Here is a 144,179-nt window from a genome sequence, read left to right as displayed (position 1 = left end):
AACCCAGGAGATTATTTTAGGCCATATGCCCTCCGATTGTCACACTAGTCAGACCTTTGTAGTATGCTACTTCAAGTCTGTGTATCTCAATATCTTGATGATGAACCTTATACAATTTGGGAGTTAACGTACGAGAGAAATTTGGGAAAAACTTGGAGCCGGGCAAAGAGAAATTATTTGTGGCCTATCTCCAAAATCAATATTAATTCCTTTTCATATCTGAGCCTATAACTGTAGTCATATGATAAATAGTCATGGACACTTGATATGCTTTGAGAGTATGTTCACAGATGATGAACTTATCGCCCCAACAGAACCACTGAGCTGCACATGCGCCATACACGTGGGAGGGGTTCGTTGTCAAATTTGACAGTTCAAGGAAGGTTGATGAAAACTTCCGCATGCTGGTTTATCCTATCCATGTTTGCTTTCCTATCGGTTCTTGCATAAGATTTACTGTTTAGCGTATCTTTGCTTTAGTGTGTTACGTTTAATTTGATCGGTAGACGTGTTTGTCGACGTCAACGTCAACCAACAACACTGCAAGACTTGGCCGTGGAACTGCAAGAGGAGTGGGTCAGATTGGCCCAAATCGTGATTGGGCGGTTGATTAGGAGTATGCCACGACGAATTGCTGAATGTGTGAGGATCGGGGAGGCAATTACTCATTATTAAGACAAAAAACAAAAACGTCCATTTTCACTTTTGACAGTGTATCACGTTGCGACTGAAATGGGGCCGTCAGATAAGGCGCCCATATGAACTGTTTATGTTCATGTGTAGGCAATTGGCCTGTTATTAACATACACCGGTTACCTCTAATAAAAACAGCAGTGCATTTCCGCAGTTTTTTTATTGTTTCTGAATATCCCCTACGTTTTTTGAAGAGTATATAAACAAACAGTCCAACATGTTAGAATGTAATATAACGGTATTTGGAAAACTCTTCTCTCTCTTTCGTATACTGTCCGTTGTGCAAGCTGTTTTTGGTTGATTTCGTTTTTAATTTCTAGTAAACATATGATGTTTTGCTCATCCCGATAAGGAGAACAGCTGGGGACAGGGCCATTTATTCAGTGGACAAAAGACGTATGAGGGCCCATAATTGTCGCGGGTAGGTTGGAAGCTTGTGTTCCAATTGTGGGAGTTTGCCCATAATTATTATCTTTAAATTGATTCATTTATTCAAAGTCATTATATACAAATATTGAATGATATATTTAACAATATTAATGAAGATAAAACAAAGTTTCTATAAACAATTCCTCCCATTTCTATAAATACAAACTTATACACATTAGCACCTTTTACCTATCAAATGCACCGATTAATGTCCGACCTATATATGACAATAATTACTGAATCAAATCCTGATGAACTTTTCAAATACACTATAATCATTATGTCTCTCGTCTTCTGTAATACTGTTACTATAATAATACTGAAGTGAATCCATATCACCCTGTTCTTCTAATAGAACCAAATTATTTTCGTCACTAGAAGTTGGTTTAATTGAATCGAATAATGAAACCTCGATTAACACACTGCTCAATTCGATGTCTGGAACGTCAGACGCACATGGTGAATTTATTGAGTCGTTAGTCGAACAGAACTGTTGCGGAACTGACTTAAAGACTTCAAATGGTTCAAATGTATGTATGGCCGGGAATTTGCCATCATACAATTCACTTGAGCTTGAACTTTGAGATGGATTTCTGTTATATTCTGACGATGTAAAGATGTTATTTTTGGCATGATCAAATGTCATTTCATTCTTGTATTCCGTACACTCTGAGATAGTGATCGGTGTTTGAAAGTTTAAGGCTCTTTGTTTATAAGCATCAACATTTCCTACACGCATGTCAACCTGCCTCCAGTTTTCCAGTGACGGTGAGGTAACTTCCGATTGAGCACATGACAGATTAACAAATCTAGGATTAAAAATTTCTTGTCTGATCTTCTCTCTGTGGTTTTCTTTATTTTGACGTTTTTCTTTACATCTTCGGTTTTGAAACCATGTCTGAAAAGTATACAAATCAACACTATAGCCTACGACATAGTTCTTAGATAGATTAAATGTTGATATAGGAACATTATAATATTCCTTACTATCGGGACTTATTTGGAAGATATCAACTTTGGGCTTCTTAGTCTATCATGTTATACTTAATTACAGTGATATACTTTTACTTACAGCTAATTTCTCTACATCTAGTTTTAATATAGAACACAACTGTTCAAACACACAACTATCAGGATAATTATTTTCTCTAAAAACTGACTCTAGAATATTTAACTGCAATCATAAGAAGGATATATTAATTATACATATTATATGTGTAAAATAATGTATGTGGTAAGTATAAAATACGGAAAGCGTAAAATAATTATGTATTAAGTGTAAGAAGGCGTAAAATAATTGTGTATTATTTGTAGAAAGCTTAATATAAAATAATACATTTTATTAAAAGTTCGAGTCTTGATACAACGTTAATCTTTTTGTTTTACTTTACTTACTTGAATTTTGGAATATTTGGTTCTTTCTCGTCTTCTGACACCTTTAAATGGCTGTTTATCAGTTAGAATAAAACTTGTTTTAGTTTTCATTTTGATTAAGAATAGAATATAGTAGAAACAGTGTAGATATGACCAATACAAATATTAGAATGGTGATGAAATCTACATGTTTAACTTATATAGTAAATATATCGGTATTTTATAAAGATATTGAAACTTGATTTAAGAATAATATAAGCAGATGGGCCTAACATTATTACAATCAATGATTAAAGTACAGTTTGGTATATTGCTGATTAGCCCTTTAACCGTGGGTGTTTAGCTGGTTAATATCTACTCACGTCCTTGTACATTAATGTAATCGATAATTAAAGCACAAGTTGATTGCTGATTGATTAACTCTACAAATGTAGCTGTTAAACTGTATAACACTCACATCCTTGTATAAACACAATTTAACCGCATGTATACGAGATATATTTTTATATAAGTACAATGATTTGTTTTGGTTTTTAAATATAAGTTTAATATTATTATCTTGTATTCATCGTATTTCCCAATGTGCTTTCATACAAAATTAATAATAATAACTTTTTGAGATTCTGTATCTCGTTCACTGTTTCATTAGACTAAATGTTGGTAGAAAATACATCTTCTTGATTATTTAACGTGATTGGATTGTCGGAATCATCAAAACAATTACAACATACTCTAAACACTACATTAACTCAGCTCACTTAAACGTAATTTAAAGTACAAATACAATGGTTTTTGATATTTTTTCTATAGCACAATAGTATATATAGAAAGATCTTGTGTAAAGTATCTTGTTATAGCACTATCTCTTCTTCAAGACACACCTAATACACTGTCTTATCTAATATATACAACGCAATGAAGCCACAAGACCTATCTCGATTTACCAGTAGATGTAATGACAAATCTGGTTCACTGAATTGTCACTTTAAAACCGGAGGAATTAGAAAACGTTATAGAACTCATTTTACTAGTAAACAAGTAGAAAAACTAGAAGAAATTTATAGACAAATATCAAATCCTTATAGAGAATTAATTACTCAGTTGTCATCTGTTCTAAATTTAACAGATAAAAATATATCGGTAAGTTAAATAATAACTATTCGTATTAATAATTTTGTTAATTTTGATTCCAATAGCATGAAGATAAAAGTCATAAAAATATCTAAAAACAGGGTGTGATATCAAGTGGTCCTGGAAAATTAAATAAATCATGTCTGGTCTAGTAAATCGTTTTTGTGTTCTAAGACTTTGTTATCTTTGATATTTCAGATTTGGTTTAAGAACAGACGCGCCAAAACAAAACGACAGGAAAAAGCTGCAGTAAAGAACAAGGAGGACGTAACTCTTCCAACAAGGGAGGACACTCATTTCAACATTTTATCAAGTCATAAAGATTACATTTGCCCATCAAATAAACCCAGTAACAGATTGATGGAAAGAGTAGCATTAACGCAAATATCCAGTGATAATATTTCAGATTATTCTTCTGATCAGTATTGTGGTTTATCACCATATCAAACATCGGCATCAGACAGGAAATGGGCCTATAACTACGAGTTATCCCCCTTTAGTAATAATCCTTGTTACGTTAAAAATACAGATCCGTGTTATTCATGTCCACAAAACAATCAGTGTACCAATGGCGACATTCATTATCAAACATTTTATAATACAGATTACAATAATAGTGAATATTTTAATACTGAAGTAGAAAATAATATTTTTCAAAATACTATGTCGAAATCAGACGAAGCAAATACAGTAAACAGATGTTTGTCAACCCATTTCTATAATGGACATCTTGCTTCATTTCCTTCACAATAATTCAAGTTCTGCCTCTTATATAATATCTACTTATTGTTCTTATTGTTGCTTATATTATTGCTAATATATATATATATGTTTGATGTAAATAGAGCTGTTTGATATTCATAAATGATGGGGTATTTATTGGCCTGTTTATAATAATATATTGTTTTAAATAGTCTGTGTATATATAACAAGAGAATTTATTGCCCGGTTGTTGTTTACTTTGTTATAGATAGAGCTGTTTGATATTAAACTATATTGTATATAACAAGGGTATTTATTGGTTTTTACCGTAAAGATTTATATATACCGGAAGACAAATTTTTGTTCCGATGTAGTCTTGGAATCGAGCCCCCATGTGGCTCTTGAGAACATCATTAGGTTCACTGCTGCATATAGATTGAAAACAGCGTTATGCGCAACCAATGGCCGAGTAAAGATTTCTACTTGATTTCATATGGCTATTTTCTTGATTCCCGTCTTCTGAATTGTAACCATTGTAATCAGTTTATCGTTGAGGGTGGTTATTCATTAGTTAATTGTTTTGTGGATACGTTGATGTTAAAGTCTGTTCTCTATGCAAGTCTTGGTTTCGATTCCAGGTTTGTGTGTTATAAGAATAGGATCATCCACCTAACCTCGTAAGGCTTTTCTGGGTACTACACAGTTCAAAATTAGCAATGGAGACGTGGTGGGATTGGGAGACTGACTTTAATGAATTATACATTTGGATGACCATTACACACTTTTCTCATTGTGTCCGTTTTGGGGAATTCAGGTTCAATCTTTGGAGGATTGAATTATTTTATTATACTTTAAACGAAAGTATAAAGTTGTTAGGTTGCATGGTATATTTTTATATCATAGGTTATGAAAATATACATGTATCTAGGCCTACTCAATTGAATCTACCTTTTCACATCCATAAATTTGTTATTTAAAATTGTGTCCCACAGTCTCAGAATCTTAAGCAGACAACCAGGAATCACAGGAGGCTAAGCACGCAATTATGTTTAACCATGTGTAGGTCAGCTATATTATATCAAGTCTCTCCCAGCCCCATTTGCGTGGAATTTATTGACGTTTTGGGCAAGAATGGACATTTTCTGTAATGTTTTGGTAAATATTCATGGCTTAGACCCAGGAGATTGTTTAAGGCCATATATATGGTGGCCGTTAGCGGCCATTCAAATGTCATCTAAATCGTCGCCTTATGAAGAAGGCGACAAGTCGACAAGTCGACGAAATGAAGGCAACGATCGTCGGGTTATTTTGTCGTGTCGGCGGGTTGATTTTGTCGACTTGTCGCCTTCGACTTATTCACAACCCGACAAAATACAATTATTTCGAGACAGACTTGAACTATTGTGAAGGAAATGAAGCAAGATGTCCATTATAGAAATAGGTTGACAAACATCTGTTTACTGTATTTGCTTCGTCTGATTTCGACATAGTATTTTGAAAAATATTATTTTCTACTTCAGTATTAAAATATTCACTATTATTGTAATCTGTGTTATAAAATGTTTGATAATGAATGTCGCCATTGATGCACTGATTGTTTTGTGGATATGAATAACACGGGTCTGTATTTTTTAACGTAACAAGGATTATTACTAAAGGAGGATAACTCGTCGTTACAGTTATAGGCCCATTTACTGTCTGATACCGACGTTTGATATGGTGATGAACCACAATACTGATCAGAAGAATAATCTGAAATATTTTCACTGGATATTTGCGTTAATGCTACTCTTTCCAGCAGTCTCTTTCTAGGTTTATTTGATGGGCCCTCCTTGTTCTTCACTGCAGCTTTTTCCTGACGTTTTGTTTTGGCACGTCTGTTCTTAAACCAAATCTGAAATATCAAAGATAACAAAGTCTTAGAACACAAAAACGATTTACTAGTCATAAAAAATATCTAAAAACAGGGTGTGATATGAAGTGGTCCTGGAAAATTAAACAAATCATGTCTGGTCTACAGCGTATTTAATCTTCATGCTATTGGAATCAAAATTACCAAAATTATTAATACGAATAGTTATTATTTAACTTACCGATATATTTTTATCTGTTAAATTTAGAACAGATGACAACTGAACAATTAATTCTCTGTAAGGATTTGATATGTGTCTATAAATTTCTTCTAGTTTTTCTACTTGTTTACTAGTAAAATGAGTTCTATAACGTTTTCTAATTCCTCCCGTTTTAAAGTGACAAGTGAGTGAACCAGATTTGTCATTACATCTACTGGTAAATCGAGATAGGTCTTGTGGCTTCATTATGTTCTATATATTAGATATATATATCAGTGAACCAGACTTGTCTACGATATCACCTTAGGTGGAAGTGGACGTAAAACCCCAGAAACGAACGTGAACCAGATTTGTCATTACACCTACTAGTAATTCGAGATAGGTGTTGTGGCTTCATTATGTTGTATAGATGTGTATTAGATGTGTCTTGAAGAAGGGATAGCGCTTTACCAAGATACTTTACACAAGTTCTTTCTATATATACTATTGTGCTATAGAAAAAGTATCAAAACGCGACACATCTAATCAATAATCATTGTATTTGTACTTTAAATTACGTTTAAGTGAGTTGAGTTAATGTCGTGTTTAGAGTATGCTGTAATTGTTTTGACGATGCCGACAATCCAATCACGTTAAATAATCAAGATGGTGTTATTTTCTAGCAAGATTTATTCTAATGAAACAGTGAACAAGATACAGTATCTCAAAAAGATATTATTATTATTTTTTTCTAAAAACACATCGTGAAATACGATGCATACATGATATTAATATTAAATTTATATTTAAAAACCAAAACAAATCATTGTCCTTATATAAAAATGTATTTCGTATAAAGTCGGTTAAATTTTGTTTATACAAGGATGTGAGTTTTATACAGTTTAACAGCTACAATTGAAGAGTTAATCAATCAGCAATCAACTGGTGCTTTAATTATCGATTACCTTAATGTACAAGGACGTGAGTAGATATTAACAAGCTAAACACCCACGGTTAAAGGGCTAATCAGCAATATACCAAACTGTACTTTAATCATTGATTGCAATAACGTTAGGCCTATCTGCTTATATTATTCTTAAATCAAGTTTCAATATCTTTATAAAATACCGATATATTTACTATATAAGTTAAACATGTAGATTTCATCACCATTCTAATATTTGTATTGATCATATCTACACTGTTTCTACTATATTCTATTCTTAATCAAAATGAAGACTCAAACCAGTTTTATTCTAAATGATAAACAACCATTGAAAGGTGTCAGAAGACGAGAAAGAACCAAATATTCCAAAATTCAAGTAAGTTGATAAAACAAAAAGATTAACGTTATAACAAGACTCGAACATTAATAAAATGTATTATTTTATATTACGCTCTCTACAAATAATACACAATTATTTTACGCCTTCTTACACATAATACATAATTATTTTACGCTTCCTTACACATGCTACATTATTTTACGGTTTCTACACATAATACATAATTATTTTACGCTTTCCGTATTTTATACTTGCCACATACATTATTTTACACATATAATATATATAATTAATATATCCTTCTTATCATTTCAGTTAAATATTCTAGAGTGGGTTTTTAGAGAAAATAATTATCCTGATAGTTGTGTGTTTGAACAATTGTGTTACATGTTAAAACTAGACGTTGAGAAATTAGCTGTAAGTAGAAGTATATCACTGTAATTGAATATTATAACATGATAGACTAAGAAGCCCAAAGTTGATATCTTCCAAATAAGTCCCGATAATAAGGAATATTATAATGTTCCTATATCAACATTAATCTATCTAAGAACTATGTCGTAGGCTATAGTGTTGATTTGTATACTTTTCAGACATGGTTTCAGAACCGAAGATGTAAAGAAAAACGTCAAAATAAAGAAAATCACAGTGAGAAGATCAGACAAGAAATTATTAATCCTAGATTTGTTAATCTGTCATGTGCTCAATCGGAAGTTACCTCACCGTCACTGGAAAACCGGAGGCAGGTCGACATGCGTGTAGGAAATATTGATGCTTATAAACAAAGAGCCTTAAACTTTCAAACACCGATCACTATCTCAGGGTGTACGGAATACAAGAACAAAATGACATTTGATCATACCCAAAATAACATCTTTATATCGTCAGAATATAACAGAAATCCATCTCAAAGTTCAAGGTCAAATGAATTGTATGATGGCAAATTTCCGGCCATACATACATTTGAACCATGTGAAGTCTTTAATTCAGTTCCCCAAGAGTTCTGTTCGACTAACGATTCAATAAATTCATCATGTGCGGGTTACGTTTCAGACATTGAACCAACCATTTCACAATTTGTGCTGACTTCATCAGAATTGAGCAGTGTATTAATGGAGGTTTCATTATTCGATTCAATTAAACCAACTTCTAGTGAGGAAAATAATTTGGTTGTATTAGAAGAACAGGGTGATATGGATTCACTTCAGTAATATTATAGTAACAGTATTACAGAAGACGAGAGACATAATTATTACAGTGCATTTGAAAAGTTCATCAGGATTTGATTCACTAATTATTGTAATATATAGGTCGGACATTAATCGGTGCATTTGATAGGTAAAAAGTGCTAATGTGTATAAGTTTGTATTTATAGAAATGGGAGGAATTGTTTATAGAAACTATTGTTTTATCTTTATTATTATTGTTAAATATATCATTCAATATTTGTATATAATGACTTTGAATAAATGAATCAATTTAAACATAATAATTATGGGCAAACTCCCACAACTGGAACAGAAGCTTCCACCCTACCTGTAGAGGCAGCTGGAGACCTAGACGAACGCACCCAGCCTGTGATCATGATAACAGGAGTATAACACCATAGATTGAAAAGGAGACTCGACTAACTGTAATACACCATATACATATCTTTATTCATTGTCTCTTTAATGCTTCATGACATCGGACGAGGATATCATCGTATAAACATTGGAAATAGCCTAACGTAGAATATCATACAACATGATGAACGCAAACAACTTAGACTCGAACTTCCAGACTTGAATTAAAAGACATGCCGGTAACACAGACGTGAAAACTGAAAAATACAAATTAATACAGTTTAACACACCGCAAAACCTAGCAGGACAAATAAATGAATACTACATTAAACGAAATATGACATACAAATGCAATATTACAGAATTATTTACCTCCAAGAGCCTGTTAACTTGACCACACGCAAAAACGAAAAAACATGGTTTCTAGGAAAGCCATTTGCAAGACTGACACAGGGAGCATTAATTACGCAGGGATATTAAACAATTTAACATTCAATGCTTTAGGTTACTATTTTACGAAGCGTAGCGCAGCCTGGAAGTTTATAACGTTATAAATTAATATACATAAAAAACATACATCAAAAAACATTACAACAGTCCAGAGAGTTCATATTATTAGACAATAACAATAACCTATCCCTTAAACTAAAAGCTCTTCTATCATATTAACTTAAGGCTGTTCCAACGTACAAACTGACCCGATTTATGAATCGGTTACATGGCTCCTCAAAATTAAAGACATTTAATTTTCATAAAATGAAGCATGACAAGACACTCTGCAATCTGCGCAGAAAGATATTACATGTTACATGTACATAAATATACGCACATTACCAAGACTAAAATTGACAATTATTACAGAATGTTCGAATTCCCATATTCGTATCGCACTAACCAAATCGCAACGAAAATGTACATAGGCCTACATCTATATGTATGGCAAGATAGAACAACAAAATGTCCCGCAACGCACTGACGTAATCGTAATCGCAAAAACGAAGGCTCCTCGATGGGGAACACCCCGGTCTAGTTTTCCAATAAAACAACTAGTTTATGAATTGGACGATCCAGGTATGATATAGGATTAACTCGCTTTCCGTTATCATCCAACGCACGATCACCAATCATAATCTTCACCTTTCGCACATGTCCATCTGAGTCTGGATCCGCAACAACAACTCTTCCTAAGTTCCAACTATTTCGGGGAGATTCAGCATCCTTAATCAAAACAACGTCACCAACTTGAACATTTCGAATGGGTTGAGTCCACTTCTGTCGAGTTTGTAGATTCTGTAAATATTCTACTCGCCAACGGGACCAAAAAACATTAGCCAAATACTGTACTCGTCTCCAACGTTTTCTAGAGTAAACGTCAGGTTGTTGAAAATTACCAGGTGGTGGTAACAGAATTTTTGATTTCATAGTTAATAGATTGTTAGGCGTGAGAGGTTCTAAAGAATTGATATCATTTAAAGTATCAGTCGTTAAGGGTCGGCTGTTTACGATTGCAGCTGCCTCGCACATAAATGTCCGAAGTGACTCGTCATCTAGTTGAGTACCGGATTGGTCCATTAATGAAGAAAGAATACTGCGTACGGTACGGATTTGCCGTTCCCAAATGCCTCCCATGTGACTGGCAGAAGGGACGTTCATCTTGAACTCGAAATAATCGCAACTACGTTTAAGCAGGAACTGTCGGATGTGTTGATGATTCATCTCTTTGAAAGCATCCTTAAGCTCTCGCTTAGCTCCAACAAAGTTAGTTCCGTTGTCACACCGAAGCACTCGTATTGGACCACGAAATGTTAAGAACCTACGCAACGCATTGATAAAAGAATCAGTAGTCATGGTATTGACAGTCTCTACATGAATCGCGCGACAATTTAAACAGGTAAACAGAACACCATATCTCTTGAGTTCTTTACGCCCCTCTTTGATCAACCAAGGGCCAAAACAATCAACTCCGCAATACGTAAAGGGCGCCGTGGATTCCAATCTGTCCTCGGGAAGATTTGACATCTTCTGGTCTTGACATCGACCACGCAATTTCCTACATTTAACACATTTATGAATGTATTCCGAAACCGCACTGGTACATCCCAGAATCCAATAACCGTTTAAACGAAGTTCATTCACAGTAAGTCCACGACCTTGGTGTTCACACAATTCATGATGATGAGCAATTAAAAGTTCTGTCACGAAAGACTTACGCGGCATAATAATTGGGTATTTCTCAGCACAACTTAGTCTTGAGTTACCAAGTCGTCCACCAACTCGTAAAAGGTTATGATCATCCAAAAATGGATCTAACTTACTCAAAGTTGAATTCTTTTGTATATACTTCCGACGCAAACGAATGTCATTTCTATTAGACTCATTTTGAAGCTGTTTCACGGATCGCAAAGTTTCCAACTCCTTACTAAAAACTTCTGATTGAACTAGCTTCAATAACACAATTTCTGCTTTATTAAGTTCGTTAACCCTTAAAGGTCCAACAGGATTTTCAATATTAGTGTCCTTAGCAATTCGATTTCTAAGAATAGACATGTAACGTAAACAGTAGGCAATAACCTTTTTAAGTTGAAACCAACTAGAACAAAAACTCAGTCTCATCACATCAAAACTGTTCTCGGTTTTCAGAGCGAAAGAGTTAATTTTACGAATGTTAGGATCATCTGCCTCAAAGGCGATACTCGAATAATCTTCCTTGTCATCCGGTATTACAGATTTCCACAGAAACTCTGGTCCTTTAAACCACATTGAATTTTCAACTAAGTCATTAGCAGATGCGCCCCTAGACGCTATGTCCGCAGGATTTGCTTTCGTTGTAACATGATGCCATTCTCTCGGTTGTGAATGATCTCGGATTTTCTGGACGCGATTTGCAACAAATGTTTGAAAGCGACGAACATCATTGTTTATATACCCTAATACGACACGACTATCAGTCCAAAAATATTGAGCAACTGTAGGGTATCCTAATTCTTTTTTAATAAGTAAGTTCACATTGACAGCAACGACAGCTGCAGTCAGTTCAAGACGTGGAATAGTTATAGCTCGCAACGGAGTCACTCTGGACTTCGACATGACTAATGAAACATGAACACGTTGATTAGCATCCACTAGTCGCAAATAAGAGCATACTCCATAGCCGAATGTACTCGCATCCGAAAAATTATGAATCCCTACGGAAACCACAGTTCCAAAACCATCAGGCTTGAAACATCTATCAATCTTAAGAGTCTCAATTTTAAACAGTTCATCTCTCCACCGTTGCCAACGTGGTAGCAAATCTTCAGGAATCACATCATCCCAACCAGTGTTAAGCCTACACATTTCTTGTAAAACTTGTTTCCCAACTAATAACAAAGGAGATATGAAGCCAAGCGGATCGTATATCGAACTTATAATAGAAAGTATACCTCTTCTCGTTAAAGGTTTATCCGAAAGTTTGATTCGAAATCGGAACGCATCCGACTCAATGCACCACTCAATCCCTAGTGCACGTTCTGTTGGGAGATCATCGATAGTCAAATCGAGATTCTTTACTCCTTCCGCACGATCATGACACGGTATAGATTCAATAACTTCTGCTGAATTAGATAGAAATTTATGCAAACGTATTCCACAACACAATAAAAGTTCCTTACTCTTACTGATTAGGTCGATAGCTTCACTCACAGACGACACTGACGTTAAACCATCGTCAACATAGAAATCCTTCTGAATGAAATTTGAGACAACTGTGCCGAAATCTTTCTCGTGATCTTTCGCGGCTTGTTTTAAAGCAAAGTTTGAGCATCCCGGAGATGACCCAGCCCCAAACAAATGAACGGTCATACGGAATTCTTGAGGTGTAGAGTCACAATTACCATTTCTCCACCAGAGAAATCGAAGGTAGTCTCGGTGTTCAACATTAACGTGAAACTGGTAAAACATCTTTTCGATATCGCAAATAAAGGCAACTCGTTCTTTCCGAAATCGACAAAGTACACCAACTAAGGCGTTTGTTAAGTCCGGTCCTTTCAACAGGTAGTCATTCAAAGATTTATCTCGGAACTTAGCTTGACAATCGAATACCACACGGATTTTTCCAGGTTTCTTTGGGTTGTAAACGGCGTGATGCGGAATATAATTAACATGTTCAGATATGTACGAATCATCACTAACCCTTTCGGCATATCCTTTATCAATAATGTCTTCCATAAAACTTACGTAATCTGAGCGCAAATGTTTATCCCTACGAAGACGTGACTCTAAATGATACAAACGACGAAGTGCTAAAATTTTATTATTCTGCATAACTGGTTCAGAACTCCGAAACGGTAATGGCATTTCGTAATGTCCATTTGGCGCAATATGAATCTTTCGCGACATTATGTCTAAAAATCTCCGGTCGTCACTAGACATAATTGAAGAGTCATCCAAGTGTTCATTGAAATCCATTTCCATGAGCTTAAGAATACAATCTGGACTGATGACTTCCTTTATCTTGTTGCGAAACGAAATATGAACTTGACCTTGATCGCAGCGATCGACAACATCCTGTCGACCATCAATGTCCGCAGTGTTCAAATTAGGCACTTCACAAGTTATAATGCGATGACTCAAGCCAATATGATCTACTTCATTAGTCGAATTAAAATCTACAATACCAATGATGCCCCAACCCAAGTCTGTCCGTTCAGCGTATGGACCATTACTCTCGGGGGGTATGACATCGCGTGGAACTAGAGCTCTTGCGCAATCGTAACCAATGAGCAATCCAACGTCGCAACTCATCAAAGGTTGAAGTTTATTTGCAATGGGTTCTAAATATGACCAACGCTTCGCCACATCAGGTGTCGGTATATGAGTACGATTAGCCGGCATAATATCTCTTGTATAGGTATCAGGCAGCGGAATTCTAACGTCAAAATTATAGCCACGCACAACAAGACCATTAAGTTTACGACTGTCGATAAGAGTGTCTTTAGAAAACATAGTAGACAAAGACAATTTAACAGGAAGTCCTTCTATGTCAAGAGCATCACATGTTTTGTCTAAAACAAATGTTGTGTCGGACTGAGAATCCAAAAGAGCATACGTCAAAATTTCTTTACTTGGATTATCTTTGTGAGACAACCACACGGGTACGATCATAGCGCACTTATCAGTCCCAGTTCTTAAAGTATGCGAAACAGCAGACTTGACTTCAGTATTTTCATTACGCATTGGCCTACTTGGTTGACCAGTATCTCCATGAAGTAATGAAGGATGCAAATGATTACAAATTCTACACCTGAGTCTTGATTTACAAGCACGTGACACATGCCCAAGACATAAGCAAGCAAAACATAATCTGTTTGACCTCAGAAAGTCTTTACGGTCAGACATTGATTTTTTAGTGAATAAAGTACAATCATTAATGGAATGACTTGATCTATGACAAAAGGCACAATTTTCTGGAACATAACTCGAATATTCCTTTATTTCAGTTGAAAATGCAGTTCTACGTTGATTTGTTGAAGGAACATGTTCTTTCTTATTAGGCGCATATGTAATGGAAGTTAAAGGGTCACATGCAATGTCTGCTTCATCAGTCACAAAGCCAACAAATTCACTAAAGGGAGGGAACTCTTGTCTCTTTTTTCTATAATCACTAACAGTTCTTCCCCAACGCATCACCAACCAATCAGGGAGTTTATTTAACAGTTTTCTATTTTCACGCATATCATTCAGTATATTAAGGCAATTAATTGTTCGCATCGCAGTGTAACACTGTTTAAGAAAATCCGCAAAATGACGCAGTGCAGGACCATCTCGGTTAGGTACTTTTGGCCAAGCCTCTAATTTGTCCCTAAATGCATTAGCCACAATAAATGGATCGCCATATCGCTTTTCAAGCAATGACTTTGCATCTTCAAATGCTGTCGGAGTGTCAAGAAGACAGTAACTTTCAATGGCTTCCTTAGCTGGACCACTGATATATCGATGCAGATAATGCATACATTGTTCTTTCGGAATGTTCTTATGTTCGATCAGTGTTTTAAAGGCACACTTCCAGTTTGGATATTTCAAAGGGTCACCGGAAAACACACCTGGTTCTGGAGGGGGTAATCTATTAAAGTTAGCCTGATCTGTCAAAATACGAACCAAGTCACTGGCAGGTACATGTACAGCGGAAGACACTTGGGCAGGAGCGGACTGTGACGCATGAGAGTGATCAGCATTGTTCATAGGTGGGGTATTATTATATACATCACTAACTGGAATTTGGGGCGGCGGTAAAGACACCAAAGGTGAACTGGCAGGAATGACAGGTTTACTTATCGAACTCACAGGGTTAATAGGGTTAACTGCAGGTGACAAGTGAGGCGGATCACCATAATCTGTAGAAAAATTATGACTATTCACAAAGGTTGCGACAAATTCTGACTTATTTTGTTCACATACTGGTACCATGGATTCAACTTTAAAATCTTCATTTTCAAATCTTCGAAGAGCATTCACCTTTGCATTCGCAATATCCAAATCTTTACGTAGCTGAATATTTTCAAGTTCTAATTTCTTTTCGGCTTCTATGGAATGATACTTTAATTTCTGTTCAATAACAGCTGCTTCCTCGGCTGCTTGAATTAACTTCAATGAAATAACAGACGATCTTTTTGATGAACGTTCAGAGTTTTTCGCTGATCTTGATTTAACAGAACCGTATGCACTCTGATCAGTAGGATCAACTGGATCACTCGCAGACGTAGCCATTGTAAACAATGCGCAAATGAAAAAATATAATGTCCTCTTCATCAATACTGCCGCAATTTTTATAACAGTTCAAATAATACTAAGGACGCACTAATGTCAGAAAACTTCAAAGTTCACTTACATATTTACCGCATAAAGTTCCTTTCATTCCACTCGAAGGGTGTTCGAACTCCGTGCAGAGGAGTTTTCACTGTAGAGGCAGCTGGAGACCTAGACGAACGCACCCAGCCTGTGATCATGATAACAGGAGTATAACACCATAGATTGAAAAGGAGACTCGACTAACTGTAATACACCATATACATATCTTTATTCATTGTCTCTTTAATGCTTCATGACATCGGACGAGGATATCATCGTATAAACATTGGAAATAGCCTAACGTAGAATATCATACAACATGATGAACGCAAACAACTTAGACTCGAACTTCCAGACTTGAATTAAAAGACATGCCGGTAACACAGACGTGAAAACTGAAAAATACAAATTAATACAGTTTAACACACCGCAAAACCTAGCAGGACAAATAAATGAATACTACATTAAACGAAATATGACATACAAATGCAATATTACAGAATTATTTACCTCCAAGAGCCTGTTAACTTGACCACACGCAAAAACGAAAAAACATGGTTTCTAGGAAAGCCATTTGCAAGACTGACACAGGGAGCATTAATTACGCAGGGATATTAAACAATTTAACATTCAATGCTTTAGGTTACTATTTTACGAAGCGTAGCGCAGCCTGGAAGTTTATAACGTTATAAATTAATATACATAAAAAACATACATCAAAAAACATTACAACAGTCCAGAGAGTTCATATTATTAGACAATAACAATAACCTATCCCTTAAACTAAAAGCTCTTCTATCATATTAACTTAAGGCTGTTCCAACGTACAAACTGACCCGATTTATGAATCGGTTACACTACCCGCGAAAATCATGGGCCCCCATACGTCCTTTATACACTGAATAAATGACCCTGTCCCCAGATGTTCTGCTTACCGGGATGAGCAAAACATCATATGTCTATCAAACATTAAAAACGAAATCATCCAAAAATAGCTCGCACAACGGACAGTACAGGAAAAAGCGAGAAGAGTTTTCAAAATACCGATATATGGAGTCACTAATCCATTCCCATGAGATATATGCTTTCCACTACGGGTTCATTTTTCGAGCTGGTTAATATCATGTTTGTAAGATTATTCTAACACGTTGGGCTGTTTGTTTATATAAAGAATAGACAACAGATGGGGTTTGAAAACAGTTAAAGGCTCAGACATGATAAGGAAATAACTGGTTAATTACTTTTTGCCCGGTTCCAAGTTTTTCCGAATCTAAACACTTTTCACTGCAGATAGGGAATTAATAGGCCATGTTTTTGCTCCCAAATTGTGTGTGGTTGACCACTAAAATATTGAGATACATAAACTTGAAGTAGCATACTACAAAAATGTGACTACCGGAGGGCATACGGCCTTAAACAACCCATTCCGACTTTAAACCATGAATAATTACCAAATCCTGGCAGACAATGTCGCTTTTAGATCAAAAATGCAATAATTCCACGCAAACGGGGCTGGGAGAGAATTGATATAATATAGCCGCCCTACAAATGGTTTAACTTAATTGTGTGTTTAGCCTCCTGTGATTCCTGGTTGCCCGCTTAAGATTCTAAGACTGTGGGAAACAATTTTAAATTACAAATTTATGGATGTAAAAAGGTAGATTCAATTGAGTAGGCCTAGATACGTGTATATTTTCATAACCTCTGATATACAAATATAACATGCAACCTAAAAACTTTATACTTTCGTTTAAAGCTAATAAAATAATTCAATCCTCCAAAGATTGAACCTGAAATCCCCAAAACGGACACAATGAGAAAAGTGTGTAATGGTAATTCAAATGTATAATTCATTAAAGTCAGACTCCCCATCCCACCACGTCTCCATTGTTAGGCTGTTTCATTCCGAATGATCTGGTTCTGGGTATATGAATATGGAACACGATTTTGAAATGCCTACAACTAATTTTGGATTGTGGAGTACCCAGAAAAGCCCCACGAGGTCAGATGGATGATCCTACTAATTATAACCCACACACCCTGAAATCGAAACCAAGACTTGCATAGAGAACAGACTTTACCATCAACGTATCTACAAAACAATTAGCTTGTTATAACGGTTACAATTCAGGAGACGGAAATCAAGAAAATAACACTTTGAAATCGAGTAGAAACCTTTACTCGGCCATTGGTTATACATAACGCTGTTTTCACTCTATATGCAGCAGTGATCCTAATGTTGTTCAAGTGCCACATGGGGGCTCGATTCCAAGACTACATCGAAACAAAAATTTGTTTGCCGGTATATATAAATCTTTACGGTAAAAACCACTAAATACCCTTGTTATATACACTATAGTTTAATATCAAACAGCTCTATCTATAACAAAGTAAACAACAACAGGGCAATAAATTCACTTTTTATATATACAATATAGTTGCTTAATATTAATCAGCTCTATTTACAACAATATATTATTATAAACAGGCCAATAAATACCGCATCATTTATGTATAACAAACTGCTATATTTACACCAAACATATATATATTTACAATAATATAAGCAACAAAAAGAACAATAAGTAGATAATATATAAAATGCAGAACTTGAACTATTGTGAAGGAAATGAAGCAAGATGTCCATTATAGAAATGGGTTGACAAACATCGGTTTACTGTATTTGCTTCGTCTGATTTCGACATAGTATTTTGAAAAATATTATTTTCTACTTCAGTATTAAAATATTCACTATTATTGTAATCTGTGTTATAAAATGTTTGATAATGAATGTCGCCATTGATGCACGGATTGTTTTGTGGACATGAATAACACGGGTCTGTATTTTTAACGTAACAAGGATTATTACTAAAGGGGAATAACTCGTCGTTATAGTTATAGGCCCATTTACTGTCTGATACCGACGTTTGATATGGTGATAAACCACAATACTGATCAGAAGAATAATCTGAAATATTTTCACTGGATATTTGCGTTAATGCTACTTTTTCCACCAATCTGTTATTGGGTTTATTGGATGGGCAAACGTAATCTTTATGACTTGATAAAATGCTGAAATGAGTGTCCTCCCTTGTTGCAAGAGTTACGCCCTCCTTGTTCTTCACTGCAAATTTTTCCTGTCGTTTTGTTTTGGCACGTCTGTTCTTAAACCAAATCTGAAATATCAAAGATAACAAAGTCTTAGAACAAAAAAAACGATTTACTAGTCATAAAAAATATCTAAAAACAGGGTGTGATATCAAGAGGTCCTGGATAATTACATAAATCATGTCTGGTCTATAGCGTATTTAATCTTCATGCTATTGGAATCAAAATTACCAAAATTATTAATACGAATAGTTATTATTTAACTTACCGATATATTTTTATCTGTTAAATTTAGAACAGATGATAACTGAACAATTAATTCTCTGTAAGGATTTGGTATTTGTCTGTAAATTTCTTCTAGTTTTTCTACTTGTTTACTAGTAAAATGAGTTCTATAACGTTTTCTAATTCCTCCCGTTTTAAAGTGACAAGTCAGTGAACCAGATTTGTCATTACACGTACTGGTAAATCGAGATAGGTCTTGTGGCTTCATTATGTTGTATATATTAGATAAGACAGTATATTAGATGTGTCTTGAAGAAGAGATAGTGCTATACCAAGATAATTTACACAGGTTCTTTCTATATATACTATTGTGCTATAGAAAAAATATCAAAACGCGACACATCTAATCAATAATCATTGTATTTGTACTTTAAATTACGTTTAAGTGAGTTGAGTTAATGTCGTGTTTGGAGTATGTTGTAATTGGTTTGACGATTCCGACAATCCAATCACGTTAAATAATCAAGGTGTATTTTCTAGCAAGATTTATTCTAACGAAACAGTGAACAAGATACAGAATCACAAAGAGATAGTATTATTAATTTTTTATAAAAACACATTGTGAAATAAGATGCGTACATGATATTAATATTAAATTTATATTTAAAAACCAAAACAAATCATTGTACTTATATAAAAATGTATTTCGTATAAAGTCTGTTAAATTGTGTTTATACAAGGAAATGAATGTTATACAGTTTAACAGCTACATTTGAAGAGTTAATCAATCAGCAATCAACTTGTGCTTTAATTATCGATTACATTAATGTACAAAGACGTGAGTAGATATTAACCAGCTAAACACCCACGGTTAAAGGGCTAATCAGCAATATACCAAACTGTACTTTAATCATTGATTGTAATAATGTTAGGCCTATCTGCTTATATTATTCTTAAATCAAGTTTCAATATCTTTATAAAATACCGATATATTTACTATATAAGTTAAACATGTAGATTTCATCACCATTCTAATATTTGTATTGATCATATCTACACTGTTTCTACTATATTCTATTCTTAATCAAAATGAAAACTAAAATAAGTTTTATTCTAACTGATAAACAGCCATTTAAAGGTGTCAGAAGACGAGAAAGAACCAAATATTCCAAAATTCAAGTAAGTAGAATAAAACAAAATGATTAACGTTATATCAAGACTCGAACATTTAATAAAATGTATTATTTTATATTACACTTTCTACAAATAATACATAATTATTTTACGCCTTCTGTAATATGTATAATTAATTTATCTTTCTTATCATTTCAGTTAAATATTCTGGAGTCAGTTTTTAGAGAAAATAATTATCCCGATAGTTGTGTGTTTGAACAGTTGTGTTATATATTAAAACTAGACGTAGAGAAATTAGCTGTAAGTAAAAGAATAATTAAAATAAAACTAATTACGAACAATCCAAACCATTAGACAAAAAAAAACGGTACATGATAGACTAAGAAGCCCAAAGTTGATATCTTCCAAATAAGTCCCGATAGTAAGGAATATTATAATGTTCCTATATCGACATTAATCTATCTAAGAACTATGTCGTAGGCTATAGTGTTGATTTGTATACTTTTCAGACATGGTTTCAGAACCGAAGATGTAAAGAAAAACGTCAAAATAAAGAAAACCACAGAGAGAAGATCAGACAAGAAATTTTTAATCCTAGATTTGTTAATCTGTCATGTGCTCAATCGGAAGTTACCTCACCGTCACTGGAAAACCGGAGGCAGGTCGACATGCGTGTAGGAAATATTGATGCTTATAAACAAAGAGCCTTAAACTTTCAAACACCGATCACTATCTCAGGGTGTACGGAATACAAGAATGAAATGAAAATTGATCATGCCCAAAATAACATCTTTATATCGTCAGAATATAACAGAAATCCATCTCAAAGTTCAAGCTCAGGTGAATTGTATGATGGCAAATTCCCGACCATACATACATTTGAACCATGTGAAGTCTTTAATTCAGTTCCCCAAGAGTTCTGTTCGACTAAAGACTCAATAAATTCATCATGTACGTGTGACGTTCCAGACATTGAACCAACCATTTCACAATTTGTGCTGACTTCATCAGAATTGAGCAGTGTATTAATGGAGGTATCATTATTCGATTCAATTAAACCAACTTCAAGTGACGAAAATAATTTACTTCAGTATTATTATAGTAATAACATTACAGAAGACGAGAGACATAATGATTATAATGTATTTGAAAAGTTCATCAGAATTTGATTTACTAATTATTGTAATATGTATAAGTTTGTATTTATAGAAATGGGAGGAATTGTTTATAGAAACTATTGTTTTATCTTTATTATTATTGTTAAATATATCATTCAATATTTGTATATAATGACTTTGAATAAATGAATCAATTTAAACATAATAATTATGGGCAAACTCCCACAACTGGAACAGAAGCTTCCACTCTACCCGCGACAATCATGGGCCCCCATACGTCCTTTGTCCACTGAATACATGACCCTGTCCCCAGATGCTCTCCTTACCGGGATGAGCACAACATCATATGTCTACCAAAATTTAAAAAACGAAATCATCCAAAAATAGCTCCCACAACGGACAGTATAAGAAAAAGAGAGAAGAGTTTTCAAAATACCGATATATGGAGTCACTAATCCATTCCCATGAGATATATGCTTTCCACTACGGGTTCATTTTTCGAGCTGGTTAATATCTTGTTTATAAGATTATTCTAACACGTTGGGCTGTTTGTTTATATAAAGAATAGACAACAGATAGGGTTTTTCAGTACAGATAGGGAATTAATAGGCCATGTTTTTGATACTAAATTGTATGTGGTTGACCACTAAAATATTGAGATACATAAACTTGAAGTAGCATACTACAAAAATATGACTATCGGAGGGTATACGGCCTTGAACAACCCATTCCGACTTTAAACCATGCATAATTACCAAATCCTGGCAGACAATGTCGATTTTAGACCAAAAAGTCAAAAATTTCACGCAAACGGGACTGGGAGAGAATTGATATAATATAGTCGCCCTACAAATGGTTTAACTTAATTGTGTGTTTAGCCTCCTGTGATTCCTGGTTGCCCGCTTAAGATTCTAAGACTGTGGGACACAATTTTAAATTACAAATTTATGGATGTGAAAAGGTAGCTTCAATTGAGTAGGCCTAGATACATGTATATTTTCATAACCTCTGATATAAAAATATAACATGCAACCTAACAACTTTATACTTTCGTTTAAAACTAATAAAATAATTCAATCCTCCAAAGATTGAACCCGAATTCCCCAAAACGGACACAATGAAAAAAGTGTGTAATGGTCATCCAAATGCATAATTCATTAAAATCAGTTTCCCCATCCCACTATACGTCTCCATTGCTAGGCTGTTTGGTTCCGAATGATCTGGCTATGGGTAAATGAATATGGAACACGATTTTGAAATGCCTACAACTAATTTGGGATTGTGGAGTACCCAGAAAAGCCCCACGAGGTTAGCTGGATGATTCCACTCCTTATAAACCACAAACCCTGGAATCGAAACCAAGACTTGCATAGAGAACAGACTTTACCATCGACGTATCCACAAACAATTAGCTTGTTATAACGGTTACAATTCAGAAGACGGAAATCAAGAAAATAACATTTGGAAATCGAGTAGGAAGCTTTACTAGGCCATTGGTTGCAAATAACGCTGTTTTCACTCTATATGCAACAGTGAACCTAATGATGTTCTCAAGAGCCACATGGGGGCTCGATTCCAAGACTACATCGGAACAAAAATTTGTCTGCCGGTATATATAAATCTTTACGGTAAAAACCAATAAATACCCTTGTTATATACAATATAGTTTAATATCAAACAGCTCTATCTATAACAAAGTAAACAACAAGAGGGCAATAAATTCTCTTGATATACAATATAGTTGCTTAATATTAAACAGCCCTATTTACAACAATATATTATTATAAACAGGCCAATAAATACCCCATCATTTATGAATAGCAAACAGTTCTATTTACATCAAACATATATATATTTACAATAATATAAACAACAATAAGAACAATAAGTAGATAAGATATAAGAGGCAGAACTTGAACTATTGTGAAGGAAATGAAGCAAGATGTCCATTATAGAAATAGGTTGACAAACATCTGTTTACTGTATTTGCTTCGTCTGATTTCGACATAGTATTTTGAAAAATATTATTTTCTACTTCAGTATTAAAATATTCACTATTATTGTAATCTGTGTTATAAAATGTTTGATAATGAATGTCGCCATTGATGCACTGATTGTTTTGTGGACATGAATAACACGGGTCTATATTTTTAACGTAACACGGATTAATACTAAAGGGGGATAACTCGTCGTTATAATTATAGGCCCATTTACTGTCTGATACCGACGTTTCATATGGTGATAAACCACAATACTGATCAGAAGAATAATCTGAAATATTTTCACTGGATATTTGCGTTAATGCTACTTTTTCCACCAATCTGTTACTGGGTTTATTGTATGGGCAAACGTAATCTTTATGACTTGATAAAATGCTGAAACGAGTGTCCCCCCTTGTTGCAAGAGTTACGCCCTCCTTGTTCTTCGCTGCAGCCTTTTCCTGTCGTTTTGTTTTGGCACGTCTGTTCTTAAACCAAATCTGAAATATCAAAGATAAAAAATTCTTAGAACACAAAAACGATTTACTAGTCATAAAAAATATCTAAAAGCAGGGTGTGATATCATCAAGAGGTTCTGCGAAATAAAATAAATCATGTCTGGTCTATAGCGTATTTAATCTTCATGCTATTGGAATCAAAATTACCAAAATTATTAATATGAATAGTTATTATTTAACTTACCGATATATTTTTATCTGTTAAATTTAGAACAGATGATAACTGAGCAATTATTTCTCTGTAGGGATTTGATATTTGTCTATAAATTTCTTCTAGTTTTTCTACTTGTTTACTAGTAAAATGAGTTCTATAACGTTTTCTAATTCCTCCCGTTTTAAAGTGACAAGTCAGTGAACCAGATTTGTCATTACATCTACTGGTAAATCGAGATAGGTCTTGTGGCTTCATTATGTTGTATATATTAGATAAGACAGTGTATTAGATGTGTCTTGAAGAAGAGATAGTGCTATACCAAGATACTTTACACAAGTTCTTTCTATATATACTATTGTGCTAAAAAAAATATCAAAACACGACACATCTAATCAATAATCATTGTATTTGTACTTTAAATTACGTTTAAGTGAGTTGAGTTAATGTCGTGTTTAGAGTATGTTGTAATTGTTTTGACGATTCCGACAATCCAATCACGTTAAATAATCAAGAAGGTGTATTTTCTAGCAAGATTTATTCTAATGAAGGAGTGAACAAGATACAGATTCCCAAAGAGATTGTATTATTATTTTTTTATAAAAACACATTGTGAAATACGATGCATACATGATATTAATATTAAATTTATATTTGAAAACCAAAACAAATCATTGTACTTATATAAAAATGTATTTCGTATAAAGTCTGTTAAATTGTGTTTATACAAGGAAATTAATGTTATACAGTTTAACAGCTACATTTGAAGAGTCAATCAATCACCAACCAACTTGTGCTTTAATTATCGATTACATTAATGTACAAGGACGTGAGTAGATATTAACCAGCTAAACACCCACGGTCAAAGGGCTAATCAGCAATATACCTAACTGTACTTTAATCATTGATTGCAATAATGTTAGGCCTATCTGCTTATATTATTCTTAAATCAAGTTTCAATATCTTTATAAAATACCGATATATTTACTATATAAGTTAAACATATAGATTTCATCACCATTCTAATATTTTTATTGATCATATCTACACTGTTTCTACTATATTCTATTCTTAATCAAAATGAAAACTCAAACAAGTTTTATTCTAAATGATAAACAACCATTGAAAGGTGTCAGAAGACGAGAAAGAACCAAATTTTCAAAAATTCAAGTAAGTAGAATAAATCAAAAAGATTAACGTTATATCAAGTCTCGAACATTTAATAAAATGTATTATTTTATATTACACTTTCTACAAATAAAACATAATTATTTTACGCCTTCTGTAATATGTATAATTAATTTATCTTTCTTATCATTTCAGTTAAATATTCTGGAGTCAGTTTTTAGAGAAAATAATTATCCTGATAGTTGTGTGTTTGAACAATTGTGTTACATGTTAAAACTAGACGTAGAGAAATTAGCTGTAAGTAAAAGTATATCACTGTAATTAAGTATAACATGATAGACTAAGAAGTCCAAAGTTGATATCTTCCAAATAAGTCCCGACAGTAAGGAATATTATATATGTTCCTAAATCAACATTAATCTAACTAAGAACTATGTCGTAGGCTATAGTGTTGTTTTGTATACTTTTCAGACATGGTTTCAGAACCGAAGATGTAAAGAAAAACGTCAAAATAAAGAAAACCACAGAGAGAAGATCAGACAAGAAATTTTTAATCCTAGATTTGTTAATCTGTCATGTGCTCAATCGGAAGTTACCTCACCGTCACTGGAAAACCGGAGGCAGGTCGACATGCGTGTAGGAAATATTGATGCTTATAAACAAAGAGCCTTAAACTTTCAAACACCGATCACTATCTCAGGGTGTACGGAATACAAGAATGAAATGACATTTGATCATGCCAAAAATAACATCTTTACATCGTCAGAATATAACGGAGATTCATCTCAAAGTTCAAGCTCAAGTGAATTGTATGATGGCAAATTCCCGGCCATACATACATTTGAACCATGTGAAGTCTTTAATTCAGTTTCCCAAGAGTTCTGTTCGACTAACGACTCAATAAATTCATCAGAAGCATGTGACGTTCCAGACATTGAACCAACTATTTCACAATTTGTGCTGACTTCATCAGAATTGAGCAGTGTATTAATGGAGGTTTCATTATTCGATTCAAATTAAACCAACTTCTAGTGACGAAAATAATTTGGTTCAATTAGAAGAACAGGGTGATATAGATTCACTTCAGTATTATTATAGTAACAGTATTACAGAAGACGAGAGACATAATAATTATAGTGTATTTGAAAAGTTCATCAGGATTTGATTCACTAATTATTGTAATATATAGGCCGGACATTAATCGGTGCATTTGATAGGTAAAAAGTGCTAATGTGTATAAGTTTGTATTTATAGAAATGGGAGGAATTGTTTATAGAAACTATTGTTTTATCTTTATTATTATTGTTAAATATATCATTCAATATTTGTATATAATGACTTTGAATAAATGAATCAATTTAAACATAATAATTATGGGCAAACTCCCACAACTGGAACAGAAGCTTCCACCCTACCCACGAAAATCATGGGCCCCAATACGTCTTTTGTACACTGAATAAATGACCCTGTCCCCAGATGTTCTCCTTACCGGGATGAGCAAAACATCATATGTCTACCAAAAATTAAAAACGAAATCATCAAAAAATAGCTCGCACAACGGACAGTATACGAAAAAGCGAGAAGAATTTTCCAAATACCGATATATGGAGTCACTAATCCATTCCCATGATATATATGCTTTTCACTACGGGTTCATTTTTCGAGCTGGTTAATATCTTGTTTATAAGATTATTCTAACACGTTAGGCTGTTTGTTTATATAAAGAATAGAAAACAGAAAGGATTTGAAAACAGTTAAAGGCTCAGACATGATAAGGAAATAACTGGTTAATTTATTTTTGTCCGGTTCCAAGTTTTCCGAAACTAAACACTTTTCACTGCAGGTAGGGAATTAATAGGCCATGTTTTTGCTCCCAAATTGTATGTGGTTGACCACTAAAATATTGAGATACATAAATTTGAAGTAGCATACTACAAAAATGTGACTACCGGAGGGCATACGGCCTTAAACAACCCATTCCGACTTTAAACCATGAATAATTACCAAATCCTGGCAGACAATGTCGCTTTTAAACCAAAAAGTCAATAATTCCACGCAAACGGGGCTAGGAGAGAATTGATATAATATAGTCGCCCTACAAATGGTTTAACTACTTTGTGTGTTTAGCCTCCTGTGATTTCTGGATGCCCGCTTAAGATTCTAAGACTGTGGGGCACAATTTTAAATTACAAATTTATGGATGTGAAAAGGTAGATTCAATTGAGCAGGCCTAGATAAGTGTATATTTTCATAACCTCTGATATAAAAATATAAAATGTAATGGTCATCCAAATGTATAATTCATTAAAGTCAGTCTCCCCATCCCACCACGTCTCCATTGCTAGGCTGTTTGATTCCGAACGATCTGGCTCTGGGTAAATGAATATGGAACACGATTTTGAAATGCATACAACTAATTTTGGATTGTGGAGCACCCAGAAAAGCCCAACGAGGTTAGGTGGATGATCCTACTCCTTATAACACAAACCCTGGATTCGAAACTAAGACTTGCATTGAGAACAGACTTTACCATCGACGTATCTACAAAACAATTAGCTTGTTATAACGGTTACAATTCAGAAGACGGAAATCAAGAAAATAACACTTTGAAATCAAGTAGAAACCTTTACTCGGCCATTGGTTATACATAACGCTGTTTTCAATCTATATGCAGCAGTGATCCTAATGTTGTTCAAGTGCCACATGGGGGCTCGATTCCAAGACTACATCGAAACAAAAATTTGTCTGCCGGTATATATAAATCTTTACGGTAAAAACCACTAAATACCCTTGTTATATACACTATAGTTTAATATCAAACAGCTCTATCTATAACAAAGTAAACAACAACAGGGCAATAAATTCACTTTTTATATATACAATATAGTTGCTTAATAATAAATAGGTCTATTTACAACAATATATTATTATAAACAGGCCAATAAGTACCCCATCATTTATGTATAACAAACTGCTATATTTACATCAAACATATATATATTTACAATAATATAAGTAACAAAAAGAACAATAAGTAGATAATATATAAAATGCAGAACTTGAACTATTGTGAAGGAAATGAAGCAAGATGTCCATTATAGAAATGGGTTGACAAACATCGGTTTACTGTATTTGCTTCGTCTGATTTCGACATAGTATTTTGAAAAATATTATTTTCTACTTCAGTATTAAAATATTCACTATTATTGTAATCTGTGTTATAAAATGTTTGATAATGAATGTCGCCATTGATGCACGGATTGTTTTGTGGACATGAATAACAAGGGTCTGTATTTTTAACGTAACAAGGATTATTACTAAAGGGGAATAACTCGTCGTTATAGTTATAGGCCCATTTACTGTCTGATACCGACGTTTGATATGGTGATAAACCACAATACTGATCAGAAGAATAATCTGAAATATTTTCACTGGATATTTGCGTTAATGCTACTTTTTCCACCAATCTGTTATTGGGTTTATTGGATGGGCAAACGTAATCTTTATGACTTGATAAAATGCTGAAATGAGTGTCCTCCCTTGTTGCAAGAGTTACGCCCTCCTTGTTCTTCACTGCAACTTTTTCCTGTCGTTTTGTTTTGGCACGTCTGTTCTTAAACCAAATCTGAAATATCAAAGATAACAAAGTCTTAGAACAAAAAAACGATTTACTAGTCATAAAAAATATCTAAAAACAGGGTGTGATATCAAGAGGTCCTGGATAATTACATAAATCATGTCTGGTCTATAGCGTATTTAATCTTCATGCTATTGGAATCAAAATTACCAAAATTATTAATATGAATAGTTATTATTTAACTTACCGATATATTTTTATCTGTTAAATTTAGAACAGATGATAACTGAACAATTAATTCTCTGTAAGGATTTGGTATTTGTCTGTAAATTTCTTCTAGTTTTTCTACTTGTTTACTAGTAAAATGAGTTCTATAACGTTTTCTAATTCCTCCCGTTTTAAAGTGACAAGTCAGTGAACCAGATTTGTCATTACATCTACTGGTAAATCGAGTTGAGTTAATGTCGTGTTTAGAGTATGTTGTAATTGTTTTGACGATTCCGACAATCCAATCACGTTAAATAATCAAGGTGTATTTTCTAGCAAGATTTATTCTAATGAAACAGTGAAAAAGATACAGAATCCCAAAGAGATAGTATTATTAATTTTTTATAAAAACACATTGTAAAATAAGATGCGTACATGATATTAATATTAAATTTATATTTAAAAACCAAAACAAATCATTGTACTTATATAAAAATGTATTTCGTATAAAGTCTGTTAAATTGTGTTTATACAAGGATATGAATGTTATACAGTTTAACCGCTACATTTGAAGAGTTAATCAATCAGCAATCAACTTGTGCTTTAATTATCGATTACATTAATGTACAAGGACGTGAGTAGATATTAACCAGCTAAACACCTACGGTCAAAGGGCTAATCAGCAATATACCAAACTGTACTTTAATCATTGATTGCAATAATGTTAGGCCTATCTGCTTATATTATTCTTAAATCAAGTTTCAATATCTTTATAAAATACCGATATATTTACTATATAAGTTAAACATGTAGATTTCATCACCATTCTAATATTTGTATTGATCATATCTACACTGTTTCTACTATATTCTATTCTTAACCAAAATGAAAACTAAAATAAGTTTTATTCTAACTGATAAACAGCCATTTAAAGGTGTCAGAAGACGAGAAAGAACCAAATATTCCAAAATTCAAGTAAGTAGAATAAAACAAAATGATTAACGTTATATCAAGACTCGAACATTTAATAAAATGTATTATTTTATATTACATTTTCTACAAATAATACTTAATTATTTTACGCCTTCTGTAATATGTATAATTAATTTATCTTTCTTATCATTTCAGTTAAATATTCTGGAGTCAGTTTTTAGAGAAAATAATTATCCCGATAGTTGTGTGTTTGAACAGTTGTGTTATATATTAAAACTAGACGTAGAGAAATTAGCTGTAAGTAAAAGAATAATTAAAATAAAACTAATTACGAACAATCCAAACCATTAGACAAAAAAAAACGGTACATGATAGACTAAGAAGCCCAAAGTTGATATCTTCCAAATAAGTCCCGATAGTAAGGAATATTATAATGTTCCTATATCGACATTAATCCATCTAAGAACTATGTCGTAGGCTATAGTGTTGATTTGTATACTTTTCAGACATGGTTTCAGAACCGAAGATGTAAAGAAAAACGTCAAAATAAAGAAAACCACAGAGAGAAGATCAGACAAGAAATTTTTAATCCTAGATTTGTTAATCTGTCATGTGCTCAATCGGAAGTTACCTCACCGTCACTGGAAAACCGGAGGCAGGTCGACATGCGTGTAGGAAATATTGATGCTTATAAACAAAGAGCCTTAAACTTTCAAACACCGATGACTATCTCAGGGTGTACGGAATACAAGAATGAAATGACAATTGATCATGCCCAAAATAACATCTTTATATCGTCAGAATATAACAGAAATCCATCTCAAAGTTCAAGCTCAAGTGAATTGTATGATGGCAAATTCCCGACCATACATACATTTGAACCATGTGAAGTCTTTAATTCAGTTCCCCAAGAGTTCTGTTCGACTAAAGACTCAATAAATTCATCATGTGCGTGTGACGTTCCAGACATTGAACCAACCATTTCACAATTTGTGCTGACTTCATCAGAATTGAGCAGTGTATTAATGGAGGTATCATTATTCGATTCAATTAAACCAACTTCAAGTGACGAAAATAATTTACTTCAGTATTATTATAGTAATAACATTACAGAAGACGAGAGACATAATGATTATAATGTATTTGAAAAGTTCATCAGAATTTGATTTACTAATTATTGTAATATGTAGGTCGGACATTAATCGGTGCATTTGATAGGTAAAAAGTGCTAATGTGTATAAGTTTGTATTTATAGAAATGGGAGGAATTGTTTATAGAAACTATTGTTTTATCTTTATTATTATTGTTAAATATATCATTCAATATTTGTATATAATGACTTTGAATAAATGAATCAATTTAAACATAATAATTATGGGCAAACTCCCACAACTGGAACAGAAGCTTCCACTCTACCCGCGACAATCATGGGCCCCCATACGTCCTTTGTCCACTGAAAACATGACCCTGTCCCCAGATGTTCTCCTTACCGGGATGAGCACAACATCATATGTCTACCAAAATTTAAAAAACGAAATCATCCAAAAATAGCTCCCACAACGGACAGTATAAGAAAAAGAGAGAAGAGTTTTCCAAATACCGATATATGGTGTCACTAATCCATTCCCATGAGATATATGCTTTCCACTACGGGTCAATTTTTCGAGCTGGTTAATATCTTGTTTATAAGATTATTCTAACACGTTGGGCTGTTTGTTTATATAAAGAATAGACAACAGATAGGGTTTTTCATTGCAGATAGGGAATTAATAGGCCATGTTTTTGATACTAAATTGTATGTGGTTGACCACTAAAATATTGAGATACATAAACTTGAAGTAGCATACTACAAAAATATGACTATCGGAGGGTATACGGCCTTGAACAACCCATTCCGACTTTAAACCATGCATAATTACCAAATCCTGGCAGACAATGTCGATTTTAGACCAAAAAGTCAAAAATTGCACGCAAACGGGACTGGGAGAGAATTGATATAATATAGTCGCCCTACAAATGGTTTAACTTAATTGTGTGTTTAGCCTCCTGTGATTCCTGGTTGCCCGCTTAAGATTCTAAGACTGTGGGACACAATTTTAAATTACAAATTTATGGATGTGAAAAGGTAGCTTCAATTGAGTAGGCCTAGATACATGTATATTTTCATAACCTCTGATATAAAAATATAACATGCAACCTAACAACTTTATACTTTCGTTTAAAACTAATAAAATAATTCAATCCTCCAAAGATTGAACCTGAATTCCCCAAAACGGACACAATGAAAAAAGTGTGTAATGGTCATCCAAATGCATAATTCATTAAAATCAGTTTCCCCATCCCACTACGTCTCCATTGCTAGGCTGTTTGATTCCGAATGATCTGGCTATGGGTAAATGAATATGGAACACGATTTTGAAATGCCTACAACTAATTTTGGATTGTGGAGTACCCAGAAAAGCCCCACGAGGTTAGCTGGATGATTCTACTCCTTATAAACCACAAACCCTGGAATCGAAACCAAGACTTGCATAGAGAACAGACTTTACCATCGACGTATCCACAAACAATTAGCTTGTTATAACGGTTACAACTCAGAAGACGGAAATCAAGAAAATAACATTTGGAAATCGAGTAGGAAGCTTTACTCGGCCATTGGTTGCAAATAACGCTGTTTTCACTCTATATGCAGCAATGATCCTAATGTTGTTCAAGTGCCACATGGGGGGTCGATTCCAAGACTACATCGGAACAAAAATTTGTCTGCCGTGATATATAAATCTTTACGGTAAAAACCAATAAATACCCTTGTTATATACAATATAGTTTAATATCAAACAGCTCTATCTATAACAAAGTAAACAACAAGAGGGCAATAAATTCTCTTGATATACAATATAGTTGCTTAATATTAAACAGCTCTATTTACAACAATATATTATTATAAACAGGCCAATAAATACCCCATCATTTATGAATAGCAAACAGTTCTATTTACATCAAACATATATATATTTACAATAATATAAGCAACAATAAGAACAATAAGTAGATAATATATAAGAGGCAGAACTTGAACTATTGTGAAGGAAATGAAGCAAGATGTCCATTATAGAAATGGGTTGACAAACATCTGTTTACTGTATTTGTTTCGTCTGATTTCGACATAGTATTTTGAAAAATATTATTTTCTACTTCAGTATTAAAATATTCACTATTATTGTAATCTGTGTTATAAAATGTTTGATAATGAATGTCGCCATTGATGCACTGATTGTTTTGTGGACATGAATAACACGGGTCTATATTTTTAACGTAACACGGATTATTACTAAAGGGGGATAACTCGTCGTTATAGTTATAGGCCCATTTACTGTCTGATGCCGACGTTTCATATGGTGATAAACCACAATACTGATCAGAAGAATAATCTGAAATATTTTCACTGGATATTTGCGTTAATGCTACTTTTTCCACCAATCTGTTATTGGGTTTATTGTATGGGCAAACGTAATCTTTATGACTTGATAAAATGCTGAAACGAGTGTCCCCCCTTGTTGCAAGAGTTACGCCCTCCTTGTTCTTCGCTGCAGCCTTTTCCTGACGCTTTGTTTTGGCACGCCTGTTCTTAAACCAAATCTGAAATATCAAAGATAAAAAAGTCTTAGAACACAAAAACGATTTACTAGTCATAAAAAATATCTAAAAGCAGGGTGTGATATCAAGAGGTTCTGCGAAATAAAATAAATCATGTCTGGTCTACAGCGTATTTAATCTTCATGCTATTGGAATCAAAATTACCAAAATTATTAATATGAATAGTTATTATTTAACTTACCGATATATTTTTATCTGTTAAATTTAGAACAGATGACAACTGAGCAATTAATTCTCTGTAGGGATTTGATATTTGTCTATAAATTTCTTCTAGTTTTTCTACTTGTTTACTAATAAAATGAGTTCTATAACGTTTTCTAATTCCTCCCGTTTTAAAGTGACAAGTCAGTGAACCAGATTTGTCATTACATCTACTGGTAAATCGAGACAGGTCTTGTGGCTTCATTATGTTGTATATATTAGATAAGACAGTGTATTAGATGTGTCTTGAAGAAGAGATAGTGCTATACCAAGATACTTTACACAAGTTCTTTCTATATATACTATTGTGCTATAAAAAAAATATCAAAACACGACACATCTAATCAATAATCATTGTATTTGTACTTAAAATTACGTTTAAGTGAGTTGAGTTAATGTCGTGTTTAGAGTATGTTGTAATTGTTTTGACGATTCCGACAATCCAATCACGTTAAATAATCAAGAAGGTGTATTTTCTAGCAAGATTTATTCTAATGAAGGAGTGAACAAGATACAGATTCCCAAAGAGATTGTATTATTATTTTTTTATAAAAACACATTGTGAAATACGATGCATACATGATATTAATATTAAATTTATATTTGAAAACCAAAACAAATCATTGTACTTATATAAAAATGTATTTCGTATAAAGTCTGTTAAATTGTGTTTATACAAGGAAATGAATGTTATACAGTTTAACAGCTACATTTGAAGAGTCAATCAATCACCAACCAACTTGTGCTTTAATTATCGATTACATTAATGTACAAGGACGTGAGTAGATATTAACCAGCTAAACACCCACGGTCAAAGGGCTAATCAGCAATATACCAAACTGTACTTTAATCATTGATTGCAATAATGTTAGGCCTATCTGCTTAAATTATTCTTAAATCAAGTTTCAATATCTTTATAAAATACCGATATATTTACTATATAAGTTAAACATGTAGATTTCATCACCATTCTAATATTTGTATTGATCATATCTACACTGTTTCTACTATATTCTATTCTTAATCAAAATGAAAACTCAAACAAGTTTTATTCTAAATGATAAACAACCATTGAAAGGTGTCAGAAGACGAGAAAGAACCAAATTTTCAAAAATTCAAGTAAGTAGAATAAATCAAAAAGATTAACGTTATATCAAGTCTCGAACATTTAATAAAATGTATTATTTTATATTACACTTTCTACAAATAAAACATAATTATTTTACGCCTTCTGTAATATGTATAATTAATTTATCTTTCTTATCATTTCAGTTAAATATTCTGGAGTCAGTTTTTAGAGAAAATAATTATCCTGATAATTGTGTGTTTGAACAATTGTGTTACATGTTAAAACTAGACGTAGAGAAATTAGCTGTAAGTAAAAGTATATCACTGTAATTAAGTATAACATGATAGACTAAGAAGTCCAAAGTTGATATCTTCCAAATAAGTCCCGACAGTAAGGAATATTATATATGTTCCTAAATCAACATTAATCTATCTAAGAACTATGTCGTAGGCTATAGTGTTGTTTTGTATACTTTTTCAGACATGGTTTCAGAACCGAAGATGTAAAGAAAAACGTCAAAATAAAGAAAACCACAGAGAGAAGATCAGACAAGAAATTTTTAATCCTAGATTTGTTAATCTGTCATGTGCTCAATCGGAAGTTACCTCACCGTCACTGGAAAACCGGAGGCAGATCGACATGCGTGTAGGAAATATTGATGCATATCAACAAAGAGCCTTAAACTTTCAAACACCGATCACTATCTCAGGGTGTACGGAATACAAGAATGAAATGACATTTGATCATGCCAAAAATAACATCTTTACATCGTCAGAATATAACGGAGATTCATCTCAAAGTTCAAGCTCAAGTGAATTGTATGATGGCAAATTCCCGGCCATACATACATTTGAACCATGTGAAGTCTTTAATTCAGTTTCCCAAGAGTTCTGTTCGACTAACGACTCAATAAATTCATCATATGCATGTGACGTTCCAGACATTGAACCAACTATTTCACAATTTGTGCTGACTTCATCAGAATTGAGCAGTGTATTAATGGAGGTTTCATTATTCGATTCAATTAAACCAACTTCTAGTGACGAAAATAATTTGGTTCTATTAGAAGAACAGGGTGATATGGATTCACTTCAGTATTATTATAGTAATAATATTACAGAAGACGAGAGACAGAATGATTATAGTGTATTTGAAAAGTTCATCAGGATTTGATTCACTAATTATTGTAATATATAGGCCGGACATTAATCGGTGCATTTGATAGGTAAAAAGTGCTAAGTTTGTATTTATAGAAATGGGAGGAATTGTTTATAGAAACTATTGTTTTATCTTTATTATTATTGTTAAATATATCATTCAATATCTGTATATAATGACTTTGAATAAATGAATCAATTTAAACATAATAATTATGGGCAAACTCCCACAATTGGAACAGAAGCTTCCACCCTACCCACGAAAATCATGGTCCCCAATACGTCTTTTGTACACTGAATAAATGACCCTGTCCCCAGATGTTCTCCTTACCGGGATCAGCAAAACATCATATGTCTACCAAAAATTAAAAACGAAATCATCCAAAAATAGCTCGCACAACGGACAGTATACGAAAAAGCGAGAAGAATTTTCCAAATACCGATATATGGAGTCACTAATCCATTCCCATGATATATATGCTTTCCACTCCGGGTTCATTTTTCGAGCTGGTTAATATCTTGTTTATAAGATTATTCTAACACGTTGAGCTGTTTGTTTATATAAAGAATAGACAACAGATAATGTTTGAAAACAGTTATAGGCTCAGATATGAAAAGGAAATAACATTGATTTTGGAGAAATGCCACAAATAATTTCTCTATGCCCGGCTACAAGTTTTTTCCAAATTTCTCTCGGACGTTAACTGGCCATATTTTTGATCCCAAATTGTATGAGGTTGATCACCAAGATATTGAGATACACAAACTTGAAGTAGCATACTACAAAGGTCTGACTAGTGTGACTATCGGGGGACATATATGGCCTTAAACAATCTCCTGGGTCTAAGCTATAAATATTTATCAAACCCTGGCAGAAAATGTCCATTCTTGCCCAAAACGTCAATAAATTCAACGCAAATGGGTCTGGGAGAGAATTGATATAATATAGCCGTCCTACACATGGTTAAACGTAATTGTGTGTTTAGCCTCCTGTGATTCCTGGTTGTCCGCTTAAGATTCTGAGACTGTGGGACACAATTTTAAATTACAAATTTATGGATGTGAAAAGGTAGATTCAATTGAGTAGGCCTAGATACATGTATATTTTCATAACCTCTAATATAAAAATATAACATGCAACCTAACAACTTTATACTTTCGTTTAAAGTATAATAAAATAATTCAATCCTCCAAAGATTGAACCTGAATTCCCCAAAACGGACACAATGAGAAAAGTGTGTAATGGTCATCCAAATGTATAATTCATTAAAGTCAGTCTCCCAATCCCACCACGTCTCCATTGCTAATTTTTAACTGTGTAGTACCCAGAAAAGCCTCACGAGGTTAGGTGGATGATCCTATTCTTATAACACACAAACCTGGAATCGAAACCAAGACTTGCAAAGAGAACAGACTTTACCATCGACGTATCCACAAAACAATTAACTAATGAATAACCACCCTCAAAGATAAACTGGTTACAATGGTTACAATTCAGAAGACGGGAATCAAGAAAATAGCCCTATGAAATCGAGTAGAAATCTTTCCTCACCATTGGTTGCACATAACACTGTTTTCACTCCATATATGCAGCAGTGATCCTAATGATTTTCAAATGTCACATGAAGCTCGATTCCAAGACTAGTTATTTCAGATGTGTCAATAAAAAGAACTTGCCTAATCCAAAGTTATCTTCGCTACTTAGTTATTTGCTAAGATTTTAATCCATACATCGGAACAAAAATTTGTCTGATCCTTACGGTAAAAACCAATAAACACCCTTGATATATACAATATAGTTTAATATCAAACAGCTCTATCTATAACAAAGTAAACAACAGGGCAATAAATTCTCTTGTTATATATACAATATAGTTGCTTAATATTAAACAGCTTTATTTACAACAATATATTATTATAAACAGGCCAATAAATACCACTGCATTTATGAATATCAAACTGCTCTATTTACATCAAAAATATATATATTAACAATAATATAAACAACAATAAGAACAATAAGTAGATAAGATATAAGAGGCAGAACTTGAACTATTGTGAAGGAAATGAAGCAAGATGTCCATTATAGAAATAGGTTGACAAACATCTGTTTACTGTATTTGCTTCGTCTGATTTCGACATAGTATTTTGAAAAATATTATTTTCTACTTCAGTATTAAAATATTCACTAGTATTGTAATCTGTGTTATAAAATGTTTGATAATGAATGTCGCCATTGATGCACTGATTGTTTTGTGGATATGACGGGTCTGTATTTTTAACATAACAAGGTTTCTTTGACAGACGACCTTTTTAGCAGTTCAGAGTTTACATTTACACGATTACTTAATCCGTTTGGTGTTTGGTTTGACATTAAATTATTTCTAGAGATCTTTAATGTTTTCACTTATGTCCAAACGTTCGAGAGTTGTTGTGTACGCAACGCCTCCAGATTCGGTAGCATATTGTTCCACCCTAATTATATCAGATGTGGAAATAACCAGGACTTACTCATTTTAATGCCACCCTGATTATATCAAATGTACAAATAACCAGGACTTACTCATTTTAATTCCACCTTGATTATATCAGATGTTACAATAACCAGGACTTAAGGTGTTAATTCCATCCTAAATCTCCGAAAAAGCCAGAGGGTATCAAAATATGTGGAGCCACTGATCATTTCATCTCTGGTTCATTAGACCTCCCGTAGTAATATATGTATCGATCCAGTAATATTCCTTGTTTATAAGTTTATTCTGACATGTTGGTTTCTTTGTTGATATAAAGCATATACCCCAGAGAACGTTTAGAAATAGTTATAAACTCTGAAATGACACGGAATCAACATTGTAGTCAATAGTTAAATAATTAGTAGTCTAATACCAGATAGTTTTACCGCAGCCAGAGTAGCCTCCCTTTATTCAATATGCCGACTGGGTGATTGATTTCAGTTTATCTGATTATGAGTCTAAGACTGTGGGACACAATTTTAAAATATAATATTCAAATGCTTGTGGATATGAAAAGATACAGTCAGTTGAGTAGGCTTCCGAAGGTTAAAAAAAAACACGAAGCCCCCAAAACGCAAAATGAGCAGAATATGGAAAGAGTGGAATGGTCAGTCTCCCAATCCCTACTTAAAATCACCAAGGTTGTTTGAATCCGAAGGATCTGGCCAGGGATAAATGAATAAGTGTACATCATGTGTACAACTAATTAGAGACTGTAAGTTACCCGGGAATCACTACGAGGTTAAACGGATGATTCTACTCCCTGTAACAAACAAACATGGAATAGAAACGACGACTTGCATGGAGAGCATACTGATATTATATGAAGTAAAGTTATATAGAGTTTCATCCTTCACAATATTGTTGTTTGCAAGTGATCCATACAGCGTTAAAATAACGCATTGCGACGTTAATGGTTTTATTTGGGGATTAAGGAATCAGTGAGGCTTTAATGAGTACACATCCCGACCATTTAAATGTAATATTAAAGCTGGGTTCACACTGCATGCGCATTCAATGCGAATTCCGGAGACCGGTCTTCGGAATTCGGATTGGTTTTTCCGGTTTAAAAGCTGTGCGTCACATTAAAGTTTATTCGGATTGAATTCAGAATGAAAAGAGCCACACTGAATGCGCAGTGAAGGTCATTCATATCCAAGATGGAAGCGCCAGACATTCGTATTGGTGATCTTGTGTTGCTTATGTTTAATTTCCTGAGGCAAGCAAGGCTACATCCGCGACGCCGGGTCTTACATCTTCGACACCTTGCCATGGGCTTAGACCATTTTCCCAGGACTGCGGCGCTACGGCCTACGCTTTTATCGAATTCCAACTATCAAGGGATTTTCGTCCCATCCGTACGACTAAACAGCTGTCCTTATCAGGCCTTCCGCCCTGCAACACCGACATGGGGAAACCACGCCGGAAAATCACGATGAACGTTTTCGGTCAACACCGGGAGCGAACCCTCGACCACCAGACTATGGAGCCAGCTTCTTACTCACTGAACCATCGTGGCTCCCATTTCATAATTCAAATCCTTTCAGCACTAAACATACATAATGTAAAGCAATACATTTTGTTGTCATATGCAATTCATGATAGAGACTAGGCTCCACTAGACTCGAGACGACTAAAGCTTACCTGCCCTTCACCCAAGGTCTAGACCGTGAATGGTCAGCTGTGATCTGAATTCGAACACTCCTATCTTTGTATTTGAAATGTGGTCGTATATTGTCGTCGCCCCCGCCCGACGCTCTAGAGGCTAATGTCAATATCTGATTGACTTTAAATTTATGCACAGTGTTTAAGGTCATGGACGAAGAATCAAATTGAATTTGAACGATTTACGATAATTACTGCCAGAGTTATGCCCATGATATAAAATGTTAGTATAGGGCAGAACTCGTAATCAGAATTTAGTGTGTTGTAAATGTTTGCATTACTAACAAAGGGAAAAGTATGCCACAACCCTTGTTGAAGGCGTATGTTTCGTTGCATGACAACCTATTATTAGCTGGCATGTAAACGCAGCATTTGTTTCAGTGACGAAGGGCTGCAGCTATGTAGGCTACACCTCATCATGCGCGCAAAGTTATCGTTTCCGGTAAAAATGATCTGATTCAAGCGTGTCACACTCAAATCTTGACTGCGAATAACCCGATTCGGAATAATTGTTCCGAGTTGAATTCGGAAAAAATATACGGATTCGTTAATTCAGATTCAATTCGGTTTTTATCGAATTTAGTGTGACGCCAAAGTCCGGAATAAGGCTTTATTCTGAATTCAATTCAGATTAAACCCCTAGTGTGAACGCAGCTATAGTTATGCATTCGGCGTTTGGTTTGTTTTTTTTTTGGGGGGGGGGGGGGTGGGGGGGGGAGAGCGTTTTCGATAATTTGCAAAAACGTTTTGGGTAGATCTATATTTGCGACGTTGAGCGAAGATGCCCCAATTAATTATGAACTGATTTGAATTAAATTACTGAATGTAATAAACACAGGCTCTAAGTACATAATATATATATTATTTTGTTCTGGTCATTTTATGTGCTCTTTAAATCAAGAGTGTCTGATTTGTGGCATTTGAGTGCGAGCAAACTTATGATTTGTAACATGTCCCCAAGACAGCTAGTAGGCTCATATGATATTTTTTCAGTATTAATGCGTCTTTAAGATATTTGTTTTGGCCCGTTACCTTTACAAAACAACACTTTGAATGAAATGGTATGAGGATTAATGCCTCGTCAAAACAGTAAGATGGATGCAAACATCTCTGATTACACTTCAATACTCTATGTAGCTTACTGTTTTCCCTTCTCTTCATTAAATTTCGATCCATGCATAGTTTCCTGTTTTTCAAAATTGGATATAATGAAGGGATTTAAATCACTTGAGTAAATGTTGATTTATATTTTCAGCTTTTCAAAATTCGATTTAATGAAGGGATTTAAATCACTTGAGTAAATGTTGATTTATATTTTCAGTCATGTTTAAATTTTCAATTTATATAATATAAAACAGTTTAGTTTAATTACGCCCAAAATTGCGCAAAATTAGAAAAACCAATACAAATTTTCTCATTTGGTTTGATCTGCAGTAGAATGTTGAGCGAAAATCCTCATATAATTTCAATTCTATCACTTTTTGTTAAATTGGATCTTCATTTTGTTTAGATTACCAACCTGTTTGACTTAATTATACAAAATGAACACGTGTGGTTCTTTTTATTTTCAATCTCATCCCAACATAGACGCCGACGGTGATGATATTGAGTTGAAAATGGCTAACTGGAATATGAGGGGTTAATACAGACTTTGCCCCCTGTCTGCTAACGAAATTATGGAAACTAAGTTGTCACAAGTAAATTAAAGCGCTTCACCAAAATCAATCAAAATCTAATAGAAAAGATGGAATCGAGATAGTTGTCTCTCATTATTTGCATCACATCTCTAAGCCGTCCCTGTATATGGTTTCAATATTCCGGCTTTTAAGAGGGAAGGCACCAAGACTCCTGAATTTTAGGCGAACACGGTAATTCAAGAAGCTCGTTAACCTTAAGGGGAGGTTATTATGTTTTTGTTCAACATGATGATTGTATTAAAATACTCCTTTCAGATAGAAATATTTGGGAAATTTTTCAAATTGAATTATGTTAGCACAAAGACATGGGTTAACACTCTGTGACAGCCAACTGTCATGGGTAATTATCAATATGCAGTGTCTGTATAAAGACACCAACTCAACTATTGTTCTTTGGATGGCAGTTAGCAATTGAATAGTAACATACTAAAAAGCTGTATATTATGGAATAACCCATTAACTGTTATTCTATATGGTCATATATTGTAACGTGTTCTCTTTATGTAAAGGCCTTAGATTCTTGGCAACCCCCAAATCTCTTGGCGGTATTGGATTTCTATTTTCTTGGATACTTTGCAAGACTAATTTGCAAGACTTTCATTTTACAAATAACGATGCATATTTATGTATTATACGCAGTGAAATGCCCACACGATGTGCCCCACGCGCATACTTAGAAATACATTAAGCCTTGAATGAGATTTATGTTGGCGTATCTATATTTATTTTCCATTCATCAAATCGAGTTTCACTATTATTCTAGATGAAGTAATGTCGTTGGTGAATTTTTAAACTTATATTTGTCTAAAACATAAAACAGGCTTGAATCTATTCTGAAACAAGATAACGGTATAACTGTAAACCTTGTAATTAAGCTTAGATTGAATTTTGTCTACCGTCTTTATTAAGATTTAATAAGATTGTAGTAATTGCATAGAGTCAACAGGCTAGCAATTTGACGTGACATTAATTGTGTTGATCGTCTTTAAATTTCACATCTGAAAAATGAAAAATATAGACCCGTTGTAAATTTTATTAAAACGGACATTTGTTACTATGAATCGTGCGTAATGTGGACTTTCGGAACAACGGGATTGTGTTTAAAAGAACAGCGTCATTGTTTGTATTTTACTAGATGTCAAATTTCCAAAGGCTACTGGTCCTAATTTGAGGTGACTGGTTTTTTCTTTCAGACGGAGAGAGAGAGAGAGAGAGAGAGAGAGATCCGTTTCATGGAAATACTGGTTTCCGCAACATCCCCAATATAACCTGGATTAAAGTCCTACATGTGTACGTTTTAGGTATACGTATAATATGTACTGTCTCAGGGACAAACATTATGCCTATTATTTTGAAGGTGCATATCGCATATCAACAATCTGTTGCCTTTTATATTCTTGGGGTCACTACAATTAATACATTATTAAAACATATAATTTATAGTATCCTTACTATTGTTAATTTAACCTGTTTTCTTATGATCACATTTAATCACGATTATCATGAAGATATAGCAAATTCACTTGCCGTGATCGATTGAAAATGTTGGATCTGGTCTGTTCTCAAATTGATGATAAAAATCCAACAGGGTAGTATTATATATCGTTGTGAAGCGTTGTGTCATTAGTACCTTGTCTCGGAGGTGTGTGTGTGTGTGTGTGAGGGGGGGGGGGGGGTATTTGCTGTTTTATTTTCATGTTATATGTAATGAATGCAGCTATAGGGCGAGCAATTATGACAGTAAGTGGATATATTATTATAAATATAAGAAATTTGGCGACAAACTATTTTAATATTAATATAGTATAAGGTTGAAAATCCATTGTATCTGAATGGATAATGGTCCCTTCGAATCATATATTATTACATTAGAGCGTGGTCTTATAAATAAAACAGTCGTTTTCTCTGGCTATGTAAATTTCTCCCTTTCTCACAAGTACAAACACTTTATTTCGTGGGAGATGAACACCAAATTGTGAGTAATTCTATACTTATGCTAAGACCAAGACTACGTTTAATGCACTCGGTAAATGCTTGCAATATTTCATCAAATTTAATCTGTAAGAGAAAATGCAAATTACTTTATTTCCGTTTCTATAATCATCCAATATCTATATCACACTATGATTTCAATCATTAAATTCCTGACATCAAAACAATTTCTATTGACTAACGGTTCAATATATTATGTTTATACTTCCAAATGTATATAAGAAATTTTATTTGTCGATGCTTTGAAACACAATAACTCTGTTTCCATTTGCATGAGAGGGGTAAAACTTGGTGTATTGTTTTATTAGAGTTTCATAATGAACAGTTTATGGCCATTATGATAAGCAATTTGATTTTCCGATGCTTTATAAGAAGATAAATGTGAAAGTCATTCATCTATTTATTTTGGAATTAAGCCGGGGAACACCAGCCTCGATGTTGGCTTGTTCCTAATTCATATATAGCTGGCACTAGAAAAAAGGCTTTCTCCCATTCTCAATTTTTTATCAACCCAATTCGGTAACTGTATGTTTTCTCCTTGCTTTGTCTTTGTCTTGACTAATTGCTGTTTTTGTGGTCAATATTTATAGGGATTAGGGTTGCATTATCCAAAACTAGAATATGAACCAGATCTGCATATAAAAGGCATTGTGATGAATTAATTTTAATTTTTAAAAGCATGGGCCACTGAAAATTGGGAAATTGCTACGACAGAGTGTTGGAAGAAGAGATTCAATTATATAGTGAAAGGAAGAGATGTAGGTTTGCTATTAAAAACCATAGTTAATGCCAGCCTCTCCGATCAGGGTAGTATTTATACTTCGCCGACCGATATTGAGCGACATAACCAACCACTGCCTTGGATGACTTAGACGGTAGTACGTGGATCTCATCACGGGGAGGGGCTAAACTATAGTTGTCACAGATTAGGCGCTGGTTATTTAGTCAGAGTAACACACGTCCCGAAATGCAATGTAGATCATCATTTCCATGACCCAGGGAAGATGAGGAGTTCGGATAGACTATTTTAAATAATACAAACTATATACATATTTGGAAAATAGTTGTTTATTCCAAGTAGCCATGATAAAATGAAATATACATGCATAACAATTCTTTTACTGTCCATAATTAAAACATTATATAGATAAATTCATTTACACAATTCAATTATTGAAGAGAATGGAATTTTATAGAAGCAAACTGATGATGATATTCGATTATTAAAAAAGTATTGAAACTGATATGTCTAACTACTTAAATAATTACGTTTTAAAAATTAATTTATATATTAGTTAATGTGATTAAGATAACTAAAACCATTAAAACTAAAATATGTACGAAAAAATGTCTTAAAAGCTAATGTAATCAGATCACATGTCAAAATTTGATCTAAATGTGGAACGAGATTAATAAAAGAATATGAAATACGACACTTTTAGCTACGGAAGCTGGTGTTTAAAGTATAGTCGTGTTAATTTGAGATTCGATAAAATTACATCTATACACATGCTAAAAAGTGAGGGTCTCACAACAGACCCTTGGATCACAAATAAAAAATAATAAATTCTATATGCACTGTGTTAGGTATAGCGTCATGTTAGATTTGCATACAGATATGCAATAATGCGTATTTTATTATTTACTTGACACCGCCGTTTAATGAATATAAATTATGTAAATAAAGAGTTTGTACAGCCATGCCTATATTATTATATATATAATAAAGAACACATTTTTACCACACATGAACAAAGTTGTATGAAACATACATTGTATGTATGAAATAAGAAGGGTGATTTATATTCATTTATTCACAAATTTAACAACAAAATAATGAAAAAATAATAACAAGCATAAAATTTCTGAATTAGCGATTTAGTGATAATTCGTTTAAGTTTTTAAAAATTAAATTCGTTATTGAATCAAATCAACATTAATTAAACCACCAAGTGAACCATTAAAATGTAAATCTTCAGGTTATGTGTCTTTTGCTACCTGAAGTTACTTCTAGTTGTAATAAATCTATCAGACCTATCATCTGCATTACAAACCGGAATCATTTCTAGTTCTAACTAATGAAATAATTCTTATCAAATTACAACTTGCACTACAAGCCGGAATCAGTGTCATCATTTTCTTTAAAACAAAATCACTAAAGTATTGGGTCCACTTATATGCTCATATACGTGTATTTGTATTAATGCAATTTTATTGCATCAACTGCTCATGCACATTCAATATATTCTTTTATAATGTCAACCAACATTTATGACTATTTACATGATTAAACATAAAATAAAGTGACAGCAAGTCTATTTATATGTTCTATATTGAATTTAAAGCGATACACGATTAATACACCAAGTTGATTAACCCTCTAACCTATGAATTAGCTCGGGATTGTGATGGGGATTGAAGAGGGAATTGTTTTTCAAGAAGGCAAATGATATGAATTTTGATAGTGAGACGTTAGTATATATGTAACTACAAATGATTACTGCATACGAAACTAAAATACGAATAATTTTAACACCGTACCGATAATCCAAATGCCCACTAGTCCATATATCTTTTCGGTAGATTAGGACATTTATAAAGCTAAAGGTGATATATATATATATTTATGTATATATATGGAGTTATTTAAAAAGTAACAACTACTCTATATTTATAAGGATATATAGTATAAAATGCCACTATATAAGTGACGTGTTCAAATGCTGACCAGGTGTCGCGAGCACATTATAATGAAAGAGTCATATTTACAGTTTTAAAAATAGTCCATTGAAACAATTTCTGATGGCGACTTGTTTCAAGTACACAAATGATGATGATGGAAATGAATGCACAATCATCATTGCACAGTCATCCACTATAATCCATGACGAATTGTTCACAATCAGATCTTTATTGTATTGCTATTTTAGAACATATAAAGATGTCGTAAATAGTTGCACATTTGAAGCATATCAAAACGTTGTTTAAACACAACTTATTAGCATCTTTCCACAAAGACACTATCGGGACAAATGAAATAGTTTCGACAAATAGTTCGATTCGTCTCGATTCATAATATACAATTGTCGCAGCGCAATCTTTGATTTGTGTAATTGTTTGTCTCCATGGTAAATTACACAATAAGCAACATTAAATCTTAAGACAATGTTTGAATGGATTCCCAAAGTTGTCTTATTAAAGTGAAATTAATTATCCAATTATGAACTTATCTAACTCCTTTTTAATCCATAATGTTTTCCTTTGCAGTTAATGATACTCCTAGTTGTTTTCCATCTTAAATGAACTTTATAAGTCCAATCGAAGAATATACTCTATCATCAGGTATGTATTGTAACTGGCAAGTTAGGAGACATGCATTTCACTAGTATAATGTATATTTGTACACGATTCCCTTTATTAATAACTCTTTGTATATCGAAAGACATAAGCAGTTGGTAAACTCGAGATACCCATCACGTCGTACATTGCACGGGGCAGCTGAACTGTCTTTTATAATCTACTATATTGGGCTCTATAATGGTGTTATTATCATCGACATATTCTGGGGCACTTGGGAGGGGGTGTTCTCGATAGATGGCACCTGCAGCTTTTGGATCCATGTCAGGTGCACTTTGGGATATCTCTAAAAGTTTATGGGTTGTTTCAGCTTGCTCGCTCTTTCCTAAACTACCCTTTTTCTCGGATGGCTTTGCACACGGGAAGAGAATATCTCTGATGTCATACATTAAACTATCCTTGGCACGATTATTTCCACCCATGTCGTCTATATTTGCTTCCACATCAAATGTTATATCTGTAAAGAAAAATTAACAAAGATTAAAATGCATAAATGACGTTTCTAAAAGTGCATAAATAAAATAGACAGTGGTTTATTTGTTCACAGTGAGTAGAAAATCCAAATAAAAGGGGCATTATGTAAGATTTAGATGATGAGCAGGCCGTCCTCGCTATAACATTTCAAAAATAGATAATACAAAATACAAATATTGAAAATTTCATTCAAATTACTTTATTTTGAGCGAAGTTATCAATGGTTTTAGTATTGACAAGGTTTTGTACTTATCATTCGAGTCTTAGCCACGCTTCTCCATTTTTTAAATTAAATCATTAAATGGCCCAAAGAAAGACCTTCAATAGGCAGAATTAGCTCTTACGTAATACGCGTTTAAAGTGTCAATATATTTATGCCAGTGGAATCATTTTTTCTAAAAAACATCAGTCCCTTTCTGCGATGTTACATGTAACTCTCAGGTAATCTACTTGTTTATAACTGGATAACTTTTCTTACTGTAAACGTCATAATGGATACCAATAAATGTTATGACTATGTATTCAAAGAATATGGGATTTTGTAGAATCCAGTCAGTAAGCTGTTGTTGACTATAATATGTTTGTACTTCAGGCAAAGATTGGACGTGATTCGTTTCATGAATTAATAGCAATGTTGCTACTTTAATTTAATAACGAAAGCCAAACATTCCACTGCATTTGTTGGACCATAAAGATCGTTATCCGCGCAATTCACAGCGCCCTACTTACCAACTTCATCACGTAGTTGATTACAAACTTCATAAGTTATATCGTCACGTTTGCACTGGCGTAAGCAGTAAAATAATTCTTTAACAGATTCATGTGTAGACCCTCTCCATTCTTTCCAGTCTCTCAAATAACCATTTACAGCGTATTTCTCGTGACTCTCTATAAGACAAAACAATGTGTGTGAACTTGTATTTCGAAACAACCATGATGTATTGTTTATGATTTTAAAATCATCAATGACAAGTCTATGGATAAGACATAGCAATTTAGCAAATATCATTATTAAAGGGGACAGGGGGAACAAGATTGGTTACTTTGATAATACTATTCCAAAACATGTCACGATTTCGGCTTTACTATTTTAGGTCTAAATAACGTTTTTTACATGCCATGACAGTATTGATATTTTTTTCAGTTGTAAAATATAGTACCTGTGTATTTTTTCACTAGAATTTCATATCTACCAGGTTGAGAACGGAAGAGTTCTTGGGGAAGATTCCATATTTGTCTATCAATTCGATCTTCGGTAACTCGGAATGCTGTAGATAGGGCTGTTTACAAAAAAAAAATGAAAAACAATGAAAATTCTAGAAATCATACCAACAATCCTGAAAAGATATTCCTTCTCTTTTAAACATGATGTTTGCTCCAAAATGTTTTGAATTTATTACTTATAGATAACCGAAATCTGCTGCACTTTATACGCAAAAAAGATAATTAACAGGAATGCAATATATTACGCATTCCTTAGAGAATCTTTTCCATTTCATTATCATCTGTTTCAGAAAACAAAACAACAAAAAAATTACTCACTCTTTTTACACAAGGATTCGTCTTTTTCACATTTATCCAATAACTTATGTTTCAATTCCTCTAACTGCTCTGAAGTCAATGGTTTCTGGGCATTTTTTCGCCTTTGAGCCCTACGTCTTCTAGCCAGTAATATAATAATGAAAATGAACACAATGACGAATACACCAACAACACTGCCGATAATTGCAGAAAGATATTTGTTAGATACGTCATCGTCTACTTTCTCGACAACACTGCTACAATCATTTATATCTAAAAAAAAGAATCCAAGTTTTAGAATAAGGATGTCATACACCTGTAGTTATTCAGTGAAATAAAAGATAGCAGCCGCATATTTTAAGACCCAAATAGTTAATCCTGGGGTTTATCTTCTCCTAATCTTATTAATCTGTCATACACTTTTAACTCATTGGGCCTGTATGCATATACATGTGATATTATAATATTCTTTATTTACTGTGCCAATGGACACTATTTCAAAGTACTGGCATGTACATGTATACTTAAAGTGGAGTGAAGCAGGGATAGCTATTGACATATATCTTATTACTCACCTCTGACTAGAGGGCCGCAAACATTATCAAAAGTACCATTACTTTTCTTAGCAACACAACGATTCTCTTTTTCACAACTGAAAATATAACACAAAATTATACATAGAGGTAATAATGCAATATGATATATTAATATGTTGTACAAGAAACAATAATGAACAAATAGCTTATTTTGAAAAATTTCTATAAAAGAAAGCATATGAATCCTGTCAAATGGGCTTACTTTCTAAGTGGCTTGCATTGCTGAAATCTATCTTTGACATCTGAATACATTTGTTTTTCCAAACAAGATTCGCACACACCTGAGAAAGAAAATCAAATAGTTATTAATTCAAAAGATCTAAATGTCATCGAACTTCATATGAACAAAAACAGGACCAATTTCGAATTTAAAGAGTGTTGTTTAAATACAAAGGGTTGATCAGAATTAGCTTTGAGGGAACACGTGAGCTCTAACAGAAGACAAAGGAGAAGTACTAAAAGGTTTTGTTGCCCCCTTTAAAGCTATTTGGGGAACACGTGTATCCCAAGGGTCCTTTACATCTACTCTTTTTCTACACAGCTCAATATTAGTAAAATATCAGTAGTATCAAGGGTATGTTCCATGCTGTACAAACAAATATACACATACAAATACTTTAATCCACCACCATATCCCACAGTCTATTAATCGTTCCTCAAAATCAACAGCACATTTAAAATTAGCCCCTAATTCCAGAAATCAACATGCTGTTTTGAGATATTTGTTCTCAGTAAGAAAGAAATTGGAATTATGAGCTTTGCTCATCGGTATGCTATTCGTTGTTATCATTAATTCGTAATTAATATAACTTCTGTGTGACATTAATTTGTTCAGGTCTTGACAAATCTGACTTCGTCTATAGTTCATTGAGGTGTCCTAATGCCTTGTGATAGAAAGTATGAAACACATTCTACAACGCATACCAACAAAACAGCACTACCATCAAAAATCTTTGGTTCGGGTCAAAACAAGTATGGATTTGATGTTTTATTTCCATTAGTGATGGGACTAGTTTTATACCATTTAAGTTTATTTGTTGGCTTACTGTTTCGGAGAATGGTACACAAATTGGGTAGCGAAGACAGATTACGATTCCATAAAACAAATCAAATATAAAATCCAAAGAGGTCGATAATTTTATGTTTGACGCGAATCAAAGATGTCTGGTCATTTTTTAAAAAAAAGCAGACAAAAGACAACAATGTACATTTAATAAATTCACGTCCCAATTATTCGCTACGCTAATAGAATAGCGAAGGGTCACCAGAAAAGTCTAGTTTCAATATTAATGCACGCAAACCACCATTTATAAGCATTATTAATAAAGATATCCCCATTGATAACGACTTGTAAAATCTTGTTGAAACGTCGTAGTGAAATAGATCATAGTAATCGTTATCCATATAATAGTGTTTTATATATTGCCGTTGTCATTAAAATAAATCACATTGGGGTAAGGTACCCCCACCCAAGACTCCCCATACAACCGCAGCAAGTTCTTAATACTATATTATGTGGAATGCTGACAATCACTGAATATGGACAGACGTGCAGAGGGGGAGACAATAATCTTCCCATGAAATGTGGGCGTATAAAAATTATATATTAGAAACATACAAAACGGATTACACACAATGTGGTCTATGTTATGTGATACGTAAATAATGTTAATGACACATCTAAAACAATAATCTAAATGAGTATATTACATTCTAGTTATTCTATAAACAAAACAGTTGCCCATTTTGACAATGCAAATTAAAATTGGTCACGAGATATAAATTGTCCAATTAGTTTTTTTTTTAGTATCTATTGTATAATAAGTCCATGCTAATGTTATAAGCAACAAACACATACTAAAACTAATACTTTAACAAAGGAGGGTGGTGGGGATCTTAGTGAGTAAGGTATGACACTACTGTCCTGTGATATTTTTATGTAATAATATGGGGTGGAGTCATTAATTTGTCACAAAAATTTTTCAGTGTCAATTAAATCTCTGTAATTGTAAAATGGTTTTCTTCTGAATGTCGGTTTCGTTAAGATTTTGAATAGCCATAAACCACACCCGAAAAAAAGCAACACATGTTAAAAGGACACTTTTGTTTTGATTTTGTCGTTAGATGTTATATGTTTTGAGAAGAATGACCTAAATTTGATAATTACCACTGTCTCCTAGTTCGTAGCCTGTAAGAGAATTTATATGGCTTTCACGATGCATGGTCAGAATAAAAACAACAAATTTTAAAAGGTACCTATTCCTCCATTTTGTTTGGCAAAACCCGTCGACATGACATACATGTAAGGAAACGGAGTCTTGGCATTTTTATATGAAACAAAATTAGTTAATTAATATTTAACCTTTCATCAGGTGTGTTAAAGATACGACACCGTGAGTATTAACATAAAAGTCTAATATAACGATGAATCGTTAGTATATTACATAATATGATGATTAAGCTTAGGACTAAGAAGAGTGCTTCTCATGCAATGAATATCTAACTATTTTTTTAATTATTCTAATTAAATTGTTGACTATGTTCTTGTCATTAACTATCCTATATCTGCAACCATATGCCACAATAAAAACAAACAAAATGGTGGGTTATGTTTCAAAGAAATATTGAATGAACCGTAAAGGCATAGAAGTGTTTAGAAAGGTATGTTATGAATTTAGCATGAAAAACGTACGCGATCAAATTAACGTGTACATTGGTATTTAATTTCAACCCAACATTGCCTGGCGTTTTTTGTCGTATTTTGAGGTTCTTTGGTGTAACAAATTAAGAATTAAAGATGGCGCCAAAATAACTTCATAGCATAACATAAAACCTTTTAGTTCTACTTTTTCTATATGATGTAATAGTGACACTCCTTACCATATGTAGCTTGACCATACCCCTTCCCACACTCCCTGTTCGGCACGCATGCTCTCTGGTCCTCATTTTCAAAATGAAAGCCTTTCATACATTTACAATGAGCATCGGTAACAGTGTCTCCATAACTGGCATATTCCTTATATGGATCTCCACATGATCGCCTGAAAAAAAAAATAAATGAAATATCATTAAAATTTAAATTGAATTTAACTGCATATGATATCGCAATTTTAAAAATATGAGAAAGTCAGGACACCACTGACACGTCGAATCTTTGAGTTTATCAATAAGGGACGATCTTATCAGCAACTATGTATGATTCGAGACTAAACAATAAATGTCCACCTTCGTCGTTATTCAACGAAATTCAACAGTGATGGTAACACAACAATGCTACACGTTTGGTGCAAATGAGAATATTCCACAAAAAAACAATATCAAAACTCGTTAAACTGGTAAGTCATAATACAGTAGAATAACTATGTCTTTTTTGCCTTTCTAAAAAAAAAAAAATACTCAGATGTTTTTATTCAGTAGACTTTTTTCTGTCCGATTCGTCACAAAACCGATACGACTTAACAATTTCAATTACAAGACAAAATTCATCACATTCGCGGAGGCTAATCTATTTTGTTAAATTTGCTGCTTTTCAATTTGTTTTTACCCCGGGACATCGACGGATAAAGAGAGCCAAATTACCTTGTTAAAGCTATCACAAATTTGAATTTGGAAGGAAATTTGCTTCGTGTATCTATTTTGATAAGATCAGACATTGGTAGAAATGACATTAAAAAAGGGGTATTATTACAGTCATTTATGGCATCCGATATCGCTATGTTGCTGTTTTCATTTCTTTCTGGCGTAAACCAATTTTTATAGATTTATTCCCCGTTTTGCCTTAGCTAGAGTTATTGGCGTTGGGAATAATAACATTGGTAGGATAGTTTAAGCGACATGTTACAATAATAGGGATATTTATATAGGAAATGTTAATCTTGGTACCCCAGCACCTGATCAAATTGATTTTTTGTTAGAAATGTGCACAATACAAATAGATGGAGGCGACAAAATGCTCTTCGCGAACCTCTGAAAAAATTAACGTTGACGTAGTGTATTTTTTCTCTTAATTCGTGTCAATTTTTTTGTGTGAGTGTGTGTATGTGTGTGTCAGAGAGAGAGAGAGAGAGAGAGAGAGAGAGAGAGGGGAGGGAGAGGGGGGGGTAACGTCCACTCGACAAAAACTATGTTATTTTCAATAATTCGCTTGTGCGTAGGGGTCTTTAGCAGTGGGGGAAACCCTGGGGGTCCGGATAAAAAAACACGAGGTTGGGCAGGCAATCCAACTTATTGTCACGTACAAGCTTTGGGGTCGTAATCACGCCACTTGACTGCATGACAGACCTTAAAATCTAAAGCGAGCGCGTAAACCACTTGGTCGCCCAACATCCCTTTTTGTGAAACAATTCTTGATTATATAACGTGTATACGTTTTACTAATTCTGAATAATGTGTAGAAATACAGATATAAAGATTATTAGAAAGTTTCGAACAGCAACGAACCCGTACTCAGATTAATCAGCATACATGCAAATGAATAATTATTCATTGTCACTCTTAAATAATCAAATCGCGCGTACTATTAAAGCTTTTTCTTTAAAATAAAATGATGTATGACAATTCCCCAAACGCAAACTAAGGCAAGAAACCCGGCTAGATATTGATTTTAGATTAATTCTGGCTGGTTGCTCAAATAAAAAAGACGTTACAGAGACTATCATTTGGGATAACGGTGACTTCATATTCCTCTCTCGGTGGCCTTTCCTCCAAGTGTCTGGAATGGCATATTAATAACACGTGTCTATTTGACCGAGACTATTAATAAAGCAGTAATCAAATCAGCAATAATCAAGAAGATATTAATCAAAGAAATCAAGTAGACCCGTGTTTAATTTGACCAGTCTCTCATACAAGCAGAATTATTGAATAAACCGAAAGGAAATTGAATGATTGGCTATGATCTTTCGTTGACATTATCCGTTGTCGACGTGTCGTGTTGGGAGGGACGAAATCATATTTATGTCTACACGTAAAGGTTATTACCAGTACAAAATACATATATTTTGACATTTAGTTTATTTGTGGATAATAATGATGCGGACCGGGTTGGGTTTTTTTGAGTGGAGTGGGGGATTTGTTTGGATGAAATATTAAGCATACGTTGCGCAATATACTTTGTGATATATATATATATATAATTGCGTAATAATTTGAAGTGATCTTATTGAGACATCTGAGACAAAATAATATCATGAAAGCTTTCAGCATAGTCGTGATAATCGAGAGTGTCCGTGTTCAAACAACCTCAGCTCTGTTTCGGGCGAGGAGGAATTTAATATTTGGTTTAAGAAATTTGTCATCAGATCGGAATTAGTTTTTAATTAATACTCTACATTTTTCAACGTTGTCGTTGCTTTAAACATGCATTATGCAAGAGCTAGATCTGTCTATTGCAGGCCCTTGTTTAGGCCTGAAATGATATCTAAATTAATAATTAGACATTAATTAACCTATCCAGACCATAATCAACTCTAGATGGCATCGCTAGCCTGCGATCTTTAGTGGATTATGAACCGATTTACTGCATAACTTTCCTTCACGATTTAAGGATTAAATGGGTAATCGAAATTATGCTGTTTAACGTACTGACTTAAGTAATGATGATCGAGGCTAGGCGGAAATTTCAATCGCTTAGTTCTCGGTTCATAGTGGATCATTTTGAATGAAATTTTCAGCAAACTGCCTTTACATTATCTAGTTTTTAACTATTATAGTGAGAACTGTCAACTCTTTATCGAATCTCCCATAATGTATCTTTAAATATTAATTTTTCATATAGATAATATCAAGTGCCAAGAATCATAAAAAGTTATATATGATTTATCGAACCGAGTGTTGTTATATCTCAATAGATCATAACAATTCCATAGTTTTATCAGGTAAAGCTACTCTAGTTAAGAAGATGTACAGTTGTCCGTGATTTCGTACCTCTCTAAATCTTGTTGTTAAAAAGATAAGAGAAAAACTCATTTAGATAAACGACAGGTGGGGATGCCATTATTGCAATCTATGAAAATTTCTTGCCATTGATTTGGCACGCGTGTTTTATTGTTTTCTACTCTTCTGGTGTGTTATGTTCTTACAATAACTTTTTTTAATGGCGAATTTTTAATCTAGAATTAAAAACATTGCCCGCGTTTACGTATTGGAGTTAATATTGTGGCTTCCCTGTAGCAGCAACCATTAGTCAATCATCGCAGTGGAATGCCAGTTTTTTATTAAACTTCTCGTGATACCGTAAGTCGCTTGTCTGAAAGTTTAAAACAGAAGTCATTGTGAAGAAAACTGTTTATGTGCGGAAGCGGAAGCGGAAATAAAGTCCCATTGATACTAAGGAAAATATAGTTTCAAAGCTGCATATATTCGTAATTAATACTATCTTTTCATGCATGCACCTTAATCAAAGATAGGTTGCCAGGCAACGAAACATACGCCCACAGCAGCTAAATCGTCCGGGAAGTCAACAAGAGTTGTCGCATACTTTTACTTTTTTCGGTAATGAAACATTTATAATACACTAAAATCTGATTAAGAGTAACAACTCATTAAGTAATTATCAGTAAATCATTAACATTTGTTTGGTTTTTATAAAGTTCTGTCCCATTTAATATCATTTAATACGAAACATTTAATATCATGGATATAGCTGTTCAAGTTATCAAAATTCATTGAAAATCAATATACTCGTAAGTTTCTAGACCTTAAACACTGTGTATCGGAAATTATCGGAAATCGTTGAAAATCAATAGGATTCTTTGTCTCATGACATCAAACACTGTGTATAAATTTAAAGTCAACCGGATATTAACTTTAGCCTCTAGAGCATCCACAAGATTTTTCAAAGTTATCAAGGGTCATAACTCTGGCAGTAATTATCTTAAATCGCTGAAAATCAATAGGCTTCTTCGTCTCATGACCTTATATAATGTGTATAAATTTAAAGTCAATCGGATATTACAGACGGACGGACAGACAGACAGACAGACAGGCCGACAGATGAACCAATTTTAATAGTCCCCTGCTTTCTTTGAAAGGCGGGGGTCATTAAAATAAAAAGAATATATGATGAAACTGACTTCAAACCTACGCCCTTCAGGCATGATATTAATGCCTTTTCAGAAAAGTTTAAAGATGATTTGCTTGTTTTACAAAGGCATCAAAGCAGAGATGCTTAGATTATTTTGGTTACTTAAGAAGATACAGGTATGACAAAAATGGAGTATCACGTTATTGCGTGTATATGTTTATCACATGTTAAGTTACTTAACACCTTATTTGATACCTATGATGCTTTTGATTCTTTCGATAAGATCAAAATGGCGTCAACACCATCAAAGTTAAGATTGGAACAAATAATAATAATAATACGGCTACGGTCATGGGTGTGTTTGATAAAATCCAATGATCGAATTCTGGACAAAACCTCACTTAAACGCGTGCCAACGACTTTTCAGGGTACACCCCTCAAGTATTAAACAAATTTTTTTTCGAAACTTCTATATCAAAAGCAGAGCTCAGTTAGCTGGATATCAAATGTTCTGTATGATCTTAATATGCTCATACAGTCACTGGCTCGGAATTAATTCCACGCAATGTGTAGTTTTGCAGACAGTCGCCATATTGGAATTTTAAACGTAAGATACAGTCTGATAAAATTAATATATCAGATTTATTTACAATGTACTTTACTGCCACTCCGTGTGTTTTAGTTATAAGTAAAATATGATATACTGTCCGGGGGTGACCTTCTATTAGGTTCCCCAACACGACAACGTCTGTACGTTGGAGATGAATGAGGTGTATATGGTCCATTCCTTGGCGGGTTTATTTACTCTTAAATAAAATTCTCGCTACACCATTCTATTATATAAGTTTACGAACTCTATACCATAGTTTTACTTAGTTATGGAAACAAAAACCAAACATAAACAAACCCTTTGGCTTATCTTGATAATAATTACCCAGTGCAACAATAAGGACATTGGTAATTTCCAGGTGTTAAAGATGAACATCGTATAAAAAACAGTAATCGTAATTTGATTTCAAGAATGGGGATCCTAAAGATGTATATCTATTTCACATTGAGGCGTGTTTCTTAAAGGTACCTGTTTCAGAAGAACGAGAAAGATCAAGAACAGAAATTATCAACTGAATGTCTGGCAGATTATACGAAGGTGTACTTGATTCGCGGCTGTTTTCATGAGTTGGAGCAGGTCATATCTCTATCAATCTTTCTTCAAGACGTTTCATCGTTTTTAATCTGATGGACCACGAAGAATTATTCGACAAGCCTGTTGAATTCGCGCCAGATATAAAACAAACCAACGGACTTGATACATCTGGATATTCCTTTATCTTAAACAGTTCGCTTTAATCAGACATTCTATCAACGTTGATGTTTTTCGCCAACTGTTTTTAATGCTTTAAACCATTGACCAAATAGATAACTTATGTGAGAATAATATTATAGAAAGATAACCTATGATTGCAATATCGTTTTCAATACAGCATAATGTTCGATTTCCTTTTTGAGCGACAATGCTTTGACAGTTATTCGCAGATGACAACTATATTGATTTGCAAATACTCTGACACGCTGGCTAAAATAACATTATAGATTCCTATTTAAATTCAATGTACTAATATAAAAATACAAAAATAATATATCATGTCGGTTTGCAGAGACTCGTTGGTGAATATACTTGGTTTTCATCTTTAACATCATCTATCGATTTCAACAAGTAATTTAAATTTACTGTATAAACGCGCTTTATTCGTATGTGTGTGTTTTTTTTTTATTCAGTTCTATCAATGTTGATAAATCTTCGAACTCAAACAAATATCTTATAACGCTTTCCGTTTTCGATTATCCCAGTCTTTTAATTGATACGTTAGAGCATGCGCATTTTATGAGGACTATGGATATGTAGGGATATATAACCGATATATTTGAATTTTGTGCTTAATTACCCTTTCGTGTAGAAATAATTTTATTTCATTTTCTATTCCTCAACATCTTCAGTATCTTATAAAGTATATCAATTAATGCTACTGTTCAAAATTGAACATTCGTCTAGTATTACAAGAACGGTTAGAGCCGATAGCTTGATGAACCCCGTCTCAATAGTTGAGCAAAGGAGACATCTATACGTCTACGTTGATTTCTATAATATTCAAAGTGATATGGACATGATGCCAATTATCCTTCCACGGTTCCTGCTAATTGGCATCGTTGTCTTTCAGAGGGAAAACCTGTTCGATTCTCGAGGAACACTTTCAATAAATTAGTATTCACTAGTTAGTTTTATTTGAGATCTGGTCTTCGTTAAGCACGTGTGTTGGAAGGTCATATTATTTTTGTCTATAAAATGTACTGGAAATGAATTAAAGTTTCGTGTATTTTGTACACGGTGAACAGTCCATAGGCTGATTACACTATTTTGCCTGATTACACTATTTTGCCTATACCGTTTTTTTAGTAGGACTTCGAATTTTGTCTAATGGTTTGGATTGTTCGTACTTGGTTTTATTTTTTTTTTCATAGAAGAAACATCGATAATTTTACAAAAGTGTACCCTTTAGTAATCTTTTTAAAAATGTTTACGGAAACAGGATACTGTATTTTCGAGAAGCTCTGTATTATGATGTTGATATATATTCATGACCTCCATTCTATCGAAAATGGAAGACAAATCGTACTAAATGAATTGATATCTTTGTACAAATTGACTAAACCATCAGAAATGGTTGAGTATTTGTTGCTATGGTTAATTTCAAGATATTGATAAACTATAATAAATTTGTTAGCGTGGTTAGTTTGTTCCTTAACTCCAATGAACGATAAACGCTCAATTACCGCAGTCTTCAATCACCGTTGATAGGCCAACGCTGCATAACCGTTTGCCTCTTGATTTTCAAAGGAACTTATTTCGATACATCTCAATTTGATCAGCCGCTGTGCGTCGCAGATTTCAGGCAAATTAAATTTGCATTGATTATATGTTGAATCTGTCAAAGTTCTCAACTGTGGGATTATTTTTGAAATGTGTTTTATCTCGGAATATGCAGAAAGAGAAACCAAATGTACGGAATGACTCAAATGAATGTCAGTCAGGGATTTTTAGTCAAGCTACCATGACTCTATTTAGGCAAAACTCAGGATTTCTGAAATCTCCTAGGCATATGTTCCGTGTGTGCCAAAGAGAGAGTGTTCATTTTATATGATGGAAGACAGGCAACTGTATTCTACATTCTCCAAACGCGTAGGTATCCTTTAAGAGACAAACATTTTGAGTTGACTTGCACCACTCAATTAGCCCAACAAAAAACTCTAAATTAGGTTTATAGACTAAGAATTAACAGATGCACATTGGGTTGGGAGTCTTGAAGCTGATCTAGGTAATAAACTAGATCAATGGACGTTTTCAGCTCTCATAATTTGAATATTGGTTAAAACTTGTCAAATATAAAATAAACTTACATTACTCGACACTTGTCACCCAACCGGTTGGGATTTGGTTGAAACGTGTCCACACTACATTGTAAACATTCATATCCCTCATTGTCGGCACATTCATTCATATAATGCCCTGAAAATACAAACAATTATAAACAGTTGAAAAGTTGTTTTTTTATACACACTATATCAAATTATTTGGATATTCTCGACACACAAAAAAATAAACAAATTGTTATATCTAGGTAATCCTGTAACATAACATAAACGAAACGTGATAATATAAAATGACTTATATAAATATTCATATTACAAAATATAAACACATTGTTATGACATAAAATAATAGATACCCATAAACTAAATTACAAACTAATTGTTATATAAACCATTTACACATAAAAAAAATTAAATAAATTACGGATTTTCGATGAAAGTACACCATCCCCCTTATCTCAAGCCAATGGGTAGCAGACGTATGTATGGGTGTGGAGAAGCGAATTGTCCGTTCTTTGAGATATGTACATGGACGAGAATCGACCTTATTGAGACCAATGAATGTGTTTGAAGTAGACAGATTAAATGACTAGTTAAATAAAATCCGTTTATGTGTACCATTCTCCCGGGTACATATTCGTTTGGCGTAATGTTGAAATACGGTAAAAGCACACTGGCAGGATGGCTTTCATTCTGGCAGTGGGAGAGTGGAATTCTTGTAAGTAAGTCACTATAATAAGTTGGTATGTTCTGGTGTTATTCTATCGTGTTGATGGCTGATAACAGCTGGAATTAAGTAGGATATTTGATAAGGATCGGGTATATCATCATAGTTTTAGTACTGAGAATTAAACGTAGTGGTTCTGAGAGAGCATCGTCGACTAGAATCTGGATTTGTGAAACGACAACTCTGATTAAAGACGTAACAAGTTTACCCTCTTTCGAACATCTGACTACACTTCCTTCTCACTACCTATACTAAAAGTTAACCATCGTGGAGGATATCGTCGAATGTACGCTGAGTTTGTCGACAGTGCACCATGCATTCTCTCTCCAGTGGGCGTCACCACTTCTCACTACTGACACGGACAAATTTAAGGGCCGCTTCCAGATAACCTCACTAAAATTTAAAGACACTGAAGACAATATTACTTTTCGAAAATGTTCGATCTTTATAAGTAGGAAAGAATAACAAAACATCATCGATCTTAACAGAGACACTGCTAATTTGTTATCGTAAATCGTTGGAGATCAAAAGACTTCTTCACATAAACAATGTGTATTGATTTCAAACCAATGCGAATAAAAATTTAGTCACGAGAGCGTCCGTAATATTTTAAAAAGAGATCATAGGCAATATTTCAGTAGTAATTATGGGCTTCTTTATCTGGTATATGTATAAATTTAAAGTCAATCGGATGATTACTTTAGCCCCAAGACGTCTAGAGCGTTCACAACCATGCCGAGGGACAATGGACGGGCGGGTCGGCGGGCGGACAGGGGTGACATTATACGATTATATTTCAGTGTGGGAGTATTACAAGGGTGCCCATATATCACATTAAATAAATCAAAATACCGCACAAGGTTAAAAACTAGGCAACCTACATTCTGCCTACGGGGTAAAAAAAGGGTTGCGTATAACGTTTCTATGAAACTGTATTTTCATATTTAATGTCGTTTTAAATTTCTAGTTCAAGACCGAACTAAAGCAGATAAAAAGGAAATATAAACCCCTTGAGAGTGTGGATTTCTCATAATAAAGGAGGCATAAAGTAATATGCTACTGCAATTGCATTATGAAATGTTTTAGAAAAGCCCCGTAGGACTCTATGCTTTGATAATATCTGTCAGTAAATTGGTGTAAGTTCACTTCAGTACTAGGCTTGGCATCAACATGACATGACACCATTGATCGATTTCTTGGTCGAAGTTTACGTTACATTACATTAGTACAATGACACAATGAATGTTTAAAAGAGCGAATAGTTTTAAAATGATAAACCTCGGATTTAGAGTGTTATCTTCTACGGTATTTTACATTTCGTGAACTTATGACCAATTTTGTGAGTTCATTTATTTGTAAAAATCACTCAAACTTTCAAAAATTGCAAGCCAGGCGTCGCCTGTAGAGTATCTGAAGGCATCCTTTTTATTGTTCGCTGGGATTTTAGATCTCTCAACGCATGGTAGTTTCCATATCAATATTATTAAGAACAGTAAAAATAGCCTCATGCAGAGCAACTAGAGAGATGAGTCCGTCAAATCAAAGTCATGCCTTAATAGCCTTCTCAAATCGCGAAAGTTAGTCATCCATAACACAATTACAAAATACCAAGAAACATTAAACCATAAGCTCAGGAAGACCGCTTTGCTTATTCTTCATACACAGCCTGACAGTCAATCAATTCGTTTCTTTACGGAGATTGCCTCTAAATAATTTCTATGGCGTCTTGCAAGACTGAACAGATCTTTAAAAGCTAACACTGATGTCTGTCCCTTGTCAGTTACGGAACCATCTTTAAATCGACTAAATGCTGGATCACATTCCTCGTTTCCAAAGAAAATATTCAATAAATACCATATTATTTAACATTGGCGATCACTATTTTTACATGTAGCTTGCACTTGTCAAATAATGAAGCCATGTAACTAAGCTGGAAACAACGAAAACGCAAACTAGACGAGAACTGTATGGCCACAAAATCTTTAAAAGAAACGTATAAATACGTCTAACCTTTATTCTGCCTGTTCCTGGAGACTAATATTTATTGAATTAAATCGAAACAGATTTTGAAAATAAGACATATATATTTGCCGATGATACAATTAGTAATATTATGAAATGCTAGTTCCATGGACTTGAGTTCGTTTTATAATTTCCTGATACACATCGTCATTTAAAAATAACAGGGATCTCTCTGGCTTATACTACCCTTTTTTAGATTGAATTAAATTAAGAGATTCTTATACTTTTTAGCACTTGTGTACCTTTTTTGTATATCTTAATATATGCAAAAACGGCGACAGCGAAATTCTTATGGTAATGCCTGTGACCTCGGTGATCTTTAGGTTACATTACTGTAGCGGTTTCAAGAGATTCTTTACTCATTTCAGCACTCATGAAACTTTTTGTGTATCTTATTTTATGCAAAGAAGCACAAGGGCGAATTTCTTACGATAATGCGCGAGCTCGTTGCTTTGTAGAGAGGTACATTAATGTAGCGATTTCATAGATAAAACGCAACAATAATGAGTAAAATGTTATGTTAAATCCAAATTCATGTATATTCGTAACAGCAGTGTATATATATTTTTTTGACCGTAGTGTGAAAATCTTAATTATTCAAAATTAGATATTTTGACGTACGAGAATAAATTGTTCGTGGGGAAATTGCTTTTGTGAAGTTGAGATTTATTATCTTTCTATGACCTATGCATATTATGTATGGATGGATGGTTTTGCTTGAAAGAGATAACGATCTCTTCTGAATCCAAGGCTATTAATTTTAATGTTATGTGCAGTGTGTCTGAGACTTTAATGCTGAAGGTATTAATATGGACTTCTTTAAGGAAACGATAGGTTTTCTGCCAATCGCTAGTGGGTGTCTATCAGTAAGGGATCGGTGTTGGAATCAATCTATGTAACATATGGGTGCGGTGACTTTGACATAATGCAGTGGCTGACATATACATGCATGTACACAGTAAAAATTTTCGTTATGCATATGCTTCTAGAAGGGATATCTGATGTTCTCGGCGACGAAGAGGCTTCGATTCTGCAATGATATGGTGATTGTTGATAGGCTTTGCCCGCAACGTTAAAGGCGTTTTTAGGAAGATATAGCATTTTATAATGCGAATACCAAACATAATAGTTCAAATCACAAATTAACATACATTATGCAAGAACTAAATCTGCCTATTGCAGGTCTTTCTTTACGCCCGAAATGTTATCTAAATTATTAATTAGACATTAATCAACTTATCCAGACCATAATCAACTCTCGATGGCATCGTTTGCCTGCGATGTTTATTGGATTAGGTTCCGATTTGCTGTTCTACTTCCATCCATAATTTAATCATGGAATGGATAATCGAGACTATGTTTTTTATCCTACCGACTTTAGTAATGATGATCGATGCTAGGCCAAAAATTCAATCGCTAAAATCTCTGTTCATAGTGGATCAATTTGAATGAAATTTTCAGCAAATTCCCTTTATAGTATCTAGTTTTTAACTATTATAGTGAGAACTGCCAGCTCTTTATTTAATCTCCCATAATGTATCTTTAAATCTGAATTTGCAATAAATGCGTATTTAAAACACCCCAAAGTCACGGAATCGATTCCTTCAGATACCCCATTAAACTATAATTGAAAAGACAAATTATCTACGACTTCAAATCTGTCCAAAAATGACATTAATCATAAACATTCTACATGATGCAGTGACTATTAAGATAGCATATACTTAGATTAATTTCTTTCCACCATTAATAGGCTACATTTCATATTATGGCGTTACATGGACATTTACATGGTAACGTATTAATAAAATTCTTAACAGGATGCAGGAAAAGGGTTCGAGCATTGAACATTTCCATAAAATCAATCCTCGGGCAGCACTTAGTGAAAATAACAAAAATAAATCTTTCTTCGATATTTCCTGTCGATCGTATATTTGTGTCTATGAAACGATTTTAATCCTTCTTTCAGGAGGCTTCGACCCTCGATGCATTAGTTTGTCCGGTATTGAAGCTATCGATCGCCAGGTTACGTCGTAACGCGGGTTGTAGGCTGAAGTATGGATGTTCTGATCAATGCGATATCTTCATTAAGGTTCAAGTAGCTTAATCAACATGGCTAGGCTAGACAAGTCGATACAGCCATCTTTATGTTCCTTTCCTCTCCATTACTCTCTATAATTGAGGCTCTCAAAAGAAGGGAGAAATCGAGTGGTCGAATGGGAAGCAACTCTCGTGATTAACTCGAGCTTAAAAGCAGCTTATCCATTACAAGGAGTTTTACCGACAGACCTTCTTGATCACCGAGATCTTTACTACCCCAAACCGGGCTCCAGACCAACAAAGAAGACAACTTTAGAAAAGAAGGCTTATGTGTAATTAAGAAGATCAAAGATTAGTTGATAGATTCCTCGTTTAATTCAGTTGTTCGTTACCTCTCTTGTTTATTGGAAACATCTTATCATTAATTTTTAACCCATCTTGATATCTGTCTTTCAAGAATTTTTATTTTATTTTGAACTGAGGGGAGATTGGATAACGTCGCGTCCACCTTTTGAACAATAGACCTTTGAGAACACGTCGTGTCGTGTCTGTTTGATGAAGGATGAGAAGCAGAATCTGAGAATCAGATATTTATGTTACGTTCTCACGCGCTGGGTGTATGGTATACGGCTACACACAACTAATTAATACATCACATACTCTCATTCAAACACTAGGAGACAGACATATTTAATCCGTGCATGTTGATATGTTGTATATCATAAATCTTCACGTAGGCCGCACAAGACAACTTCAGAATGCATCACCGTGCACATCCGATTGAAATATGAACAACAAATCATCTGCGTGCGTCACACACTTGTGTATTAGCTTGGCAGTGCCGTTTAGAACTTAACCCCAATTGCAATTACTTTTATCCCATCACTTTTCAGGACTAATTCGATTTCATTCTATGTATAAGTTTGTAATCAAGATTTAGCACTCATCTAGACATTATTTTTAAATCACGTGACGGCTTCGATCATGTCACCACACGTCCGTTGCTGCTGGATAAGAGATATCTAATATACCCCACGCGTCAACCTTCTGTACACGACTAAATGTATATTTGGTTTACGTATGCGTTTTAGATCAAAGCTGAAAAATTTCAAGTAGCTTTAACGTCCATCATTGTTGTGAAATGTTTGTATTTCAATCACAGCGCATTGTTGCATTGCCAGTTTGTGCAATTTCATAGTTAACAGTATGGGTTCTGGTAAACCCGTTTAAGATAACAATACTTCGTGTCAAACGCTTGAGATACCTCCCAACAATATCCCGCTAAATTTTACCTCATTAACACGACCTAATATCCTAGTGTACTAAACATAATGATAGGTGTGTGAAATGTCAGCATAGAAGACGTGGTATGAACTGATCATTAAAGGGTAAGCACGGTCCGAGATGACCCATGATTTTGTACGATGGACAAGATCCCACAGGGGCTCCAAAACCCAATATTTATATCGGTGGGGTGGGAGCGGTTTCTCTCATCGGCACCGATAAATTTTGAGATGTGTGCAAAATGCTAGAGTGGATTTTTAGTATATCTAAACCACGGTATATGTTTTATACCTAGTTAGCATTATGTTTATAGCCTTGAAAACCGCATTAAAACGTGTTTTGTCCATTTGGAAGGGGTGCAAAACCTCAAGGGGACGCAGTAACTTAAAGCCATGACGCACAGCTCGCCACAGCGTCCCCTCCACTTAGCCACTTGTAAACACGATCTATCTAATGAACAAAACCGGTTACAAAATATACCTTGTACTACAGTACAACAGAAAGTGTTAAGCCATATATAATTGACGAGTGTTATCATGTGTTCTAGAAAAAGAAAGTAGAACTTACCAGGTGGGCAGGTTTTTCTGTTCTTGTCGCATTTTGACGGAGATCTGGAACTGATCGACATTATCTGGAATTAAAAAGAAAACAAAAATTATGGTTAACTAACCGAATTGTATATTCTCTCTCCGTATCTTTAGATGTATTTATACTTTTGGAATTGATAAAAGGACACACGTGGTTCCCATGTCGACATTCAGAGACAAAGAAACGGTTTGTGTATTTGAACCTATAGGGGCATCTGGTTCCATTTACGTCATATCGTATAGCGATACTGTCACACCCAATATGGCGGGATCTGTGATATCATTGTCGTTTTATATAATATTTTGAATTGGAAATTGATATAAAGCTAACACAATTTTTCCACGTGTCCCCAACGGTGCATTTAATACTCATGTGAGGTATATGTTCAATATACTGTCAAAACCAATGAACTCAAACGGTACAAAATACACCGACAAAGACACATTTAATCATACTTGGTCAATTTCCTCAACATCGCATTCTTACGGCAGGGGTTGTTTATACTATACCGAATCATATATTATTATATTAAGTAATAAACTGGTTGTAAACGAAAATCGTAGACGAAGCCACATTAGCATATCCGCATAACGATTTAATTTATTGGAGTACTATTGTAAAATCATCTTGTATATGAGACAACCATGTGCACCTGTACTTCCAATTTTAGTCCTAATTACAAACACACCATTCCCCAATACTAATTTAATGATTTCAGTTAATTGTAGCAATATTAATGCCAATAATTTGAGTAAGATGTAAAGTAATTTTAATACTGATTTCTGGGAACCATATGCAGATCTTAAGGCAATAAAAGAGGCAACAATTAACTTTACTAAATATTAAATTGATCTATTTGAGCATAGGTGGTGGTTAAATCCAATCAAATCGTCTTGAGTAATGACTAGTTTTTACTTTTGTTAAATGTATGATAATTAAAAAGTACTTTATAACCCCTACCAGAAAAACCATATGTTTCCATTTGAAATATGGAATATTGAAAAAAAAACCCAATGGAAACCACACTCTACGCACATTTTCTTCTTTTATAAATAATCTATATAATCTACATACATAAATTAGTGAGGCATTTCAACTCCCAGCACAAATTACCTTTGAGTTAGTAATCTACTTTAAATACATGCAAATGAATTATTGATTTAGATACATAAGTATATAATTAATATAGTCAGGTTTATAAAAAAAGACCAGGTGAGAGTTTATATTATCACAAAATGATAAAGAATGTGAAATCGACATCCAAAAGTTTTGTGTACTTGTTGTGTATTTCAAAACTAAGTTTAAAAACGTACCCCAGAAAGTGAATAAATCGGAATTTATCATTAGGTATTAAATTAAAATGCAGCAAAATTGTGTATTCGAAAACAAAATTAAATTTCACTAAAATCTCAGTAATAACAACCTAGAAACTTCGAGGGTGTTATTGGTCCTCAGACTCAAATGCATTCTTGTACTACTTAAGTGACTATTAATTAAAACCTAAGTTTTTTTTCTTTTGGATCTTTGTAACAGGAAAAATGAAGTGTTTATACAACCTTTGGTATGTGTCTCTTAATTCTTAAGGAACACATAGATAGCGTTTGGAGGCGCATACTTCTTTGTTATTTTATGGCGATATTATAGCTGAAAATAAACATTCGCTTTACCAAAACATTGAAATTTTCGATTTTTAATGCAATACATCAACAACTGTTCATGCTATTAAAAAGGGGTAAACGTTTTCGCCAAATGTAAACTGTTATTAAAACCAAACAGATTCAACAGCCTCCTAAAATTATACTTGTTTTATAGTGGAGTTAATGGTTCGAGGACTTTTATTATGGTCTCGTTTTAAAAAGAAACTGGCAAAATATATAACAAAACCGTCTTAAAGATACATCAAATAGTTTTTGGGGATATCTGTCAATCCTGTTACACGTCTAAACAATATTATTCAAAGCAGAAACACGGGTGATATAATGGCAGAATGGCGGTATATTATGTTCTAACAACTGGGAAGGTGATCAAGTTTCCGCCATTTCGTTAAAATCGTACGGTGAATGAATGAATGGTACAAGATACTAAGTAGGTTTTACGTGGTTTACAGTTTGCCAACATTCAAGGTGCTCTAATTTTTTTATAGATTACGATGCGGGTTGAGAAATAAAATTAATTGAAATGTGTAATCCAGGTGCAGGAAGAGGTTATTAGTTTTAGTATTACCAATTACGATATTTAAAATATCAACAACTCCATAAAAACATTAAGGGTTTGTGTGGCCTGATTACGCCGTGAAATATAATATGCATATTAGCTATTGGTGTCCATTTTGTGTCCAATTCCTAACATTGTGCATGGATAATAATTAATATCCAGGTTATCCGATCAAATCGTCCACCTTTGAAAAAATCATCATATTAATGTAGGAATTATCTAGTTGTTTTGCGTAGACGTTTTACACTATTTACTTTCAATGTAAATTATATCCATACATTGCTTTTTCTAATAATATAGCATATTCTATTTTTTAAATTTGTTCCGGTCTCAGTTTACATTGCACTAGGTTATTTTATTACCAAATAACTGTTCTATTTAAGATAGACCCGGGATTTTCCGATTAATTGAGGTTTAATTTCCTTTGATTCGGCCATTACGAAGTGGGTCACGTTCCCATTAGATATAATTTGGTTGAACCTGTTATTGATATACATCTTTCTTTCCATTTTCCTAATTATTTATAAATAACAAGAATTGAAAGCAGACGATTCATTAGCGATGATAGATGAACACGGGCAGCCATTTTCTTGGTCACACGGCGTAACGTTATGCTTATACTGTAGACGTTGGCCTTTAAAAACGTTGGTAGTGCCAAGAAGACTTATAAAAATAACGCTACAGCATGTTTCGTAATAAGAGAAGAGTGAACAGAGAAAATCTAAACTAAACTAACAGAAATAGCACAATAGAATAAGCGAGATTGGAGATTATCTACGTTGTTTATATTAAGTTTTTATTGTCAATGGAATTTATCTCGACGGTAACATTTTCACTAATAAAACTTGTTAAATGGTTATACCACGAAGCCTTGGGTAAACGAAAATATAATTTAGCTACTTTCATTCTTAGCTTACCAAAAATTAAAACCTACAATGTAAAAATGGTGCTATTCATTTCAGAAAATACCACGCCAAACCCACGCACTCTTTCCACAAACACAACCATATACTGAATTCAATTTTAATACATTGACAACTGCGATGCGAGGGGAGAAATTCCCCCAGACAATGTGATTTTAAGCTAAATTCCAACTGCCAAGAAATATATGACGTGTGGTATCAATTTGCACACGAAACCTCAAACACAACGACAAATAGTACTTTCATAAAACCATTGCAATAACCCAGTGTAAAACCACCCTCTGTAAACAACAAGTAAAGTAATATAAACTTATGATCAACCGGTTAATAAAAGTTTATCTCGTTTATACATACATCCTTATCTATTTCAAGAGCATTATTCATCACGGAAATAAACCCAATTTCTTTCTTTAAGTGCAAGTCGATGAAGAAGGTTAAATTATTTTTCTAATCAAACAAAAGCTGCCAATTTTCCTTCCCTTGAATCAACTCTAGACAAACTTATGATGACAACAGACAAAACAATTCTCATATTTTTCTTTAAAAAAAGAAAATTCAATGAAATTGGTCGATCGCAAAAAGGTTAGTCGTCTACTAATATTTTTGTAGAATTTTATTATTTGTTTATGTTAATTATTACGCTCAACATAGATATAATATGTTAAATATTTAATAAGGAAACAAAATATTGTCAGCTTCGAGCATTCTCTGCCTAAACACCTAGTGACTGACCACTGCCAACATCATATTCGATATAGAGTATGTTGCATCTCTTTATCAACCCACTAGACATTACTGTGCGTTTTCTTTGAAAAATCGCATGTTATCTAAAAGCGCCCCCACCCCACACGGAGTTCTTTCCCATATAATGTGACACAAAGGAATCGTGTTATCCGGTTGAGATTTACCGTTATAAATATTAGTGTATCGACGTATGTATTAGTCTGTGTATATACTATTAACTACATATGTATCGTGGGATATAGATATAAACAAGTATTGAATATTACCCACCATCGTGACATACAAACAACTATCTACTCATCTGGGTCTAATCTACACACTCGCTTCTTTACTAGCAAAGGAAAACAACTATGCTAGAGCAAGGTATACAGTCTTTGAATGACCGGAATGCTCTGTAACCCACCGGCTTATATCTCTTAGATAGGTAATTACCAACAGCTCTCTGGTGTTGAAAATATAAACAGTTAGGGTATCACGTGACAAAATCAAGATGGCCAAATATTCTTAGCAGGCGATGATTGGAGTTCTGAGACTGTCAGTGCTGTTTTGATTAATACAAGCTCAAATCAGTGTCGGGGCCACAGGTGGCTGATAAATCGAGCTTTAATCTGGTTTTAATATATATGTTGAACGCCTAATAATCTGAAAATCGGGTATAAAGCCTTTGCGTGAGGTATACAATCTTATACTATGCAGTTTTTCACAATCGCTAAAAATTCCAGCTGTGCATTGCATGTCATCCTGCACTTTCAACATTTGGTTTTTGTCATGAAACAATTTACACCGCGCATAGCGTGTCATCTAATATTTTGTTGAAAATAATTTACTGGATATGAAACTGTTGCAGAATGTCAAATCAATACGAATTACTAAATGCGAAAACATGTTAGAGCGGCCAATAAAAAAACCGTCCAGATGGAAAAAATTATCCCGAAGCACAATCAAATATTTTCAACTGCCAATCATTTTAAGAACAAAAAAACCCCCAAAAAACACTTGAACTTTGAACGGTTATCGGTGTTAAAAGTATTCACCGTAATCTCCAATAGATAATGCAGAAAAAAATACTGCAAAACACAACACAAAAAGACACAAGTGTATATGACACTAAAGCCAAATGTCAAAGTAATTTAAACTGACATGATGTCATAACATAACATAATTTCTGGCCAGGGACTACTGTCATTCTGAATGTCGCCATTGTTATGCAATTTAGGTAAATGAATAATATTTAGATAATATCGCCAATGTGGACTTCGATGATGTTATGAGATAAAATAAGTTCCAAATCCAAATAATCTCTTCGGTAATTTCTTAAATTTCTTAAATGGAATGCGAAATGCTTACTAGACTTTCATTATTTGTATTTTACAAAATATCCAATATTTGTGATGAAGACCATCATTGTTTTAAAAAATTGTGTCCGATATTTCTTCATCTAACTAGTGAAATTAGTTTTATGAATTTTATAGGTGCGGTTTCTTTATTTGTTGTTTTCCTACCCAACTATTTAATATTGTGTATTTAGCTGTTATAGAAAAATCACGATATTTTGCATTTCATATTGAGCACGTAGATGAGCAGGTGAAGTTTACGATCTGATTCTAACCCAAGCGGTGCTAATTGGTGAGAAATAGCTGCCTTGATTGCATTGAGTCAAGGGTGACAACTCTATTCTTAGATTGATAAAGAACCCGCGGGAAATCAATATTCCCAATCAGTGTGTTTTTCACAGGTATGCCTTAGAATGGTTGATTTGTCGTTGTTTGGAAAGTGTCAAAATAATTGTTGTTTGCTATAACGAAGGAAGACTCTTTGTGGAAGGAAAACAAGACGATGAGTCAAACAAGTAATCATTGTTTGTAGTGGGAGGGGCTGGACATTTTGATACATTTGAAGGCATGTCTTTGGGTGGATGTGCGATTTCCATTCTTTCTAGAAGCGGACGGTAAATAACGTCATTTCTAATACATGGGTTTGTTACTATTTCACACGCGTCATCATTTCATTGTGAAAGCGGGAGTTAAATAAAGTTATTTCAGACACAAGGGATTTTTGCTGTTGTAGATGTACCTGCTTCATCACTTCATTGCGGAAGCGGACGTTAAATAAAGCTATTTCTCATGCTTCGTGGACTAACAACGAGTAGCAGTTTCCCAAGCTTACAAATTTTGACGGATAGCGGCGCTAGACCATAATAAATATCATACTTTTGGTGCATTAGATCGTCTACTTAATATCTGTAAAGAAATAATCATATTGTACCTATAAATAATTTGAAATAATTTTATACCACGTACAATTTGTTAAATGTATAAATAAGCAGATATTCCCAGATAGGGAATTTTACGCAAAAGAAAAAAAAATATTCAGAAATATCGTTCTCAAGCGATAATGGCATAATGAAGTTAAGTCCGAAATATTTATAACTTTAACTTTTAAGTGAATTAGTTTTCATCTAACTTACAAAGGTTAGCTAAATGATATTACCCCGAATTATTTCGTCAATGGTATTAAATTCTATTAGACTTGGTAGAATAACAAATACAAAAGTTGAACTATTCCCGTCTTGCGGTTAAATAATAAAACGTCATGTACTTGGATTCTTTGCAATTAGCTATATATTCTGGTGGGTGTTGTGCACGGGACATTTGTATTAATAATCTTTCTAAAGGACCGGAGACTAGGACGTGTTACATGTTTGCACATGTGACATAGTTATCAGTTATCATTTTTCGTTGTTCTTTTGTGCAATACAAATATCCGATTTGACCTTTTTTATATAAAAAATACTGACAATCCGTGAAAAAAAATTATCCTTAAAAGTAAATTTATGTATTGCCCCAAAAAAGCCTATCGTCTTCGGTTGTCAAGTATGGGCATTACTGATCAGGATTCTTCTATATATATATATATATATATTAAGAAAGAAATGATTCCGAAGCCCTCAGTAACATGCAAAACATATTTAATCAGTGAAACACGCTTCAATATCTAAAAACATCTCATCAAATTAGAGATTAATGTATCCATACATATGATAAGCTTGTTGAACACGATAACATAACTTAAACACAACACGCTTCAGTTGATCTTGTAAACATTAGAACAAATTATTACAAACAATATCCAATATATGGCGAGGAGAATGGATGCGTTAACACACGTTATGGAAGCCCTACAATAACACCATATTCTAATGTAAAAGTGTGTTGGTAAATATGACGGCTTGTTATACTCACGTAAGCCATTATGTCCAATCCATTTTCTTATTGGAATTCCACACGTTCAACCAGTGACTCGCGCTACGTTCTTATTTAGCCAATTAGAAATGCATTATAGAGAACGGCCGCGTCTTGTGAAAGACAGCATAAAATCAATGAACGACAATGGCACGAGCATGTGTAATAGATATAGCGAATTGTAATACCAGGAAACTAGAATCTATATTAATATATATTTATCTTGTTAGTATGGAGTAGACAAGGGACTAAGGCGGATGTGTATGAGATAATAAATTGTACACTCTTTTTGATGATTGTTTGTATTCATACATACAAAAGCAAGATGACTCGGTCATCAATATCCCACACCACTACACAAACACTAAGTCAATTTTGTTTCAGTTAAAACACAAACACTATTAATTTTAAAATTAGATAACGGTACAGCTACTATAATAGATTGGTGTGTGTACACAGTTTCGTAAATATATCTTGAGTGGTTTCTTAGATATACTTTGGAAACAAAACCAGGATAGACAGATCAACGAATGACGATATTAGTCTTTAAGTCATTTTCCAGCATAAATCTCCGAAATCACATATAACCTTAAACTATATAAACATTCAATATATTAGTCAAGGTACAAAATCGAGGACGAATTCAGAAAAAAAATCATATAACAACAAGGCGCATCAGAACGAACCTCATAATGGAAAGTGGTACCAGGTGTTCATGAAATAGTAACCATACCCTGCATTGCTCACGATAATCAAACATATTGCGAATTTCATTCGATAGATCATGTAATTTGTGGCCGAGACCTCATAATCGGCTCATATTACGGAGGTCAAGCAAAATACAATCATGTATACCCACATTGACGTAGATGATACATGCACCATCTACCTCAGTACATAACACTGGAACCGATGTATATAAATAACCCCGATATGATAAAGCACAGAACCCCCAACAAGGATTTCACAAATATTAAAGCTAAATTCTATCCTGTAATATTTAAGTCTCTAGGCCGAGCTTATCAATCCAAATGATTGGTGGTGCATCATGACTCAGCACTGTGTGTTGCCATGTTCACGAGTATAAGAGCTAAGGTCCCTGTGAAGATAACATATATAATATAAACATGTTTTATTAAGCAATTTTAAACAGTTAAATTCAATTTTCTTATGGCTTGTGTGTATTGTCACAATTATTAAACCCCTAAGGGTAAATGCCAGATGGAAAATTGTGCCCAATGTTCCATAAATCATAATCGACCCTTTTCTAGAATGTATAACCTCGAACTAAAGGCTTTCTTTTTTGCGATTCCACTTTTGATTGCCATCAGTTTGCTCGGATGTTCTTTAATATTCAATTTCAGCCAAGTTTACAAGTAGTTTCATTTATAAAAGTGTTAATTGTGAGCGTTCTTACGTACACGTTCTCTGCATTTTAATGTCAGAAGCATTTTTAAATATAAAAAGTGATACCATGTGATATGTGGTATATTTTACGATTTGTACGAGTTTTATTTACATCGTCATCCAAACTACAATTATTGCCGACATATTTATTATCGTGTTTAGGTCATTAATATCTAACGGGCATTAACGCGCCATCTACAAAAAAATATTTTGTGGGTACATCGTGCCTGGAGGTTGAGAAACATTCCCAGACAAGATTCTAATTCCACCCACTTTTTAAAATTCTTTCAAATGTCATAGCAATCAATACATGCTATACAGGCACGTATTACACAACATAAAAACTATCAGTGCAGCCCGATTAGGTGTAGTGAGTAATAGTTGTCGTATACGAGGCATGTGATGTTCACTCATTCTACAACGAGCGACACTATGTGCTATGGAGACCGTATGATCTGTCATGAATGCAACTGTACGTTGATCCCACGCCTACAAATAAAATCGTTGACCCCCACCCCGAGATTAAGAAATCTACCAGTAAGGTAAGCACATTTATGAAAATATATACAGGTTAGTCCAAAAATAACCGCGATGGTATTCAGTAACTGTTAATGATAACCCCCATCTCCCTTGCAAATGGCGCGGTGTTCTTACTATTCATAGAACACCTGATACCACTTCTCATCTGCGGAATTCACACAGCAAACAAATTTGTGTGATGCTCTGCATTCACAGTTAACAACATAGACATGGACCCGGTTACAGATTTGTGCATTAGCCTTTTGTAAGAATCGATCATATGTCGCAAGATCAAATGCTATTACTTTTCACCTTTACACATTCCACAGACTTCTATCATTTGACACCAAAAACATGTCATAACAATGTCTGTACTGAACTAAAGATGTGTTTAATATCATACATAACTAAATATGCTATTGTGGTTTTGGGTTTCATGAAAAAAGTATCTATGGCCTTTGGCAAATGACATTAATCATATATTGCAATATTCTGTGATATGTGCATTTATTTTCAAAATGTCTGCCGAATGGCTTTTAGTCAGGAAATATATAAAAGGTCTATGCACAATCTATCTGGAACACATATGCCCTGGAGTAATAAATGTAGCCTTCAATATATTTTTAGCCAATGGAACTCCAAAGTTATTTGTTGAATGTCTGCATGATGACTCCCAACCCAATTCAAATCAACTCGACGGTAAACTGTCGGGCCCGTAGCCATGGGGTGGCTATGGGGTGGCTAAGCCCCCCCCCCCCAATATTTCGCTGACAATAATGATTTTTTTAGGAGTGTTCAAATTGGTCGTTGGCCCGTAGGATCGCTGCCCTTTTATACCCAAGTTACGGGTTTAAAAGAGGCCCTGGTTTATTTGTTCGCCTACAAGGCCGGTTCAAATGTTTACATTTGCCTACACCCGAGGTAGGGTGCCTACGGGCGCCTAAAATGTAGGTGCCTATTGTGCAGCCTATACTGTCATTCTGTGAATAGAATAATAGAATACCTATAAGTACCTTAGGCACTTCAATTTGAGGCCCAGGAATGCACTCAGATGCGAGGAGAGAGCACCAAATTTTCAGAATTTTCGCGGGGAGGATTCCCCCCCCCCCCGACCCTGGCCACATCCTCAGCTCCTCCAAAAAAATTCCATAGCCCCACCAAATTTTACAAGCTGGCTTCGAGCCAGTTAACTGTCACGTGGTAAAATATGCATCCAGCTAATTGGTTATATTGGATGACTCTAGAAGCTGTGTCGTTAAGAGTGGCAAATCGACAAACAACAATTGTTCATAGTCGCGGAAGTTCAATATGTCAACTTTCACGATACCAGCCGTAAGCAGTCGTTGGGTTGAGCGGTGTTGTAAGGGCGCGCATGTCGACAATTATGACCAGTTGCGGCGAATTATTCCAGATTTGATATTAGTATTACATAGGTTACTGTTTAAACACTCCATTTGTAATCAAAATATAGACTTTCATGGATACGTGTTATTGGGTTCACCAGTAAAAAGGTCATAGGTATAAATTATAAATATATATATATATCATTACAGTGACCTATTCCACGTCACAGATTCTTTAAGCTTCTATTCAACTTTTTATCACTAAATGGACATTGTGCCATCTTTAATACTATATTGAGAAACAAATTAGTTTGGTGGTTAGGGTGAGTTTTATTCACTCCTCATCCTTGAGTAAGCCTAAGTCTCTAACTCAATATCATCCAAAGTCTTTGACATTGAAAACACCAATTATTTGGCAATTTAAATCAACATTGATATTGTAACAAGGATCTCGAAGAACCAGCCTAGAAAAATTCCACAAGTCATGTCAAACAGTGACGCCTTATTCTTATCTGGAGAGCATGCGGAATAAAATACTATCGGTGTAGACTGGAATAACCAGGCGCTAGAGTTTGCCAATCGGTTGAGAGTTCTGGCGTATTTCGCCAAACATAACTGCTTTGAAATTAGAGTAAAAACGGAAACGATTGAATGTAAATCAGTTTATATACATTCATATTACATTATTATATGCGTTGCGACCCATTTGTGCCAATTTCTAGGTCACAAATATTAGCGATTTAGCTCCTTTAAAAGGAACCAGGTCTTCAAAACCTTGAGAGTAGTCCAAAATATTTATAAAATTAGATTATATGGGGATTAGTGGAGATGTGTTACCTAAAACTTATTTGAATTTAATATGTATCTGATATATTTAATTTGGCCGATAATGGTGCCATGTCTATTTTCTATATATTTGAAGTATTTCAAATATTTCATACAATATCGTTGATCATTGCCCAAATCTATTTTTCCACAATCGCTTGAAGAAGTTCAGTATAATAACATGAGACTTACGAATATGTTGTTATTGTACATACGTTTGGCATCAAGAAGGTGTGATGTGGTTTAAAAGCTCACTGAATTCAAAACTACCAGATATCCGCTAGAGCAACATATGAGTAACAATTTTTTTTAGATTATATACATGTAATATTTAGCCAGATATCGACCAACATGCAACCCACAGGTTAAAATAAAGCTTTGATCTAGTACCACCCAATGTTGTCTATATTACGCTATGTTTAGTTAACATGTATTGTATCTAACATGTTGATTCCCTATAGAGAGATCAAGATGGATGAACTATATTTTATCGAGTGTAGGAGTGAAGCTGAACCATACCAACAGCAGCTAACAACACGACATCGCCTTAAGTGAAGATCTAGTCTTTCTGTGTGGGTGCCCAGATCCTGAATTTGAGAGAGAGAGAGAGAGAAATGGGGTTTAACCTCCACTCGACACAAACTAGGTCATTTCGGGACTAACATATGGTTTAATTTTATTTCAATAATTCGCTTGGGCATAGGGGTCTTTAGCAGTGGGAGGAAACCGGAGGACCCGGAGAAAACCCACGAGGTTGGACAGGCGACCCTACTCCTTGTCACGTACAATAGGGGATTCGAAACCACGCCAGTCGACTCAATGACAGACTTTATGATACAGCGCGCGCACGCTAACCATTCAGCCACCACCCCCCTCCTGAATTTAATAAGGGACATGGTGTCGTGAACTACTGCATAAAGGATTATAGTTAATAATTAGTTATCAATCAGGTGTTTATCCCAAATTATATATCTGTGGAGAGTGCTAGATTTTTCCTACTTTTTTTTATCGAATTTTAATCAATTGTTTTCACCTTTAACGGGGTGTTGGATGGCCGAGTGGTCTAATGATTCTGTTTGGGATCATTAGGTCGGTCGGGTCGGTTACTGTTTTTGATCCAGAGAATTAAGTCATCTGCTTAACCTCGCATGTTTCTCCCATTTGTTGGTCGTGCTAAAGAACCCCAGATTTTTTAAATAAAGATAAACCATACGGTAGTTTAGAAATGTTCTAGTTTATGTTGAATGGATGTTAAATTTCCACCTACAGGGAGAACATTATGAGGGAAAGAAATATACATAGCCAACGTACCAATGTATGTCGCAAGATATAAGCAGGAGATATGATCGCATTTTTTGCAGCCAGACAAATATATTTTTCAAAAATTTAACACTACAATAATAGAAGGTAAAAAGCCAGGAATGGCGCATATCATCATATTATAAATAACAATAGAGTTGATGACAATAGAATATAAGACACATAACAACCTCTTTCATCATTTTTATTGACACCGTTATCGTTAAACTCATTATATACATAGTGATATGTTTGGCATTAACAGGAAATTGGCTAGCGGCCATATTGGGATGGATACGTCTGTAGTTGACAATGGCTATGCATGTTTATAATGAAGTAGTGGGGTTGTACATAAACATTCAAGATGAATTTTTTCATTGGGTATCATCTGAATCTGATGTTGGCGGCTTTGACAAAAACGTGCAGCATAACCAAATAAATTTCTAGTGTGATAATTGTCATGTTTTTTCTCTCTCTCCTGTTCTGAGAATTTACCCCAATAAACTTTTACGAAGATTAGATCTAATGCATCTTATGATCGGGGTGACGATTATGCAGAGCCCAGAAATAACCTTATTGATGCTATCGTGTTCTATTATAGTAATTGAACATCTTAAAATAACAACCCTGTAGTCAACATTGATCCGTGTCCCCGTTATTATCCATTGTTAGTTTTTAATATTGATGAAACGACAACATGTCCCCGCCCATTTCGTAATAATTGGCAACAAATCGAACTGTGTACACAAAGGCTTACATAAATAATAACAGTGGTAATAATACACAAGAATGGGCGTATATGTATGGAAGGTACAGTGCGATATGGTTATAATTATAATTAATAACATTCTTAAGAACTATCCATCAATATTCCCTGCACGTCGACACAGAATGGCTTCGATCGGTTGCCCGAGGTCCGATGGAACCCAGTTATTGAATGGTCGATAAACAAGGAATGGTTGTCTTTATGTGGCCCAAATCAGACAAACACACATATTACAGGAAATATCGAACAATCATACTGCAACGGACAGTGTATATTGAATAATATCTCACTGAGACTTGTCTAAACCGGTGTTATTCAAGCACCATGGGTCACCAATATGGCGGTTTTCTGCTGTATTTGGCCGACCACTGACGCCACTGGAGGTTCCTGTGAAAATATTATTTAAACTTCTAATACACAAGAACATGCACCAGTTGTACACATGCATTATTTTAAGAACGGCAGGCAGAGGAAATGTTCCAGCATAATCAGTACAGCTCCAGCATGACTGAACAGTGGGGATTAACCATATGCGACTTCACTGGAAGCATTGAATGATTTAGAAACACACCAAAGGCTTGCATGAAGGTGTAACTTTTATGGGTTAAGATAGGAAAGAATATCAGCTCTACGTCAATGTTTTTTAGACTATTGAACTGGCACTATAAAATTCGTCAGATATATTCTACCTGTACTTCCTACCTGTAGGATGTATATGGTTTAACGGCCATGCGATACTACATACACGTTATTTTGCCAAAAGCGCCCAAGGTATTGCAAAAAGTGGCCAACAAGGAAAATATGTTAAAGGTATGCATATTCTACACATTATATCCAAAGTTAAACTGATGTCATAAGATTTTACAAATATGGATAATTTAAATTTTGACAAAAACGACCCGACTAACCCTACTTTGGGCGCCATTGACAAAACATTACTCGGTGATTAATAGGACTAGGATCCCTAAATACATTGCCAAACGAATTTTAGATTTTAACACCAAAACACAGATGCATTTTACAATGCACTATACACACACATAAGTTTTGTGACATAATTAGGTAATACTATACGTTAATATCGACGGATAGTTTTGCTGAAGGTATAAAAGACCAACTGTTACACTGCAAAACATACCACTAGAAACATGTATATAATGATGGTTAATCAATACTTCATTATAAAGAAACCAAACCAGCAGTACCAGACCTTTACAATCAATACTAAATGTCTTCAAAGGTCATTGAATTGAAGTGAACAAGCCAGTAGTAAAACAGAGTATTACTAAGTACATTTATTCAAACTGAACTTCAAATGAACAGTCGTCAACGTCCAATAAAATGCGAATTAACAATTCCTATCTCTTTACTCAGTTAACCAACGGTTGCCAGACAAGATACGCCTACATTTCTCATACAGTCTGGAGAATTACATACATGTCCATTTACACAATTTGCGTGCAAGGAGCGGCCATTTTGTCGGGCAGTTTCGTTTTTATTTTCCCCAAATTTGAACTTAATCTTAATTATGGTGTAACGGTGATATAATTAAACGGTTTTTAAAATCAGATAAAAATTGTGACCTCTAGAGAGGATCCACAAGCTAAAAATATGATATTTCGTACAATCAGGTGCCATAATCCAGGAAGTTATAGCCTGATATGCACGAATATCGGAAGGAACCGAGATCTTGGGACATAACCATATAATTTAAGTTTCATCAAAATCGAACACAGATTGTGACCTGTAGTGGGTTGACAACCTTGGTATTACATACTTTTACACTTTACAGTTTTGGTCTGATGTTTAGGAAATTCAAACTCAACCGTCATTTTACGTACAATCAGGGTCAATAATTCAGGAAGTTAAGATGCGATATGCGCAAATATCGAAAGGAACCAAGATCTTTGGATTATAAACATACATTTCAAGTTTCGTCAAAATCGGACAAAAATTGTGACTTCTAGAGTGTCCACAACCTTGGTATTACATATTTTTACACTATTTGCGCGGTCATTTTGTCTGGCAGTTTTGGTCCAAAATTAGAACTGAAACATAATTTGGATTTAACGGTCACATATGCAAACGGTTGTTTAAATCGAATAAAAATTATGACCGTAATAAATGTTAACATTAAAGATATTTATAGACTATTTAATATGTAGTTAGCATTATTTCAGGTACATGTCGCATGATTTCAGGTTAATGCTTTTCAAAAACAGTCTTATTAATTCCATGACCTTTTCCTCTTTCTGTGGGTAGACCAATACTTCTTTCAATTCAAATTGGGTGATACTCAATTGCAGATTGCATCGAAACATGGCGCCTTAGTCTTTATTATATCATTATGGTAACTAAATTGCCTTAATTCTTTGTTAGCGTTCAATCTCAAAACATTTTTATCATAAAATGTAGAGCATCACATTCATCTGGGATTTGTAAATATACATTTGCACATCAGGACTTATAGGCTAGAAATTCGGTGTGAAAACATAGGAATGCCGAGGAAGGCTAACACCTATACTGCTACTCGAGCTTGGAATATCTTTCCCGGTACAGACCTTTCCTTGCTTCCTGCAACTGACAATTGATTCCAGACACTCTATAGTCTATCTCACATCAGTACAAACCGGCAGTTTGTCCCTAATTTACCCCGTGCCCTCTCCAACAAATTCAATTTTTTATTAACACGCATGCCAATACTCTTTGACAATACTGGATCCCGGAAGTGCATGTCATGACAGGGGTATTTATTTATTACGGTTCATACAGGTTGGGGGTGTTATGTCGTCAATATTGTAGTCCCTGGCAAAAAGCGCTAGTCCACATTCCACCCAGATGTATTTTCTTGTAAAAATATTAACACGGTGTCTGGAAACCTTCTCCCCGTATTCCAATAATGCCACTTATGCTACGTAACATCTGATACAATTCTCACACATGCCACAAAGACGATAGAGAGAAAAAACAGTCGCCATTTTGTATTGTTTTGTTTGTTCAAAGCATATGCCTGCTTAAGTATATATTTTGGTTTGTGTATGTGTCCATTCTGTTTTAGACTATAGTTGTCGAACCCAAAAGGAATGAAATCTGCGGGACAAATGAATTGAAGACATATTAATTTGTTTATCGACCCAGGACAAACCTAAAACCCGGGATGATTTCATTTATAACAAATGTGTTTACTCGTCTTGTTTGTACTGGGTTGTAGTGTTAGTGGCAAGTCGTGTTAGACTATCTGGCTTGTCTTCGTGCCTCCTGTGCGGAATAAAGGCTCTATTATGTACCGGTAACTCACGAATCATCTTCATAATATACTGTCTACATCTCATCAGCTTAGTCGTGTTAGTAGACGGTCAGTAACCAATAACATGAGTGACATAGGTCAATGGGAACTAAAATCCGCTTTTAATACATATTCACAGATCTGATCATTTTATTTACCCTCGTCAGCTAACAGGTAACAAGCCTACCGGAGCCTTCACATACAAGCAACTTAGTATCACAATTTGAAACAATTTGGTATGCGAACTGGGCAGCCACGGAACTGGGTGTTTTAAATACGTTAGCGTTAGCATCACAGCCTCGTGCATAGTCCTCGTTTTACTTGGGTGTATGCTAAACGAAGTCATATTGTTGGATAAATTTTGCTTTAAATCAGTTGCTTGAGGTTTAATGATACTGACATCACCAAGAACCTGTTTACAGCACAGCAGTCTAATTGAACCCGAATACCGATTGGATGACAATTAAAAGCTAAAAAATCTGTTATATTTTTTATTATTCTCTGACCTTTACCAGGTGCAGTAGCGTGCTAGATTGCCTGGTGGCAGTCTTATGGGTACCAAAGGCGACTCAAAAATGGCACAATAATTTGTAGTTACATTATATCCATTACTATTGTACTAGTCTAAGTAGTCTACTTTAAAATTTGTAATACCGGTCATATGTAGGGGGAGTTGACATTATATGGAAGTGGAACAGTATGTCAAATAGCCCATTGATCAAGAGGAGTACAAAAGTAAAGGCCTTTTACTTTGATTAAGCTTGGGAAAAGAACGAGATTGCTTGGTCGTCGAGTTGATCGATTTTTAGAACCTCAAAGAACGGTCTTTGAATTGGATTACAAAAACTCTCTTCATTTTATTGTCAAAATGTTAACCAAATGTGAGACCATAACCTAGTTTTATTTATAGCAGGGCGTCCCTTAAACTACATCGGCCGTTAGATCTTTCAGAAATTGGAAATTTAAGTCAGAGGTAAACGCTGCAAGATATTGGTAAAGTCTAAAGTCAGGTATTAATGCTTCAACAGATATGTTTGAAAAGATTAAGAATAATTTTAAAAAATCGTTTGTTTCGATCGTGTTACACTATCAGTGGGTGTTCATTACAGTCAGTAAATTATTCATTCATCTAAAACTAATAAAGCACTGTCGAAACACCCTTAAATACCAATACTAAAAGAGTTCCTCGACCATCCTCAGTGGTTAAGAGAGATTTGTAGCTTTGTGATAGGTAGTACCCAATCTTTATCTATATCTGAAACAGCTTATTAAGCGCCGTGCTACCATAATCAGATTACTAACGATTGTCCACTTGCTTTAATGCAATTACACAAGTAGAAGCACTTGGTATTCTTGAAATATGTATGAGACGAGAAATCATGTTTGCTAACCCATTTCTCGCACTACCTTAACACGGTTCAAACCTGTGAGAATCAATAACAAAGCGAATCGTGAACTTCATAGGCAATCATTTACACTCCAACTGTTAATAATACCCTATGGTCGATCTCTGCTTCTAGTCAGCCTCGCAGATAGGTTGTAAATCAGTCAGTCTAGCAGAAAATTGTCGCAAGCCCGTCTGATGCCAGTCATACTAGTGGGGATTCGAGGTATCAAAGAATTGTTTAAGACGAGTTAAAAGCGCCAAAGAAAGCTCAGTTACATTCATTAACTCCTATTTTATCCAGGGAACACTTCCACTTATGAATTAAAGAATAACATAAATAATCTTAATAAGCTTTTTCTTGACTTAACAGACCTTATTTAAAACCCATTTTTATCTCAGATAAAAGATACGGAAGCGTTAAACTGACATAAACAGTAATAAATGTAGGGGTATATTTCGTATTGTCTACACCTTATTACATGCCATAGTTTTATGATATGCTGCATTACTGGCTATTTTTAACTACATGGAGTCAACATTTTTAAATACCCCTAATGTATAGCACTGAAAGTACGACCTGGTAAAGAGGTGGCAGAACAAACAGGAAATTAGCTCATTTATAGACAGAAATAGCATTTAATGCAATTGGTAACGCTTTTGTCAAAGATGCAAATGGTTACTTGTAGGCCTATTATTGTGACTTGCAGTATTAGACTATAGAATGGAACATAATACCTTCTTACCAATGTCATTAGACAACGGATACAAAAGGGGTGGTATAAAATAAAACGCAATCCTTAAAACCGATTCGTCGACATTATGGACAAGGTTAATACTTAAAACTAATCAGTTCACATCGCGTGCAAGGTAATACTTGAAAGACAAAAAAACAACAAAAGATGAGAAAATGCGACCTCCACTTAACATTTTCTAATGTATAACAAAGTTAATGTTCGTGCATGCCTTGTGGCTCATTATCTGAGTTATTTAACCCTCTGATTTAATTATTTTGTACGGTATTAATTACCTCCTCAATAATGAAGTTGATTTGAATAATGAGATCTGTCTCCTGTATCGGTTGTTTACTAATTTTAACAAGATACATTTTCTTAATCGAATTTAGACGAGATTCACATAAAATATGCATTAACTTTACTCATCATTTTTTGTCGAAATGTGATTAGATTTAAGCTAATTAGGAAATGCATATAAATGTCAGTACTTGCATCAGCGATTACCTTCCAGTGCGGGAATAAAAATACCCAAAACAGAATGATCATCAATGTTTTTCTTCTTTAAAATATGATTAGATTTAAACTCATTAAGAAATATACATAAATATTAAGATCTCCTTGAGAGACCTCGGCCCGGGACTAACAAAAAATACCAGAACTGTCTGATTGATAATAGAGATAATGCCGGCAATAGACTCTTTTATTAACAAATTGCAAGGTACATTATATGTATAATGAATTGATGAGTAAGGATGTTTATTTTTTATAAGTTCTTGTGTAAGGAAATGATTTCTTCTAGAAATACCAGTGATAGACTTCTATTTTAATAAGATACGACAATAAAGCATCATGAGATAAAACTATTTTCTCCCACTTGGAACGTTGATGAAAATTCTTATGATTTGCATGAAAAGTACGAGATTATGTCAGAAATAGAATTTCGTCAAATAATGGAACCATTCAACACATTAACAAAGAATAATCATTTAGATGAAGTCCGACGATACGAAAATAACATTTCAAGGTTATGTGTTACTACGTTAACAACGCCATTTTGGCTTGTGCCATAATTACTTTTTTTGATTTGTGACTTTAATATTCTGAAATAAAACAAGTTCCCGAACAATCTTAATGATTATACACCTCAGCCTCCTCAATACGGTTGGCCTATTTTTATTTAAAAAAAAATATATATACTCTTCAAAAAAAGTAGGGGATATTGAAATGCAAATACCTATGCAGGTTGTGATATGATAAATGGACACTTGACATGCTTTGAGAGTATGTTCAGAAATGAATAACTTATCGCCCCAACAGAACCACTGAGCTGCAACTACGACACGCAATAGCGCCATACACGTGGGAGGGGTTCATTGTCAAATTTGACACTTCAAGGAAGGGATGAAAAATACCGCGTGCTGGTTTATCTATCCATGTTTGCTTTCCTAACGGTTCTTGCATAAGATTTACTGTTTAGCGTACCTTTGCTTTAGTGTGTTTAATTTTCAATGAGACGTCTTCAACATGATGAACGTCTACATGCTAGTGGCATGCTTCAATGGGTTCTACACAGCGAGAAGTAACTAACATGCTTAATGTGTCACAGTCTGTGATCAGCAGACTGTGGAACCAGTACCAACAAACACACAATGTTGATGATAAACCTCCTTCAGGTCTTCCTAGAGCCACTACATAAGTCCAGGATCGATACATTCGCACACAGGTCTTGCGAAATCGAGGACAAACGGCCAATCAGCTTTCTGTAAACTTGTACCAAGTTACAGGAATTCAAGTTACACCCCAAACGATTAGAAATCGGCTGCATGCAGCCCATTTGCATGCTCGACGACCGCGTGTTGTGTCTCCATTAACAGGCCAGCACATGGCAAACAGGCGTCAATGGTGTAGGCAGCGTAGAAATTAGGGTAATCGTCGATGGGCGCGTGTAATTTTCTCAGATGAGTCCAGATTTACTCTGGATTTCACCGATAGGCGTGCTCGCGTTTGGAGGCGTGTAAATGAGCGTCATGCTAACGTTAACGTCAGACAGCATGACAGATTCGGGCGTGGGTCTGTTATGGTGTGGGAAGGAATCACCGTGACTTGCAGAACGGACTTGCATATTGTTCAAGAATGGGTCACTGGTGTGTACTACCGTTACCACATCCTGACACTGATAGTTCTGCTCTTTCCCCATAGAGCATGTCTGGGACATGATCGGTAGACGTGTTCGTCGACGTCAACGTCAACCGACAACATTGCGAGAATTGACCGTGGCACTGCAAGAGGAGTGGGTCGGATTGCCCCAAATCGTGATTGGACAGTTGATTAGGAGCATGCCACGACGAATTGCGGAATGTCTGAGGATTGTGGAGCAATTACCCATTATTAAGACAAAAATCAAAAACGTCCATTTTCACTTTTGACAGTGTATTTCATTGCCCATATGAACTGTTTATGTTCATGTGTAGGCAAGTGGTCTGTTATTAATATACACTGGTTACCACTAATAAAAACAGCAGTACATTTCCGCAGTTTTGTATTGTTTCTGAATATCCCCTACTTGTTTTAAGAGTATATATAGAGAATCTCCTACCAGTCTTTTTTGATATCAAAAAACATCAACACAAGTTGATAAAGTAACAATCACAGTAGATTATGAAATATATCACACAAGCGATATCTACTGTAGAATGTATTATTGGGTGATAAATATATATTAGTTCACAAATCGTATTTGATCAAGCAAATGTTTCATTTTATTAAAACTTTGAGTAGACTTGTATTTTTAAAACATGGAGTCCACTTTTCCTTTCGCCTATGAAATGATTATTTGAGTTTAGTTAAGTAGTGACATCTGAACAACATTTTCTATAAGAGATCGGCAATAACTTGTTTTGATCACATCAAAATACCTTTATCCTTGACTAGATTTTAACAATGGATGAGGCGAAAGACGATCCCATAGCGCTTTCCTGCATCTTAATAAAAATTCATTTATGAATATAGAACGAAACGAAAGGAAAATAAATCATAAAGTCTTGATATCTTTAAATCATATTCTTTATAAAAATCCGAAGGATACCCTAGGCACAAAAGAGGTGATTTTGTTTCATATAAATTTTATATATAATTTAATACCTTTCAATCTGAGACACACAAGTCTAGTCATGGCTAGGCGTAGATTTAAAGTCTTTATACATACAGAACATGATATATGATAAACGTGTAATTAAAATAGTAAATTAAAGACTAAATGGCTTGTCAATCATAATTCCATATCAATTTCAGCTCTACAGTATATGATAGATATATCAGTGAATATTTTGTTCACGAGAACATGGGAAAGGATGAACTATTCATCTATTAAAGGGCGATGTTATTGAAATTTGATAAGTTTTGAGAGGAAAAATATACTACTTGAAGTTATCTTCTTTGTTAATATAAACTGGTTGATAACTACTGTTCTTTGTTAAGCCATAAACCTTCCAAATATAAACCTCACAAGCTCCTTTTAATGCAAACGTTTACTTCATCCCAGACGTTTCTGCTTGCGGCTATGCAGGAGCTGATTAAGGAAAAGATTGTGACAAGACGTTTTAAAATGGGTTGTTTATATTCATAACAAGATGCTTTACTGTACAAAAACTTTCGACACTAATAATATATTACATGATGCACGTAGACTTTCTTCAGTCGGCTGCTTTATTTATAGCGATATATAGATACTTAACACACTGAATGGAATTGCTTATTTATAGCGATATATAGATACTTAACACACTGAATGGAAATGGTGATATCGAAGTAAATGAGCGCAACTAACAAAACACTAGATGTGTATATACATGGGGGAAAATGGAGCTAAAAAGGAATTAGTCGAAAAAGATTTATAAAGTACTCCTACCAAGGCAACGTCGCCTCCTGGATGAGACAGAGTGGATAACTAATCAAATAACTATAGTTAAAAAGCATTTAATGTGCTGAAATGTATGTCGAAAATGCACGAATTCGCTTCTTTCTTAGTTTAAATCATGCCAATATTTTGGGCGCACCATTCTTTCCTATCACCATAAAATGACTTATTTAGTATTTTCAGAACAAAACAAAATGCAGATTAATGCGCTGTACTATTGATAAAATTAGTGCTAAAATGCCAAACACCCTAAAATCTACCATTTTCAATATATAAATCAATAATATTCGTATTTCACATGCTATAATTTATAAACTAATATGGATATAAACAAATGATTTCCAATATTGTTACGTTATAAATATGCAGTGAATTTTTGCCGTTTTGGTTCATGGTCGTTTTGACCACACCCCAACGACAATGGGGCGTGAAGAAAGGACCTTCTAAGGATTTGCATGAATTTTACGTTGTAATCATTGTTAATACCATCAATGATGATGAACAGGGCTGACAAGAGTAACCATTTATTAACTATGTATTATAAACTAATCCTTGAGCACAGACATAAACATAGACCCCTATTATAAAATTGAATATATATATATATATATATATATATATATATATATATATATATATATATATATATATACAATTTTATAATAGGGGTCTATATATATTGTTAAATGGGTGAGTAGGACCTCAAACCCCATTTCATTTAATTTCATATTGTCACATGGTAGAATCAAATCTAGATTTGAAATTGATTCAACCCCTTTTACCCCCCCTTTCAATAATATCAATGATAGATAAATCTGGGACTGAAATCAGTTACATGTATATACCGTCTACGTTTACATATACCGTGTCTTATATTACAGGTGTAAAACAGAATAATAACCTGTATTACACATCAGACACACCTGTTTTCATAGGTAGTGTTGGTAAATACAAATGTGGATAAAACTTTCATGAGTATACTAAAACGGCTAATATTTTCGTGGAAAGGGTCGATTTTAAATACTATTCAATGATTGTATTGAAATATTGAATAGATTTTAATTATCATGCAATTTAAACACGGTTAATAAAAGCGATTCAATATACGTGTATATCAAACTGAATAACCTGGGACGATTATAAAGCTTTTTCGGTTCAATAAATATTTATAATTTAAAAATGAAACGCGCTCTTCGGTTCAATCCGTTTGATATTAATAAAGGCCTAGTTGTGTTAAGTAGAATTCACACCCTATGCAATTTTACACCGGAATTGTAATTAAGTCCCATGATTATGGACGTGGTAACTGATGCTATTTAACATTAAGACTTCCTAGATACCAAAAGAGTATTTTTGTTTTTATTTATAAGGCAGACGTTCAGAATCGATGGAAATCGAATTAGTAGAGAACACACATAGCATAGGAAACTTAAGGTGTTTCAAAACATTTAATCATTAGGCAGTCATAGTATACACATTCTTAGCCATATAATTTTACTCTGTACAACTGAAAAGCGGAACAGTGGGCTTTAATGCTCAAGGGTCCTGTTTTAAGGACTGTTCCACTATGACATGACATTTCTAATATACATGTATGTAAGGTTAATAAATAGCATTTCACCGTGCGTGGGAATGAAAAATAAATCCCATAATGATTCATTTACAATGATTACACACAAACTAATCTGGCTTGTAAGTATTTCCCTATGATGTATTGTGCACTGTAGGATGTGATAAGAAACAACCGACACGGGGTCGGAATTGTGTACTTTATCAAATAATTTGCTTTAATGGTCTCGGAAATCATTTTCTCTCTTACCATAACAAAAGATTTCCGTTTCGTATATAACTAGTGAGAGCCTTGGTGATGAATAAGAGTTTAAATTTATCATGTTCAATTTGCATATTTTCACAATAACAGAATGTGTATTAAATCAGTCAATAATGTTTAAACTCACAAAATTTTCGCTTTTTAATTATTTTACTTGCGACCTATCAAATGACTACGTCATGCTGATGATGAAGCTTGAACACACTTCATTTCTCATTGTAGTTTGATCAACACGTCCATTAAACTAGTCTTATATACAATACTTGATCGTATTTATCATTGAAAATCTATTGCATTGAAATTTAACATTTTTACTTATCTATTTTCTGACTGAAATGACAAATGTCAATGAATTGTAAACCGTCTGAAATAATAATAAATATTATCTACATGTTTCCGCCACATTTCACTTTTTGGTCGACGAATCATGAAAAAATACATTAATGGCCATACAACACTTCCATTATTCGATAGAGCATAATACATAAATCGTCAATAACGGTTTTCAAATGTAATGTCAAATATGATGACAAAATGCATCACTGATGGAACACAAAGCAAACTGTTCAATAATTTATTTATCTATATAGATAGTTGTACTTTGATGACAAACATCGACATAATTAGACATAAAATATTCATATGTTTACCTACGAATGTTTCAATTCGCTGGTTGCAAAGCCATTACCATGGATCTTATAGGGTACATGCCATTACGAAACGGTTGAAAGCTTCCCGTTCGAGTGATAATCAACAATGGGGTATTAGATAGTTTCACAATGAAACATTCTTTCGACAATAGATCAAGACGACGGGAAAATTGGGTCAGAGAATGATTCGGTTCTCAAACAGCAGATAATGACAATAATTATGGCTTATACTATGACAGTGTTGAATACATGAGCCAATTCTATCATGTCATTATTGATGAAGTGTCTTGGCCCTAGACGCCTGTATAACCAACCAAACCACTGCAACATTCAAACAATTATGTGATATATTTCAAGCTATCGACTATTTTTCTATAAAACTATGCTACACATAAGCCATTTAACTCAATATGATATTAATCGTGTTCTGTAACGTTAGTCAACATCACTCCAATAACACCTAGACATACTGTCTTTCAGCTATGAAACCCGAGACCCACAACAACATGTTCTCTACCTCTCCCTTAACAATAAATACAACTCCCGAAGCGTTGGGGAAGAATGGGATCTTATACTATTCTCTCGGCTTTAAATCATAACAAACCATTGAAACACAACCAGTTAGGATTTCTAGCTATCGTTTAGTTTTGTTTTACTATTCTTTTGCCTCAAAGCACAATAACATTATATTCTGTTTTCAACATTTGTTTACAAGTGAGTGTAGCGTTCATGTTCTTCTGAGTCTGCTAATAATAGACTGACGTCTGCTTGTGAAGGAAATCTTAACACAGAACTAAGACGTCGATGTCCGATGCCCTCCTTTGTTGGATGTCGTTTTACTAATCCTATGTTATGTGCATAACTACGTGTCCATCGATTGTTTAGTCTCATTTCGCGTGAATACGTTTTAAAAATAAGAATTTGTATTTACCCACCTTTCTTCACACAAAGAATAAGATGTCCTGATTATAACATCGCAACATACACTGAGAACACAGGCTGTTTGATTTCAATACGAGGCGATGTCAGTCTCATAATATACTTCCGGTGAAGTGGCAAGCTGGTGGTGTAGAATGCTAGCTCGAGAAAAATTCTAATTAATACTATAGCAAGTACCAGTTGTTGTCGTGAAGCCTATACAGTGTTTTCCTGTAATAGTGAACGAAGAACTGAACCATGTGTGTGGTGTAATGAGTGTAGTATAATAGCCATATATTTTCTCACTCGGCACACACAATTTATATATTGATTTTCAAAGACACATTATTAAAGTTTGATGCATCACGTGCTTGTGATGGCTGTGTATACCAGTTTCGATTATTCATATGTCTAAACATAGAATAAATATCGAATATTTGTCTATATATATATATATATTGATATTCGGCTGATATATTGATGTAGAACGGCCTTCTTATGGTAACCCAATATCACATGTGTTTAATGTTCCACGATATTTTCACGCGATTAATAAATACTAATTTAACTCGATATTCCTAATAATATCCATAATAAAAACTTTCAAGCTAATGATTTCAAAAATTTTAATATAAAAAATATTCATTTGTATGCACTGTTTCTAATTAATGGTGACTTATTGTAACGGGGTTATACGTATTATGACATAAGTCATAACTTAGAGTAATTATGATCGGTATCAATTAAAACATATAATTGTCAGTTAAAATAACTCAGTATCCCTCCCTAAAAAAGTCTAGTAGTCCCATTATATGTTTACATTTGTCTTGTAATTATTTGGACTTGCATTATATTATACAAAATGCTTACTGATAGAAACTGGTACAAAAGAATTCCGTCTACAATATAGTACTGTTTATAGCATACTTAGTTTAATTGTCTACAGCCGATCTACTAATTAGAAATTTAGCTACGCATGACTGGACATGAAGCGATACAAATGACGTCATTTCCTGCGCAAAGCCATATACCTGAGTAAGTGCGGGGGGACTGCATCACACACAATTACACATAAATTAAATTACGGATAAGACACAATACGCAAAAATCACAAACAAACGTTCATATCAGTTTAAGTGAATGGATCCGGGGGCTAGCCGTAAGCGTCCACTGCGCTGAATACAGCCCTGGGCCTGTTGTGATACAGGCTTCCCTCAAAAATGAAAACTAACAAGCAGGTATATAACCTAGAGAAAACATATTGTAATACTAGTAGGCCTACGAGTCATGCATTGTCTGCTATATACCATATGGAATATGAATGTAAGCATATTGAAGTAAAAAAAAACCTATAGAAGTAATCATATCCGTGAAATGTATATAAAAAAAGACCGGTAGTCTTAAACTAAATGGTCTATGTAAAATGTTAAGTGTTCAAAAGAATTGAGGTGTATTGACTACAAAGTTAGGGCATGTCCCATTTACCACCAAAAAAAAAAAAAACAAAAAAAAAAAACTCAAAAATTTTTTTACCACAAAAACAGAGGAAAAAACAATACTGGATACAAAGAAGTAAACGGAAAAAAGTGCAACCTGTCTCGAAGACAGTCGTCTGCTGATTGAATGACGTGACGTAATAGGCGGTAGTTTGCCAAATGACGCCAAGAGTTAAATGTAATAAAAGCCAACAATAAAAATTAAAAAGGACGATAATCCAGATAAGACAAAGCCAAAAGATTAATAAACTATTAATTTAGGAATTAATCGGAATTATTCAACTATGTAATTGCACAAAATATAATAAGTATTACACCTTTAAGAAATGCAAACCGTGTATGTTGAAAAAATCGTACTATAAAAAGGTATTTATATAAAGGCATAAAACAAGGGCGATAATCCAGTTAGGATTACGAAACTGCAGAAAATTTAAAATAATTATTCAATTAGATCATTATGCAATATGCAGTCAGTTTTTTACTTATAAGAAATGTCAAATTTGGTATGTGGAAGAAATGCCATTTTCTTGTCGTCGTGATAACAGAATATTTTTAAATTATTTTACATTCCATGAGACTCAGAATATAGTGAATTAAGTATATGTCAACTGGTCATGTCAAATCGCTTAATTTACCGAAGTATTTTGAGCGTTAAATTCAAAATTAAAATTGTGAATATTTGCTTGATTACAAAACTCAATTATTCTGATATTCATCAAATCACCGATACGCAGATGAAAAGATATAAGCCGTATGGCGCCTGAAACGAACATATTAAATTATTATCGAATTCTTCTATAGAAAATATCTGATCAACAAATCGAGCGGGTCTAGATAACATTTCACTCACACATTCTTTTTTCTTTATTGAACTCATTTCCTAATAAATTTGCTGGTTTATTTTATGCTTAAACATCATACAAAAAGAAGACTATAATTATTATACTGATAAAATACCACAAGTATAATACAAATATGATCAGTTGTACAATTCGACTGCTGATAGCTGACAGGGTATGCTTATGCGTTCTAGCGGAGAAGATTCCACTTTCAGGGGAGTTGGTATATTTATTTGTATCATTTAGGCTTGCTGGTGCTGTCTGGCAACTTCAACCAAGGAAACAAATAGGAAAAGAATTACGATGGAAACTGTAAATAGCAAAGCGAAAATATTTTGAAGATTTCTATACACCCCCACCCAGAACGCTAAATACGCGCGGTCCTAGGCCATGCTCCCAAAATGGCCTATACAAAATGTACAGAAATCCACCATCTGCCAATCTGACTTTATTTTTTAATTAAGTAATTGGATTGAGTCCCTGAATAGTCGATATAAATCACGCAATGAGACTTCAACCAACAGAGCAAAACATTTTGCTTTTAATTTCATTATATTTAAAGGTGTAAGCTAATACAGGCAGGTAAAAGCTACCGAATCCCTTTCAGGGTTCTTTAGGCACAAACTCGCTGATGATTCTTATTGTAAAGATGTTTACAGTGAACAAATATATCGAACAGGTTTTAAGTGGCGACGACTTATTTCTTAATGTCCGCGCATGTCCCAGCATACCAATGTACAATCGCTTTACTTCATTACGCCAATATGGTGGGGTAAAGAAACCGTAGTCGAAAAAAAAAATGTGTTTAAACAAATTGATAGGAAGTCTTTGTGTTATATCAGCTTTGAAGGATTTGCAACATGTGTTGCTCTTGTCAAAGAAGATTATTATGTGCATGTGCATCACTATGTGTTGAATATCAAAGATTTTACATAAAACTTGTTTTAATTAACTTTAAGTAATTTTGTAATTTTATACAACATGTACTTTTTCTTTAACTTTGATCGGAAGAGAGTTGAAACACTATAGACATCTAATTCCATGTTTCTCTTCAACTGCAGTTTTAATTATCCCAACCTTCTATAAACGTATGCGTAAATAGCACTGGGATTATTCAGCCATACTGTTAAATCTCTTTGGATATCTGTTCAGCTTTTATTATACGTCTTTCAAATTGGATGCATCTGATGCCCATGGTGTGTGCTTGTCAAAATGGAGCTTTAATGTCTAACGTATTGCCATCTTTTTCCAGCGATAAAAACGAGTGATACTTACAAAAGATCGAAATGCAAATGGACGTTTCTCGATATTCGTCTACGGTCAATGTAGTTCCTCGTGACAGTGATGGATATATCACCAAGTGGTCGCATGGTATTTTAAATGTTCAAGGAATCCGCAGCTGATCTGTTGGCAACCCAAAAAGACGGGAGATTTTTTTATTAACACGAATCTTCTTCTAACGTCGTTAATCACCATTACTTGAATAAATACAGCCGCATCGATCCTTACAGACAATATTGGAAACTGTGAAAAATACGCACAATAAAAACAATGCACAAAGTACAAAATTAAACCCAATTGTTAGTTATATGGCGTTACCACGTCTCCTAGATGGGTTCAATATCAGGTCTTCCTTAATGTTCACAACACAACATCTGTGTACTCCCCCCCCCCCCAAAAAAAAAAATAAATAATAGTGTAATATTATGTGCCCGACCATCTTATGTCAAGTGTTACTTAAGTGGAAACACACCCTGCTTAGTGCTCCACACTCTCCGCCACTATGCGACTCAAATCCATGTATTCGAGGAATGCATCGTATGTATTTATGAAATTATTACAATGTATTGTCAGTGGTTCTGTGTTCCACAGAAACGTTTTGATTTTCAGAATGTAGAATCAATATTATCCACGGTTAAAGTTTTTGTTCGCTGTATCATTGCCGCACACTGACAAATACAAATTTAATTTTTATCGACATAAAGTCAAAGGCCGACATACTGGCAAAACTTAGATATTGGAAGGGTATATTAAAACGTATATGTAAGATATTTGTTTGAGTTTGATGGTAATCTGAAATTAAAGGGAATTGGGGATGCTGAGGTTATTAAGGGTGCATAACAATGTATGAAGCTTAACATTATAGTACGAATTACAGCGACAACTTTATGTCCAATCGTCGAAAATTGCTCAAGCTAGATTTTAATAACTTTTCATCTCACAAAGTTATTTATCCCGCTTATTGGCAAAACTACAAAAACAAAAAAGGTTAATGGTGTGCTCTAAAGATAACTCATGCTCGAAGGACAAGAACATGTTCCTCTTGAAGTTTAGATTAAACTAATTATATCTGATACATAGATAAGTAATATCCCTTTGGAATAATAAACCTATCTAGTATGTTTCATATAAAGGAATTCTAACAGGTGAATCTCTACTAATACATGGAAGAGGAAGACAACAAATCCGTTTTAATTGATGGCGGATAAATACCAAACAACATGTATACCATATCTCACCGTGGCTTTGGCATTTTAATATCTGAGAATATCCCAAACTACATGATGTAGTCAACATTGTATATACAATCACTTCCCTTGCATATGGTTATGTAAATGTTTGAACCATCAAAACCTCATCATAGCGGAACTACATCTTAAAATGGCAGATGGTTTAGCTCTTTAACGTGTATCACTACGCCAGGCATTTGCGGTCACGTGACTCGATAACCCGTGCGATAAACTCATGAACTAGAAAATCGAGCAAAGATACACAAATATTCCCTACTTTATTTATTTATTCTACCTGTATCTTTCTGCATTCATTCATAATGTTGCATAGTTTCACGGCACTGAGAGGAGAAAGAATCACTAAAGCTTGCCAAGAGATGGATGTTGTTTTCATTTCTCGTCTTGTCATGTCATGGATTGGCATGGGTTCCTGGTTGTCTTTTTTTGTGTCAAAGTAAGGATGCAAACTACAGACTTCAGTATCTTAAGTTAATAACTGTATTACTAAACACTGGTATCTTCTAACGAATTAACAAGATTGACTGACAAGACAAGTGTACACTGATAAATGCACAAGAGATAATTGTGGCAAGTTAACCAACCAGGCGTCGTTACATATATCTTTATAAAAAATTATCTTCTTAACATTCAAATTGACACGAAATACACGTGTAATAATTCTAAACGTGAGCATAAAATTACCCCTTAATAATGATTTACATACCCTTTTTTTGCTGAGTAAAAATGCTAAATGCACGCAACATCAGTGGAATAAATTTCTCTCACGAGACTTATCCTAAACTCTTGCAAGATTTATCCTATTTTGTTTTTAAACGAGATACATTTAGACAGTTCTAATCCTCTTACATCTAATATATATTCACTAACGAACATTGTTAAGCCTAATGCCAACATAAACTCCCAAACCAGAAACTTTTTGTCAAAGAAAGGATCTTTAATCTGCAGTAATTACCTTATTAGGAATACAGTAATGTTAAAACTGCGGGTTTTTTTAAAGGTTTGATTAATGATGTGAGAAGATTAAAGAAACTTTTTTCTATTTATATTATAAAATCTGCTCTGTGGGTTTTAGTTCTTCAACTTTATCTTAAAGTCGGGGGTTGGATGGCCGAATAGTTAGCAAGCGCGTGCTGTATCATACGGTCTGTCATTGAGTCAATTGGCGGGGTTTCGATCCCCGGCTGTACGTGACAAGGAATAGGGTCGCCTGTCCAACCTCGTGGGTTTTCTCCGGGTCCTCCGATTTCCTCCCACAGCTAAAGACCCCTACGCGCAAGCGAATTATTGAAATAAAATTGAACCATGTGTTAGTCCCGAAATGACCTAGTTTGTGTCGAGTGGACGTTAAACCCCATTTCTCTCTCTCTTTTTATCTTAAAGTGCGACCTCTTAATAATTTTTCATACGAATATCAAAATCACACTGGTCTAACAGTGATGCTAGTAGTTACATGCATAACATATGCCTTTTCTTAGTTGAATTTAACTGAATTTTTAAACTAACAGTTCTGATACAGTATTTATAAGTCGACTATTCTGTATTGGCACTAATTCTACCAGTGTTGTTTAATAGAATGATTTCCTATTACGTTTCCTGGTATTGGACAAGTTTCTTTTTCCTTTCAGGTTTGTTGCAGTTGTGTAAAGGAAACCAATCTCACGGTTATAGACGACCAACTTTTAAAATCTCATTAGGTGAAGATTCCGGAATTGCTTTACTGACAGTCGACTGGGTAGAAGGAATATTGCTAATTCCACGGACGTAAGAACCATGATCTAAAACAAATCACATGGTTGAAAAATCGTGTTGTTAAATCGAACAGCACCCTCAGACATTTTCTATCTATATAATCAGGGCCTATTTCCGCGGTGAAGGAGTGATAATAATAGTTGATAGATATAATTGTTTGACCGACGGGTTAACGTATAATAGACGTACAAGTGACCAACGGGCTCCACTCCTAACTAATAGGCCAATTGGAAAAATCAATAAAACAATTATGAGAGCGATGATGATCTGAATAAGCAAGGATAATGATGGATGTCAACCACAGGGTAGTGAAGGTATTTGATACATGAACCGAGTTGAGTAGACGTTCTACAGGACTTCCTTGGTAATCGCATTCAGTACATAAAAACACAATGACGTAATTTCCGGAAATTCTTGAATATCTTGTCTGTTGACCTAGTAAGAACAAGGCTGGATGTAGTAGCGTTTATAATAAAGTTTGTTACCTAGTTTTCAATGAAAAGACGTTTCAAAAATTAGATAAGGGTGAAATTCTGGTGAAGATATTCATAATGGAACTTTAAAATACCAGTCTCTTGGGAGACATTAGGTTCGCCATCGTTAATTTCTTTGCGCAAAATGCATGCAGAACTTTGACCACAATGGAATTTTTATACAAAAGAAGTAATAATGTAATTTGGGAACTATCAAGTGTTACTTGGAGCATTGCATGGCATGCAATTACCGAAGATTTAATTATTTGTTGGCAATACTTAGTAAATATAGACTCCAATTTCTACCATGTTTCCATTTATAATTCAGATTCCTAATATCCAGCTTCGATGTTTTCAAAACTCAAGTAATTTCCGTTAAGAGAACCTGGTAATGTGTTTAATAACCAGTCCTTTACACGTGCATGTTGTTAGATAATTTAATTATATCTAATTACTGATATATTGGCTATAATTCTAATAACGCTGAATAATTTTCTTTAACCGAAACGAAATAATGTTGATGCACTAATATCATTAATTGAATACTGTTTACAAACTCTGGATTAAAGAATTATAAATGTTTCTACTTCATGCTAAATCCAGATGATTCAAGAGTCAAACTGTGAATATCAGATGCACCTACTATCACCAAGTAAGAAATAAACTGCAACACCTAATCAAGTGTCAAACATGCTCAAGTTTTTTTTTCTCTTCTGTTCCCACTTATTGGCTGCTAAAGCAGCACTGTCGATAATATTACGATGTAACCTTTTCGGATGTGTTGAGTCACTCAGAAATTGTCATTATTCATTCATGAAAGACCAGAAAAAGATGATATTAAGTTTGTCAAGAAGAGTGAAATGGGGATTTGAGCACGTCTAAATGATGTTTTCCATCATATTATACCTTCCCCATAAGCTCCAGTTTTGAACATTCAATTGTTTCTAATTTCTCACTGATGTAAATACTGATAACTATAAAATGATAACCGTGCGTACTAGGTACGAATCCTCGCCACACAAAAACCAGGGTTCAAACCTATGACTAGCCCGAATACCAGATCGTATCATCTATTATGCCAACCCTGCGAACGATTGAAAGGGCTGTCTAAATTAAAGCTGAAACCTTTATAATTGAGTTGTGTTTATAGTTCAATTATGATTACCTATTGTTAATCAAATTTGACCATGCCGGATTAAAATATTATGATTCGGTCATCGTAGTTTTAGTTCGATCGAAACCATTGAAACAAATAGCAATCCAAAAGTCATGCCCTTTAATATCTTATATATTATTTAACAAACTTGTTCTCTAAGAAATATCAAGTTCTTTATATCAAAATAGTGAAGCTCCCGAGACTCGATTCAACATCCAAAAACATTTTCCGATATCCACCGATCCGCCTAAAGACAATCTATCACCCCTGGAGACTATGAGTGTTCTATTAACGGCGTTGCCAACAATAGAATTACAAAGTCGTATTAATCGGTGATGGAATCAATTATAAGTCAACACTTATATCGACAAAATACTGGACCAATAACTACAAACGTAACTATATCGTTTATCATTTTTACGTGACATTCAACATTCATCCCCGCAGTTAATCATTGCCGCTGTCACCTTCAACAATTATGAATTCTCTTTTAGACCACTTTCACTAGTTCGAACTGGAAAGTTGAGATCCACAACGATGAACATACGGACATGGCAAGGGAAGTTGAACAGGATAAGACTGTAACACAATAGAAATTCTTGTTCGGGATCTTACAGATTATGTCTCTGTCAGCTTCATACGTGTAAACAAATGAGTTACATACTACACGACTTTAATAGTTTACTTAACATACGGGTATGTCATTTTTTTTTATAATTAATAGTAAAGGCAATTTAAGAACGAGATAGTAATACTAATTGAGAAATAGAATACATTCTTCTTTCTTTCTTTTTAGAAATCAATCCACAAAATTGAACCTTTGACTTTTCAGTATTTTATAAAAAAAAATTACTATTACAAATATTGAATTGATTCTAAAAACCTGAGATGAGACCAATACTAATATTTCAACAAAATACAGAAAAGTACTTGCCTTTTAGTTAAAAAATATCCTAGGGTCTGGAGAATATAAATTTCAACTCAGCTTTTGTTATTCAAAATTAGTCAGATGTCATCCAATAAGCAATGGATTTAAAAGACGATAATCCGTTTAATGCGTGTTTAATGCGTTTTCTTGTCCTTCGTTTAATGTGGCTTAGCGCCTGGTGGAACTACAGGCCACTTGATGAACTCCTAACAAAACATACAAACCAGCAACACGGATACTAAATCGACTCTTATTAAAACGGACAAGCATTGCGTTTCCGGAAAAATGACAGCGATTTGAATAAGTTGCTTGCTAAGACCCCGAGCAACACCATTAGTGGAGTTTAACGGCTAACCCTTCAGTTGAAGAGTCGCGTAATCAGACTTTCACAAGTAGTGCGTATCGATCTATTGACATTCACTCCTAACACGCCGTCACTTCAAAACCAAAACTCGTCCAAATCCCCAACTCCGTCCGTAAAACCTGATAACGGTCCTGGAGAATTAGAAGTTGTGATTTACTCGCGAGTCAAAGACAATCAACTTTTCTTTGAAGTCATATTAGGTAAATGATAAATTGCATTCCAATGGTTATTTTGTTCTAACCAAACAGATTGTAAAACATTGCCGGTTTTAGACCCAAAAGAGTAGTTTAAATACAAAGAGATGTGCCATGAGATGAGAGGTCAGTTTCAAGATTGGATTTACGAGGAAACTGTTCTTTGAACACGGTAGCATTAAATCCGAATTGCCTTGATCTTAAAATATCAAGGAAGAAGATCTAGTTAACTATTAACATATATCTATTAAAATTTGATCAAAGAAGTTGCTTAATGCATAAACGATCGAAAAATCCAACAGAAAAAAAACGACTCGTAATGTCAGTTAGGACAACATTCCTTGTGCCTACACCTTTGTCCAATATTAAAGATACATTATGTTTTATTTAGATTAAGAGCTGACCATTCTTGCTATAATAGCTCAAAAATAGATAATGTAAAATACAACTATTGAAAATTTCATTCAAATTACTTCATTCAGGGCCAAGTTATCGCTATTTGTAGTTTTGACAAATGGCAAACCGTTCTAATCTAGTTAAAATCTCGAGTATTCGATGCCATCGAGCGTTGATTATGGTCTTGGTTTGTTAATAAACGTCTAATTAATAGTTTATATAACATTTCAGGCCTAAAGAAAGACCTGCAATAGACATATTTAGCTCTTGCATAACGTATGTTTAACTGTGTCTTTGATCTGAAAAGCCGTGACCTTTTTAGAAAATGAATTGCATTCATTTATTTAACAGGTATCGGTATTCACCAACAGATGGCAGGCAAAATCATCGAAGACCTGCAGACGAGATTAGGTTTTCGATCGTTACAGGAAATCGGCGACTTCACAATCAATGGAGGAAGCCATGTGATTCACTGCTCTTGGGCGTTTCGCTGAACCCATGTCAGAAACAAGGAAAATCGAATGAACAAACAAATTCATACTTCATCCAATAATGTAATACCGAACATATTATAGAAATGCTGTTTCTGTAGTCAATACTTTGATGGCCGAAATCAATAGACGTACTTCTAGAGTGTCATCAGATGCTCTAGTAAAAGTTAGCATACCCTGCTGCTATTTGTATGGCATTCATTATCATTCACAGCTATACGAAGCGATAGTTTTGGCCCGGTATTCAGAAACCGAAAGTACTCTGTAAGCAAAACCATGGAGAAACGTTCATACTCATGAATGGTATTTTATGATTGTCTATTTCGTGTTCTCCAACACAAGTGTTCTTGTGGATTATGAGTTTGTTTAGGCTAGATAAAGTTGTCTCCCGCAAATTCGGCCTAACAGAAAATTCAGATAATCTACGCGTGGGACTAACGCGTGTATATATCGGTGCATGAATTAATGAATATTAAGATAAATATAAAACCAGTAGTTTTTATTAATGCGTCTTCAATTACTTTTTTTGGTGTATTTAATCGCTTTAAAGTGTAATACTAAGCTTCTTATCAAGGGGGTTATCTCCCTTGTCGAATAACGAAACGCGTTTGATAAACAAAGCTAGGTGGTTGGCTAAAATTTGAGATATAAACAGCACAGTTTTAGAAGTGATAAACTATCGGATATATTTCCATTACATGATAACTTGGTAATAAATCTAGGAAATCTAACTATAACAAAAACGCCGAGCTAACAGGAAACATAATAAGAAAGAGAACTCGGCATGCCTCGGCTTATCTTCATATTGGAGGTGTTTATCTAGTGCAAAAGAGAAATAAATTATTTACCTTTTTATACTTCATCTTAAATAAAGAATGAGGTATAGCCTACTGTATAATTTAACGATAATGTATATTACCAATTTAATTAATGATTAGATGTACGGTTCTTCGTGATATTTAATTACCGCCCGGAGAACTATTTTAGTATCGGTATCGTGTGATGGTATGCTGATACCTGAGCAGCCAGAATCGTAATGCTAAGTTCAATTAGCATATAAATCGGATGGTCATTTTTATCGGTCCCCATTTATTTACATGATTATTAGTAGACTAAGCCGTTATGTGTTATTGCTGATAAAGATAAGCAGTGAATGAATCCCCTCCAAAAAACGAAAATAAGACAAAACAGCTTAAATATAACCGCTTAAAGATTATGTGTTAAGTACACAGAGTAAATGCAAAGCTGGGGATACCGCATGTTTTAATGGGGAAGCTATGTTTGTATGCGTATGAAACTGTTAGCTCGGTATTTACAAGCAAATAAGTAACTTGTTTCTGAAAAAGATGTACACTTAATATGCATTCAAAACAATATTGTCAAATTTGCAGTATACGGACACACACTTGTTTTAATGTCTTGAAAACCTTTATATCGGTAATTTTTATTTTAAAAGACGGTTTCAAAACCGAGACTGGCTCTTTAATTTTTGATCATGGCATTTGATTCGAACTTCTTAGATTCCAGAGCGTAACGATACACCTGGTAACTGTTACTTTTGATATTAGTCCAAGATAAAAAGTAGAATACATATACGTTAATAGAGATACCGGTGCATGTATTAAGATGTAGATACAGATATATCAGAGTGCGTACTTGGCATGGTGACCTAGAATCTCGATGTACAGATGACCACCCAGGCTATTCAATGGTATTCTTGTGATCAATTAGCTTGATATAGAACCGTACCAGGTGCTAGCATCCAACAACCCGTATCCCATTTCAATTACTTTCCGTCTCTTATCAGTTGTGATCGATAGATTTATTCCGATCTCCCGAGATTCTCCCTTAATCCTCAACTCGCTCGGCACGCGCTCGGTGAGTTTTATGGTAAGTCATCTGAGCCCTCACAGTGGATGTAACAGTATCGAAACTTCTTTTCTAGCGCCAAGCAGTTCTCTGAAAATTCTTTAAACTAGCATTCTATTTTGTTTTTGGCACGAACTTAATTATTTATCGCCGGTAGTCCCATGGACCCCATGGTTAGTTTTCAGCGCATTCTATACAGAGCGCGAAAATGTCGTCTACATTCTGGCGCCAACTTTATTCTACGCCATGCAAACAAATATTAATTCTCTAATACAACAAATATTTGCATTACATTCTTAAAAAGGATATTTATTTGAAAATGTTAGACAAACTCATGGTATCTAGGCGGCCATGTTTAACAACCATCTTTGTATCTAAATATTCGAATTAATCATTCGTCAGTGAATAGCTGAATGTTTCTGTTAATGGCATAAAGAAATACCAAAGATGTATCTTATATATACTGCTTTATAGTTAATACAATACGAAAGAAAACAATAGGCATTACCAGTTACAGAAAAGAAAGGATATTTCAAAGCGAGCTTAATACGGACTAGTCACGCTAAAGGTCAATTTGTTTGACGCCAACCGTTTTCTTAGGAGCAGTTATATGAGGACGCCCATCTTACTTTAATGTGGCTATCAATAAAAAATGTCGTTTCTCAGATAAGAATAAACCCTTTGCGAAACGTTGCTCGAAAAACAACCACGAATTTAGGACATTCCCATTATCGGTAAACTTTTGCAATATAAATTATATCCAGGGATTTTCTTTAATTATAAGATGAACGTAAATTTAAAAGATGGTTGAGTTCTTGGCCTAAGGTGGATCCGTCATTATGACATAAATGCACTCTTAGTCGTGTGCACGTGTTCTTAAACTTTTAGTCTACAGATAGCGGGGTTTTTTTGTTGGTCAGTAATGCACATTTTAGTGTGTTTCAAGATTTTTACTTCTTCAGGTTATATATAAGAATAAAAAACATTCTTGGTCATTTGAACAGCTTTTGTAATCGATTATAAGAAATGTGTAGATATGCTCCATTGGTGGGTTGTTGGTGGAAGTCATTAATTTGAGAGGATAATATACTTCGTTTGCATACATCGCAAGTATTTCTATATTTCAAGCTTAAGAATCATTTTAATTTCAATTTGGGTGAGATTCCCTCACAGCGTCATGCTTGTAACTGATTTCTAATTGCTTATTAGAAGTTATTGAAGGGCCTTGTGCTCGTTCATCATTAATACAAAGTGGTTGGTGTCTTAAAACTATTCATAAAGGATGGAACAGCTGTTTAAACAGCTTTATTAATAAGTCTAGTAATTAACTTCTAGGTGTTAAACATGCTAACTACATCCCTGACCCTTTAATAACCACCAGTCAGAGAATACGAAACGGTGGCGGATATAATAAATACGTAATAAGGTATTACGTTTCGTTTAGTTTGATAATGAGCCGAGGGAAAACCAATCCGGGTCGGCTTTGAATTAACAGGTAAGGGTTTACACACCTGAGATATTACGTAATGGTTTGGGTACTGGTTGTCATAACAATAGCTCTGCTATTTCTAGAAAATAATTGATGAGAAAGGATGCTTATGTGGCTATCTGTTATAAACATTACTAAAGCTTTATCATACAAAAGCCAGCACAACTACTATGTGAAATCATCAAATGAGAAGTAACTCGGGTGTTACCATGCCTCGTACACCAAACCTACATGTACAATAAATCATAGCTGTACGATGTTAAACTATGTAAACCGCTGTAAACAATTATTTAAAACGCAGAATCTTTAAATATTCGAAAACAACACAAACGCGCCTTTTTGGTTCTTACCCTGGTGACATCAATCACTCACAGCGACCACACATCGCACCAAGAAAAGGCCCAGATGTTTCAGACTAAACTGTGGGACACCAAAAGAGTCGCCGGCTCGCATCATTTACAGCCTAGGGCAGACAGGCAGAGCTTAATATTATCTATCTTATAATGGCTAACGTTCAGACAATTCCTTATGATTTACGTTCCCCTTGTGGGTGTCCAGCAATTTCTTGAAATGTAAACAAGCCCCTTTCAACGAAGAAATAAATCGAGTTGACTTAGAAGGTGCACGTTAGCATAACGTAGGAAGAACAAATAAAACGTTTTAACATGATTATGAATTAGACTAAATGCAATTGTTGGACTATCTCGCCACCTCGCACTTATGCAAACACCCCCACACACACACATTCTGTGAAACGCTGGATAAATAATCTAACATATTGATATAATTAGTTACTTACTTTTGGGAGAGAGAGATAGAGTGAGAGAGAGAGAGAGAGAGAGAGGTCATTAGCCGTGAGAGATCGCCGGAGGGTCCGGAGAAAATCCATGACCACACTCCTTGCCACGTGAGATGGGGTTTAACGTCCACTCGACACAAACTAGGTCATTTCGGGACTAACACATAGTTTAATTTTATTTCAATCATTCGCTTGCGCGCAGTGGGAGGAAACCGGAGGACCCGGAGAAAACCCACGAGGTTGGACAGGCGATCCTACTCCTTGTCACGTACAACCGGGGAATCGAAACCCCGCCAGTTGACTCAATGACAAACCGTATGATACAGCGCGCGCGTGCTAACCATTCGCCCCCCCACCCCCTCCCTTAAATTTGGGAGGTCTAAAATTCATAAATATTTTTTCGCAAGCCGGTTAAATTCCGCTAATTTTTAGACATTTGTGATCACTTAACATGTAATATCGGCTGTTAAAACAGCTGTAAAGAGTCTTTAGCAAGTTATCCAAACGTTAAAATCAACCTGCATAGGCCAATCACATTCTTATAAGAATCATGCGTTTGGCAGTCATAATTTTCTTAAAATGTATTACCATGCGTTTGGCAGTCATAATTTTCTTAAAATGTATTACCATGCCTGTTTAAAGTCTACCTCCCTTATTATAAAATACAGAAGTTACATAGACGATTTGTTGATAGAACCAGCATTTTCAGATGCATAACACTAGCAACTCAGATTAAAGGAATATGGTGAGCGTGACTTTGTATTTATTTCAGTTCCTGAGCTAGAATTTACCATTGAATTCACTCTTCAATATATCATCAATGCTGTATCCTAAACTGGCATTTACCAACCCAATTTATTTTATTTATCCAGTAAATCCAATTTCTTCTGTTTAAATAAAAAAAAATAGTTTTACCAAGTTTTCAATTGTCTCAATTAAGATCAATATTCATTAATTTAGCCAATAAAGTCTTGTATTTGTCATTTTCAGTTATGTGTGATATTTTCGCCTGACACGCGAAATTCTTGTCTTATGTCGTATGTTTGAGGACCCCCAATAGTGACCAAAGACAGCGAATATTTATTAGATTTAAACATCCCTGGAAGAACAGTCTGGGTCCCAAAAGAAATTTATTTTATTATCCCAACAATTTCTTACAAGGAAATTTAATCAAAATATACCTCCAAGCTTTTTTGGAGTCGTATTGCTTATGTAATGAAGTAATACCAGTCTTTTCTGTTAATTAAACAAATATTTTATATATAGATCTGACAGCGCCCCCTGGTATCTTGACCACATTAATCGGTAATATTCTTTGCGCAAATCAATAATCCTGTTTTATCTCGGAAGTCAAATTATTACTCAGGTTATTAATAATATATCTCCCGTGTACAATCATACCTGGTTCGCGGAGAAATATATTCTAATTTGGTTAAAGATGCACTATGTAAGAATTAGATAAGGAGCAGACCGTTCTTGCTATAATAGTTTTAAAATGGATAATGGAAATGAATATATTGAAAATTTCAGTCAAATTACATTATTCTGGGCGGAATGTTTGAGTTTCTGACAAGAAATAGCCCAAATAGTCTCAATAGTCCTTCAATCGGTAATCTCCGTGAGTGGCGTCCATATTACTGTTTAACCAAGATATGGCTGACTTTGTCTAATTCATTTAATATATTGGTCTTCCGATAATCCGGAGATTTGATTATGGGCTTGTGATTGACTGTCTAAATTATAATTTATAAAACATGCCAAAAGCCAGATTTAGCTTTTACAAAATGAATATTTAAAGAAAGAAGAATTAGTTATCAGGCAACTCATATTTCGATACAGCACATCCATCTGACCAACTCAACAATCCAAGCACGTTTTTCAACAGTCTCAAAAACTCCCACGTGCATAAATACTTGATATAAATTGGGGACACGAGTGTTCTAATAGATATCATACCCAAATTCGTGCATAACAAGATTTTGCATCATGAAGGTTTTATTCGATGGGGTAATGCGATATTGCATCATAAAGTTCAGACCAAAGGTTTTATTCTATGGGGGTATTATTGAATAGACAAATGAAGAGCACTATAAGTTTAAACATATAAGACAGTTACATGGACCTCTACAACACTTTAATTGTCTTATTACAGATATCAGCAAATGTCTGGCAAAATATTATTAGACATCATTCTCGTAAATAAACGAAGTACATCACATTCACATTAGACAAAGTAACTAAATTAGATAATTTTTCAACACAGCGCGTGATAAATTGTTTAAATGGAAGGTATTATTACTTATTATGCAAATAAATGCACAGAAGTATATAATTCATCCTAATTAGTCGAGAATATAAAATATCCATGGGAAACATAAAGCGTTGCAGTTCAAGCTAGGCTCGTTTTCTTTGCTGTCCTACGAGCGACGTAAATGATTTAAGACGACGAGTGTGGCCAGAAATTCTTTATATCTCGCCGACCGGCCTTTAAATAGCCACTTATAATGTCTTTAAGAGATATAAGTACATTTGATTAATAAAGACAAGCAACTCCAGGTACGCAAGAGAGCTACTCTTGGTTCAATTTCCATCTAATTTGTGAAGGCAAGTCTATATAATAACGCTTTTACAGCCCTCAATTCACTTCAGCTATCCACTTTATGGGAATTGGAGAAATCAAACAGAGAACTGTTTTCGAAACCCAATAGTCTGAAATGAAATAGGGTTTAATGTCTGCTCAAGTCAGTATAATGGAGATAGGCATACGCTTATGATGTGCTATTAGGAACATATTGCCCGGACAGCGAGGCTTCCATCTACTCTTCGAGGAATTCGAACTGCCAATGGCGTACACGGGACCTCGGGTTTTTTGTCGCATCCACATGACGAAACGCTTTTACTTGCCAGGTCCTCCATCCTGCACCACGGACAAGGGAAACCACAGAGACAAATCCCAAGGAACATTCCCATTCCTCAATGGGATTAAAACCGAGATATATTTGTTAGTGGGCCAGCACCTTATTCACCAAGTCATCGTGGCTCCGACCCCCCCCCCCTCCAAAAAAACCCCCAAAAAACCAACAAAACAAACGAAGTGTACAACATGATCATGAAAGAGAGCAGGCCTCGCGTCAAAATTGTGAATTGATGCAGTGATGTTGCATGTTTTGCATTACTTGATAACCCGATGTGTCAATAATTGATGGAAATTATCCGTTGTAGTCCGGAATTAAATGAATAATACATTTCCTGACTAGGCGATCTACGTCAGTAATTTTTATATTGCATGCAAGTTTACAACAGATAGTCTCCCCTGTGGCAAATTGTTCACTCGTATAACGGAGAGTTAGGAACCCAGAATCGATTTAATCCATTATATGGTCTTACTAAAAGAATAAAATTCTATAAATTTGAGTAATTCATTAATTGAAAATATAATATACTGATATATAACTTTAATAAATATAGCCTATTGTCTGTGCCGGATAGATCAGATCCCCTCCGTATACATAAATCGTAATCGTCTTCGATCTTATTGTGAGGGCATAGACTGCTAAGCCTATCGGTCAATCTCAAATATAAGTAAAAATTCTTCAAATCATAACATCTTTGTTTTTACATAGGTAAATTAATCGCATTAAGTTAGACCCCGTGTGTTTTTTTTAATTTATCTTAAGGCTTATAGACTAATTAAGTATAAGCAAAAATTTAATCTTTATAGCTATCTGTCTTCGCTTCGCCGTAAACTTAATCTTATAAAAATCGATTCCACAATCTTATGTTTTGTAAATACTAATGTGATTAAGACAATTGTTAGAAAGATATAATGGAGTTTTATTCATTAATTATTCGTAAATCGATGCAGATAAGACGAATCCGATTGCAGTTCAGAAATTACTATCGACATTATCTGCAAAGTCCCCTTTCTAGACAATTACCTACACTGATGGAACTGACACAAACGGTTCCAATAGATATACAGTATAGGTTTCTTAATGGGAAAACAAGTCAGAATGAAAGCCACACCACAAATCAATCAAAGGTTCAAAACTATTGAAATCGATCAATCCCAACGTAAGTCATGGCCATTTGAATTTTACATAATTTGAATTTAACATTATATGAATTATGCCCGCTAACATTGAGATAAATGGTTTTAGCAAATATATCTATTGATTTAATAACACTTGTTTAGTATTTAGCAAAACTTATGTAAATGTTATTGATTTTCTGTCATATTGCCTCTTTTAAATTTATGATATCGTAATAAAAAGTGAGTACATAATAACGTGATTCGTCTAATTGCTTTAAAGGAAAATTATACCAAAGTATCTATGTCGGTACGTTTCTGAATATTCCTTTAATTTTTACAAGATACCATGGAAGAAGGGCAATGCATGATTCTGAGACATGAAGCCATTAATTTGGTTCTGGCTGACCTATTTAAACTAAAGTGACAATCCAAGATTAGGTAAAACAATGACAGTAAGTTTACATCCATGCAAGTCACAAATACAATGTGCAAATAAGCCGATATTCACATGTAACTATGTCAGTGGGCGAAAAATAATGGGATCAGACAATCAGTATTACTAAGATAAAATAATCAGTAATTTATTGAAATTCTGTATAAAACATCTCAGAATGCTTTATAAAAACATTAGCTGACGTGTGCAAATCTTAAGTTATTAGTATCTCTTGAGCGTCGAATAGTCAACCAATTAAGATTGTTAAAGACGTCCATAAAGACATTCTATTTAACACATTAGTGTTTAGCACATTAAATGGTATTTTGCAAATCTTAATAAGTTTTGCTTAAGCGTAAACCAATTAAGGTTTTCTGAAAGAAAACATACACAATAGAAAGACATTCTATTTACTTTAAAACCCATTAGTATATAATTCCAAATCTTAATAAGTATATAAAAGCACATTTACCTCAGAGATATTTTCATTAATCCTTTCTTGGTGTTTTTTAAAACTTTCAACATTCACAACCCATCGGAACAATAATCAACTCCACTTAATAAATACACTTAATATTGACATTCACATTTCACGTGACAGAGCAAAAAAAGATTATTTTCGTTTGCCTTTTATTTTCATTGTTATTATACACGACGGGTTTTCAGATGTGTCACGGAAAACGTACAATGGGTTATTAATTGAACAGTGGCTGTAATCATTTCCATGATCAGCGCACCCATGATGGCGCCCATTAACGAACCTATCTTTTCTCATTGAACGGGAGTCCCATCAAAACAGTTAGTCGGCAGGAATGCCCAGCGGGGTTAAACGATCTTCTTAGCATGTATATATTCTTAATAAATAAACTATATACCAATAATAAAGCTCTTCAGGTGTCAAGGTAAGGTGAGAATAATTATCTCTAAATACCTAAAATTATGACAGGTATCGTACCATGTAATTAAGGTGCATTCCACTGTCAGATGCATTAATGATTAGTTAAGAACCAGATATTGATTAATAATAATTAGGTGTCCTTACTCCCACGTGTGGATTTGAAATATATTTCGAACATGTCAGGGAATTCGACATGTCATCTAGTATTGAAAATCCGTTGGCAAAAGCAGGGAATTCGGATTTGAGAAATGTCAAAATCGACAATCTTGGGGAGTGTGGTAAATGTCTCTACGACGCTGAACCTACAAATATGTACGTTAGCCTACCTATAGGTTACAAATGTAACAGAAGGCTACAGCAAAAACTTATAGAACCCATTTTCCTTAAATGTAAATTTTTAGGGCGCATTAATGTATAATGTCTAAATATAGCCATTAAACGACATGTAAAAGATCATTAAGTCAGCTTTCCATTTTTGCTGAAAGCTATTACGAATGGTATATATTGTTTATTTTATGCATTAGCTCAGCGCCATTAAACATCTATGTTTGTTATAATAAAACTGTCAAATAAACATTACACATAATCATAATATTATATCTCATGATTTCCACATAGGTTAAAAGGTGATTTGAATATGGCGAGGATATGTCACTTCTAAAATATTCCCAATTGCTATAGCTACTTTCATTTCACATCCATGTGCAGCCTTTAAAACTGTTCAGTTCAAGCTGTTTTAACAAAATGAATAAATCCTAACAACACCTGCTAGATAATAATAAAATATTTTTTTAAATATGTAAAATAATTTTAAAAAATAAACATGCTTTAAAAAAGGCATATTGTATTTTAGAATGCATGTATGACAAACAACTCGTTTACTATGCACGAAGTTGGGACTTTTTTTTATTAGACAAGGATCTTTTCGCTGAGACGTTTCGGTGTCATGCAACTGGTTTATTAAAAGATGACAAGCGTTAGTAAATTTGAAAGGAAACCACTTTGCTGAGATACATCTATTAATCTATACCCCTTTCAAGTGGATCTGCTGAAAAATAACGGAGAATGGTCTAAATAAAATCCATTAAATTATTTGAATGTGGCTTGTCAACATATTCATGTACGATCGGAACACTTTAGAATTACACTTCTGATCTTTGTCTCCTGGTATCAACGATAAATTCTAAAAGACAATATAACTTATTGTGTTTAAATCAAATGCCATGGCCCCACTCAAGCGAAAACAATGTTCGTTTTTAACAAATACATGTTTCTAAGAACATAACAAAATACTTCATAGCCCCGAGAGTTTGATAATCATGGCGAGGTTGGTGGGTTTTATTTCTTTTAGTTTCTCTTTGTTTTGATGTTTTGATTTTTTTTATTCTTTGTTTAAATTGTGTTTTTTTTTTGGTCTTTTTGTCTATTTTAACCAAAGTACATCCCTGAAAATATCTATATAATTTTTCAGACCTAAAAAGCGTTCCCACGTCAACCAATAACAAAAATATTGACCCTAGTCTGGCAATATATTGACATGTCAATCCAAACTAAATATCGTAACAGACTGATGTAACAAATACAAATATACTTTATTATTGTTATCGATGTATTAATACACGTCAATTACATGTCTACATCTACAATGAATAACACAATTAAATTTCTTAAAATAGGTCTGAATGCAACTTACAATGTCGTATTTGCACCAGTTTCCTGGGGATGCTCTCGAACCATCTGGAATGGCAAGGCGTGTTTTAGCGTCTTGCTTGAATACATGAATGTATATATACATCTCTCAAATGTATTCTCAAACAATAACCAATGTTAAAACATTTCAATAACGCTAAAATTTAAATTTTCCGTCAGGGCGTTACGGTATTAACTTCCATGTGCAGATTATCATTCAAATTGTGCAGCCTCTACTGTACTGCTACACCGTATGTTCTGCCATTGTTTTGTTAAGCACTTACTTTATCACTTAACATGCAACGTCTTATACAAGTACTCTTAACATAGGGTTTAATTAGAGGAATATTAAAAACACAAGTAACAATATTCTGTACATGTAGATTGATTAATACGGACATCAAAGCATATTTAAATATTTAACAAGCAATTGTTATCTTTAATAACTACCTCTATATTTCCTTTGTTTATTATTAGACTTTTCTTCGTGTACATCATATCGATAAAAGACAGGTCGTTAAGTGCATGATTGGCTATTGTCAGGGGTCGGTATGTAATAGAAAACACATATACCCAAACTATCCGTTGAGAATATTGTACAATAACTGATAGTTGTAAACTAATCAATGTATCTTTGATGTACCATTGATTGCGGTCATGTAGGTTAATAATACATAATAAAGTTATCGATATGGGAGAACAGCAAGTCTTGAGGAAGGATCTATAAAGACCAATCCTATACAAGGGAGATAATTTGTGTGATCGACAGCTAGATTCTTTGAATCAAGCGAATTAAAAGAGGCTGTTAAGGTAAGGTTACGATTCATTCCAAAGCGAATTAGGATAACGTACACCCAACGGTTTATCTATCAATCTGTCAAATGTAACAGTTTTTTTTCTCATGCGCTAAACATGCATCTAAATTGTCTCTTCCTAAACAGAATCTGTGATTCAAATGGTGTAAAATGCGAAATAATAAGGAAACGGACGACCATAACTTTTTAACTTCTAATTAAATATGTTTCATTACACAATATGTTAGAACAAGATAATCTGTTTTTTTAGAGAATTCTCTGCTCGTGTGCCATTTTAAAGATTTTTCTGGTATCAATTTCATGCCAGTCAAATTAGCATCGTGCTTTTTGTATTTAGAATGTCTTACAATAACATTATCTGTGTTCTCTAATTATGCACCAATGCTCAGTTTTGTTAAAGTATGTTGCAAAGCGTGAAATTGAAGCTAAAGGAAAAATGTGAAATTACAGATGCAATAGAATTAAGTTAACATTGAGACTTTGTGTTTGTGAGTCAAATTCGCCCGCCTGTGTACATTGTAATTGTAAGAACGAGTTTGATTATATCGAGCCCTAAATGTATCTAAGTGTAGCGTGTCTAATGATCTTGTTGCGTTTTTCGTGAGTTTTTTTAAGGGGTGGGGGACTTATATTGTCAGATATTGTTTATACTGACTACCTGTATCTATACTGTTAATGTAATACTGTACAGTGTTGTAATAAGAGCCATTTTGAAAAGAAAACATGTTTAAAAACCTCACAATTTTTAAGATTTGTCCTTGCTTGATTTTTCGTATTTAATCAAATTTGAATTTAAAATAAAAAATCCATATATGGTACCATAACGTTTATTATCCCCCATTCACGTGGCGCGTGTCATGTAATGTCAATTCAGGTCAATATATGATTTCCTGTAAATGGATTTGTATAGGCTATATCAATATGGCTTTCATGTGTCCTTTTCAATAAGATGAAACTTGGATGGGAATTACAGCCAGAACCAGGTGATATTACTTTAATCCAAAATCAATTTGCGAGAACTTAATCCTCTTCTTGACAGGTGCACATTTACTGATGACGCCATCAAGCTGTGTCGACTACGTAAATAAAAATTTGAAAAAAAGACTCCACAAAAGGTGGGGGTGGGGGCAAATAAATTATTACACATGTATAAGTTTCTTCTGGAAAGAAGAATCTCGGGGATCGTGTTTAAGTCTGTCTTTTGTAACATTAGAAAATACTGTACGATTTTGCTATAAAACATTAAGCGCTTCTTAGCAATATTTTTTTTCAAATAGCATCTGCTAAATTTAAACTAAATGACATATATTAAAATGAAATAAATCTATTAGCAAATACGTGTATAACCATAAAGCAACATGGATTAATAAAGTATTTTCAATTTCCGGGTCAGGCTGTACCAACACACCCACCATTACAAAGGATGTCCTCAAATTGTTAGCGTGAGGTTATCTTTCATCGATAACAACAATTTTAAAAATTACTCCTTATCATAAGAGTTATATTCATCGGTGGGGAGATTTTAACATCCTTAATATGGTGATTACGTAACGTATTACGAATTTCATTGAAACAGGAAAATCAAAGAAATAATATTGTTTTAATGGTCGTTTTATACAGATGTTAGAGCTCTGGTCGTATATTTAATATTAATAGATAGTAAGCTAATTAGTTTGTGTGTTTACATTATGTCTTACATGTATGTTTTGCATGTAAAAGAAAACTACATATAGAAAAGTAACCCAAGCATTACGTTTACTTTTCCAAATTCAAAAGTGATTCTGGAAATATTCGGTCATTATGTATGAACTGAACAGTTCTGAACATTATATGTGTTTTCTTTGAATAACAATATACCTGTATTTAAGAGATTTAAACTATAAAATGTTCAACCATTTCGGAGAATAATACTCTCAGGTTTTATAATCTTCTATTCATCTTACATGTCGCCATGTATACAAACCGATGAAGCTAATTCATCTTTTTGTATAATCAATTATATAACGTTATACGCGTAGCTTGGGTAAATAAATTTTGAAAGGGATTACTTAACCAGACTAAATAATGATCTACTTTGAAGTATAGTAAGGCTAGAATCTTCATTTACCAGTCGTTTACTCAAGCGTGTATGAATCTGCTAGTTTCTAAAGGATACACATGCAGAAAGCTTTTAATGAATTCTAAGAGTTCGAGAATTGTTACCTACTCTCAATATCAGTCTATGCAACCTGCTGTTTTAAATCTGATAGGTGATACAACGATAGTTTGCTTTAACATCGACATATGTACATCGCCATTTATTAAGAAAGGCCTTCAGCGTGAAATTAGTTGGAACGATTATCAGTGGGGGCTATTTGGGTTTAATCATGTCTATAAGAGGCTTATAAACAAGTGTGTCCGGGGGGCTGTCGAATATAATGCAGGTTATAGAGAAGAGGAATTCACATAATAACCTCCCTTCACGTCTAGTCCATCACTATAGTTTACTAAAATAACGGGCCTGTGACGCAATACAACAAATATTGTGACGTAATAGGACAATTATTTAAACGTAATGCACACAGGCGTCTGACGTGGCAGCGAAATAAGATAACAAGCTGACACCAGTTTATACTACACTGTATTTGTTATTTATTCCCCAAAACGATTTACAACCTTTGTGGAGTTATTGTCAATAAACTGAGCAAACAGGGTCGTCGTCAAAAGATGGATATCAATTTATAGCAACTGTTCTGGTGACATGGTTTGGAGAGGATCATAAATTTGACTTAATTTAGCTTCCATGTACGTCTACATGGTAGTCTATACATTAAATGTTTTGTCCATATATAAAAACTGAACAACGTGTACAATTAGTAAAACCCAAAGTTTAAGAATAAACACCCAATTCTCAGAAACGTTTGCAAACTGTAAAAGCTGGAATGACCCTTTGAAATAGCAATCAAATATATTATTTTTGATTTAAAGCTTACAGGTCAAGCAAAATGAGAAACAGCTGGATGTTAAGTGTCAAATTTTAGTTCGGTAAGCTCGGGCTCCTCAAAGAAAATACGTTTGTACAACCAACAGCTTGGCTTTAAAACATTCAATCGTTTACTGAAATTTTAATGATCAAAATAGTTTAGTTGACCACAATTCACTGTGGTAAATCGTATTTATAAATCGTACTGGTAGTTCTAAACTTCTACTACTTTGTGTTGAAGCAGATAAGCAGAACACTTTGGCCTTATTTCAAAACAAATATCTTTCGTTTCGGAATAGTCCTTCTCCAAAACCCGATTCGAAATTTGCATTAATTCAATTGACTACTGATCTGACCTCGGTTCTTTAGCGCCAGCTTCCTTGTCAGGGAAGAAATATCCCCTGATAATTTCACGATCTTGTGAATACTTGTGATATCTGAAGAAATGTGGACAGTTTCCTTCGTCAGATGACAGTATTCATTTCTCCAGTTACAAGTAAAGATTTAAATCGGGTGTCCATTTTAGTGATTTAAATTGCTCTTGTACGATGAGAGATTGAAATACAATGCGTGACAGCCTAAGCTTAATAGACCCACATAGAGATATCTAAAATCATAATGTTTTATAACTAAGCCACGATTAAATCTGTCAGAAGAATAGATTTATTTTCTACACTAAAACCTTGTGTTTAATATTTATTTTCCTATCCTTGTGGAAATCTTTGTATGAAAAGGACGTAATTTAGCCCTGTACCCGATAACATCAGAGTAGTTTTTTGAGAAGATATTCAAAGGAAAATCTCCTCATAGAAAGTGAGTCTAAATAAGCTGTTTTTATTGGCAAATAAAAAAAGCTGTTTTTTTCATCAGATTTCGTTTTATTTTTTCTAACACCGACGACACATTCAAACTTATTAAAGCGAAACGAATGAAGACAAATATAATTGAAGTCATTTCCATTCGGATCCACCTCGAGCTTCATCTCATCAAGTGTAGAATATACATCTTACCGTTGTATTTATTATACATCATAACAAGCTGGGCTCGTTTTAGTTATACAGTAATATTTGCTGAACCCCATGGTACTATTTTAGCCTTAAGAAGAAACAATATTTGCTAAGGTCAAAATGAATTGTAAATGGCGAAGTGTATATTTTAGTTTTGTCCACGCTCAGAATGGCCGGTACGTGCGGTGACATCATGTATATATTAACTACCAAGTTTCCCTCTTAGTGTAAAAAGAAAGAGTCATGTTAGCTTTAAAAGGAAATGTGAACAATGTCATCCTTCTTTATTATCTGAAGCCACAAGTATTAACTGTACAAATAAATATCACACACAACATGTATCTTTCACACTATGGGGGCATATTTTTTTTATCAAAAAGCTGTCCATTAAATGATCTAAAACCCTTTGATTTCGACAAAAAATGAGTTTAGAAGGGTTGATTTGTGTTGCCATTTTGATTGGTCATGTGACACGCTATAAAAGGTTACATTTTCTTGTCGAAATATTCTATTTGGTTCACCTATTAATTTTACTTTGGCTTTAACTATCGAATATTGAACTTAAAATCGGCTAAGGGCGTACACAGATTATGATCTCATTTTTGACCAAAGAGTACTATCATGAATTAGTGGGGTTTGAAGACTTTTTACATACAAACAAAAAATACAAAGAATGCTCCCAATTTCCTAACTTTAGGATAGATAAAACAAAAAAGAAGTAATTATAACAATGTTTTAATTTGGTGTATGTTTTACTAGATGATTGAACACTAGGGTTTCGATTGCCATTATTGTTAAATCTTTTTTATTTCTTTTTGAGTAAAGAATGAAAACCGAATATATTAGGTGAAATGCTAGTTTAATTTTTCTAATTCGAAAAAAAATGTCAAGCGTTCTTCAAAATTGATCTCCTAATTCATTTACAACAGCAGATTTGATGTTTGAAATGCTCTAGTAACATTTATTCTTCGACTGCGATAAGATAATCATCAGTGTTTGACATTTAGATGACAATTTTACCATCGATAAATTGATTAGTAATCGATGTTACAATCAATCCATCTATCAACTACGTGTTATACGTAATCGTTTTATCTATAGTAATTGTCAATAAAACGGCTAAAAAATCGAAAGTAGTCTACATGTTCTATACGCTTTTGGGTTATAAACACCATAACCTATAAGTAAAGGTCTTTGGTAAAGTTTAGTAGAATATTTCTATCTCACCTGAGCTAATATCAATGTAACTGCTAAAAAGGCGTTTAAATCCAACTCCATTGTGCAAGATAACAATAGCAGCTATATGTACCGTTATATGTCAGATAAACTTTTTAAAACTATGTCACATAATCCACACGCTAAAATGTCAGTTATCGAATGTCACTATCTGTATGAGTGCCACTGCGTATGAGGCAGGTTCATTTATGTTTTGTCTACATACAATACAGCAAACAGATATTTAGTATTTACGCGTATACCATTGGTTGAATGGCGTGTATATGGCTTTACTATACTATATGTATACTAAATATCAACACTACTGTTATCCTTTATCTCGTGAGCGCGTGAGCGCGTGAGGAAGCGCTGAGTGCGCATGCGTTTTGTCCATTATTTATTATTATTGATCATGGCTCCTTTGAGTTTTGCCGCATTACAGAAAGATGTAGACAATTGTTAACCAGGGAATACATACCTGTTTCACTGTGCTTGCAATTGTCTAACTGAGATAAGCGTTAAAGATAGGCGGCCATCACAATGAAAGGTGTTGGCCGTTTTGTTTCTACTAAGTAAATGCTTTTATAACTAACTGGCTTTTCGAACAAAGGTGTTAAAATATCAATAATGAGTCTGTCGCAAGCCGAGTTTTTATTAGTATAAAATGACTTCATATGTGTTAATTAAAAATTATAGCTGATTATTAATGTACATTCATTAATTAGTTGTATTTCTGGAGGTTATTGTATCAGTTCTCCATTGTGTACACTCTTCTTAAACTCGTCTTCCACCGCGGTTACCCATTGCCAGTGACGCAGGACAAGGACAGTGCCTAGTAGTTCAGATGGAACGAGAACCGAGGTACCGTGTAGATATTGGCGGGTGCGTAATAGAACGCTTGACAGTTGGAATTCGATATAAGAGTGCCGCTGTCCGAGCAAAATTTCCCTCATAGTACACTATATGGCCATTACCTGTCTTCATTAGCCTAGTTGGTACAAAAAAGTAGGATGTTAACCCCATTTCATTTCAGTTCTCAAAAATGGTTTGCTAAGTCACATATTACTAATAGACCACATATTCTAAGTCACTGGAATACATCCCTTATTCAATACAACAGTAGCAAGCGAGAAAGGTAAGAACACTCTGGCCCCGAGTTCACAAACCATTCTTAGACTTATGTTAAGAATTTGCTCAACTTAAAATCACTGTTTATGAAAAACATCTTTTGATCCAGAAATACAAAAAACTGCATATAGTTTCATATTGATGTATTTGATACATTAGAATAACAAAAGTTTTATAAAGGGCTATACTTTAGTTAAAATAAGGCAAACAATTTTGAGTACATTCTTAACTTATGTCTGAGAATGCTCTGTGAACTTGGGGCTTGTAGTTATAGAGTGAAAACTGGGCTAACACTATTGTTAACACTTAGCCGGGATAAGCGCATCGTTCCAGGCCGCGATAAAATTCAAGAAATTAAACACTTTACATTGCTATGCAATAACACTTCTCGAAACCGTGCCTGGCACTCTTTATAGAAAAAAATAAATTTAGTATTGGAGAAAAGGATCAAAAGGTCAAAGGTAATGCTAACATATGCACATAAATCCGTTCTGAGACCGGATTGCGTTTACACTACGAATATTTAATAGCCGGTCATCTGGCTTGCGATGGTGGGTTCGATCAATGAGTTGAGTGAATGTAGGGGGGTCGTCTTCTCATCCTGGTGGGTTTACGACTAGGAGTACTCCGTTTTCCTATACAGAAATGGCCCCTGCACAGGCGCTGAATATACTACAAAAAAAAAACGTTTCTGCGACATCAGCTTTGGTGGACTTGGACGTGAAAACCCCATACGAACAACGACATTTCTGAGAGAAAATACGCCACGGGAAACCAGAAGACAACCATGAGAGCCATCTACATACTACGGAAATAAGTAATACAATTAAACATCACCTTAATGAATGAATTACTTAAACAATTTATCCCTCCCCCACCCCTAAACATTAATTGAGCTATCCAAATCATTTTTCCGTATCAGCATGGGATCAAAACAACACGTATGCAAACGCACTAAACCACCCAGCTGCCCATTTCCCTACAATAAATTTAGACTGGCTTAATGTTTCAAACTTGTATTTTATTTGCAGAAATGAAATACTTATCGGAAGTAGGCATGAATAAAAACAAACATTGAGCTACCTACATGAGATATACCTGAGAGCATGTAATGCGTAATTCGCATTAACTTTTCAAACAAAACTTCAAACAAGAATCTGCAATTACTTTTAATGATATAAACATAAGATAGCCTACTACAGTATTAATAATTTCACCGTTGGGACAGAATACATTTCTGCCAACATTTCTGCATAGAAAGAAAGTAACCGCATTTAACGTCTTTAACGTGAACACAGCCATGGCTTCAAACGAATTACCAGTTCGCGTGCTTTCGATATATTAATGAAGTCAATGCTAACAAAAATACCGGGGACCACTTTTTACTACATGGAATTTAAAGATTATGATGTATATAAATATAGTATTCGATATCCTGACAATAACCGTATATTGTCATGTAACAAACTGAAAAACAGCTTTCTATTGTCATGTAACAAGCTGAAATACAAACGTTGGAAGCAGTTATAACACGCACATGAAAAACAACTAAAGTGGATTCTTATAAATAATATATAAAGCATTACGGGATAGGATGAACAATGAAATAAAAATAGAAAATCAGGTAACAGGGTTTTCTACCCGAATGCAGTTCAGCGAACTGTTTTTATGCTGCGTTTTATGAGACAGTGAATTGCTTTGGCTTAAATATTTGATCAGAAAGCGTTAGGATGTACATGGTGTTACAGTGATATTGTTATTCATTCCGTGTTTACCTTTTTATCTTCTGGAGGCAAATGAAATATTCATGACTGATTCCATTTACTAATGGCACGACTCTTGCTGTGGAGTTGTCTGGATTCTATCAGAATATCTAATGTCATTTCTATAGCTGACATATTATGTTGTGTATCTACTCACACCACATGCAAACTAACGGGAATTTCATGAATTAAAAATGAATTTATCTCGATACCGTCTAACTATTGATACCAAAGAAAGATAGATTAAGAGACGTGCTGATGAGAACAACAGGAAGATAGATTGAAAGATTTCTGCAGATGAGAACAACACAAAGGTAGACCATAAATTCAGATAGTACTGATAAGAACAACACACAGAGAGGACAGGAGAGTACAGCACAATATAGAACGTACATTAAGAGAGGACAGAGGAGAACAACACAAATATGGAACGTACATTGAAATAGGACAGCAGAACAAAACAAATAGGTAGAACATAAATTGCCCACATAAATGAGAAGAGATATCAAAATATACATAGATTAAGCATATCAACGGCACTCTGAACTACTTAGATCTAATGGGACTCTTAGTTTTGTGTTGCATTTCAGTATGATGATGGGAGGAAGGAGGCTATATCTATTTATCCAGTGGAAGATAATGAAAAGAACTAATAATTAACAATAATCACATCTTTGCACGCTAAAGCTATCGTTTGATTGTGATGTTACATTAAAGCAGTTTGGGATCTTTGGCAAAAAAGCGTCACGGTTCTGTAAGACTTCGTGCCATATCCATCGTCTTTGTGTAGTTTGTTTGTTTCGGTGTTTTGCATTGACGGTTAATGAATGCATAATCAAAATCGCTCCTTAGAAAAATTTGTGGGTGTTTTAAGAATTTGCCTTCAGCATTAAACATTTTCCCCGACATGATTTCAGATCATTGGAACTGTTTCATGTTCAGATACAAAGGAAGACTAAATTGATACAACCACGCAGCAGAACCCCAGGACGTTGACAAGTAACAAATAGTTTTTCAAAGTATTTAAAAATTTAATTCCTAGCTAGAAAAATGTGAAAAAAAAAAAAATATTTCTCATATTTTTTTTAATTCCTAAATACTGCATTCTAACCGTTCAAGAAGATAGTCCCTTTGATTTCTATTTTTTTCAAAAGAATTGATAATGGACAAAGATTAAACAGCGATCACTTTGATAGTTTTTAATATAAAGCTTTAACTCGTTTTTCAAGATGGACAAGAAGTTATCAATCATTATGACTCAGAGACGCGTGGAATATTTCAATATACATAAATTTAATGTGTGACATACACTAAATATGTATATGTTAAACTTCGTTATCATGAACTTAGTAATCTCGAAGACTTTGGACTATGTCGAGGTTCGCTGTCGGTCATCGAAATTTACCTACTAAATCATTCATTTTCCGTCTTATTACGAATATTTAGTTGAATGCAAATGAAATATGAGTTTCCATTGTTGACTTTCAATCTTTCAAGCCAAAATACAGGTCACCCACAATCAAAAGTACTCTGAACAAAAGCAGATATTGGTCCAAAAGAAACATTCTGGTCGAACGGATTTTCAAATCGTTGTGTATTATGCTTTATTTGATTTCATATTGCTATCTTTAGGCGTCTCGTAATATATTTTGTTTATACCCGCTTAAATCTACGGCAAGTGATTATACAACTTATATTATTGTATAAACTTTCTAAATTTCTTGTCTGCGATATCACCTCGGTGGAAGCGGACGTAAAATACAACTAACTACTACTACTTCTAAATTTCTTCGTACTTTTATTTAGAATATGTTTATCTGTCGTACATAGTGTAATACTAAAACATTTATTTTATGTGTGCTACCAAACATTCCCCAAAAACGTGTATTATAATATACACTCTGTCGCGGCAAATGACCTAACCCACTTCAAACAATAATTTCTGGGAACATTTATCTTATTATTATTGTAAATGGCCATAGTTCGACTCACTGTCAATCATTCTGTCCATCAAACTGACAATTATTTATGTATACATCCACAAACGACAATTAATTACAGATTTGTATCGTCAGACAGCAGGATGCATTTAATTAACGAATATTTATTTAGTGAGACGAAGCACTGAGTGCGATAGTAAAAAGCACGACTACATCGATGTAAGGGTTTAGGTGTTCTACATACGAAACTTACGCTATCTGTCTACAATCAGCTTCGCTTATAAACAAACATTTTAATTCCTACATCTACGATTTCAGTCGAAAACACTAAATATACCTCGAGAATTATCCTGCTTCCATTTTCATTTAATGAAATTGAACTGTTTATTTACTCTTTGTGTATAAAAGATGTAAAACGGATTCGCACCGCAAAACAAAATAGTACCCAGATGTTTCCATATGGCGACCATTTAAGACAGAGATCTATTTTCAAAGAAGATAGATCTTTGTGTTCATGATGGATGCTCTGTACATTTAATATAAAAACATTATGTTAATTTACTTCCTCACGTATTGGCATATAGACGTCGTATTTTAGATGTGTAGGATTTATGTCATATCTGATTTTAACAAAATGCCAAGAGGATGGCATCTTCCCAGTCAAGCTTGTTTCCGTTTTCTGTGTATTTCAAACTTTCTGTGACATACTAGCTGTTACGAGTCGACCTGCTATTGATAATGGTAACATGATTTTAATAGATGGTTTCAGCACACGAATAAACCAGTGTATCTTTATGGTCGATAGAATGTATTCGATAACTGAAACAGGATTGGTGGGAATGGCACAAGGAGTTGGGGACTCTCTCTCCCTCTCTCCGATAATTGTCAGCTACTGTCTTGTTACCAAAAGATAAAGAATAAAAACGTATTGCATAAGAAAATAAATTGAAAATGTCTTACCTTCGGCGTAGTCATTCTCGTGTTGGCTGTTTTAACGATATCCAACACAGTGTATGAAACAATTCACTTCAAATATTTTCCAGAGCTAGATATGTCGTGCTGAACTCGAACACGTATTAGTTATAATGTCATCCAAAACTATCTTCCGATACACCACAAGTGTGACGTCTACCTGTAAAGACCATGCATTATCCTCAAAAATGTTTTTTAATCGATCAACAAGACCGTTTTTAGACGGTTAAATGAACTCGCAACATGTTCCTTCTGGAAAAACTGTCTGGATGTACTTGACAGTTTTAAACTTTGACCCCCATGTTTGAAAAGCAATTGGTCACGTCTGCTGGTCTTAGTTGACTTGACACAAGAAACATTAACTGTCAGTCAATTTAAAAAACTAATATTTTTGGTTGCTCTCGACATTTTCACTCAAAATAAACTCAAGAGTTTCAAGTCGTCCCACCGATCGAGACCACATGTATCGCATATATCAGCTAGTCGTTTCGTTGGAGTTGTTCAACAATTTGTATTAATAAATATGACCGTTTTGACAGAGTTCAAAAGAGAAAGTTGATTTGAAATGTAAAAATGGGCTACCACACGATCCCAATTATTTTTCAGATTATAGAATATATAAATAGTCTGCGAATTAACATATGATGTCTTTCTCGTATTTTTTAATTGCCTACCACGTTATAAGTAGGCCCTACCGTCAATTCATCGGAAAATGTGAAAATTCAATTTTAATTTAATTACAGTTTTAAATGAGATTAGTCATATACCATCATACTCATCTTGATTGGCATGCCTAAGAAATAAATACACAAGTAGAAGGTACTATAAATTAATTACTTCGATTCCATCAGTGATACCTAAATCAAATGCAATCTACAGTGACCCGTCTCTTATATGAGAAGAAATTACGAAGCTAAGGTAAGGGTCCAAGCAGACAGTGAAATTAAAACAAAATTAAATTCTGAGACGCCCACTTTCTTAATAGCTATTGGATTATAACTTATTAAGGCTTCATGTAGTTAAATTCATATTTCCTGTATTCATTCATTTGGACCATCTATTTAAAAGTTGATTATTATTTCGACGTGGGTTTAATTTCGGTTGTCTTACACTACATGAATATCTAATTACCGACTCATTCGATGTCAAGTTGAACAAATTCTCAGACCTTGTAACGTGACCCATTCAGAAAATTTTGGAAACGACATAATATGTTATAGTACATACATGTACATACCTTTGTAAAACTGAAAAGTTATATGACTCTAGCATTGATATGGACTGACATATGACCATTTTAATCGAGGTACCCTTTCGCAGGTTTTGAAACTGCTATTATATGACTCGACTTTTGAGATCTGATTATATTCCTTCTTGTCAGTCTATATTCTTGAAATTATGGGGATTGTAAGGGAATGTTGTATAGATTAAGAATTTACCATCAAATTTTACAGAACAAGTACCATCAACTGTGTATGGAGTGCCTTAAGTGCCAAAACATTATATTTGTGCAAAAACATCAATATTTCGATACAGTGTAGAAATTTGACTACTCTGTATCAATGTATAATGTATCAATGGGTATTGTTTGAACAAACATTATTAAAGCCATATGTTTGTCGGTGTCTTGTAAAATTAGCTTTCAAAATAGACTCACTCACGAAAAAAGCTAAAATCCCCCTTTTTCAAACACCAACCATGTATAGGAGCATTCTATGAAAAAATATGAATATTTGGGAAAATTGTGCATGTACACGTGTCTATCAATGATGAAAGGCCCATATTTGATATTTCCCTCCTTCATTTTTTATTTTCATTAAATTTGATCAGCAAATTATGATTCTTTTCATTTTTTGCCGATTTGAATGGATTGATTATAATACTTCTAATTGTCTGATCATCATGAAATAAAACCCTCTAGAACATTTTGTACATACTTGTACTTAACAGTTATGCATCAATACCAGACGAAGAATGTGTGTGTGTGTGGGGGGGGGGGGGTACTTTTTTTCATTTTTTGCCGATTTGAATGGATTGATTAGAATACTTCTAATTGCCTGATCATCATGAAATAAAACCTTCTAGAACATTTTGTGCGTACTTAACAATTATGCATCGATACCAGACAGGAGGTGAGTGTGTGTGTGTGTGTGTGGGGGGGGGGGGTACCATTAATTCTTGATTCAATATCAAAAATATGGAAAATTCATGATTTTTAACATGTTAATATACTTACATTTTTCGCCCATTTGAAAGGATATCACCCCAATACTTTAATTATCACAAAATCACACCCTGTGAGACCAAGTTCATGACTATGCGTGGCTTCTATAACTTGTATTTTAATTGTTTTCCTGTAATCCTCTAATTATGTATACCCCAAAGATATGGCTTTTAATAGTGTTTGTTAAAACAATACCCATTGATACATTATGCATGCGATAAGTAACAACTTCTAATATAGTGCAGTAAAATTTCTATACTGTTTCGAAATATTGATTTTGTTTTTTGCACAAGTATCAATTTTTGGCACTTAGGGCACTCCATACACAGTTGATGGTACATTGAATTTGGTCTGCGAAATTCGATAGCAAATTCTTAATCAATATTAATATTCTCTCACAAACCCCATAATTTCAAGAATATTGTCTAAATACAAGATATAAAATCAGTACACCGAAATCGAGTCATAGAATAGTCTTTCCAAAACTTGTGAAAGGCCACATCTCAGTCAATATTAGTGCTAGATTTATAATAACTTTGTTGGTTTACATAAATTTCTATGTCAATTACATATATTTTTTTCACTATATTCTGAGGGGGTCACGTTACAGACACTTGTCCTCTTGACATGGAATGACTCTACCGTACTATTTTTTTTTTATCAAATTATTGTTCTATTAAGCACTGCGAATGGGTAAAAGCCATCTCGGCAAAACCAAAGCCTCTGTCCATTGACAGGAAAAAGATGTTGATAGATTTTGCTATGATGTAAATGTAGATAACCTCAATTCAAAAAGAAACCAAATTATAGTCTAATTTTAATTAGGACGTCTTTTAATTAAATTCGTGGGGGTTTTGTTGTTGGTATTTTTGTATACTGGCTAACCAGATAGTTTGATATCAGTCGACTTTCTATAAACAGAGACATAGTAAGCATTCTGGTGTCAAGGTTTTAATGAGATTGACAAACGTGTTTCATTATGTTGATTATCTCTCTCTTGTAATATATATTTACCTGTACATCGGGTATATTTACTTTTACCTGCTAGATATTTACATTTAACCAGGTAACTATTTACATGTGAATAAGACAAGGTGTCAGACCTCTCACAGTAGAACAAGATGACTGTTTCTTCTTGCTAATTGCATAACATTTTTCAACATGTCTCTTAAACCATACAAGCCCATGGGCCAGTTATAATTTTATAAAGGGAATACGTCTAAAAACTTTTGTTCGAGAAGACGATCTATGAATAATTGGATGCAGACCACCAATTATTCCCCCAATTGGCTATATATACTCTCAAAAAATGTAGGGGATATTCAGAAACAGTACAAAACTGCGGAAATGCACTGCTGTTTTTATTAGAAGTACCAGTGTATGTTAATAACAGGCCAATTGCCTACACGTGAACATAAACAGTTCATATGGGCGGCTTATCTGGCGGCCCCATTTCACTCTCAAAGAAATACACGTCAAAAGTGAAAATGGACTTTTTTGATTTTTGTCTTAATAATGAGTATTTGCTGCACCAATCCTCAGACATTCAGCAGTTCGTCGTGGCATGCTCCTAATCAACCGTCCAATCACGATTTGGGGCAATCTGACCCACTCCTCTTGCAAAATGCCACCGCCAATTCTTGCAGAGTTGTCGGTTGACGTTGACGTCGACGAACACGTCTCCCGATCAAATTAAACGTAACACACTAAAGCAAAGATACGCTAAACAGTAAATCTTATGCAAGAACCGATAGGAAAGCAAACATGGATAGATAAACCAGCACGCGACTGTTTTCATCAACCCTTCCTTAAGGTGTCAAATTTGACAATGAACCCCTCCCACGTGTATGGCGCTATTGCGTGTCACATGTGCAGCTCAGTGGTTCTGTTGGGGCGATAAGTTCTTCATCTATGAACATACTCTCAAAGCATGTCAAGTGTCCATGACTATTTATCATATAACAACCGGAATAGGTAATTGGATTTCAGTATCCCCTACTTTTTTGAAGAGTATAGTTACTGCTAGTTATAGTTTTTTGTGTGGGTTTTTACGGGGGTTGCAAAGGGTCTTTTTAGTCTGCTTTTGGTGAATATTCATGGTATTGATGCGGAACGAGAGTAGGGTTACGACGTTGATTACTGTAATCTGTTCGGTGGATAGTTACATCTCAAATAACAATTTCGAACCCAGACAATATTAAACGTTGTTACATCTTAACCCAGCGAAAATTCAAGAACAGTTGGGAGCCGGACAGGAAGACAAAAATTAACATTAAAAGTGTCAAAGTAGCCAAATTAATGGTCGCATATTTTCGTAATTCAATAACGGTAATCCGAAAAGCTTATACTGTTTATGCCTTTTTGCCTATAGGTAAAGAAAATATAACGGTTCTTTATATGGCAAATCGGACTTAATACAAATTTTTAAATAAGATACAAGTGGGTGCAGTGATAAGATCTACATGTATACTCTAGTATAGCAAGGGCATAAAACATAAGATTCGTTTATCTAATAATTGGAAGGTATGGTGGTGGTGGGGCGGTGACGGTGGTGGCGGGCGGGGGGGTCCGGTGCCTTAACATCATTTACCATATGTATTTGAAATATACTATTCAAAAAAAGTAGGGGATATTTGATTTTTAAGTGTTATTAAAGTCACCTAATGAAACTGACGAAGAAACAAATGACAAAATGAAATGAAGTTCACATTCATCGATTTATTCCAAATGATCGTTAGACTAAGTAAGGCACAGACTGACCATTATAAGGGTAAAATGATACCCGGGGTCAAACAGCAAAGTTACCACAGCATCACAACCAAGTCAGTAACGGGTAAATCCTCCTCTGTTTGCCAAACAAGCATTGATCCGACGTGGCATACTCCTAATGAGACGTCTAAGGTCATTTTGGTCCAGATTGTCCCATTCCTGTTGCAACGCAGCAGCAAGTTCTTGGACATTGGCAGGACGTTGTTGACGTTGACGTAACCTCTGTCCAAGCATGTCCCAGACATGCTCGATGGGGGAGAGGTCGGGACTCAGTGCTGGCCAAGGTAATGTGGTGATGTTCTGTTGTTGGAGGTAACCTGTAACGATCCTGGCCCTGTGACATCTTGCGTTGTCATCCTGGAAGATGAAACGGCGGCCATGACGTCGTGCGAACGGCACAACATGGACTGCCAAGATGTTGTCCCGGTAGTACTGGCCTGTAACACGCCCTGCAAGAACATGTAAAGCCGTTCTTCCAGCAACAGTGATGCCTCCCCACACCATAACAGAACCACCCCCAAATCGATCATGTCTGATGACGTTAACGTCTTGGAAGCGCTCGTTTCGACGACGCCACACCCTCCTACGTCTGTCCAAAAAATCAACAGTGAACCTTGACTCATCTGAAAACATCACATTGCTCCAGCGTCGATTATCCCAGTGTTGACGATCCCTACACCAACGACGTCTTGCCTGAATGTGATGATCTCTCAAACAAGGGATCACGCGAGGACGTCGGGCGCGAAGGTGACCCCTATGCAGTCGATTCCGAATCGTCTGGCCACTCACTCTCACACCAGTGTCTGTTTGAAGACGAGCGCTGATCTGATTTGCTGTGATGACACGATTTCTCAAGGCCAAGGTACGGATAAATCGATCCTGGGCTTGAGTTATCGCCCTTGGTCGACCTGAGCGTGGTCTGTCCTGTACAGATTGTGTATCACGGTATCTGGACCATAGCCTGCTTATGAAAGACTGAGAAACATTCATCGTCCGCGCCACAACCGCCTGTGTTGTGCCGATCTGTAGCATGCCAAGGGCACGTAACCTTTCATTTTGGGTAAGCCGACGCATATCAAAATTTGTTTTCTGGTCACTAAAACAATTAAACTGATGTTTCCACCCTGGAATTCAATGCCACAATGACTGTAACATTCAAAGTCAGAGTCGTGCAAATCTTGGGTTGGACCCCCATGATGATCCCGAGCATCACCTGCATTCCATGCGGTAGCTATTGGTGCGTTTGGGCGTCACATGTAACTGGAAATGTTTCTTCTGTTAGGTTCTATAGTGACTTTTTTCGTAGTCATTTGCATATTTTAGTATTATGCCCCCAAAATCAAATATCCCCTACTTTTTTTGAATAGTATATGTAATCATAATCCCATACGTAGAATATAGGTGTATCAACAGCAAGTTTACTTGCCTACAGAGATAAATATGGTTTAAAAAATAAATGATTGAAAAACATACGTATTATTGAATACGTGACGGCGAAACATTGAAATGGCGCTGGAAAAGGGGGCAAACCGGATACATCTGAGATTAAACTAGATAATTCTGCGTTAAAGATTCATGATGTGCAATGTTATAACGCTCTGTGATATTTTCTTCAAATACACTATATGCCAATTTTATAGCTGGTTGGCCACAAGATTTCTCTCTGGATATTTACGACTGGATAAGGCTTATGAATGTTACGATAAATTTTAATCAGGTGTATCAGGTCTGACAACAAAACAACGAATAGAAATTCCTTATATGAATTAGGCGCGCACGTTAAGAAGTCTTGAATATTTTTTTCTCGAATAGCTCAACAGTTTGTGGAAACATGTGTTGCTTCTTTAAATAATTATATCATTTCACTCGCATAAACAAGAACACGCTACCGGAAACCTGATGATGGGAGATTAAGTAACATTTTCTATTATATATATTTTAAACCTCTAAAATAACAGAAATGGATACAAATCAAGACTGTAGACACGTTTAAATGTACTTAACCTTCGTTCGTTCCCGGTGTTTTACGTCCACTTCCACCTAGAGTAATATCGTAGACAGTGTCCTTAACATATATGTATAATAAATAGTGGCTGATATAAATAATGAATTGAAATTGGGTTTAACCTCCTAGTTTTCGGCACCAACTGGGCCAATGAAGACGGGCATACCCTACACAGAGTGCTATGCGGGATACTTTTCCCGGTAAACGGCCTTTGTAGAATTCTAACTGTCAAGCAAACTTGCATATGCACGCCGACTTGTAGACGGACCCTAAACGCTGTTTCTTGGAAAGGGGGCGTAGGCAATCTGGATAATCCCAATAAACTTCCTCGGGTAACATAGGGATTCACCAATGTCCAAAGAAACACAAATATAATAGTATTGACCCCGAAGGGTGTTTATATATGAGGACTGTTTGACAAGCTGTACTGAATAGTCTAAAACCCAAACTAGACCTAAATATCCTCACTCCTTCCAAAATGCCACTAAATGTGAGAGGGATGCTGTCTCGTGGTAATTTAATGTAGCTGCAGCAGTATTCCCCCCTTAGGTTTAGATTTAGTTCCGACACTAGGTAGCCTATATCAATTTTGTGAGTTCCTCAAATTGTATCATTTGTTCTCGAATATTACATTACTAGCAGGATACCCGGCTTCGCTCGGGGGTCATAACTCCGAAACTGGAAGTGGTAGACTAACGCCACCTGGTCTATGTTACTCCCCGGTCCGAGCTACCCCTATACCCCAAATTTCAGACTCGGGCCAGACCTAGAGCAGCCGCCAACCCCGAACAGACCGGCTTCGCTCAGGGGTCATAACTCCGGAAGTGGTAGACTAACGCCACCTAGCCTATGTTACTCCCCGGTCCGATCTTCCCCTATACCCCAAATTTCAGACTCGGGGCAGATGTAGCCGCCAACCCCGAACAGACAGACTTCGCTCGGGGGTCATAACTCCGAAACCGGAAGTGGTAGACTAACGCCACCTGGCCTATGCTACTCGCCGGTCCGAGCTACCCCTATACCCCAAATTTCAGACTCGGGACAGACCTAGTGTAGCCGCCAACCCCGAACAGACAGACAGACAAACGACAGTCACAAATATATATATAGAAGATAGATAGGCTGAGTTTGGAATGTGGTATTACATTTAAGGATACTAATATATTTTATATCATAACCACTATATTTTTGTAAAACCTCTTCCTGGCAACCCAATTCCTGCTTAATTCCATTAGTCCACAGTCTGGCAGGTAATGACCGTGTGGTGCAATAGGAGAACGGCCTCTTCCTTTTGTAGCACACTAATTAAAAGTCTTAACCTTAAGCAACGTGACCGAATGGTCTAACGCAAGCGCATTATGTCATAGGTACTGTATTCTCCGCCCCCCCCCCCCACTCCCACTGCTGAAGATTATTGGGCTTAAGAGATTATTGAAATAAAGATAACCCATCAATTAGTCCAGAAATGATTTAGTTTGTTTTGGGTGACCGTTGAACTCGCCGTTCATTCTAAAATATATAGAAGCATTTTGTAATTTTGGCTGGTGTCGCACGCGGAGCAGAATAATTAATTATACTTTACTGGAACACCTGATAATACATCACCATGGGGGCTATTCGTTATTTGTTTTATTTTAGGAAGTCTACCGATTGTTTTAGTTTAGTTTCAATGATATTTGTAAAGTTTTGCACACTTATACGTGTTACATACAATAGTTTGTGTTCATGTAGGAGGAAAGAAAGGAGAGGAGTCAACATAGGCCTAGGTTGTTCCCCAATCCATTTTCAAATGAAATAAAATATTGTCCACAAAAAAGGAGGGGTATTTTCCAATTGAATTCACTAGTATGAGAGGAAAACAAGGTGTTTTTAATTGAATTATTCATTTTTTCACCCTTACTACAAGAAGACACACTTTGTGTTCTCTTTACTATATAGAAAAATAGCAGTTGGAGAGTGTACCTCCCCATCAAATGTAGTTTTTTTTATGTATAACCTGTATTAAAATAAACACCCCAGGCGATATACCAAACAAAACTTCTATTGATATTTATAAATAACCTGCCTATTGAATGAAAGATTATTCAGAAGAATTCAAGCAGCAATTCATTGGACACAAAACTATATTGAAGATGTTTATCTCAAAGGTATGTCGCTACCATAAAGATGACTCATTTCGATCAACAGGTGATTTTAGATATTTCTTTCGTCTATTAATAAAAATGATTTCAATGAAAGGTATTGTAATGGGTGGGTGGCTGAAATATATTACAACAGAAGTCTTATTCTCTCAGAGAGAGAGAGAGAGAGAGAGAGAGATGAACATTCACTCGACACAAACTAGTTTATTTAGGGGCTAACATAGTAGGCTGCAGCGACCCTACTCCTTGCCTTGACTCATTGCGGGAGAGAGAGAGAGAAAGAGAGAGAGAGAGAGAGAGAGTATCGTCCGCTCACCACATTCGGGACTAACAAAGTAAAGGCGATCCTAGCATTTGACTCATTGACATTAATTTTGACCACACGAGATTTGTGACCTTATGATGTATTGTGTAACCTATATAATATTACTATAATTATATTAACCTTTATAAAATATTTCCAGTAAATTAATATACTTTATTATATTTATAGATTTCATAGATTTGATTATTTTTATATATTCTCAGAGACTTACCTTGTATTCAAAATATCACCAAAATCTGTGAACTAAACTATGTACGCGTTGTCTATCCTCCGATATAAATGACTGCATTAACAATAAACACTCTTTGTGCGTTCTTATTCAATATGACGTTCACGAACAATACCGCACGGCCCTTAAAATCTGTGACCCGGAACGATTCAGCCCCTATTGGATCCCTAAAACCCCATGAAACGCTGTCAGGTTTTAGAACATACATACTAGACAAATACTTTTTTAAACCAAAACATTTAGATTGGTTATAATTTATGTGTTTTTCAAATCTTTTGGTAATCAGATATCTATTTTTAATAAAAGTAATGATGAATGATTTTAAAATTACCTGTGGACATTTAGACGACTGCCTTGTGTATGTAAACGTACCCTTATTTGATACCGCTGCGATTTCATTACCCAAGAAAGCAAGTGATCTGGAAAATGGTGTGGAAATCCAACGTACTAAATTTTTGTGTGTGTTTTATAAAAGGTATAATAGTCAGATTTTAAAGTAGCTAAGTCTCTAACTCAATATCACCCAAAGTCATACACGTTGAAAATACGAATTATTTGTCCATTTAATCAACATTGATGTGATCTTACAGGGAAAAGACAGGCTTCTGATATCCAATATTTAAGACAAAATAAACATTTTACCATTGGTACACGAATCGTGTACCATAGTGCGTTTTAGCGTCATTTGCAACAAGTGACCAGAAAGAACGAGGCTAGACATATTCAACTGGAGAACCTGCTCAATAGACTGGAATAACCAGACGCTAGAAATTGCTATAGGGTCGAGACACAGACCGTATTTCGCTGCACATAACTGATTTGAAATTAAGAGTCAAAACGGAAACAATTGAATGTAAATCAGTTTATATACAATCAGATTACATTATTATATGCGTTGCGACCCATTTGGGTCAATTCCTAGGTCCCAAATATTAGCGATTTAGCTCCTTTAAACATATTTCCGAAATCAAATATGTACTGTTCTAAAGACTAATAATATCATATAATTAAGAACAGCTAAGTATAAAAAATTTTTTTTATGAAGAATGGAATGGCCTATATGAAAAATAAATTATTACTATAATTGTTTAACACAATTAGTGAAGTCTCTGACCGATATGACTAACTTTTCGGCCCTTATTGTTTTTTTTATGAAAATATTGTGATTGTGTATGGTTGGGTCTGCAATAATCGTAATCGTAAGATTATAATTTCATAAAATAAGATTGAGTAATATCAGTTTGTTCATTTAGATTCAATCTCTAAAATTTTGTCAATGTCCGATACCTGTTTACAATTTGATTTTGACACAGTCTAGAGAACATAATCACCCATTTTAGAAATATCATTGTCAAATTATGTGTTTCTAGCAACATCATTTGGTATATAAAACAAACAAAAAACATCAGAGAGCCGAGAAGAAACTAATTTAAAAACCTTATATCTCACAAGCTAATTCTCGAATTTGACTGATTTTTCTACCAGCTAACAAAAGAATGTATATCATAACTTGTTCAAGAAGTGTACACAAATTTAGATAATGATTTTTAGAATACATAATTTCTTTTACAAATTGAGCATATAAACGTGTATATATTCTCAATTTCTGGAGAATTAGTGTATTGAATCAGATGGGCACACAATCTAACAATTCTTGTTGTACATTGATATCTTGAGCAAATAGTTTATACCATTATCTTAGATAACGCTTTAAGAAACTGTATTCGCTACGTTTTTAGTTCAATATATTTTATACAGGACAAAGAGGCATATTATCATTATAGGCTTAATCTGTTTTATTATGAATAAAAAACGATATTTATATAGTAATTTTCCTAGAAACTTGACTTAGTCTTTAGAAATAACTGTATTACAAGGTGAGACCTGCTAGGAATTTATAAAACACCACATTATAGATTGCCTATGTAACAGCCATAGATAACAGACGCATAAATTGTGAATAATACAATAATATGATGTACACGTCAAAGCTCGGAAAGTATGTTGCATAGATTTTATAACGGATAAATTTATACAACCAGAAAATGATAGCGTAAAGATAAGAAAAACTATATAAAAAAATGACAGATTTTAATATAGATATGGAAACATAAAGATGCAGTTTTACAATATGTTAATCAACGAAAAATACATATTGTCTAAAGAAAGAAAGGAAATGGTAAAAAAATAACAGATTTCATTATCGATACATAACAAAAAGCTGTTTATCAAAATATAATTCATAAAAATTACCGTGCGAATAGATTGTAATATTATAGTCATGCTTCTGGACGCAGTAAAATATATATTCAATTGTGTTATGCAGGTATGATAACATTTATTTTGATAAAAAATCTGCCACTTCGAGTTACACAATAAGGACATTAATAAAATAGTCAACACTCGGACAAATCAATAGTGATTGTGTGGGTTGAATAATGATATTTTAAATTCGGATGTATATATACTCTCAGCGAAGTTGAATAAAAAGAGAAACATATTGTACTCATTACAAGGGTTTGCCAACCCACTCATTTGCCTGAAATGGGTATTTTTGAAACCACTACAAGAAAACATTTATTACTAAACATAAATTAAAGAGAACAAGCCAACAGTGAGGCTGATGTCCCCCGCCGAGATCCCCAAATAAATAGATGACACATGTTAATTAATCGCACATCTATTTTTTTCAAAAGTATCAAGCAATCAAACTGATTATCAACTATACACTAAGTCTCACCACTCTCTATCAGATAGAATCAAAGTTATCTTGTCCCAAAGCATCGACCAAGGAAATTGCTTATCTCTGCTTAGCTTTAGCTCGATATGTTAATCATTAAACTCAGTCAAGATGAACATCTACATCAAGTTTAAAAATTCTAGCTCAATTAGAAGCAGAGTTGTTAGGTTCCAAAGTCTTGACCAATCAAAATGCTTATTGCTCCTTAGCCTAAGCAGACAATTCTCATCATATCGTGTCCCAAAGCATCAACCAATCAAATTGCTTATCTCTACTTACCATAAGCAGAAAATGCTCATCTTCACCCGCTATCAATGCATTGACCTCATAAACACCTACACCAAGTTTGAACATTCTAGCTCAGTTAGAAGGAGAGTTATTGTGTTCCAAAGTCTCGGCCAATCAAATTGGTTATCGCTCTGCTTACCCTGAGCAGAAAATGCTCAATATCGAACTTAGTCAAGGTATTGATGTAATGAAACTATACACCAAGTTTCATCACTCTCACTTAATTGGAACTAAAGTTATTGTGTCCCAAAGCATCAACCAATCAAATTGCTTATCTCTGCTTACCCTAAGCAGAAAATGCTCACCTTCGAACTCCATCAAGGCATTGACCTAATAAACACATACACCAAGTTTGAACATTCTAGCTCAATTAGGAAGAGAGTTATTGTGTCCCAAAAAGTGTGACGGACAGACAGACGGACAGACAGACAGACGGACGAACCCATTTTAATAGTCCCCTGCTTTCTTCGAAAGGCGGGGGACAAAAAAACTAATAAAATAAACAGTAATAATAATTTTAATAAATATGGTTAGATAAATAAATAAACAAAAATGTAAGCTTATATAAATAAATTTTCCTTGTTCACATTAAACACTTTTCCTGAAGTTATTCCCAGAAATAGGGAAGACGATGTCTTCTTTGAGAACTAAACATTCGGTCACCAGAATATTTGGGAATTAAGAAAAGCCTAACTAGTTAGGGTCAATTTCAATAAGGAGTAAATGGAAACACAGAATTCAGAAGTTTGGAGGAGAAATACATTATAATATAATGCACATGTCCATAATATCATACATGTTCACATAATAAAATAGATTTTTCGACTGACTCTTAATATTAGAGAACGCAGATGGTATCGATGCAACATTATTGCACAAACCGACACTTACTTTAATTACTACAATAGAATTCTGCCAACTAAAACAATGCTTCACAAGATATTGGAATTATATTTAAACATTGATGTGTTCGAGCGCCAATTAGTCTACAGAACAGATCCTGGTCTTTGCCATTAGCTCAACAGATATTTCATTTATTACTTTGTAAAGTTCTTAAACAGCCATCTTTTAAATGAATAATGTGTTTAGCATATCAATTATTGACCTGTCGACAATAATTTGCGACTTGTGTTTAAGCGAAATATTCCAGATCAGTACCCTGGTAACCAGGGTTTAATTGGCGTGTGGTTGAAGCACCGCCATTAGACATGTATTCGGCTACTGGATTCTTGCTATAGCTCGCGTGTCAAGATATACGATATCAAAAGGTAAATGAATTTATTCTGATATCAACAGGGGGAATTTATAGATATCGCAAATCATTAACTACAAAATTTTATCTTATGAACACTTTCACCCCACTACGACCCCTGATATACGAGACATAAATGAAGAGTAGATCTGATCAACTGGACAGGTGATGAAACAAATACCTGGCAGACAAGATGCAGATCTAAATGCGTGTATACATTGCATTAGCAGTTACACATAACACGGTTATACCTCACATAGCAACTAATTTAAGGATGGTACTTTCCCATATCAACCTTCTGTAAAGTCATTGATATTGAGATATTATTACTGTCTCCAATCACCCCAGGCTTTGAATTTCACTTGTACAAGGTAAACAGGGGTTGATATTGTATAACTATTACTCACAAGTTCACTAATATCTGGCGACGATGTGTAAGTCAGGCATCCACATATTTCTACGGTTGTTATTCGAAATAAAACCTCATACCATAGGTTTATATGTCGATAAGCAGCCTGGAAAGTGGCTGGTTGCTATATGACTTACACACAAGGATACGTTCTTTAAAATGGGTGAATTGATATTTTCTTTAGCAATAGGTGACGGTCGTGCTTTATGCTGTATATGTTAGAATTATAGCACAGTTTGCGTTCATTTGACCCGACCTGTTCACTCAACAAGCCTATAAACAGATGCTTTGTCTTAATCAAATTGGAGCTTCAGTCAGACTTCAGACAAAACCAGAACTACTGTAAATTAGTTATTTTATTTTAAGGGCACGGGTCGACACATTGTGAAACCGCAATTGAATATAGGTCTGATGTTCATTATATTGGGGATTACGGGTATATTCACACACACATAGTTACGGAAACACAGTTTCCCGAAGGTAACGTGTCACAATAGAGGCATCTTCCTGAAGCAACGACTGCGAGTTTTACAACATCTGGACGTTGCTAGATTACTTCACAATTCACGAACTTATAGCTACGTTATCTACAGGCACGTGAACAGTAGCGTCCAATCAGAGGTTGTGACATAGCGACGAAAACCTTGACATTGAACGAACCTCGAACTTTAGAACTCAATTATCACAGGTAGACATTTATCTTGAAAGCGCGAGACTTGGTATACGCGACGATCGAGGTTTCTGTTAGGCTCACAAGCTGGGCTTGTACCCAATCAAAATTAGTGCCGAAATATACAGGGTATTACGTGAAGGCCTTGATAAGATGTACGGAGTTAAAGCGAGATCAAGCCTTCTATAGAAGATGCAATAGAGGTTGTGTTGGGCGCTGTACTCAAAGCCAGGATTTTTCTAGTTGTATTTATAAATATTGGTATTATTTATTCTACTTTTCATTTCATTTTCATTTTGACATTCAGGCCATTCTATGACTTCTGTGGAAACTGTGTGCCATTACGGGGACTTTATCAATTTAATATATTTGAGATTGTATGTATTTTGTTCTGAAACAGTTGCTGTAGCTTTATATACCTGTGTTTTAAAATACATAACCTACACTTAAACTGATGCAATCAGCTATTTTTATTTCCATGGCATGAATTACACAGATATTATGATATTATATGTCTCCGACAGCTATTCATACAGTAGCTTATTTTCTTTCCATAGTTAAATGGGTCATATTTAGTAACCAGGTTTTTTGTTCCAATGTATACGTTTAAGACATAATTATATAAATTTGATAGCAAAAAAAAAATCAAAAAATCTCATTATTGGTTTAAACTCTTAAGTAGTGGTAGTGACGAAGTCATCTTTTCAATGGGAGTGGTATTTGAGAGAACATTTAATATGCCAGGAGAGTAGATAGCTTATGTTAGGTTATGATTGCGACTTGGAAATTAACATAAAGTACTCGTCGAATGGCTATGGCGGAGACAATAAGTGATTAGCGTATAAAATTAGTACGAATGTGCTATGGATCCCCCTGTCCATAATATCATATAATAATGTATTGAACGTTAAATCTGCAATAAACAACATCACTATGGACCAGAACTGAACATGACGTAATCTCCGCCATTTTGAAATTGTGTCGTCATATGAAAAAACATGTCCGTCAATTTATGTACAATTGCCCAAGGAACAAGAATTGAGCGTACTTGAATTGGTGGAGTCTTGGACTGTTTTCGACGTTCACAAGAAGAAGAAGAACAACAAGATGAGTAGCGATTAGGGCCTAATTCTTGGTCCAAAATGATGTTAGTTCCGGTATGACCTATCGTTGTAGCACTAGGTGCGTGATGTACTGGATGTTTTGTTTTACCTTGTTTTCTTGTCTGATCAGGTATTGGTGTCAATAATCTTTCACAATCTCAATTTACAACACATCGTCTTTGGATAACTTACACGAGAGCTGAGCTGACACCATAGTTGTTTTAATAGCGCGTAGACGTTACCAATGGACCAGTAGCAAAGAACTTCACTTAAATGAAGAAAAATGGGATGTTAAATCCTATTTCATTTGATTTTCTTTAAGACGTTAAACATCGTAATAAATTAAGTTTCTGGGTTAACAATACAGTTAATGTTTAATAGCCCTAACTGACACACTTTCTTAAGTTAATTTGCATAACTATAGGCAGATTTTCTAGATTAATTAAAATAGATTTGTATTTATATTCTTAATTGGGCGGTAAGACTTTGTGATATTGCTTCACCTGCATATCTGTTGGCACATACAGGTTAAGGCCCGGTCCCAGTGGCCGATGGACACAAAACGTACGCAAAAAGGACACAGCGGAAGAGCAAACTTTCGGGGGTGGCTCTAGCCGTTTTCATCGCCTCCAGAAATGGACAAAATTGACGAAAATTTGCGCGAAAACAGAACGGAAAAAAACGAACGTGGGAAGTATGTAGCGGGGATGTTAAATGGATGTTCATCGGAAGCCAAGCGGATGGAAGTGGATGACAGCTCCGAAGGGGTTAGGCAAACTCCAGACATCCTTCAATATACCAGATACATCCCAGATACAAACGCTTTGTCCGTTTTGAAAACTTTATATACGAGATGCATACGCTTACATCCTTTCTATTTCCGTGCTACTAACGGTGTATAGACGTTCCATGTACCTTATCTTTCCTCTATCTTTCCGTTTTCAGCTGGAGCGGATGTGAGTTGCGAGGATGCCCAGAGGATGCAGAGGGGATACAGTGGACGTTTAACGGATGATAACGGACATGGAACGTTTGGTGCTCGTATATGTCGCGCATTTACATCGTACACGACAGAAAGTTCATCCGTGATAAAAGTTTTGTGCAGCTCAAAACTTTTTGCGCGGCTGAAATCAAAGTGAACGGATGCTCGATGCATAGAGCGTATGAAACACTTATGCAATGAGTACACAACGGATGCATCGCGTTTTCAAATGGAGGGCACGTTTTTTTCCCCGTTTTACATCCTA

General features: G+C 34.5%; 2 protein-coding genes across 8 annotated transcripts; both read right to left on the bottom strand.

Annotated features, from left to right (window-relative positions):
* Nucleotides 1-9,303: 9,303 nt before the first annotated feature.
* Nucleotides 9,304-15,995, bottom strand: LOC126823957 (uncharacterized). The gene is made up of 2 exons (XM_050553024.2): nt 9,604-15,995; nt 9,304-9,488 (listed from the first exon to the last, which is right to left on the bottom strand). Exon 1 carries the CDS (start codon nt 15,973-15,975, stop codon nt 10,258-10,260), a length of 5,718 nt encoding a protein of 1,905 aa, XP_050408981.2. The 5' UTR covers nt 15,976-15,995; the 3' UTR covers nt 9,304-9,488; nt 9,604-10,257.
* Nucleotides 15,996-45,141: 29,146 nt separating this feature from the next.
* On the bottom strand, nt 45,142-141,271 carry LOC126827483 (uncharacterized). Of its 7 annotated transcripts, none has more exons than XM_050556866.2 (12): nt 141,158-141,271; nt 126,766-126,937; nt 67,124-67,187; nt 60,511-60,619; nt 52,914-53,074; nt 52,201-52,221; nt 50,236-50,314; nt 50,013-50,089; nt 49,459-49,710; nt 49,077-49,196; nt 48,646-48,804; nt 45,143-47,899 (listed from the first exon to the last, which is right to left on the bottom strand). In XM_050556866.2, exons 2-12 carry the CDS (start codon nt 126,778-126,780, stop codon nt 47,559-47,561), a joined length of 1,398 nt encoding a protein of 465 aa, XP_050412823.1. In that variant the 5' UTR covers nt 126,781-126,937; nt 141,158-141,271; the 3' UTR covers nt 45,143-47,558. The 7 variants fall into 7 exon arrangements, with proteins under 7 accessions (XP_050412820.1, XP_050412823.1, XP_050412821.1 ...); XM_050556864.2 differs by lacking the exon at nt 141,158-141,271 and adding an exon at nt 136,453-136,551; XM_056102234.1 differs by lacking the exon at nt 141,158-141,271 and having other exon boundaries at nt 126,766-126,984.
* Nucleotides 141,272-144,179: the final 2,908 nt, after the last annotated feature.

This window comes from Patella vulgata, chromosome 7 (assembly GCF_932274485.2).
Source record: "Patella vulgata chromosome 7, xgPatVulg1.2, whole genome shotgun sequence".
Classification (NCBI taxonomy): Eukaryota; Metazoa; Mollusca; class Gastropoda; family Patellidae; genus Patella; species Patella vulgata.
The sequence above is the reverse complement of the archived record's forward strand: the minus strand, read 5'-3'. Positions and strand labels throughout refer to the sequence as shown.

Bases quoted from the DNA above. Each gene is read 5' to 3' on its own strand.
- LOC126823957 (XM_050553024.2), bottom strand. From the start codon at position 15,975: ATGGCTACGTCTGCGAGTGATCCAGTTGATCCTACTGATCAGAGTGCA.
- LOC126827483 (XM_050556862.2), bottom strand. From the start codon at position 121,037: ATGGAGTTGGATTTAAACGCCTTTTTAGCAGTTACATTGATATTAGCT. The intron at 53,075-60,510 runs GTAAGTTTATTT...TTTTTTTTTCAG, and splicing joins GGTGACAAGTGTCGAGTAAT to GCGATCATGTGGAGATCCAT. The intron at 47,900-48,645 runs GTAAGTAGGGCG...TTTTCTTTACAG, and splicing joins TCAACTACGTGATGAAGTTG to ATATAACATTTGATGTGGAA.